Below are 144,179 nucleotides of genomic sequence, written 5' to 3'. Positions count from 1 at the left end.
TAACAATATTTGTTCTTCTGATCCATCAGCATGGAATGTCTTTCCATTTCTTTGTGTCATCTTCAATTTCTGTCATCACTGTTTTACAGTTTTCAGAGTATAGGTCTTTCACCACTTTGTTTAGGTTTATTCCTAGGTATCGTATTGTTGTTGGTGCAATTGTAAATGGGATAGATTTCTTAATTTCTCTTTCTGCTGCTTCATTATTGGTGTATAGAAATGCAACACATTTCTGTACATTGATTTTGTATCTGCGACTTTACTGTACTTGTGTATCAGTTCTAGCATTTTTTTGGTGGAGTCTTTCAGGTTTTCTATATAGAGTATCATGTCATCTGCAAATAGTGAAATTTTCCCTTCTTCTTTGCCAATTTGGATGTATTTATTTCTTTTTGTTGTCTGATTGCTGTGGTTAGGACTTCCAGTGTTATGTTAAGTAACAGTGGTGAGAGTAGACATCCCTATCTTTTTCCTGACTATAGAGGAAAAGCTCTTGGTTTTTCCCTGTTGAGGATGGTATTAGCTGTGAGTTTTTCATATATGGCTTTTATTAGGTTGAGGTATGTTCCCTCTAACCCTATTTTGTTGAGGGTTTTTAAATTTTTTTTTCAATGTTTATTTATTTTTGGGACAGAGAGAGACAGAGCATGAACGGGGGAGGGGCAGAGAGAGGGAGACACAGAATCCGAAACAGGCTCCAGGCTCCGAGCCATCAGCCCAGAGCCTGACGCGGGCTCGAGCTCACGGACCGCGAGATCGTGACCTGGCTGAAGTCGGACGCTTAACCGACTGCGCCACCCAGGCGCCCCTGTTGAGGGTTTTTAAAATCATGAATGTATATTGTACTTTGTCAAATGCTTTTTCTGTATCTATTGAAAAAATCATATGGTTCTTTTCTTTTATTAATGTGGTGTATCACACTGATTGGTTTGGAGATAAAAAGCTATTGCGCAGTGAAGGAAGCAATCAATGAAACTAAAAGGCAACCTTTGGAATGGGAGAAGATAATTGCAAACAGCATACCTGGTAAAGGATGAGTATCCAAAATCTATAAAGAATTTATCAAACTCAACACCTCAAAAATGAATAATCCAGTTAAAAATGGGCAGAATACACAAATAGACATTTTTCAAAGACATATAGATGGCCAACAGGCGCATGAAAAGATATGCAACATCACTGATCATCAGGGAAATATGAATCATCTGGGAAATATGAGTCAAAATCACAATATTACCTCATACCTGTCAGAATGGCTAAAATCAGCAACACAAGAAGTATCAGGTGTTAGCGAGGATGTGGAGAAAGGGGGACCCTCCTATGCTGTTGGTTGGAATGCAAACTGGTGTAGCCACTCTGGAAACAGTATGGAGTTTCCTCAAAACTTTAAAAATAGAAATACTCTATGACCCAGCAATTAAACTACTAGGTATTTGCCCAAAGAATATAAAACTACTGAGGTGCCTGAGTGTCTCAGTATGTTGAGTATTCAGCTTGGCTTAGGTCATGATCTCGTGGTTCGTGAGTTTGAGTCCCACATCAGGCTGCTGCTGTCAGTGTGGAGCCCACGTTGGATCCTCTGTCCTTTTCTCTCTCCGCTCCTCTCCTGCTCATGCTCTTTCTCAAAAGTAAATAAATATTTTTATTTTATTTATTAATTTTTTTAATGTTTATTTATTTTTGAAAGAGAGGAGAGAGAGAGAGAGAGAGAGAGAGAGAGAGAAACAGAGCATGAGCAGGGGAGGGGCAGAGAGAGAGAGGGAGACACAGAATCTGAAGCAGGCTCCGGGCTCTGAGCTGTCAGCACAGGGCCTGACATGGGGCTTGAACCCACGAACTATGATATCATGACCTGAGCCGAAGTCGGAAGCTCAACGGACTGAGCCACCTAGGTGCAATAGATATTTTTTTTAAAAAAGATAATAAAAATACTAATTCAAAGGGGTACATACTCCCCAGATGTTTACAGCAGCATTATCTACAATAGCCAAATTATGGAAAGAGCCCAAATGTCCATCACATGATGAATGGGTAAAGAAGATGTGATAAACATATACAATGAATATTACCCATACGAAAGAATGAAATCTTGCCATTTGCAATGATATGGATGGAGCTAGAGAGTATAATGTTAAGAGAAATAAGTCAGCCAGAGGAAGACACATACCATATGATTTTACTCATATATGGAATTTAAGAGATAAATGAGCAAAGAGACAAAAAAAAAAAAAAAAGAGAGAAAGAGAGAGAGGCAAACCAAGAAACAGATCTTAACTATAGAGAACAAACTGATGGTTACCAGAAGGGAGGTGGAAGGGGGCACGGGTGGAGGGTGATGTATGGAAGTGTTGAATCACTATTTGTACACCTGAAACTAGTATTACACTATATGTTAACTCACTGGAATTTAAATAACAACTTAAAAAATACATAAAGTACACAATTCAGTGCCATTTAGTACATTCACAATGCTGTGTACCCACCACCGCTATCTAGAGCCAAAAGACTTTCATCAGCTCAAAAGAAAACCCTGTACACATTAAGAAGTAACTCTCCATTCTTCCCTCCTTTACATTCTCAGGCACCTACCAATCTGCTTTCTGTCTCTAGAGTTGCTGATTCTGCTGCAATATCAGAATAAAATAGGGAGTGAATTTTTCTAGTTTATTGAAATTTATTGCCGAATTACCTATGTCATCATTTCAGTTCTACATTCCAGTGTATGCCTTGTCAGAAGGTGTATTTGGTCTCTAAAGCCGTAACCTGAGAAAAGTATTAGTTAGGGACCAAATCTGAAAACTCCCATCTTAGGCCAAAGGGCATAGAATCCCTTACTGAGGTAAGCAGCAGCATATGTTAGCAATTTTAGACACATCACAGTGGAGTCCCCAAACCAGGGCTCTGGTGATAACTTCCTATGGATGAAAAGAAGCAAGTCACAACAATACATATATCCTAATTCTATTTATATAAAGTTCAGAAACAGGCAAAAGTAAATTATATAAAGAAAACCAAAGGAAATGATTAAAAAATTCAGAGGAGTAGTCAGTTTTGGGGAGTGAAGGAGAGGTAGTAAAATGAATAATTTCTTTAAAAAATTGTAGTTTTTGAGAGAGAGAGAGCACACACAGACACACACACACACACACACACACACACAAGTGCTGGGGAGGGATGGAGAAAGAGAGAGGGAATCTTAAGCAGGCTCCACTTCCAGCATGGAGCCTGATGCAGGGCTCCATCTAACAACCATGAGATCTCGACCTGAGCCTAAATCAAGAGTTGGATGCTCAATCGACTGAGCCACCCAGGAGCCCCTAGAATGAATAATTTCTTAAGCTGAGTAGTGGGTATGTGTGTATTCATTTCATAATCATTCTTTAACTGGTACATATATGTTTTATACATTTTTTAGTAAGTGTGATATTTTTTATAAAGATAAAGTGATAAAAGTAATAGAATAGATTGCAAAGGTGTTAAGTAAAAGCAAAGAACATGATGAAATCAGGGTAAAATTGACAAACTCCTCATGAACTGTCACACTGCAAGGCTCCCTCCCTCTCTGGCATATTTGCTGCCTTTTTTGTCACCCGTCTTAGAGGAAGAAACTTCAGGCATGCTTAGGAAATGGTGTTCCTGGGAAATTAATATTGAAAATTTTCCCATAAATTCAACCTTTTAACACTAAGCACTCAGGTGTATAATAGGATCATTACTAGTTATTTATGCCTCTTGGGAAGGCCAAAACACAGGCAGAATCTCCCGAATTTCTGCAGGCCGGAAATACAAAAACCCTTGAGGGAATGGTAAGAAGAGCTTCTCTGAGGCCTAGAGAGGATCCTGTCGCTGATCAGGCAGTATAGTAAGCAATGGTGTAGCACTCTGGGCATCAAAGTTCAAGGTCATTGCCCCTCCAAAGGAGAAACTGCTGAGCCTTTAGATTTGAAGGGATGTCTTCACGCAGTTATGATTTCATGTCTTTCATTTATTCTAAAGGGAATTTGACTGAGTCTCTTGGTATCTTTCCGTGACAATTACTATCATTCTGTGACGTTTGCGCACTGACTATAACCAGCCTTCTTCTCAGGTGCAGTGCCGTAAACTTCCCTTCACCATAGAAAGCTTGACCTTGGAGGGTTCACTGATGCTTCACCTTAGGTCAGAGAATCCAAAGAAGGCCTTGAATATTCTGTTGTTTGTGGAGAGAGATAATGTATTTGGAGTTTTCTGGAGTATCAGATGAGAAGAGGCCCTTACTGTGAGTTATCAATGGCTAGATGAGGATGAAAAGCCTGTATAACTGACAACTGGGACAAAGTGAGTTTATGAAAGTAGCTTGAGAAAAATGTAAGCTAATACTAAGTGAATTCAATAGTTTGTACTTACTTTTCCCCTTTTTTCTCAACTACAATGAATTAGAGAATAGTAAAATATAGATTAAACAAATCAGAAGCAGGGGTGCCGGGGTAGCTCAGTCGGTTCAGAGTCAGACTCTTGACTTTAGCTCAGGTCATGATTTCGCGGTTCGTGAGCTTGAGCCCCGTGTTGGACTCTGTGCTGACAGCTCAGAGCCTGAAGCCTGCTTCAGATTCTGTGTCTCCCTCTCCCTGCCCCTTCCCCCACTTGCACTCTGTCTCTCTCTCTCTCAAAAATAAGTAAACCCTAAAAAAATTTTAAAAAAATGAGAAGCAATGTGAGAATGGGTTTGTTTGTTTATTTATTCATTTACTTATTTATTTATTTAGAGAGCACACACACACACGTGTATGTGCAAGTTAGGGAGGGGCAGAGAGAGAGAGAGCGGGAGAGAGATATTCTTAGGCAAGCTCCACGTCCAACAAGAGAGCCTGACGTGGGGCTCAATCTCACAACTGTGACATCATGACCTGAGCTGAAATCAAGAGTTGGATGCTTAACTGACTGAGCCACACAGGCGCCCCTGGGTTTATATTTTATAGATAAAAATGAATTAGTTGGAGGTGATGCAGTACCTTAAATCCAGCAAACCACTGGTCCCTAAACAGTAACCAATTGTTTGACAGCCGAAAGATGAGAGGCAAGGACAATTTCAGAATTCACTTGTGATGAGATCAAAACCAGATTATTTGTCTAAAGCTCATAGCCTGTACTCTACAAGCAAAAGAACACAGATAAGGTCAGCTTATTATAGAAAATACAAGTCTGAGTGAAGGCTAGGTGAGAAGTGATGTTCCTAGAGACATAGAGCCTCCTTGCAGCCTCTCTCACTGGAGATCTGGCCATCACTCCACACATACATAAAAGTTCTTGGAAATTTTAAGAGTCTGAGCTCTGCCTCAATATGATTATTGTTTCTCTGCAGAACTTTCAGCCTTTCATGTGTGTCTCCTGTGGTCACCCAGTTGGAAGTCTTTATCTTTCTCACCGTTTACCCTTATCTATGACTTTTCTCTTTTATAGATCCAGGGCCCTACATTCTTCTCAGATGTGTATGCCCAAAACTCAATAAAACATAATGACAGATGGGGCGCCTGGGTGGCTCAGTCGGTTGAGCGTCCAACTTCAGCTCAGGTCACGATCTCACGGTTCTGAGTTCGAGTCCCGCATCAGGCTCTGGGCTGATGGCTCGGAGCCTAGAGCCTGTTTCAGATTCTGTGTCTCCCTCTCTCTCTGCCCCTCCCCCATTCATGCTCTGTCTCTCTCTGTCTCAAAAAATAAATAAACATTAAAAAAAAATAATGACAGATCAATGAAACTAATGACTTTTCCAAATGAAAGCCTAAGGTGAAATGTTTTAGAATGAGAAAAGTGAACCAATATGTTCATCACAAAACTTTCTTATTATTTAATAATTTGTTTGCCTTGAAAAGAAATTGGACCATCCTTCCTATAATTACTTTGTGTCATTATCACATGCACTTCTAATTTAGGTTGCGGCATCTGACATTGTAAGTAGTTAGGAGTACAGCTTACTATTGTAAACTCACTTAATATCCTTTTGTATGCAGATATGTTCCAGTTCTCCACCATGCTCTGTTTTCATTTCAGCACCTGATATGTTGCAAATACTTTTCCAAAGTTCTTGCCAGAGCTGCCTTCACCTCCTTGTTCTTCAGGCTATAGATGAGAGGATTCAGCATGGGAGTGACTACAGTATACTGCACAGAAAAGATCAGCTCAAGGGGCGCACCTGAATTTGGCATTAGATGGCGGAGCAAACCTGAGCCATAGTAAAGGGTCACTGCGATGAGGTGGGAGGAGCAGGTGGAAAAGGCCTTACTTCTGCCTAAGGTGGAGCTGATGCTCAGGATGGTGGCGATTATACGGGTGTAGGATAAGAAGACCAAAAGGAAGGTTCCGAGTCCATGTAGAAGAGTGGAGCAGAGCAAGGCAATGAGGTTGCTGGAGATATCGGAACAGGACAGTGAGAGGAGAGAGTGCATTTCACAGCTGTAGTGGGGGATGATTTGGGCCTTGCAGAAGACCATCTTCACAGCTAGGAAGATGTTGATGAGTGCATCCAGAAAGCCCAGTCCCCACGAGCCCCACACAAGCTGCATATACAGCTGTTTACTCATGATCTGTCCATACAGCAGAGGGTGGCAGATGGCAGCATAGCGGTCATAGGCCATTGCAGAAAGCAGACAGGCTTCAGTTCCTGCAGCAACAAACACAAAGAAGACTTGAGCAAGGCAGCCCTCTACTGATATTGTTTTCTTTTGAGACAGAAGGTTCTCCAGCATCTTGGGCACAGTGACCGAAGAGAAGCAGATATCGACAAAAGAGAGGTGACTCAGGAAGAAGTACATGGGTGTGTGCAGGTGAAAATCAATCCTGATCACCAGCAGCAGCATCAGGTTCCCCATGATGGTCAGCAGGTAAATCCCCAGGAAGAGCACAAAGAGTGCAGCCTGGACGTGGGGATTGGCAGAGAGCCCGAGGAGGATAAACTCCGTGATGGTGCTGTAGTTCCCCAAGTCCATTTACAAAGGCCTTTCCCTAGAAATAATACAAAACACCACAGGAGCCAAAGGTCTATTATCCCCCAAGGAATTTTCTAATTGCATTCGTTCTCTTTTCGTATCACTATTGCCCAGTGAACAGTTTTGTTTTCTATTATAACCTGGGTTTTGTGCAGCCACTTAGAACAAAAAGATGATTAAGGTATGGTCCTTGTTCTTAGTATTCTCCATGGAAGAACACGGACATGAAAACAATGAATGCTACAATTAATGAAATGGGAGCTGAAACTGATTTAGTGAGGGTCAATAATGATAGTTCTCTGAGCGAATTTGACAAAACTTTTAAGAAAGTGTATGATTAGTATGTTTCTCACATATATTTAGTTTGCCTAAAAAATACAGTCAAAGTCTCAAGACTGAAAAATCAGCTCAGTTCATGGGTAGTTAAAACATGGGTAGTGCTGAAAAGTTGATGCCTTAGGGAATAAGTGAGCATCACAGAGCAGTGGCTAAACATGTGGGCTCCTGCATTAAACTAAGATCAAATCCCAGGTCCACCACTAATTAGCTATGATTTTATGTACAAGATACATAACGCTCTTACTTCAATATCCTTGCATATTAATAGAAGATAATAACAGTACCACAGAGGGTTTTTAGGATATGAAATTATATGAAAATAATAATTTAATTCCATTAAATATGATATTATATACAAAGCTCTTCAAAAGCATCTATTCTGTGCTGCTGCTGCTTCTACTTCTCCTCCTCCTCCTCCTTCTTCTTCCCATTATTTGGGATTTTAAGTCTAGGCAAAAGTCACCTATATTCTTACATCGGTAAAGCACTATCAAAGACCAAAGTTGTTGCTGCTGATGCTACAGTCATCGTTACTACTTTACACGCCTTTATCAAGAGAAATGCAAGAGATCACATTGAAACCATTGCCAGCAGCTTCCCTCCTCTGCTCATCACCTCCACTGGAAGGCAAGTTAGAAGTTTAGAATTATTTTGGTGTTGAGCCTGTCTCCACTTGGCAATTACTGCGGTGCCTTCACTCAGAAAGGAGGGCATGTAATTGCCAATAGGCATAGCTGCAGGACTGCAGAGATGATGACAAGGGGGAGATAAAGTGTTTGGGATTCTGTGTAGACCTCAGGGCCCACCTTACGAGCATTACTAGGATGGGTGTGTATCCCAAAACAGGCTGGATCTCAAGAAAATTAAGAGAGGAAAGCTTGAAAGGGTTTCATGCCAGGGAATACTTGAATGGGTATCCTGGCCAGAGCAGCAGCTGCGAGAGAGGACTCTGCCCAGTGCTATGCATTCTGGACTTCTCTCCCAGGAAGTACAGGAAAAAAAATGGGGGATGCGTTCTGTAGGACTAGCTTCTGTTGGAAACACCCACTGTTGCTACTCTCTGCCTGCAGAAGGAAGGCTCCACCCACTAACTTTTCTCGGTTCATACTCAGGGGCCTGTTTTAAAACAGGAGTAGAACATCAAATCCTTTATATTCGTCTGTTGTGACTTTCATCCTGAGACATTGTCCTCACTCTTCATACTCCGAATTTCTCCTTCATGGCCAGATGTGCTCATGTCCCTTGCTGTGTTTCTCGAAGGCTTTATGTCTGAATTACAACAATTCTCTATTTGCATAAATATCAGTATTTACCAATGAGTTCTGGCTTTGACCTTCTACCCTGAAGTCTGACCTTGGGTTACCCATAGGATTTAGTAGGGGGTGGCCCAGCCAGTTCCTTGTCCTGACCATTCCCAGTAAATCCAGAGCTCAGCCAAGGGAAAGTTCTGATTCCTTACTTGTTAACTCCTTAGCCAGAAACCCAGCCTCAAAATCCTTCCCATACCCCAAACACACATTACCTGTATATCCTGTTCGATAAGGTAATTTGCTCTTCAACTTGGCTGCAGGACTTTTATTTAGATTCATTTAGTGAGAAGGATGATGGCCTGGAGAAAGTGGCTTCTGTCTGGTGTCATGATAAAATTTATAAAATCCTATTGATGATGAAATGCTTTACTGAATTCTAACAATAAATTTATATAGCCAAGGGAAGTTCCTTCTTTCAAAGAATCTCACATACTCTTAGTTTTTCTTGTTTCTAACATCATGTCTCAGTTACACAAAGCATTGTTTGGGTTTAATGAGTTCACAGAGCAGCCATGTGTAGACAACTGGTTGGTTTTGATTCCTCAGCAGGGCGACAGCGTTTATAATTCTATGGTCATAACCTGAAGTCACATTTAGTAGTAAAAGGCTTTTGTTGACACTGATTTTATAAGGATGAGTGGGGATCACTTAGGTGTGGCCTTTGGAACATCTAGGTGATGCAATGACCTTTAATCATTAATTCTAAATTCTTCTGAGTCTAGTGGGAGTCGAAAGTAGAAAGAGTAGCCAGAGGGGTATTTGCCTGGCTCCCCAAGCAGGAAAAGAGTAGTTTTCAAATGACACTCTCAGGTCTTCTCAGGTCAGTCTCTTTGGGACTTCTTAGGCAAATTCAAGTCCAGTCAAATTTGGTGTGTAAAAGTGATTTGTTGATCAAAAGGTAAAAAGACTAAAAAAGTTCACATGCACAGTTGTTTGCCTAAACTCCATCCAAATCCATTTGCTTTAGAATGCATTTAGAATCCTATACAGGGCCCTGCTACAGTTTGCATACTCCCATTTGGGAGTATTTAGGGAAGCATTTGTGTAAAAGTTAATTATAGTCTTTAGTATGAATAGTCTGTTACACAAATCAAAATTTCCATTTATTTATTTACAATAAACTATTAGGTTTTCAGTCAAACTAGACTGTTCTAGCATAATATTCCCCCTCCCCCCACTGTTACTTATCAAATAAATGAGCAAAGGAAACACAATTCAAGGATATATGGAATAATCAAGAACACCTTTTTTAAAAGAATGTTTCCTTTTTTTGTTAATCTATATTTGTTTTTAAGTATTTTGTTTTTAATTATTGTTATGATCAGAACATTTATTCACACATGTATCTCAGAAATTATACATATAAGAGTATGCATATTTAAGGCTTCTATGGGGCGCCTGGGTGGCTCAGTCAGTTAAGCGGCCGACTTCGGCTCAGGTCATAATCTCACGGCCCTGTGAGTTCGAGCCCCGCGTCAGGCTCTGTGCTGACAGCTCAGAGCCTGGAGCCCGTTTCAGATTCTGTGTCTCCCTCTCTCTCTGCCCCTCCCCTGTTCATGCTCTGTCTCTCTCTGTCTCAAAAATAAATAAACGTTAAAAAAAAATTAAAAAAAAAAAGGCTTCTATGGAAAGATTATAGCAAGAAACAACAGGGATTTTGAGGGTTTATTTGAGTCTGTCCTCTGCCCCAGTATATGAACTTACTTTCTTCAGCATCTTTAGTTCCTCTCCAAGGGCCACTCAGTTGAACTTCATTATTCTCCTGCCACATAGTTGAAGTCTACTTCTGGTTTTACTCAACCATCCAGAACCTTCACTTAAGAGTAAAGTATGCCTTTCATTGACTTTTCTTAAACCCAGTTACTAATTATGATTAAAGACACATATATTTTACTAATAAGATCAAAGTAAATATTTGAGGAGTACTGAGAAGAATGAATCAACACTTTCATGACCTCATTTTCTGAATTGAGACAGTTATTTAATCCATTGTTTCCTTCTATTTAGACTAAAGTTAATACCTAATATTTTTGTTTTCATTTCTTATGCACTGCTTACTTATCTCATGACATCTGACATAGTATAGACCTAGAAAGTTTTTATTAAGGTCAACTCACACAATGTATGGCTGGTATATTATTCTTATTTTTTTATTATCTACTAGCTTTTCTTTTTCACCTGGAACATGGCAAATACGTTCCCAGTGTCCTTCTCACAGCTGCCTTCACCTCCTTGTTCTTCAGGCTGTAGATGAGAGGATTCAGCATGGGGGTGATCATACCATACTGCACAGAGAAGATCAACTCAAGGGGGGATCCTGAGGTTGGCATGAGATAGCGGAGAAAACCTGATCCATAAAAGAAGATCACTGCTATGAGGTGGGAGGAGCAGGTGGAGAAGGCCTTGCTTCTGCCTGAGGTGGAGCTGATGTGCAGGATGGTGGAGACAATGCAGCCATAGGATGAGATGATTGGGAAGAAGGTCCCAAGTCCATGAAGCAGGGTGGAGCAGAGCAGCACTAGGAGGTTGGTAGAAACATCAGAGCAGGACAGAGGAAAGAGAGAGGGCACCTCACAGCTGTAGTGGTTGATGGTATGGCTCTCACAGAAGTCCAAGTTGGCAGCAAGGAGGATGTTAATAAGTGCATTCAAAAAACTCAAGCCCCATGAGCCCAATACAAGTTGCACACACAGCTGTTTTCTCATCATCTGTCCAGAGAGCAGAGGGTGGCAGATGGCAGCATAGCGGTCATAGGCCATCACTGAGAGCAGAAAAGCTTCAGTCCCTGCGGTGATAAACACAAAGAAACCTTGAGCCAGGCAGCCCCTTACTGAGATAGTTTTTATCTCCGATAGGAGGTCTTTCAACATCCTGGGCACAGTAGCTGAAGATAAACAAAAGTCCAGGAAAGAGAGATGACTGAGGAAAAAGTACATGGGTGTGTGGAGGTGAGAGTCAGCCCTGATCACCAGCAGCAGCAGCAGGTTCCCCATGATGGTCAGAAGGTAAATATTCAGGAACAACACAAAAAACAGAGCCTGGATGTGGGGGTTGACAGACAGCCCGAGGAGGAAGAATTCAGTGATGGTGCTGCGGTTCCCCAAGGCCATTTACAAAGCCCGTTCCCTAAAAATTATATGAAAAATCATGGCAGTGAAGTTTCTTCTATCCTTCAATCAGATTTTGCATTGCATTGATTCTCTCTTCTTATCACTATTAATTGGCAAATAAATGTTCAGCTTCTACACTAGGCCACTAGTTTTATGTTGGTCACTTTCAATGTAATGGGGAGCAAGGCATAGTTTCTCTCATTTTAAAGATCGTGCTTCAGGGAGATACATTTGCAAAGACAGGCAACTAGAAACCATGGTGATGGTGCGATGGCAGCTGTAGAAATGAGTTTTGGAAGATTCAGTAATGAGTTAATATTGAGGTATTTGAGCCAAGATTTTAAGGAAATGTAAGCTTCCTCTAAAGAGACATGTAAATTGAGAGAAAAGTGTGCCCAAAGGTAAAGAATTAGGAAAGTGAATAGTTCTTAAGAGCTGTCCCCTGGAGTGTGAATGAGCAGCATCTTTAGTCACTCACAGGTAAGCATCAGCCTGGGTTCATCCCAGCTCCACCGCCAACTGTGAGGCCTTGCTAACTGTGAGGCCTTGTACACGTGACTTCACTGTTCTGTACCTCAGTTTTCTTGTCTGTAAAATGAGGCAATAACAGTTCCAACCTTATAAGGTTTTTGCAATGATAAATGTATATGAAGTATTTAGAAAAATGTCTACACAAAAAGCCCAGGTATTATCCTATCACTATTATTGCCATGGTTTACAACTGTAGGCAGAAGTCAGATAGTAAATCACCCTTAAAGGTGATACTTATCAGGAATTAAGTTTTTGCTGCAACATTCACCGCACTTGTTGTTTCCTAAAGGAGGCGTAGAAAATAATGTAGAGATCACTAAGGTGGCTTAACAGTGACATTTTGAAATCACTTTGGAATGATTCCCTTCCAACATTAAACCCTTTTACGATCGTGAGGGCAATTTCACTCAGAAAGGGAGGGTATGTGACTGTTTTCAAAAGGAGTAAGTAGCTCAAGAAGAAACAGGCAACACCAGGCCAACCTCTGCTTTAAGAAGCAAGATGCAAAGTTTCAGCAGAACTCAGCACCCTAAGAGGAAGAGAAACTCAGGCCAGAAGAAAGACCACATGTGGTAACACCTGACTGAGAGTACTTAACAGTTGTTGGTGGAACAATAAAAAACAAACAAAATAATGAAAGACTTCAACCTTAATACTAGACTCCTAATGTAAGCCATTTTGGTCTATTACAATTACATTTGCTTTTGTTAAGTAGATACAGAGACAGATGCTGTTAGGTAGGTATATAGAGAGATAGATGCATAGGTAGATAGTAAAGAATTCCATAAGAATTCTAAAGCATATGTATGTTAAGACATTTTCATACAGCACCAAATTAAAGAAGTCTGAAGTTAGTAAAATTTTCTGACTCTTGCAGTTAGGAGAACTGTGTTTGGAAAAGGTAAATAAAAATGTTTGTGTTCATTAAAAAAAAAAAAAAAAGGAGTAGCAACCAGCATTCTTCACAGAGCTAGAAAAAACAATTCTAAAATTTTTATGGAACAAGAAAAACCCCAAATAACTAAAGTGATGCTGAAAAAAAAAATCAAAGCTGGAGGCATCACAATTCTGATCTGCAAGCTGTATTACGAAGCTGTAATCATGAAGACAGTATGGTACGGGCACAAAAACAGACATATAGATCAATGGAATAGAATGGAGAACCAGGAAATGGGCCCACAAACCTATGGCCATCTAATCTTTGACAAAGCAGGAAAGAATATCCAATGGAATAAACACAGTGTCTTTAACAAGTGGTGCTGGGAGAACTGGACAGCAACATGCAGAAGATTGAAACTAGACCACTTTCTTATACTCTACATAAAAATAAACTCAAAATGGATGACAAACCTAAATGTAAGACAGGGAACCATCAAAATTCTATAGAAGAAAACAGGCAACAACCTCTTTGATCTTGGACACAGCAACTTCTTACTTGACATGTCTCCAGAGGCAAGGAAAAAAAAAAGCAAAAATGAACTCTTAGGATCTCATCAAGATAAAAAGCCTCTGCACAGCAAAGGAAACAATCAACAAAACTAAAAGGCAACCGAGGGAATGGGAGAAGATATTTGCAAACGACATATCAGATAAAGGGTTAGTATCCAAAATCTATAATGAATTTAGTCAAACTCAACACCCAGAAAATAATCTGGTGAAGAAATGGGCAGAAGGCATGAATAGAACACTTTTCCAAAGAAGACATCCAGATGGCTAATAGACCACATGAAAAGATGCTCAATATCACTTATCACCAGGGAAATACAAATCAAAACCACAATGAGATACCACCTTACACCTGTCAGAATGGTGAAAATCAACAACTCAGGCAACAACAGATGTTGGTGAGGATGCAGAGAAAGGAGATCCCTTTTGCACTGCTGGTGGGAATGCAAACTGGTGCAGCCACTCTGGAAAACACTATGGAGGTTCCTCAAAAAATTAAAAATAGAACTACCCTATGACCCAGAAATTGCACTACTAGGTATTTATCTAAAGGATACAAAAATGCTGATTCCAAGGGGTACATGCACCCCAATGCTTAAAGCAGCACTATTGACAATTATTCAAAAATTATGGAAAGAGTCCAATGTCCATCGACTGACTAGTGGATAAAGAAGATGTGGTACACACACACACACACACACACACACACACACACACACACACAAATGGAATATTACTCAGTGATCAAAAAGAATGATATCTTGCCATTTGCAACATGTGGATGGAACTAGTGTGTATTATGCTAACCAAAATAAATGAATCAGAGAAAGACAAATATCATATGATTCACTAATTTGTGGAATTTAAGAAACAAAACAGATGAACATAGGGGAAGGGAAGCAAAAATAAGATAAAAACAGAGAGGGAGACAAACCATAAGAGACTCTTAAATGCAGAGAACAAACTGAGGGTTGCTGTCAGGGTGTTGGGTGGGGGAATGGACTAAATAGGTGGTGGGCATTAAGGAGGGCACTTGTTGGGATGAGCACTGCGTAGTATATGTACATGATGAATCACTAAATTCTATTCCTGAAATCATTATTACACTATATGTTAACTAACTTGGATTTAAATTAAAATAAAAAAATTTAAGAAAAAGGAAGAGCAGCTATAAATGAGACAGGAAGTATGAAGGACTCTGGGTGCAACTTTGGTACTTGCCCTTACATTATTTTCTGGGATAGATGCAGAGAACTCTGGAAAAAGAAGGAAACAAATTATGTGAATAGAAATCATGTTGGTGCCCAAAGGAACAGCTGGGAAAGAAGACCCTCTCCAGAACAATACACTCTGAACAATTCCCCTAGACAGGGTAGGACAGGAAGAGTGTAAGAGAAGAAGTTTGGGAATGTATCCACTTAGTCCTATGACAGCTTGTGCCAGGCAGAGTCCCTGTGTTCAGATGAAACCATCATAGCTACTGAGCCCTGCCCCAAAGGAGGTAGATCTCACCTTTCTTTGTCCAGTCTGGAAAGGCTGCTTATAAACATTCAGTACTGTATATACCACAGTTGGGTACCTCTCTGGTCTTGATCCTGAAACACTTTTTCAGTGTCTAAGTTTCAACTCCCTTTCTCATGCCCAGGTGATGCTCCTCTCCTTAGATTCCACTTTTTTCTAAGACTCTATATCTAGTTTATAGCATCAGAGAGTGCAGTTAAGCAATGTTATGCATAGTTTCCAACTCTGACCTGATAGCCTACAGCCTGTCCTTTAGGTAACTTTCAGGATTCACTGTGGTGCCCCAGCCTGATTCCTGGTTTATGCTAATCCTGAGTTGCTTGATAGCTGATAATGCAAGGTCTAGCTAAGACTTAATTACCCAGCAAGGGTGACTCCTGAGCCCTTACTTATCAATTCCTCATCCCTGATCCCACCTACAAAGCCCTTTCCAGAACCCAAATCCTGATTACCTATGAATTCTGCCCAACAAGACAATCTGATGCCCAAGAAGGCTGCAGAAGTGTGATTTAAACACAGCTTCTAAGAAGTTGAATGAACTATAGAAGGTAGCTTTTGCATCCTCAAACATGGTGAAGTTCATAAAATCCTATTGCTAACTAGATTCTGAACTAAAAATATTACTAGATTGTAAACTAAAAATATGAAATAGTCGCAGCACAGTTGCTTCTTTCAATGATCTCAAATGCTTTCATCCAAGCATCTCTTCATTCGGATTTCCAGATGTTTCTTTATAACATGTCTCAGCCACTCATTGGGTTATCTGGTCTAACTAATCCTCAGAACACCTGTTTAGACAGTTTGAGCATTAACCCTCTGGCTGAGAAGCTCAGGGGAATGGCAACTCTTATTCCCACTAGTCACAATTTGAAGTCAATCTTGTAGTCAAGAACCTTAGCAACTGTACTCAAGAATTCATGGAGCTTGCTTAGATGTGGAATTAAGGAACTACTGGTTTGATGTATGTATTATGTATGAACCTTTGTTAATCTAGAGGGAGCTGGTTGGAGACAGATTGGGCCAAGAGTATTTATTTGATTGGTCCCCGTGAAGCAATGGGAACTTACTTGATAGTGAGTCGCTGACTCACTAAATTGATTACCAAATAAGTAAAGAGAAAAAAAATCAGTGAACTCATTTTTGTAAACAATTTGACTCCCATTGTATGATGCATCTGTGTAGATTCAGCCTACATAATAGCTCTGTTAAGGTTTGAGTGCTCACAGATTGAGATGTGCAGAACTGTTTGCTTAAGTTATCAGAGTCCTGATATAAAACAAATGTCCATTTGTTTATTAAAATGAGTTTTAAGACCATCAGTAATATTAGCTCTAGGATAAAAATAATCCTTAACATTTATTATGTTACAGGAAGGTGGGAGAGACACTTGTCTTTGTCTCGTGTATCGAAAAAAGGAATCTCACCAACATCGGAGAGTGAGCAAAGTGATAGAATTTATTGAGGGGAAGCATAAAGCTCTCAAGAGGGAGAGGGTTCTCACTGGGTAACCACTGAGGATTTTTGTCCCTGACTTTTTATTGGGACCTTATCAGAAATTGTGAGACTCCACTCATGGCACGTCACCCAGGCAGGTCTGGAATAGGTTTATCCTTTTTTTCCCCTCAAACCCGTCTGCCACTTCAGCTTCCCACCTGAAGCTGGAGCCTGCCTTATCTATCCCTTATCTATCCCTGCCTAATGTTAACCCTTTCCCTACTCAAACAGAAAAGCCAGCAAATAAAGTTCCAAAAAGATCGGAAGACTTGTCTAGATTAGTATTGTGTGATGAGAAGTTTCTGTGGTGATGGAAATGTTCTATATATGCAGTCTCCAAAAAAGTAGTCACTAGGCACGGGTGGTTATTGAGCCCTTGAAATGTGGCCAGTGAGACTGAGGAACTGGATTTTTAGTTTTACTTAATTTTAATTAACAAAAAATTAAATTTAAATAGTCTTGTGTGATTAGTGGCTATCACATTGGACAGCTCAGGTCTGGACAATTGTTTCTCTCCAGGAAATCAATGCCAAGTAATTTTTATTTATTCCTCTGATTTTAAAAGTTATATACATATATGTATAATGTTATTATATATTATATAATGTAAGAATGTTGTATATGACTCATACATGCATGTTTGTATATTTTCACATGTGCATGGTGTCTGTGTGCTTGCTTGTAAGGAATATATACAAAGTATTAATAGTAGTTATTTCTGGATGGGCAGTATTATACATTATTTATTCTTTTTAGGGGGATTCTCTGTATTTCTATATTAAGTATCTGTTAAAATAAGAAATAGAGTGTCAGAACAAGAGTAACACAAGTTCAAGTAAAAGAAAACCATAATTAAGAAAATATAAAGCCCTTTTTATTTGACACATTTAGAGATGAGTACTCTGGTATTAAGTCATTTTTCCTTTAATTCTGTTTGTCTGCTTATCTATCTCTATCTATCATCTATCTATCTATCTATCTATCTATCTATCTATATCATCTATCTATTTACCTATCTATTTATCATGTATCTACTTTCCCTTCAAAATTGATTACACTCTTGCTACTCAATTCAATAATGAGCCAGCTTAGTAGCATCACGTGGGAACTTGTTAGAACTACAGGCTCTTAGGACCTGTGCTTGCCTTATTGAATTAGGATCTACATTCAACCAGACTTCCATGTCTACATAAAAATTTGGTAAATAGTGAATTAAATCCAAGTATAGTTTGGTAACACTTTTATGTAACATTTTAATGTGTAGATTTTCTTTACATTAAATACTTTTCTAAATGTGATTTTAAAATATGGATTACAGTATTCCATAGCATGGGTTTACTTAATTTTTTTTTTAACATTTATTTATTTTTGAGAGACAGAGAGAGACAGAATGCAAGCAGGGGAGGTTCAGAGAGAGAGGGAGACACAGAATCGGAAGCAGACTCCAGGCCCTGAGCTGTCAGCATAGAGCCTGATGCAGGGCTTGAACTCGTTAATTGCAAAATCATGACCTGAGCCAAAGTTGGAAGTTCAACCAACTGAGCCATATAGGTGCCCCAGCATGGGTTTACTTTAATCAAATAATGCATTCTCTAATATAACAGTTAAATAATTTATAGTTTTCATAGTTATCATGAAAACTGATAATTCTATGATAAGCAGTCTTGTGGCTAAAATTTGATGCAATAACCGATTAATTATTTGAACCCAGACAAGCTAGGGAAAGGGATATGATCTTTGTGAAAACTCTTGATACATATTACTACAAGATATCCAGAGACATTAAACCAGTTTATACTTTGGCTTAAAGCATGTGATTATGCTTATTTTGTTAGATTTTCACCAACATTAAACATTGCTAGTATACTTAATTTTAAACATTTATTGGCCCGAAATTATATTTTATTTTATATTTTATAAAATATTTATAAATATATTTATAAATATTTTATAAAATATAAAAATATTTTATAAAATATTTTATATTATATTTTATATTCACTAGAGTGAATAAATTTTGAATACTTACTGGATTCTATTTCTCCTATTGTGAGGTGCATATTTTGTATTTTGCAAACATTTGATTGGTATGTCTGTGTTTCTGAATGGTTTTAAAATTTTCTGTGAAGATTTCAATCCAAAGCTAGAAAGGGCAAAACACAAAAAGGAACCTGAGCTGGAGGAGAGTTAAATATCAACTAAGAGTATGACAAAAAAATAGAAATAGAAATAGAAATAAAGTTTGAATAAATAGGTTTGAAAAAGTAAACTATCTTTTCTCGCATAGTGAAATTGAATTAGAAATCAATATCAGAAGGATAAATAGAAAAGTCCCCAAATACATTTTTTTAAAAGATACTCTATTTTTAAAAATATATTTATTTATTTTGAGAGAGAGAGACCACAAGATGGGGAGAGGCAGAGAGGAGAGACAGAATCCTAAGTAGGCTCCGTGCCATCGGCACAGAGCCTGAGGTGGGACTCGAACCCACAAACTGTGAGATCATGACCTGAGCTGAGTCAGATGTTCAACGGACTGCACAACCCAGGTGCCCCCCACCCCCCATACATTTCTAAATGCACATAGGTTAAAAGAGACATTGCAAAGGAAATTAGAAAATATTTTGAATTGAAAGAAAATGAAAGTAATATATCAAAATTTGTAAGACACAGCCACAACAGTACTAAGAGAGACAAGAAATCTTTTAATACATCTATTAGAAAAAGAGAGAGAGTGGAATTCAATTTTCTAAGCTTGCACCTCAAGAAGCTTGGAAAAAACCAGCAAATTATATACAGAGCAAGTGGAAAGAGGAAAATAATCAAGAGCAGTAAACAAAATAGAAAGTAGATGTACAACAAAGAAAACAAGGAAAGCCAAAGTTGATTTCTTGAAAAGATCAGAATAAATGGTAAATTTGCAGTATTGACCAAAAATAAATAAATAATTAAAAAATTAGTGATATCTGAAATGAAAAGGAAGAATTACTACAAATCTTATAGACATAAAAAACTTATTAGAAGGATGTTATGCACAAATATATCAAATACTCGTGAAAATATAAGTATCAAATATTTATATTAATAGCACAATTTCCTTGAGAAACACAACCTAACAATTCTAACACAAGAGAAAATATAAGGTTTGAACACTTTGGTATCTGTTAAATAAATTAAACATGAAATTACAATGTCTTCCATAAAGAAAACTCCAATCTACATGACTTCACTGGTGAACAAATAGTACCAGTTTTACGTACAAATTCATCTATAGAATGGCGATTGTAGGAAGAATCCTCAATTTGTTTTATGAGGGCAATAATAACCCTGATACTAAAATCTGACAAGAGCGTGAAAAGAAAATAGTCCAATAATTATCACGAACATAGATGGAAAAATTGCAAGCAAAACATAGCATATAGAGTCAAATAATTTATTAAAAGGATAATATACCATAATGAAGAGGGGTTCATTTTGCGAATGCAAAATTAACAGTCAGAAATCAATCATTGAGAGAGGCAAATCTAAAAAGAGAGAGGGAAACAAACTGTAAGAGACTTTTTTTTTTGCTGAGCAACCTTAAAGGTAACTTATTTACATTGTGAGGTATCAAATTATATATGAAAATTAGTAATTTTATATCTGTGATAATAGCAGGGTAATCAATTTTTAAAAAAATTATTCAAAGCTTATTTTTTCCAGCAAAAGTAAAATGATTGTAAATTGAAATTAGTTTCTTAAATTTTTTTTGACTTTTTTTTAATTCTCAAGTTAGTTAACATATGGTGTAGTCTTAGCTTCAGGAGTAGAACGCAGTGATTCATCTCTTACATATGACACCCAGTGCTCATCCTGTCATCCATTTAAACCACTTCCCAACCCCCCCCCCCCCTTAACCTTCTTATGGTTATGAGACTCTTTTTTTTTTTTTTTGATGTTTGTTTATATTTGAGAGAGACAGAGACAATACGCAAGTGGGTTAGGGGCAGAGAGAGAGGGAGACACAGAATCTGAGGCAGGCTCCAGGCTCCGAGCTGTCAGCACAGAGCCCGACACATGGGGCTCGAACTCACGAGCTGAGCCAAAGTCGGATGCCCAACCAACTGAGCCACCCAGGTGCCCTGAAGTCAAATTCATTTAAGGATGAGTTTGTAAAGACGCTTGAGAAAGGTATAAACTGACATTAAATTCTTCTGGAAATTCTCATTCCCTTAGCACCCTTTTCACATAATGACAGTAAGTCAGATAATTTTAAATATAAATGAAACATGCAAACCATGTTAAAATGCATTTGTAATTTTTAGAACTATATGAGTTCTTGTAGCAGACTTGAACAATGGCTTTAGAATCATCAAACACAGCAGCCAGTAAATATTTACCAGTTGCCTGCTTGACAAAGAAAGGACTACAAAGATGGGCCTCAGGACCACTAAAGAAAAGAACAAAACCAGATGATTAGTCTTGATTACTGTTTGTAGCCTGTGTTCTACGAAGGAATGCACCCTCATGCCTTTAGAAGAAAGAGTGAGAAAATAGGAACTGGGGAACTTTTCCTGATCAGTGAAGATTCTATGAGAAATAGAAGTTTCTATATTGTAGAGTTTCTTACAGACTCTCACACTTGAAATGTGGTCACCAGTTCAGGTAGAGAATGAAGAGTTTGCTCTAAATGTGTGTGTGTGTGTGTGTGTGTGTGTGTGTGTGTGTGGAGAAAGCTAGAGCAAGTCATTATTTACATTAATAAGTGGGATCAATTCAAATTTATTTCAATTTTTCTGTTACATAATAGTTAAGAACATGGACTCTAGATTTTGAGCTGCCTAGTTTGAATTCCAACTTAAACCATTTAATATGCATCGTTGGGTTATTTTTATTAACATCCTTTACTCTAAGTTTTCTTGTTCATATATGTGACTGGCCAAATTTACCTTATGTCAATAATAATGGGATAGTGAATGTAAATTATTTAAGTTCTGAGACAAATTAAGAGTTGCAAACATGTTTGATATTTGCCTCATATTAACAAAAGGATTTTCTAAGCTTTAGGAAAAAAGAATCTTCATATGGAAAGTTGAACGTATTTGATTACATAAAAGTTAACATTTCTCTTTCTCTAAAAAGGAAACCCACAAAATTAAAAGACATTTTAAGGAGGTTTACAAGTTGGAATCAACTATGACAGACGATGTTTAATGTATTTTTGTATTCGTTAAATTGATAAGAACATCACCAACTGCATATATTAGTGGGCAAAATAGATGAATAATTAGACAAGAGAAAAGTAGTAAATAAATATGTAACATTGTTCGTGTCAGTAGTATCAAAAGAAATATAGATAGATACAAAAATTTAATTCCTGGCCTATAAGTAAAATATTTTAAAAGCAGTATAAATAATACAGGTTACATTGGAAAGAGAGACATTTGCATACGTTGCTGGCATCACAATAGTCGTAAAATACTTGGCAAAATAATCTGTTGAAACATGTCACAAGGCTTAACAAACATCATACACATTTGATCTAATAATTTCCAAGCATCAAAATAATTATAACAAAAATATATTTATGAGATATTTAATGCATTGCTATTTTTAGAACTGAAATGTCACCTGAACTGTACTGTAAAATATATGGAAGATAAATTATAATAGTGAAATAATAAACTATTTTCCATGATGAGAAAATGCCAAGCACACTTTGGAATATAAACATAATAGATTATTAAAATAATTAAAACTAATATTAGTTATATTAACATAAAAGTCACAATATAATTTAAGTAAAAAGCTGTATATATAGTGATACATGTTGTATGAATTTTGTTAGGTATAAAGATGTAAATATAATATAAAACATGTCAGTGGGAATTATCCTCTTGGACTGGAGTTGGTTATAGGGCTCACAGTGAAACAGATGCTAAGTTTCCTCTTTTAAAATGAACTGCCAACAATGACCAAATCCTTCTCTCCTTGGCTTTCTAACAGGTAATAGTGATGAGGGAGCATCGGGTGAGCTGAGAACAAAGTACAGGCTAACAGCACTCCCAACCCTACCCCTTATGGAATATGTGTGATATTCCTGGACACTCCTGGCTACCCAAGAACAAAGGAAAGGGGTTTAAGTGCTTGCCATGGTAATGTGGGAAACAAAGGCAAATGAAAAAGTAATTCCCTTGCTGCTTACAGGCCATTGACAAGTCCTTGAAACAGGCAGAGTGACCTTCCTCTAGAAGTTTAGCTGCTTCCATGAGGACACTTTGCTAGGAGCAAAAGGGAATCTTGGCTTACCATTATCCTGACCCCTCAGGATCCTGTAAGTCTACTTTAACATATAAAAACTTCCATTATCTCAACTCTCCCAAGATATATGCTGGCAGTCATACTCCAAGTTTATGGCCACCTGATATATATCTGAAGGGTCTCATGATGAAGGTTTTACTAAACGGTAATAAAGGGCATTTTCTTAACACAACTAGCCCCTCAAGGTCCTGGAAACCTTGCTTCCAAAATTCCTTAGAGACTTACTCTATCCCTAACCCCCTCCCAACCTGAGAGTATATAACCAGTTACCCATCACAACCCCCATGCAGCTCTTTCTGCCCACGGGTCCAGTCCCCATGCTTTAATAAAATCACCTTTTTGCACCAAAGCCATCTTCAAGAATTCTTGCTTGGCCAGCAGCTCCAAACCCCCCACCATCACTGCAAGACTTCACCAATAGAATACATCTGCTGCTACTACTCCAACACACGTTGAACAATACATAAAAGAAATTCTGGCGTTTTAGAGAGGATGAGGGAATCTTGAGGTCTTTGTCTCATATTACAATATGTAGGGGATTATAATATGTTTGATGGACAATCATTTCTTCCTCTTCTTGCAGGTGAGAGATGGGTAGACTCCTTTCCTAGAAATCACATAAAAAAAGCACCAAGGAAATTATGTATAAATGTAGGAATTCATGAAAGAAGAGAAGACTGACCTATCATTTCTCTGTATGAAAACTTTTGATAACTTAAGGAATTCAGTTTCTTTCAAATCAGAAAATATTGGTTCACATTAATACAAATTATATGATGTAGTAACAAAACCTTTTGTTTTGAATATAGCAAGAAATTAACTGAAAAGGAACAGTAAATGCTTTATAGTATCCATTATAGACTGTCACCTTTGCTGTCCATAGAACAATACCTCAGTATCCACAAGTGAATATATTTTTTTTAACATTTATTTATTTTTGAGACAGAGAGAGAGCGCGCATGAACAGGGAGGGTCAGAGAAAGAGGGAGACATAGAATCTGAAACAGGCTCCAGGCTCTGAGCTGTCAGCACAGAGCCCGACGCGGGGCTCGAACCCACGGACCGCGAGATCATGACCTGAGCTGAAGTCGGCCGCTTAACCGACTGAGCCACCCAGGCGCCCCTCCACAAGTGAATATTAAGCAGGTGTCAGGACACCTGGGTGGCTCAGTCAGGTGAGTGTCCAACTTCAGCTCAGGTCATGATCTCATGGTTTGTGAGTTCGAGCCCCGCGTGGGGCTCTGTGCTCACAGCTTGGAGCCTGGAGCCTGCTTTGGATTCTGTTTCCCTCCCTCTCTATGCCTCCCCCTCTCACACACTCTCTCTCTCAAAAATAAAACACTAAAAAAAATTTAAGCAGGTGTTAAATTGATCTACTATTTCTTGTAGCATAATTCATGTGAATATGAATAAAAGTAGCACAAAACAGAGCAACAATTTTTAAAATTATATACGTGATGAATCTTCTGTTAAGAATGGCCTACTGATAAGCATTTACAATTACGATTTAAATATGAAATGCCTTTGAATCAATGGACTAATAATCGCTCAAATTCTCCAAAGCCAAGAGAAAAACATCCCGAAATACTAAAGGGGCTCAAATATTTCTCTCTCATAAGAAATTTGGAAATATTTTGATGATAGAATCTAAATGAATTGTTACTATAAAAATGTATCATTAGGATAAAGGACATTTAGGAAAATTCATCTTCAGTGAATTGTCATTGGTTAGGTGGGCACCTAAGGAAATGCAAGATTCCTGCCGGGAGCAAAAATGTTGCTCTGAGCACTTAGATGTGAGCAGGCATCAAGGAAAGTAAGGATCTGCAAAGGAAAGGTAGAAGCCACCAAATATGTCCAATTTGCAAATCTACTCAGAACTTAACCTCTGTCTGCTTGTTTTGGAAATAGGATTGCATTGCTCTGGTACTTCTGTTTTTCCTGTCACTGTCTCTTTCCCTGAGGCTGTGGGCACTACTTAAACCCAGGAAATGGTTAGCAGGTTTGCAAAGTTACTCTAGGAGGGCAATTTTCCACAGGCCTATTCCCACCTTAAGCTTTCTATAAAAACAAATGTTTGGGAAGTCTTCAGCCCCATTATGGTAACTCACTCATTTCTCTTCCTGCAACTTTAACCAGAATTCATTACCCAGTGGCCCTGTGAACTTGTTATGACTGTTCTCATTCAGAGATTCAGGCAATTTTTCATTTAGGAAAACCATGGCTTTCAAACTCCACTACAAGTGATGATAGTTAATTTACATCACTCATCTTAATATATATGAAAATAAATGAGAAATATCGATGAACATGTTCTAAGCAAAACTTTATAGTGTTACATGAATATTTAATCAATTATTTTTTTTTTTGCTTTCAAGTAGGACTGACCTAAATGATCCACCATATAATAGGTCTTTGTTTTTTTTCTTAATCCTTTCTGATTAATTTTGCCAAACTGGACATCATGAACTGTCAGGAAGTACCCCTTAATGTCAACTCACTCGATGTTTTGCCACATATTTTTATTATAATTACCCATAATCCTCTCTCTTTATTCTGCCACTGGAAACATTATAAATACTTTCCCAGTGTTCTCTGCAGAGCATCCTTCACCTCCTTATTTTTTGGTCTGCAGATGAGAGGATTCAGCATGGGAGTGATCACACCATACTGCAGAGATCAGATCCAGAGTGGGGGGTAGATTCTGAAGTTGGAATGAAATAATGAAGAAGACCTGAGCCATAGAACAAGATTGTTGTGGTAAGGTGGAGGAGCAGGTGGAAAAAGCTTTGCTTCTGCCAGAGGTAGAGGTGATGCTCAGGATGGTGGAGATAATGTGGGCGTAAGAGAAGATTGATAGGGAAGTTACAAGGCCATGTGGGAGGAAAGAGCAGAATATGACAGAGAGGTTTGTAGAAACATCTGAGTAAGAGAGAAGGAAGAGAGAGGGCAGCTCACAGCTGTAGTGTGGGCTGGTATGGTTATCACAGAAGACCATTTTCATTGCCAAAGGGACATTAATGAGTGTGTCCGGAATGCCCAGGTTCCATGAACCCTACACTAGCTGCAAATACCACTGTTTACTCATCACCTGGCCATTGAACAGTGGGTGGTAGATGGCAGCATAGTGGTCATAAGCCATCTCTGAGAGTAGGCAGACTTCAGTCCCTGCCATGATAGATACAAAGAAGACCTGAGCCAGGCAGCCCTCTTCTGAGATGGTTTTCTTCTTAGAAAGGAGATAGTTTTCTTTTTAGAAAGGAGATGGTTTTCTTCTTAGAAAGGAGGTTTTCCAACATCTTGGGCACAGTAACAAGGGAAACAGAGGTCTAAGAAAGAGAGGAAACTTAGGAAGAAGTACATGAGGCTGTGGAGGTAAGAATCAGCCTTGGTCACCAGCATCATTGTCAGATTCCCTATTAGGGTCAGGAGATAAATCACCAAGAAAAGCACAAAAGAGCAGAGTCTGAATGTGGGGGTCAGCAGATAGTTCAAGCAGGATAAACTCTGTGATGGTGGTGTGGTTCCCCAAGGCCATTTAAAAAGGATGGCCCCTAAATATGATTATGAAAAGCATGGCAATGAAGTTTCTATTTTCCTCCAACCAATTTTCATATTGCTTTGATTCTCTTGTAATATCATAAACATTCAGAAAATATGTCTTAACTTCCATCATGGGCCAAGTTTTGTGTCAGTCACATGGAACATAAAGAATAAGATTTGATGCCTACATTTTAAAATGTCATAGTTGAGGGGCACCTGGGTGGCTCAGTTGGTTGAGCATCCAACTTTGGCTCAGGTCATGATCTCACAGCTTGTGAGTTCAAGCCCCGCGTCAGGCTCTGTGCTGACAGCTTGGAGGCTGGAGGCTGCTTCGGATTCTGTGCCTCCCTCTCTCTCTGCCCTAACCCACTCACATTCTGTCTCTGTCTCTCTCAAAAATAAATAAACATTTAAAAAAATGTCATAGTTGAAAGAAGAATACAAAATAAAGACAAGCAATTAAATCAGAATATGAGTAACTGAAATGGGAACTTTAAGTTTGATTAAGAGAGAAGTCATTAATGTCATCTAATTTAAGGTAAAGGAAGAAAAATTTAAGGATAAGTATGATTTCTCTAGGAAGTCATGGAAAGGAAGGACATTTAAGGAAGATCAGGATTGAGAAGTAGAAAGGCATATTTAGTAAAACGTGGGTATTTCTTAATAGTTAAGAGTTTAGAATATGGGTAGATAATAGTGCAATGACTAAGGATGTAGGGTCCTGTGTCAGACTAAAATCAAATCCCGGCTCCACATTGTGCATGTTACATAACTGTCCTTGTCTTCTGTTTCCTTGCTGAAAATTAGGATAACAATACACCTCTGTTAGAGTTGTTAGGAGAATTAAATGTGATAACATATGTTAAGTGCATTTTAAAAACCTGTACACTATTTCTTAATGTACTGTCATCGTTATTTGAGATTACAATTGTGGCCTAAAACAAATATCCTCATGCAGAATTATCCCCTATCAGAGTTAAAGTTATTTTTGCCACTACTGCTCCTGTTCCTTACTGAAAGGAGTATAATAAAGTTATTTTGAAATCACTAAAGATAGATACTCTCCTTTTCCATCTCCCACCTGAAAGAGTTTGGGATTTGGAATCACATTGAAATGTTCAAGGGTTAAAGACCTTAAAGTTACTGAGGGCAATGTTACTCAGAACAAAAAAGCAGCCAGACTTGAGAGATGCCAAAGGAGAGAGAAGGTGAACTTGTGGCCCCAGAAAGAAATCACTTTCTGGGATGGATGTGTGCTCCATGAACGGCCAGACCTCCAGGCAAATAAGGAAGAGGTCATATAAAGGAGTACCTTGCCAGTGTCCATGGCATAGATCACTCACTCAGACAAGGCAGAAAAGAGGTAAAGTAGGGACAGAATTTCAGGAGCCCATGATCCTAGAACTCTGAGAGCTTGGCAGGTCTTCTAAATTATTCTGGAATTACCACAAGAAGAGATTCTTCCTAAATAACTTTCCTCTGTCCATTTTAAGAAGGCTTCTTAAAGAGGGGAATAGAGCCTTCAGTCATGCACATATTTAGATTTATCCTTTGACATTCATCCTGAGACACTTCCCAATATTCTAGTACCAACACCTTTCACTGTACCTTGACTTTGCCCAAACACTCAGGTTTGGTTTATAAAAATACTCTGCCTGTTTGAACATTGGATGTTATCCAGCAGTTCTAGCATTGGTCAGATGTGTTAGAATTGGATCTTTGGGTCACTCGTAGGACTTATACAGTGGCTGAGTGTATTTCCTCTTCCTGCCATTCCTTTGTTGCCCTGTTCCCAATAAGTTCAAAACCTGACCAAGGTTAACTTTGAGTGCTTACTTTTCAACTGATCAGCCATCAACACATCCCTGTTCCATTTCCAATACCGAAATGCATGTTACCTGTACATCTTCTTCAACAGACGGTCTACTCCCTGATGTGGCTATAGGGCTTGTGTTTGATTCAACTTTTAAGAATGAAAAATGATTGGGAGAAGGCACTTTTTTTATACCTGATTTTATGACTGAGGTTATAAAATTCTACTGATAATATTTTTTTTCATATTCTTCACTATTAGAGTGAAATAGCTACAGGGAATTTTTTTCTTTCGAATTGTCTGAAACACAACCACCCTGCCACCTCTTCATTTGTTCCTGTTTTCCAAAAACCTTGTCTCAGCCATATATAGAATACTTTGGTCCAAGTAATCCTCAAAGCTGCTTAGTTTAGGTACCTTGAGGATTGACTACCAGGCAACAGTAGCCCAGAGAATGGTTGATGCAATGCCAATTATTCCCTGTAGTCAGAACTTGAAGGTTTTATAGTAAAGAGTACCAATGGGGTTCCCTTAAGCGTGGCATTTGGAACTTCTAGGTTGAAGCAAAGACCAAAACTGTCAGATGTGAACTCTTGATAGGGAAGTTCACAGGGGACAGAAAAGGCAATGTTTTGTTTTTTTTTAACTGTCTTCCTTGTAAAAAACAAATATTTTTCACTTGACACTCTAAAGCAATTTCACCCAGGTAAATCTGCTGCGTACATGTGAGTTGAAGATAAAATGAGTAAAAAATCATAATAAAGGAAAGAAATCTCATAACTAGTCATTTGTCCAAACTGCCCAGTCAACTTTTTCTGGTGTGATTAACCCATATACATGAATCCATATATACTTTAGCCACATGATGGCTATATAACAATTTTCATGCTTAGTGATTAAGATTTCATTTAAGCAAGCATTTACTTATTGAATGTATCATGTATTGAGTCAATATATTATGATAAATCATAATGCGCACTTATTTATGATATACTATAATGTTATCATTCAGACTAGAATGCTTAATAGTGATTTTCATCCCCCCTGTCAATTTATTAAATAAACATAAGCAATAGAATTGTAAGGAAGTTAGATTACAAGTCCATTTTAGAAGATTGTCTTCCTGCAGGAAACATATGTGGATACTAAAATTATTTTATTTACATTAGTTTTTATAAAATTAAAATTAGGTATATGAAATATTTACATATATGAATATATAGTATTTATATCCCAGCCACATTTTCTGGGACCCACTTGAGTTCATCTGCATAGTGATAGATTCCCAGAGCAAGTATCTGCATCAATTTACTTCTACAAAAGAGGATAATCTCTAGAATAATAGGATCTTGCTCCAAGCACGCATACTCAACCCAGAAGTTCATGGAGTTAATGGCCATCAGGATCAAACTTAAACAACAGGAAATGGAAATCAGTGGATAAATGCCCCAGGAGGAAAGTTCCTGAGTTATGTATCACACGGTTTCTCTGAGGGTCCCCAGTGAGATTGAGTTCTAGTTTCCCATTATAAAATCATTAACACATCCTTTATTGGTTTTTCTTTCTTGTCTCATGCCTCCCATTTCCTTACTTTGAATCCTCTCTAAAATACTCTACCAGTACCCAAATCCGTGTCTCATTAAATGCTTCTGGGAGAATGCAAAAGAAGATGGTACCAGATGAAGTTCTAGAGAACAGTGGGATTTTGGTAATACATCCCTTGCCAGTTAAGGGGCAGCAGGGACTTTTCCTAGGGGTAAGTACTATGGGGGTAACCCCTTTAACATCCAATTACTACGATTCTTTTGATTTGAGTGATGTACATATGGAAGTGAAAGTATTGGCTGTAGCTGCAGCAATTCAAAAATATGTGGATAATGATAATTATAAAGATTGTGGAGAACCAAGCATTTGTCACTTGAGCTAGAAGCCCTGAAATAGGAAATGATACTTTCAAATCAGTCAGCTATCAACTTAGGGTACACTGCAAATCCAAAAATATTATATGGAAGCATTGAAAAAACCCTTATTTCCCATTGCAGAAGGGGAGACTGTACGAAAACAAAGTTCAAGATTTGATCTTAAGGTAGCTGAGCCATTAAGAAATCTAAATATGCAGCTCTAGAAGGTTTCCTGTGCTAAAGTAAAGGCCTTGATAAGGAAGGGACTAAACCCTGCAGTCAGGAATGTGACTATTTGGGTGGACAGAGAACCCTGAATACATATTGTCTTAAATCTTCAGGCTTTCAGAAGTGATGGTCTCTCCCAGTCCTCTTTATTAAAGTACATCACTCTCACACTGCTTGGATGAAAAAGCCTTGCCTGAAGCACATGTTTCACAAGATGATGTGTGTCCTCTTCAGGGTCTGTCCTAACTTCCCCTCATTGCTTCTAGACCAATAACATAGGTTAGACCTCAGGACTGTAGGAAAATTTGGCATCTCTGTAGGAAGAAATAGCTTATTCATTGAAAGGGCAGCAGGATACAGTTAATATATACTAGCAGGAATTTGTGGAACACATATATCCTAAAGGTATTTGTGGGAGAAGGGTGACTTATTTAAATGGTAGCACTATCACATAATTTAAAATTTTAGGTCCCTGAAAGGGTGCAATGGAAGCAACCACACAATAGAGTAAATTAGCTGAAGTTGCCAGAACTGCCTCACACCTACTAAGGAAAGAAAAAAGACTTGTGCATGTTAAGTAGTTTTACTATTTATGGCTGGAGTATCCATCATCTGACTGTGTTCTTCATGAGGCCCTCCCTTTGCTAAAGTTCTAAGGAATTCATTACTGAAAAGAGCAATGGAATCACTCAGAACCTCAGCGGAGTCTGTCTTAGGTAGGCAAGGTTTGATGGTTGGAGATGCTGCCATGGAATTGGGGTACTTATTGCCAAAGGAAATAAGATTATGGAATAGCAGAGGCCAGATGACTGTCTTTAATAGTCAAGTGTAAGGTGAATACAATTACTGTGATGTGCACCAAGGCCATACTGGCAACCAAGGTGTTTTGGCCTGCAAACATCTGTACTGATGCATAACTGATCACAATGTGTGTAGTGGGGAGATAGGCAGCCAATGAGCCATTATTTCTTTACTAATAATGGCCCCCAAACATGATCGGGAATAGTGAGCAGAATGCTGATGTTAGCTGCCACCATGAAAACTCATGGTTCCATGTCAAGTTTCCAGACGTGAACTAGTTTTAAGACCCAGAGTCCATCTCATTAAGGGGAAGCCAAGTGTCCTTGAGGAAAGTCCTACAGTCACATATAGTATTTTCAAAACTGTTACTCAAATTCTTTTTCCAAACTGTTAATTTATCAGACTAACTGTACACTGAGAAAATAAAAATACTTAGATCTTTTGAGGGATATTATGCACAGGGTCTGAGCTAAACCCTGATACCTGGGACATAAAACACCATCAAGTCCTCATGGTCAGGTAGCCTCATGACACCCACCGTTATTGCACCAATGTTTCACCTAAATGTAATTCACACCTATGGCCTCATAGAAATTTCCCCATGACCAGTTGATGGAGAAAGACAAAACCCAGGTTTAGGTTGTGATTGAGTTTGCGAAATTAATTAGTACAAGCTGAAAAAGCCTGATGATATATATATACCACATTTCTACTCAGGGGTGGCTCCAAGAGGTAATGAGGAGAAAGTCTCCCAATGGACAGAACTTTGGGTGGTGCACTTTAGACATCAACTTTGTATGGAGACAGAATTGATCCAAAATAGGGTTACACATGAACTCTTGGGTAGTGGAAAATAGCTTAGCTGAATGGTCAGTGGCCAAGAAAGAGGAATATTGAAAGGTGGGACAAAGAAGTCTTGGGATAATGAAAGTGGATGAATGTATAAGTGTTCATAAAATGTGTGGATCTTGGTTTCTCATAAACCAAGAAGGCCCAGGAAGGACAGGAAGGGTCAACAAGTGGGGGCCTGCCAACTTTTGTCCTTGATCACCTCAGCACTTGTACACTGGGCCAAAGCTATAGCTATAATACAGGGATGGAGTTATGCTTTGGTCCAATGGCATAGACTCCCTCTCACCAAGATTGACATAGCTGTTGTTGCAGCTTAGTGTCCAAGTTGTAAAAAGCAGAGTGCAATACCAAAGCCTTGATGTAGAACCATCTTTCAGAGACTAACCAGCCTCTTGGCAGAAAGTTAATTACATCAGACATTTTCTAGTCTGGAGAAGCCTCTAATTTCTTCCCACTTGTATTAGCACTTGTTCTAGATATTAGTTAACCTTCCCTTCCCACAGTGCCTCCTATCTAAGGACTGATAGAATACCTAATTTATAAACTTAGGGATCCTGCATATTGTTACCTTGTATCAAAGGACCCACTTTAGGGCAAAGAGCTGAGACAATGGCCACATGACCATGGTGTCCCTTGTTCCTACACTATACCACTCACATGGAAGCTTCTGGTCTGACAGAATGTAAAAATGGTGTAAATGGGTGATATGCCAGCTTGATTATCACACCCTCAGTGAACATCTTCCATGGAGCAGACTAAACAATGAAGCAATGGCCATTATATGATGCTCTGTCCACATTAGCCAGAATACCAGGGCCTCAATAACCATAGGGATAAAGTTGAATTAGATCTTCTCATCACCATTCCTAGTGACATGTTTGGGAAACTTGTGCTTTCCATCCATATCTGACACTTTAGACTCTGGGGAATTAGAGATTGGAGGACTTTGGGATAAGCTAGGGAGAATGCTCCCATCAGCTAATGGTGTGACATTTCCACCAAACCTAATGATACAACTGCTGCCTGGTCATTTTGGGCTTCTCATGACAAATAGGAAGTTATTAAATTTATGAGGGTTCTTTATCATGAGTATCCAGAGATGCTTCTACATAATGGGAGCATGAAGATGAATATCTGGAAGGTAGGTGGGTTCCCTGAGGACCTTTTGCTTCCATGTTTAGTGATGTAGTAATGGGCAATTGCAGCAACCAAATCCTGACAGGAGCTAGGTCACTGGGCCTTAAATTCCTCCTTTCACTGGTCTGGACTGATGAGTTATTTAGGAATGTAAATAACCAATAATTCTTATTTTATAAAACTCAATTTCAGGATATTTCAAATATGGAAAGAGATACAGGACATTTTATGAAACAAAATGAGACTGACAGAAATTAAAAAAGTAAGCTATAATAAAAAAATCATACTTGTGGCCTTCAGCTGGCTTGTCTATTAGGCAGCCAGTAGTGTCCTCCTATGAGAAAAGGAGTGGGGCTGGGATCAGGGCAGCTCTCCTCTACACTCCCCTGTGCACTTGTATACTTGGAGCCCATAGGAGAACATGGCAACAAAACAACCTGATATCAGCTAAGAAACAGAAACAAGAGTCAGTGAATCTGAAGAGAAATTGGATGTTCCCATTGGCTCCATAAGCACCTATGGACTATGGCATGAAAAGTAAAATGGGTCAATGATATTGAGAAGTCAGTGCTCATAAAGAACTTTGAAAAGAGTGGATGGGCCCAAGTGACAGAAAATATGGATTGGATTTTTTACTGGGGAGGTGCAAACAATCTGAAATGTTTTAGGGTCAAAACTGTGTACTGAAAAAAAGACAATCTCCTCAACAAATGGTATTGGGAAGACTGGACAGCTACATGCAAAAGAATGAAACTGGACCACTTCCTTACACCATACACAAAACCAAATTCATAATGGATTAAAGATCTAAAGATCTAAATGTGAGACCTGAAACCATAAAAATTCTAGAGAACACAGGCAGTAACCTCTTTGACATTGGCCGTAGCAGCTTCTTATTAGATATGTCTTCTGAGGCAGGGAAACAAAAGCAAAAATAAACTATTGGGAGTTCATCAAAATAAAAAGCTTCTGCACAGTGAAGGAAACAATCAACAAAGCTAAAAGGCAGCCTATGGAATGGGAGAAGATATTTGCAAATAACATATCTGATAAAGGGTTAGTATCCAAAATCTATGAAGAATTTATCAAACTCAAAATCCAAACAACAAATAATCCAGTTAAAAAATGGGCAGAAGATATGAATAGACATTTTCCAAAGAAGACATCCAGATGGCTAGGAGATACATGAAAAGATGCTCAACATCACTCATTACCAGGGAAATACAAATCAAAACTACAGTGAGATATCACCTCACACCTGTCAGAATGGCTAAAATTAACAGGAAACAACAGGTGTTGGAAAGAATGTGGAGAAAGGGGAATCCTTTTGCACTGTTGATGGGAATGCAAACTGGTGCAGCTACTCTGGAAAACATGGAGTTCATCAAAAAGTTAAAAATAGAACTATGATCCAGCAACTGTGCTACTACGTATTTACCCCAAAGGATACAAAAATACTGATTCAAACATGCACCCTGATGTTTATAGAAGCATTATCAAAAATAGCCAAATTATGGAAAGATCCCCTTTGTCCATTGTCCTGATGAATGGACAAAGATGTGGTACACACACACACACACACACACACACACAATGGAACATCAGCCACAAAAAAGAATGAAATCTTGCCATTTGCAACTATGTGGATGAAGTTAGAGAGCATTATGCTAAGTGAAATAAGTCAGTCAGAAAAAGACAAATATATAATTTCATTCATATGTGAAATTTAAAAAACAAGGCAGACAAACCTAGGGGGAAAAAAGAGAGAGAGGCAAAACAGGAAACAAATCCTTTTTTTATAAAGTTTATTTATTTTGAGAAAGAGAGAGATGGGGAGGAGGGGCAGAGAAAGTGGTAGAGAAAGAATCCCACCCAGGTCCTGCACTGCCAGTGAGGAGGCTGATGTAGGGCTTAAACTCACGAACCATGAGATAATGACCTGAGTTGAAATCAATAGTTGGACACTTAACTGCCTGAGCTACCCAGGCACCCCAACGGACTTTTTTTAAGAAGAAAAGATTTTTTTAATGTTTATTCATTTTTGAGAGAGAGAGAGAGAGAGAGAGAGAGAGAGAGAGAGTATAAGTGAGGGAAGGGCAGAGAGAGAGGGAGATACAGAATCCGAAGCAGGCTCCAGGCTCCAAGCTGTCAGCACAGAGGTGAATGTGGGGCTCGAACCCACGAACCGTGAGATCATGACTTGAGCTAAAAATCATGACTTGAGCTAAAGCTATATGCTCAACTGACTGAGTTACCCAGGCACTGCCCAATAGACTTTTAACTATAGAGAACAAACTGAGGGTTGCTGGAGGGGAGGTGGGTGGGAGGATGGGCTAAATGGGTGATGGGCATTAAGGAGGGTACTTGTTGTGATGAGCACTGGGTGTTATATGTAAGTGATGAGTCACTAAATTCTATACCTGAAATTAATATTACGCTGTATGTTAACTAACTGGAATTTAAATAAAAACTTGAAAAAAACACACAAAAGAAATCCTGCATATTGGTTCTCTGATGATCAAATAGGCAAACTGCTTCTCATATTTGCCACATTTTCCAAACCACTATGAACTGACCCAGAAAAATCTGATGAAGGATGTTAAAAGATATAGGACATAAACAAGAATAAAATATTGCCATTGAGACAACATGGATGAAATGAGGGCATTATGCTAAATGAAATAAGTCCAAAATGAAAAGATAAATATTGTAACATCTCACTTATATATGGAATCCAAAAAAGTACACAAAAAGACAAATGAGACCAGAATAACAGCAACAAAATGAACAAAAAAGAGAATAGATTGGTGGTTGCCTGAGGCTAGGGATGGGGGGTGGGCAAAATGGGTGAAGGGGGTCAAAAGGTACAATACGTGAACAAATCATAGGGATGTAACGTACAGCCTGGTGACTACAGTTAATAATACTGTACTGCATATTTGAAAGTAGCCAGGAGAAAGGATCTTAAAAGTTATTACCACGAGAAAAAAAATTTTGTGTGGTGACGGATGTTAATTGGACTTACGATAATGATCATTTTGCACTATATACAAACACTGAATCATTATGTTGTACATCTGAAATTAATAAAATGTTATGTGAGTTATACCTCAATAAAAAAAAAGAAAATGAAATTGATGACCAAAGGATTCACTGGGAAGAGTGCAGGATAGTGGGGCAAAAGGATGGTAATAGCAAGGAGGTGTCCTGGGGTGCCTAGGTGGCTTAGTGGAGTGTCGGGCTCTTAGTTTTGGCTCAGGTCACGGTCTTGCAATTTGTGGGTTCTGGCACCATGTGTTAGCAGTGTGGAGCCTGCTTGCGATTCCCTCTCTCTCCCTCTCTGCCCCTCCCCTGCTTGTGTGTGCACACAGTCTCTCAAAATAAATAAATAAAACTTAGAAAAAAAAGTTAAAATAGAAGGTGTTTTCAGAGAGAAAGGACAGGGCAGGATTATACCATGTGCCCTTTGGTAGACTTTGTTTAATGAGATGATGAGACTGGGTGATTTGACATTCTAGAAGACATTCATCCATCAGATGTTCACCCACTACGTGCAGGGTATTGGCCTAGCCTGTGCCTTTGGTTCAGTACGCAGTTTGTGCATTGAATAAAGGTTGGGTTGGAGTGGTGTATTGCATCCACACGACTCCTGAAACAGAATGCTACGGGCACCAGTGACAGTCACAACAAAGTTTATTACAATGAGAGGCAAGGCCGACCAATTGGGACCAACACTCTTGATAAGAGTGCGGCCCCGAACAGCCGGGGTACAGAGTTTTTATAACCGATCACATCGTTTTATCATCACCTGGGAACAGAACAAAGAAACAGGTTCCAGATGAGTTAGAAACAGTTGCCTAATGAGGTGTTTACTTTAGACTTTCTGCCTCTAAGTTGCAACCAGTGGATCTCCTTGACCCTGCCTCTGATGCTCTTTTCTTTGAACTTTTGTTTCCTTAATTGGTGAAGCCTAATTTACAAGGGTATGAGGCGTAGTTTACCAGAGCAAAGCAAGGCTGTTATCTCTTAACCTTCAGTGTCAACACAAAGCTGTTATTTTTCAAGCTAAGCATTAGCCCTACACTACAATTTAACCCTTACAGGTGGTCTAAAATCTAGGCCAATCCCTATTTGCCAACGGTGAACTTGTGGGCGTGGCAACTGCCCACAGGAGTCCCTGTTTAATGTTCACACAAAGATTGTAGTGGTTCTCCTGGAAGCCCAGAGTTTCTTGAGAATGGTCATGTACAGCTCTTACTCTCAGGGCACTTTTAGGGTAAATCCACACATTTCCCTTGAGTGGGGACAGAATGTGTGACTTCTGGAATATGGTGAAGGTAAGGGATGCCACTTCCTTGATTAGGTAATGTTATAAAGCAAAGTGAAGGGATTTTGCAGAGGTAATTAAGATCCTAAGTCACTTGATTTTGAATTGGTCAAAAGGAGGGTTATACTGGGAGGGCCTGACTTAATCAGCCATTAAAAAAGGGACTTGACCCTTTTGTGCAGAGAGATGCTCTTCTGCTGGCATTCAGGAAGTAAAGTGTCATGTTGTGACTGCCTATAGAGGGCCATGTGGCAGGGACATACAGGTGGCCTCCGAGAGCTGAGGGCAGCTACCGGCAAGTAAGAAGCTGAGGCCCTCAGTTGTGAAGTTGCAAGGAAATGAGTTCTCCCCCAAAATTTGACTGAGCTTGGAAGAGGACTTTCATCCAGTAGACTCTCCAGGTGAGAAGGCAGCCTGGCCAACATTACAAGTGCAGTGGAGGACTAGCTCAGTTGCAACTCTTGACTCACAGAAACTGCGATAGCATAATTATGATACAATAAATGTATTGTGTTAAGCAGCTGAGTTTGTGGTAATATGTTTTTTAAAATGTTTATTAATTTATTTTGAGAGAGAGATATAGAGAGAGAGTAGGGGAGGGGAAGAGAGAGAGGGAGAAAGAATCCCAAGCCCACTCCGCACTGTCAGCATAGAGCCTGACACGGGGCTCGAACCCATGAACTGTGAGATCATGACCTGAGCCAAAACCGAGTTCGACATTCAACCAACTGAGCCACACAGGTGTCCCTGCGGTAATATTTTTTTACAGCAAGAGAAAACTAAACAGGTCGTGGCAGGAGAGGCAAAATTCTGGGGATGGCAGTGTTGATGACTGCTTTCTGGTGAGGATAGAATTGCTGATTAGTCCTGGAAATTGTTTTGGAAGCTTAATCACCTTAACCTGAGTTTTGCAGTTAAGTACCAGCTACTGAATGCTAATAGATTTCATTTCTGCTTCAACTAACCAGAGAGGATTCTGTAATTTCACTAAAACCATTAACTGCTACAGCTTGCAAGAAGGTATCAATTCTCCGTGTGACTCAACTTCAAAACCCCTTATTGCTTCTAAATGTATTAATGCACTCAAATCCCAGAATGGTCTCAGTTTGGGGAGTGGGAAAATTACAGAGTGCAAAATGAAAGAAGAGGGCTTATAGTCGAAGTAAGATTTTGCTAATTTATATTGGGGAAAACTGGGGAATATACGTGGAAGTAAACTCTGATGGTTGGACCAGGGAGGGAGTAAGATAAGTTAAATCAGGCTGTGATAATTGATATGGTGCCTTCACCCAGGATTCTTTACTAAGCAAAAGTATATATATATTTTAAATCCGTATGGTTGTTGAAGAAAACTGTTCCTGGCAGGTCTGGATATAGGCATGGAGAACTTCATTTCTAACCTTTGGATCTTATCTTTTAGATTTGTCCATGATCACCCCCACTGTAGGACCATCATAACCTCTATGCTTTCAAATGCTGAAAACATATAATTTTCCCTAGTGATTCTGGTACATGATGTCTATTATACTTTTAGGGAAATCAGAAAGCAACATTAAGGGGATAAAAGTAAACCTTGGGGTAGTATGCTGATTCTGTGGCAGAAGTTACCAAGATTGAGTAAAAGTGTAGATAATCGAGAAAGTGAGAGATTCTCAGTGATGGTATCACATTGTCACAAATGTATATACAGAAGACAGGTAATGCATGAATAGAGGGCATTGCCATTACCAGCTTGTAGCCAAATGCTGGGCAAATTCACCCTTTGCCTGGTTTTAATTACATGCTAACTGGGACATAAGCATTGCCTGTACTCTCTTCTATAGTAATTATTAAGCAGTACTTGAGTACTAGAGGATAGTGAACCTCAGCCCTTACTAAGAAAACTGTAGAAGGGTGTCTCTTCTAATTCTTTCTATAGTATTCCTATATGGCTTATAAAAAACACTGCACAGCTGACTGCTGACTACCACATTTTAAAAGCACTTCCATTGATAGCCTTTGCTATGCCAGACATGAGGGCAACATTTCAAGCATTCAGCAGGTTAAAGGTGACTGGTTAGCTAAAGGTGACTTGGCTTTTGTATCTCATTTTGGAAAGCCAGTCAAGTATACAGTTCATCTTCATGTGAAATGGACTCCATTATGCAATTACTGTCCTCCTGTAAGGGTAACTGAATGCTGCAGCATACTATCACAACCTGATAGGATGAGATTTAAATACGATCAGTTTCAAAATAAGTTGATTCATTACATTGATAATATGATAATATCCTCTTTGGAAGAGGAAGCCAAGGGCATTTGTAAATTATGATGTGCAGAAGTAGTCAAGGATGGCTGATTTAGGGTCAAGGCCAATCAGGCAAATATCCAGGAATATCCCAGGTTGAGGCCTTTAGGGACATTTCACAAATAGTAAAGAACAAATTACTGTCTCTTCTGGGTCCCACTAATGAGAAAAAGGTACGAAGTCTTTTTTTTTTTTTAATTTTTTTTTCAACGTTTTTTATTTATTTTTGGGACAGAGAGAGACAGAGCATGAACGGGGGAGGGGCAGAGAGAGAGGGAGACACAGAATCGGAAACAGGCTCCAGGCTGCGAGCCATCAGCCCGGAGCCTGACGCGGGGCTCAAACTCACGGACCGCGAGATCGTGACCTGGCTGAAGTCGGACGCTTAACCGACTGCGCCGCCCAGGCGCCCCGAAAAAGGTACGAAGTCTTGTGGAGCTGTATATATTCTGGTGGACACGTATACTGAATTTGAGTGTCCTGTCCTCTGTAATATAGAGTAACTAGGGGGAAAAAAGACTAAATTCAAACGAGCTGGAACAAAGGAAGTCTTTGAGGGTATATAAAGGGCACCTCTGGGACTATCTAATCCTAACAGACCAAGGGTTTTATATGTGTATACCACTAAAACTCAGAGACTGCAGTTATTAGAAGTCTAATTCCGACGCTAAATGGCAGGTACTGGTATTTTGAATTAGAAGATTATGCTGTAACTTAGTATAAACCATTTGAGATATAAGTATTAGTGTGCTCTTAAGCTCTGGTGGCAACAGGTCATATGGCTGAAGGACAAACTTACCAAGATATATATTTTGATATGAGTGATGTGAGAAAGACATTCAAATAAAGAAAGGGATGTACAACACAGTTCCTTGGAAAATGTAAACGTTATACTTACAAATATGTTGAAATGGAGTAAGTGCATCATATTCACGAGCAGGTAGCCTTTCTCTACCTCTAGGATCAATGATAGAACATCCTCTCCTGTTTGTGAGTGGTCTGAATTGTATGACTCTTTCCACTGATGTGTAATAGGCTGCTTGCTCCACCAGTGGGAGCTCCTATACTGAAAAAGACTTCTTATGGAAGTCTGCTGCTCTTTACCCAGCTGCTAAATTGCTATTAGCCCAGCTATTTCCCTAGTTGAAAAAGGCAAAGGTACGTTTTAACAATATTTGTTCGCTCAGTACATGAGCATAGAATGTCTTTCCATTTCTTTGTGTTGTCTTCACTTTCTTTCATCAGTGTTTTACAGTTTTCAGAATACAGGTCAAAGGACCTCTTTGGTTAATTCTATTCCTAGGTATTTTGTTATTTTTGGTGCACTTGTAAATGGGGTTGTTTTAATTTCTCTTTCTGCTGCTTCATTATTATTGTATATAAATGCAACAGATTTCTGTACATTGATTTTGTATCCTGCGACTTTACTGAATTCATTTACCAGTTCTAGTAGTTTTTTTTGGTGGAGTCTTTGGAGTTTTCTGCATATAGTATCATATCATCTGCAAATAGTGAAAGTTTTACTTCTTCTTTACCAATTTGGATGCCTTTTATTTCTTTTTGTTGTCTTATTTCTGTGGCTAGGACTTCCCATGCTATGCTGAATATAAGTGGTGAAAGTAGGCATTCCCTATGATCCAGTAATCACACTACTGGGTATTTACCCCCAAAATACAAAAACACTAATTCAAAGGGATACATGAACCCCTATGTTTACTGCAACATTATTTACCATAACAAAACAATGAAGCAGCCCAAGTATCCATCGATAGATGAATGGATAAAGAAGATGTAGTTACACACACACATATGTGTGTGTATGTATATATATATACATATATACATATATGTGTATATATATATAATGGAATATTATTCAGCCATTAAAAAGAATGGAATCTTTCCATTTGCAGCAACATGGATATGAGCTAGAGAGTATAATGCTAAGTGAAATAAGTCAGGGAAACAAATACCGTATGATTTCACTCATATGTGGAATTTAAGAAACACAACAAATGAGCAAAGGAAAAAAAAGAGAGACAAAGCTAGAAACAGGCTTTTAACTATAGAGAACAAACAGGTGGTTACCAAAAGGAAGGTTCATGGGAGGTGGGTGAAATAGATGATGGAAATTAACGAGTACACTTATCATGATCACTGAATAGTGTATAGAATTGTTGAATCACTGTATTGCACCCCTGAAACTAATGTAACAGTGTATATTAACTATTCTAGAATTAAAATAAATTTAAAGAAGAAAGAAAAAGGTAAAGGTAATTCTGCACAATGGGATGAACTGAAAGCAGTGCATAGAGCAATATAAAAAGAACTGAATATTGCTCTAGATCACAGTCCTGACATAAAATGCTATGTAAAAAAGTGTGGGTATCACAAGCTCTTCATCCATAGCCAATGGCCCAAGGGTATAGCTAATAAATGTTTAATGGATGAGCAATAAAGAGTACCATCTGTGAAGAACACAACTGTGGAAGGCCTGTGGAATTTCAGAAAGAAAATTAAAGTAGATCATATTGATGCTCACCAAAAGAACCCAATTTTTCTTTCAGAGGAGAATTGGAATGCCAAGATGATGCCTTGGTCCACTGCCTGCAGGTAGTCACTTGGATACATGAAATGAGGCATGGTCATGTCCAAGTCATACAACAATGAGTTTACAAAAACATATTCCACTGTCATCTAGCAGAGTCACTAATGTGGAAGTTACAAATATAATTTACTGAATGTTAACAATAGATAAACTATCTGAAATTGGCCTTGGGAAAATCCCCAATAACAAGACTGACTCAAAGCTGACAGGTGAATGACAGAAGGTCACTGCTAATATTTCTGAAGAATTCAAAAGGATTTTTAACAAAAATAACTATTTCTTACTCTTTAACAGAAATAGCAGCTAAAACACCATTAAGGTCATGGAAATAGGCATTTTATGTCAATTTGGAGCCATAACCTACACCTCATTGGATCAAGGAACACATTTGAATATGACTCTTACACAAAAATGGGTCAAAAGAACACTTAACACCTATGGAGTAGTGACTTAATTGAACTAGAATGGGAAATTTAAATATTTTTGTTAAAGACATGGTAAGATCATAAAGAGATTCCTAGCTCAATTGGGTGAATGTATGCCTCACAAGAAAATGAAGAGTGGTAAATGTAGAACCCTTTTAAAGAGATTTCTGCACATTGGAAAGTTTTTTGTTGTTGTCATTGTTGTTGTTATCAGCTCCAACGTCCCAGGCCCTGGACTACATTTGCATGTTTGAGGTAAAGGGGACGTAGCTTCTCAAAATAATCTATCTACTATTCTTTTGAATTAGACTGTATTTATTCCTAAGGCACGTCTTGGTTGAATATTGATCTTGCCTCACACATCGAAAGTAGAATTGATTATAAGTGCCACCCTATAATAATCTTATGATGATTTACCTCCCCAACTCTCACATCTCTCTCTGGGAATGGATAAAGGAGAGGTTTTGACGAGGTTCCTATTGCCACCGTATAAGCTTTTATTTTTTTTAAATCATTTATAAGATGCAGCATCTTCCACCCTTTTATTCTCAACTTTCTGTACCTGATAGTTAATGTGCAACTCTTTTAGGTAGCATTTAGTTGATAAACTCTTTTAGTCAGAGAATTTAGTCCATTTACATTTATCATAATTAATCATGTAATTGAATTTAACTTCCTACCTCACCACTGTCACACCTGCTCTATATTACTTTTTCTCTCCTTTCTTGCCTTCTTTTGGATTACCCCCCCCCCCCCTTTATTTTATCACTCCATTGTTTCCTTTCTATTAGGAGGCAATCTTTTACTCTTGTTTTAGTTGTTACCCTGGATGTTACCAAATGTATCCTATAAATTAGTACTTTTACCACTTCCTGGACAATATAAGGATCACTGAACCGTTTTAACATGTTTTACCCATCTCCAACTTTTTGTGCTGTTATTGAAATGTATTTTGATTATATGTGTGTGAGTACATGTACATATATGTATGTATGTGTATAATCATCAAGACATTATTGTTGCTATACAGTTCAATAGTCATGCAAACTTACTCACATGTTCAAACTTTCAGTAGGTCTTAATCCACTCCTCTATTTCAATGTTTCCATTTAGGAACATATTGCCTCTATAAAAGGAAATCCTTTCAGTATTTCTGTTGTAAATGTATACTGGTGCTGTCTTTAGCTGTCATTTGTCTGAAAGTATTTCCCTTTCAATTATTTTTAAAAGGCAGACTTTTGGGGTGCTTGGGTGGCTCAGTCGGTTGAGCGTCCGACTTCAGCTCAGGTCATGATCTCACGGTTCGTGAGTTCGAGCCCTGCGTCAGGCTCTGGGCTGATGGCTCAGAGCCTGGAGCCTGCTTCCGATTCTGTGTCTCCCTCTCTCTCTGCCCCTCCCCATTCATGCTCTGTCTCTCTCTGTCTCAAAAATAAATAAACATTAAAAGGCAGACTTTTAAATAACTGTTTTTATTACCAGGTTAAGTCATGAAGTTACAAAATAATTAGAAATTTCTGAGAGTTTTATTGTTTTTAAAAAAGGGCTCATTCATTACATACATAATGTCTAGTATTTCATTGGTATACCACTGTTCAAAAGGTCCTGGCCAAAAAAGTCCCAAACAAAACACTCAATCCAATGTTTTAAGTCCCACTTTGTTAATTAAGCTTGTGTGCATATGAAGCCTCCTAAAAGAAAAGAGACACAAAATCAAGTAATGCTTAAATTGTTAGCCAGATTCCAGACAGGGAGACCAAGTAGATTTTTTCTGGGCTACTCCACTTGAATTATTGTTCAATTACTCAGCAATGGATCCCTAAAGAAATGAAAAATTAACATGGTAAGCAGGTCACTGCATTATTTGGACTACATGTCATAATTATATTTAGCAAATTCAGATAGCTACAATAAAAATAGCCTCCATCATCTGTAGTTTTGAAGATAATAATTCTCCATCTGGCTGTTTATTTTTGCTGGACAATACAGAACTGATGAGCTATAAGTAATGCTGTTTTATATCATAAAATACTAGATTTTTAAACTTATGTTTGTAAGCACTTACTGTTTGAGTCAAAGTTAGGCTTGTTAAATGATTAAAGGCAATTTTATTACAGCAGCATGTACTTGTGTCTTCCTAAGAGAATAAAATGCATAGAAGAAACAGCTTTTATTTTTGTTTGTAACCTATAAAATCGAGCTATTTTGCTGATGTGAAATAATAACTAATTTTAGGACAATACTACCTTCTGAAAATGCCACAGACCCACTTTTTAAATGCATCAAAATTATAGCATGTTCCATCTCAGACTTGGCCAGAGTAAAATTAGGCAAACAACTGATTGCTCAGCTGAAACAAAAGGTAATTAACATGTTGGGAACAAACTGTGAGCTGGGAGCATATAGCTAGATGAAAAGGCTTTTGATTTAAAGGCAAATTATCCCAAGTGGCCCTCTGGCACAGGCAATTTCTACTTTCACACTCATCAATGTGTCTGTGATCTCTCACCCTTAATTTCTTCCTTTTTAAAGGGCTGATTTGGACTGACTTATTTTTTTTCCTACTTAAATATGTAATGCATTAACTTAATTACACATCTCTGTTTAAAATTACATTTTTTAACATTTATTTTATTTTTGAGACAGAGAGAGACAGAGCATGAACCGGGGAGGGGCAGAGAGAGAGGGAGACACAGAATCTGAAGCAGGCTCCAGGGTCTGAGCTGTCAGCACAGAGCCCGACATGAGGCTCGAACTCACGGACTGCGAGATCATGACCTGAGCTGAAGCTGGATGCTCAACCGACTGAGCCACCCAGGCGCCCCTAAAATAACATTTTTAAAAGAATAGATTTATTTTAGAATATTGCTCTTTTCCATTCTTCCATCTCATGAAGCAATTTGCTCACTTCTCCGTATTTCCCTTCCACACAATTTACATGTATCTTCTATCATCTCTTAGCTTCTTGTTGTGATTTGGACTGACTTATTAAGAATGATGTCCTTAAGAGAAAAATCTTTTTGTGGTTATATGTAAACATGTGATAGGTTTGCAGAAGTTACAGTTAAAGAGGGTAGTGAAGTAGTCAGCTATGTTCCATTTATTTGAAGGTCAAACCAGCTACACCCTCAGGACTTTCTCAATGGTGCTGAGATAGGCAGTTGTTTTCAGGTTCAATCCCAGGTTATATTTTGCAGCTGCGTACATGATTTGCCTGGCAGAAAACTCCCCAGTGTGAGGTAAACCAGAATGTACAATGTCTTTTCTCAGATACTGTTTTGGAACCCTGCTGTGGATATAATAGGAAAAGTTTGATGGTGCTTTCTACATTTTCTTTCTAAACTATAGACATGAGAAAGCAGTAGCTAGAATCTCTTTCATATTTAAGGTCAAAGAGCCATAGCTGACTACACACACACACACACACACACACACAAGCTTACTCTGTATTCAGCATGGAGCCTGGTGAGGGACCCAGTTTCACAAGCCTGGGATCATGACCTGAGCTGAAATCAAGAGTCAGATGGGTGAACCAACTGAGCCATCCAGGTGCCCCATGATTTATATTCTTTAGTCACTCAAAGTAAGACACTGTCACTCCTTCAACATTCAAGTATAAATCAGGAATGACCGTAATGTTCCTCTTCAGAAAAATCTTATAAGCTTCTGGAGTTGTTGGTTCATTGGAAGCATCAGCAATGACCTTGGCTTTCATTCTGGGTGCACTGGACTTGGTTACCTGCTTTTCATTGGCAGTAGGAATAAGTATGCCAGTTTGCTGGCAAGATACCTCCTTCTTATGGCTTTGCCTTGGAGAAACCCAGAATTGATTCACATTGCAACTTTATTTTTTAAAAAAATTAAGTTTATTTATTTTGAGAGAGAGTCAGTAGGGAGGGACAGAGAGAGAGGGAGAGAGAATCCCAAGCAGGCTCCACACTGCCAGCACTGCCAGCACAGAGTCTGATGTGAGGCTTGAGCTCACAAACTGTGAGATCATGTCCTGAGCAGAAACCAAGAGTCCCATGCTTAACTGACTGAGCCCACCCAGGTGCTCCGATTCATGTTGCAATTTCAAGTCTTCTAGTTCCTTTTGGTCAATGCCATCTGAATTCCATATTCTCCCATTAGATTCACCAACACCAACGCATTTAGCAAAATAATGTAACTATAGAGTGCAAAATTGCCAAAGCCCTAAATAAGAAATGTTTTCTTTCCAAACCCTGGTGTCATTCCAAAAATGCTCATGAAAGAAGCTTCACTGAGGAAGTTTTCAATTCATGTAAAACACTGGCCAGTAGCGGAGATGTCAGCGGTTGAGACCCCAACTGATGGATTTACCAGGATAGCAGGCATGTGCGTTAATTTGAATGCTCTATGCAAGCCCTATGATGCTGGCATAGGTGTCAGCAATCTAGGACATCTCTCACTCACATTGCCTATGTCTGAGGAAAGCACATCAATTCCAGGACCAATAAAGCCTGGTTTTGTTAGTTCCACGGTGAACCCCCTTGTGATCTTTCCCCACTTCCTTACTGGTGTAGTTTTGGGGATTAATCTTAACACCAGCGTTAGCATCTCCAAATGGCACATCAACCACAGCACATTTAGAGGTCATAAGGGAAGCCAAAACTTTTATCTTCCCTAGATTCACACCTTGGTTGTAACGGGAGCGTGCAGTGCCGGCTGTGCTGGCCCCATAGCCCCAGATGACCTCTGGGGAGCCGTTGTCTTTCGGGATGGGGACCGGTAGGCTGAGCACATGGTTGCAGGGCTTCACGATTCGCAGGATGCCACACACCCGGGGTGCAGCTTCTTCTCCTCACTCCCCTGGTTCTGGATGTGTGCCGCCAGCCCGTCCTCCGGGATGCCGGCCTCGCGGTCGTAGAGGCTTTTCACCACCTTGAAGAGGTAGGGGCTGTCCTCACAGCCCGCTGCCTCCATGCTGTCACGTGGCCGGGGGGCTGCGCAGGCCCGCGCAGCTGCCGCGTTTCTTGGTAGGGCGGCACGAGCTCTTGGAGGCCGGGGGGCGGGGTTGGGGGGCGTGGCCTTTTAAACTTCCCGCCTTCCCAGCAGTCTCCTTCCCTCGCCCGCCCACTGCCTGACTGGGAGAAGTCGGCTGCACCTGATGGTCCTTTGCGAGGCAGGCCTGCCCTGACCAAAAAATGGAGGCCATTAACCCAGGTGCCTTTCTTTCCCCACCCTTGGGTCGTCCCTGAATGGAGGTGGGGGGTCTGCATGCTTAAGGAATTCAGCCCGCACCGTAGAGCTCTGGGCGCTCAGGCCTGGGGCGCGCCCTGCGGTGCAAAGAGGGCTGCGAGCGCTGGAGGTGGACCTGAGGCTGTGCGGGCAGGGGATTCTGAGGGCCCAGAGTTCTGTTTGGAGCCTGAGTTCCACAGTGTGCTGGCTGCGGGACTCTGCAGGACCCTCACCCTGTGGAGGGTGACGGGTGGGAAGGAAGCCAAACAGGAACCCCTAAGTCCAGGCCCCGGGCCACAGTTGCCTGGGCCTAAAGGTGGTGCTGTTTAAAGGTATTTGTCCTTGGTCTCCGTCTGTTTTGAGAATTTTCTTTGTCTTGGGTTTTCAGTAGTTTATTATGCAGTGCTGAGGTGTGGTTTCTTTTGCGTTTATCCTGCTGGAGGTTCATAGTAGTTATTAGGCAACTCTCATCTTCAGACCCACCATTGTGTGCAGTGCGGGTTCTGGAAAGCGTATTTGACAAGACTTCTCATAGGTTCCGGCACTAACGGGAGACTGCTTGCTGTTTCTGTTAGCAGCCCAGCAATAGCTGGGCTTCCACTTTCCAGCTTTTTCTTGGCACTCCCAGAACTGGTCTCCTTATGCCCTCTCAGCAAGAAAGTTCCCCTTCTCAGCTCCACAGGCTCCCTCCTCTGAACTCCTGAGACAGCAGCACGGACAGGCAGCACGCCTCTTCAGGGAAGTGAGTCCCAGCTCACAGAGAATCTCTTGCAGGCTTGTAGTGGCTGGCAGTCCAACTTCATCTTTTTCCCCTAGCCCTAAGGACCGTAGCTATTTCCTGTAATTAACACCTCTGTATCACCATAATGTGCCCGTTTTGCTGTTTATTTATTTATTTTTTTTAATTCAGGTTAGTTAACGTACTGTGTAGTCTTGGGTTTAGGAGCAGAACTCAGTGATTTATCTCTTCTATATGACACCCAAGTTCTCATCTCAACAAGTGCCTGCCTTAATGCCCATCACCCATTTAACCCATCCCCCTACCCACCTCCCCTCCAACAACCCTCAATTTGTTCTCTGTATTTAAGAGTCTCTTATGGTTTGCTTCCTCTTTCTTATTTTTCCTTCCCTTCCCCTGTGTTCATCTGTTGTGTTTCTCAAATTCCACATAGGAGTGAAATCATATGTGTCTTTCTCTGACTTACTTTGCTTGGCATAATATACTCTGGTTCTATCCACGTTGTTGCAAATGGCAAGATTTCATTATTTTTCATCACCAAGTAGTATTCCATTGTATGTATATGTGTGTGTGTGTGTGTATGTGTGTGTGTGTGTATATATATATATATATATATATATACACACATACATACATACATACATACATACATCACATCTTTATCCATTCACCAGTCGATGGACTTTTGGGCTCTTTCCATAATTTGGTTATTGTTGATAATGCTGCTATAAACATTGGGGTGCATGTGCCCCTTTGAATCGGCATTTTTGTATCCTTTGGATAAATATCTAGTGGTCCAATTGCTGGGTTGTAGGGTAGTTTGATTTTTAATTTTTAAAAATGTTTATTTATTTTGAGAGAGAGCATGACCAGGGAAAGGGCAGAGAGAGAGGGGAGAGGGAGAGAGGGAATCTCAGACAGGCTCCACACTGTCAGTGCAGAGCCTGATTCAGGGCTCAAACTCATGAACCATGAGATCATGACCTGAACTGAAATCAAGAGTCAGGTGTTTGACTGAACCACCCAGGCACCCCTATTTTTAATTTTTTGAGGAATCTCTATTTTCCAGAGGGGAAGTCAGGTGCTTAACTGACTGAGCCACCCAGGTGCCCCTGATGTTTTTTTAATACTTGTTTTGTTGCTATAATGTGTTCTGCTTATTATTTTACTGATGTTATGACAAATTTTAAGTCCTAGGTTAATGCTATGTTGTATAATTTTTAGTATGTTACGTTCATTTGTTTAGATTTTGTTTAGGAACGAAAGAGTTAAACTACATTTTCTGTCATGTAATATGTGCATTTGTGTGTTCAAAGGCCACCATCTTTGATGAAATCCTAAATATTTCTTCCTTGTGGGAAATATTTTTGGATGAGATGGCTTTTCAAGTCTGGAGAATAGCTATGTTGGAATTGTAGACTGTGAGACCATCTAGATCATAGGATATTAAAAATGAAAGGAGCCTTCAGTAGTTTCCAGTTATGCTGCATTATTTACAGGGGAGGAAACTGAGGTCCATAAAAAAGAATAACTCCGTCAAAGTCGAAGTGGGTTTGTGACCTTATAATTCATATTTTCTTCTAATCTACAGTGCTGTTCTATGAACCAAACTTGGACATCTGATCACTATATTCCACTACCCAGTAAGAACTGATAAAGTGAGTGCCTTTTATATCACATTTATTTTACTGGTTGTTTGTTTGCTGGTTTCTTTGTTTGGCAGTTGTGATGTGCTTGGGTCTCATTCAATTTCCAAGTTAACAGGTGTGGCCGAAGATCATGGTATCTTTGTCCATGAGGGTCAGTTTCTCTTCTGGGTCAGAGGTGATGTCTGCCGAGTAACTTCTCTTTTTTTCAGGCAACCTAAGCTGTGCCCTAGATGTCATTGTCACATGAATGGAAATAAAAGAGATTTGGTTCACTAAGCAGGTGGCACTGCCTTCATGATCCTATCCCAGGATATCTAACATGAAGTAAGGGAGGAGATCCACTGGTTGTATACCATCTTTCTATGCAGTGTTCATTCTTTGCTATCCTACATTGCTGCCCATGTGGTACTGAAGAGAAAGGAAGCTCCCTGCCTTAATTTCTGAACCAAATTGAGTTTTGAATGATGACAGAGGTTTTGTCAGTGTATGTGTTCTTTCACAAAGATGTAATCTTATTGCCAAAATGTTGGAAAATTTTGTGTATTTTGCTGCTATGGGGGATAAATATGGGATAAAGTATTTGAAAGGGGACTACTCAAGAAAATACACAGTTACTATACTTAGACATATGTAGATATGCCCACTTTTCTTCATCACCCATCACTCAGATTCTGTCTTAAAAGGAATTCCCAGTAAGTCATAGATCGGACCATATGGAGAGTGTGGCTAGCACTGTATATGCCACAGGTGAACATCTGAGACAGTCTTCTTCTCCATATGATATTAGGTGTCAGATGAAACTAGGGAGTAGGGAACTTAAAAAGGTTGAGAAAATGACCTGTCACTCAAGCAGTGCCTTTGAGGGCAGCATACTCAAGTACTTTATTGATGAAAATCTTGACAATGGAGTCTATTGTGGGCCTACTGTGTTTAACTCTTGAGTCTGAATTAAGCCCTCACGGTAATGCAAGTTTCTGGAGCACTTTCCAGAAAGGAATAATGGGCCTCACATTTCTTAGTTTGTGTTTAAGCTCTCCTACCTTTCTATCTCTTTATCCTATACTTGTTTCTCCATGATTTTCTCTATATGGAACCATCCACACCTGACACACTTTGGCTCTTTGTATTGTTCAAAGAGACCAAGAAGTCATGGCTTGGCCCTGCCCTCAGGCTTCCATTCTCTTACTCCTTGTCCCTTTTATTTTTTAATTTTTTTAAATGTTTATTTTTGAGAGAGAGAGAGGAGTGAGTGGGGAAATGGAAGAGAGGGAGACGCAGAATCTGAAGCAGGCTCCAGGCTCTGAGCTGTCAGCACAGAGCTTGATACGGGGCTTGGACTCACAGACTGCGAGATCATGACCTGAGCTGAAGTTGGACACTTAGCCAACTGAGCCACCCAGGCACCCCAACTCCTTGTCCCTTGGGTTGGAGCATACCTGCTTGGTTTGGCGCTGCTCTCTCATGTTCGAGTGAGGACCCATGAGGCGTGGTTTCTTGACTATAGAAGGATGGGCAGGGGAGACCTCAGGGGAAAGGCCATGTGGGTGAAACCTGGCAGAAGCAGAAGAGAGACCTTCTTTTCTTGATTGTAGGGTTAGGGTCCAGGGTAGCAAGCTGATTGATCAGAGAACTGTCTTCTTAGGTGGTGGGCCTGGGCCCTTGATGGCTGTTCTCCAGTGCTTCCCAAATTTAGGGTCATCCCAGAATCTGGAGGCCTGATGCTTTTGTACCCAATAAGAGAAGGTTGTGATTGTGAATATATGGCGGCGAGTGATCTCATCCACCCCTCCCCCCTGTCCTGGTTTTCACTGTCCTGAAGGATTTTCTCATCACATTCCACCAGGAATGGGAATCACTAGCTCTGGGAGTTGCAATTCTCTGGTGATCATGTGGCCCACAGGGAATAGCCCTTGCTAGGTCTTAGGAGATGTAGTGTCATAGCTTATGAGAGCTTGTGTCCTCATCAGGAAAGTCAGGATAGTTCCTCATGCTGGCCTCAGAGGAATATTAAAATTAAGTAAAATCATAGGTCCAATGTGGTTTTTACCAAACAAAAGTGCTTCTCGTTATAAAAGTTTACAGTAATTACACTTAAAATGTATGTAAAGATGAGATTACCGGTCAGTTATTCCTTTCATGGTTTTAGCACTGATCAATTTAAAGTATAATGATCTGTCTCTTATGGTTTTTATTTCACTAGAGCCAGCTGTCTGAGAAAGGATCAAATTTGGTTCAAACAGGGTCAGGGAGTTCGCCTTCATTTCCTGGTTCAGGAAGGACTGTATCTGAAATATATCAAACTGACTTTTAAAAAAGTATCTCTGAAGTCCTCTGCAGAACATGATGCTGCCATCTTTCTTGACCACCCAGTCCTCTTGTTTCTTAGTTGTCATTATTGGAAAGTTATTCCTAATGTCTAAATTAAATCTCTGGTGTTGTAGCCTGATCTTTTTTTCCCTAGTCTTTTTTTGTTCTTTTCCGTTTTTTAAAAAATTTATTTTAATTTATTTTTAATGTTTTTTAAAAATGTTTATTTATTTGGGGGTGGAGGGGCAGAGAGAGGGAGATACAGAATCTGAAACAAGCTCCAGGCTCTGAGTAATCGACACAGAGCCCGATGAGGGGCTTGAACTCACAAGCCACGAGATCATGACGTGAGCCGAAGTTGGATGCTTAATGAACTGAGCCAACCTGTTCTTTTCCTGTTTTTTTTTTTAATCAAGATAAGTGTAGTCTTTAATCCCCATCACCTGTTTCACCCATTCCCCCCCCCCCCCCCCACTGCCCCTCTGGTAACCATCAGTATGTTCTCTATAGCTAAGAGTCTGATTCTTGGTTTGTCTTTTTCCTTCCTTTGCTTGTCTGTTTTTATTTCTTAAATTGCACATAGGAGTGAAATCATATGGTATTTGTCTTTCTCTGAGTTATTTCACTTAACATTATACTTTCTAGCTCCATCCATGGTGTTGCAAATGGCAAGATTTCATTCTTTTTTATAGCTGAATTCTTTATTCATTCGTCAGTGGACACTTGGACTGCTGCTATAGTTAGGCTATTGTAAATAATGTTGCAATAAACATAGGGATGCATGTAACCTTTGAATTAGTATTTTTCCATTTTTTAGGTAAATACCCAGTAGTGTTATCACTGGATCACGTGGGACTTATATTTCTAACTTTTTGAGGAAATTCCATACTGTTTTCCACAGTGGCTTGTACCAGTTTTCATTCCCACCAAGAGTGCAAGAGGGTTCCCTTTTCTCCACATCCTTGCCTGTGGTTTCTTGTGTTGTTGATTTTAGCCATTCTGATGGGTGTGAGGTGATATCTCATTGTAGTTTTTAAAAAAAATTAAAAAAAATTGTTTTTAAGAGAAAGAGAGAGACAGAGTGTGAGTGGGGGAGGGGTAGAGAGAGAGGGAGAAACAGAATCTGAAGCAGGCTCCAGGCTCTGAGCTATCACCATAGAGCCTGATGAGAGGCTTGAACTCGTGAACTGCTAGATCATGACCTGAGCTGAAGTCAGCCGCTTAACGGACTGAGTCACCCAGGCACCCCTCATTGTAGTTTTGATTGACATTTCCCTGATGATGAGTGGGGTTGAGCGTCTTTTCACGTGTCTGTATGCCATCTGTATGTCTTCTTTGGAAAAATGTCTGTTCGTGTCTTCTGCCCATTTAAAAATTTTTTTTTTAACATTTATTTATTCTTGAGAGACTGAGAGAGAGTGTGTGAGAGAGAGAGGGAGACACAGAATCTGAACCAGGCTCCAAGCTCCGAGCTGTCAGCACAGAGCCAACAAGGGGCTTGAACCCACGAACCACGAGAGCATGACTTGAGCTGAAGTCAGCTGCTTAACTGACTGAGACACCCAGGTGCCCCTGCCCATTTTTAAATTGGATTGTTTGTTTTTTGGTGTTGAGTTGTGTAAGTTCTTTATATATTTTAGATACTAATCCTTTATTGGATATATCATTTACAAATATCTTCTCCATTCCATAGCTTGCCTTTTAGTTTCATTATTTCCTTCACTGCAGAAACTTTTTATTTTGATGTAGTCCCAATAATTTATTTTTGCTTTTATTTCTCTTGCCTTAGGAGACATATCTAGAAAACTGTTGCTATGCCCAATGTCAGAGAAGTTACTGCCTTTGCTCTCTTCAAGGATTTTTATGGTTTCAAGTCTCATGTTTAGGTCTTTAATTCATTTTGAGTTTATTTTTGTGTAGTGTGAAAGAAAGTGGTCCAGTTTCATTCTTCTGCATTGTAGCTGTCCAGTTTTCCTAACACCATTTGTTGAAGAGATTTTTTTCCCATGTATATTCATTCCTCCTTTGTTGAAGATTAATTGCCCGTATAATTGTGGGTTTATTTCTGGGGCTTCTATTTTCTTTTATTGATATGTGTCTATTTTTGTGTCAGTACCATGCTATTTTGATTACTGCATCTTTGTAATATAACTTAAAAGTCTGGAATTGTGATGCTTCCAGCTTTTCTTTTTCCAGATTGCTTTGGCTAGTTGGAGTCTTTTGTGGTTCCATACACATTTTAGGATTGTTCTATTTCTGTGAAAAATGCTGTTGGCATTTTGATAGGCATTGCATTAAATGTGTAGATTGCTTGGGGTAGTATAGACATTTTAATAATATTCATTCTTCTGATACATTAGCATGGAATGTCTTTCCACTTCTTTGTGTCATTTTGAATTTCTTTCATCAGTGTTTTATAGTTTTCAGAGTACAAGTCTTTCGCCTCTTTGGTTAAGTTTATTCCTACATATTTTTGGTGCCATTGTAAATGGGATTTTCTTAATTTCTCTTTCTGCTGCTTCATTATGAGTATATAGGAATGCAACAGATTTCTGTACATTGATTTTATGTCCTGCGACTTTACTGAGCTATCAATTCTGGTTTTTTTGGTGGAGACTTTAGTCTTTAGTAAAGTCCTGCGACCTGAGCTATCAATTCTAGTTTTTTTGGTGGAGAAAGGGTTCTTTCTGTATAGTATCATGTCATCTACAAATAATGAGAACTTTACTTCTTCCTTACCACTTTGGATGCCTTTTATTTCTTTATGTTGTCTAATTGCTGTGGCTAGGACTTCTAATACTATGTTGAATATCAGTGGTAAGAGTGGATATTTTTATCTTGTTCTAGACCTTAAGGGAAAAGCTCTCAGTTTTATCACCGTTAGGTTGATATTCCTGAAGGTTTTTCATATGAGGCCTTTATTATGTTGAGGTATGTTCCCTCTAGACCTGTTTTGCTGAGGGTTTTTTATCATGAATGGATGTTATCCTTTGTGACATGCTTTTTCTGCATCTGTCAAAATCATCATATGATTTTTATCCTTTCTTAATGATGTGACATATCATGTTGGTGGTTTTGTGAATATTGAAACAACCTTGCATGTTGGGAATAAATCCCACTTGATCATGGTGTGTGATTTTTTAAAATACAGTTTTGGATTCAGTTTGCTAATATTTTGAGGATTTTTACATCTATATTTGTGAGAGATGTTTGCATGTATTTTTCTTTTTTCATGGTGTCTTTATCTGATTTTGGTATTAGGGTGATAATAGACTTCTTGGAATGAATTTGGAAGTTTTCCTTTGTCTTCTTTTTTTTTGGAATAGTTCGAGAATAGGTATTACATCTTCTTTAAATGGTTGGTAGAATTCACCCATGAAGCCATTTGTTCCTGGAATTTTGTTTTTTTGGGAGTTTTTTGATTACTGATTCAATTTCATTGCTGGTAATTTGTTCAAATTTTGCATTTCTTCCTGCTTTAGTTTTGGTACATTATGTGTTTCTAGGAATTTATCCATTTCTTCTAAGTTGTCCAATTTCTTGGCATATAGGTTTTCATAATATTATAATTTTTGTATTTCTGTGGTGTTGGCTGTTATTTCTCCTCTTTCATTAGTGATTTTGTTTGTTTGGGTCCTCTCTCTTTTTTTGATGAGTCTGGTTAGAAGTTTATCCATTTTGTTGCTCTTTTCCAAGAATCAGCTCTTGGGTTTCATTGATCTGTTGTATTTTTTTTTTTTTTTTTTTTAGTTTCTATTTCATTTATTTCTCCTCTGATGTTTATTATTTCTTTCCTTCTGCTGTTTTTAGGTTTTACTTGTTGTTCTTGTTCTAGCTTCTTTAGGTGTAAGGTTAGGTTGTTTATTTGTGATTTTTCTTGCTTCTTGAGGTAGACCTGTACTGCTGTAAACTTCCCTCTTTTGAACCACTTCTGCTGCATCCCAGAGGTTTTGGACTGTTGTGTCTTCATTTTCATTTGTTTCTATTTACTTTTGCATTTATTCTTGATTTCTTGGTTAACTCATTCATTATTTAGTAGCATGTTGTTTAATGTACATGTTTTTGTAGTCCTTCCAGATTTTTTCTTGTGGTTTATTTCTAGTTTCTTAGCATTGTGATCAGACAAGATGCATGGTATGACTTTGATCATTTTGAATTTGTTGAGACTTGTTTTGTGGCCTAATATGTGATGTGTTCTGGAGAATGTTCTGTATGAACTTGAAAAGAATGCATATTCTGCTGTTTTCAGAAGAAATGTTCTCAATATGTCTGTTAAATTTATCTGGTCCAGTGTGTCATTCAAGGCCACTGTTTTTTTTTTGTTGCTGTTCTGTTTGGATGATCTGTCCATCAGTGTAAGTGGGGTGTTAAAGTCCCCTATTATTATTGTATTACTATTGATTATTTCCCTTTATGTTTGTTATTAACTGTTTTATGTATTTGGGTGTTTTCATGTGGGGTGCATAAATATTATAATTGTTGTATCTTCTTGTTAGATTCTCCCCTTTTTATTATATAGTGTCTTTCTTTGTCTCATATTACAGTTTTTGTTTTAAAATCTAGTTTTTCCAGTGTAAGTATTTCTACCCAAGCTTTCTTTTCACTTCCATTTGTATAATAAATGTTTCTCCATCCCCTTATTTCAATCTGCAGGTGTCTTTTGGTCTGAAATGAGTCTCTTGTAGGTAGCATATCGATGGGTCTTGTTTTTTTTTTTTTTTTTTATCTGTCACCATATGTCTTTTGATTGGAGCCTTTAGTCTATTTACATTCAATGTAATTATTGAAGATATGTATTTGTGGCCATTTTGTTACTTGTTTTTTGGTTGTTTCTATAGATTTACTCTGATCCTTCTTCTCTTGCTTTTTTCATGGTTTGTTGACTTTCTTTAGTGATATACTTAGATTCCTTTCTCTTTATTCTTTGCTTACCTATTATTGGTTTTTGATTTGTGGTTACCAGTAGGTGTGTATATAACATCTTCTGCATATAGCAGTCTATATTAAATTGATTCTTGCTTAAATTTGAAATCTTTCTAACTCTTCCCCACTGCCATGGTTTAGGTATATGTCATGTTTTACATTCGTTTTTTTTTTTAATGAATCCCTTGACTGATTTTTACAGAAATACATATTTCACTGCTTTTGTGTTTTTTACTTTTCATATTCTCACTTATGGTCTTTCTTTTCCACTCAAAGAGCTCCCTTTAATATTTATCATAGGGCTAGTTTAGTGGTCATGAACTCCTTTAGTTTTTGTCTGAGAAACTCTTTATCTCTCTTTCTATTCTGAATGATAGCCTTGCTGGATAGAATATTCTTGGCTGCAAATTTTTCCCTTCCAGCACTTTGAATAGATGATACCACTCCCTTCTGGCTTACAAGGTATCTGCTGAAAAATCTGCTTATAGCCTTATGGGGTTTTCCTTATATGTAATTGTCTTTTGTCTTGTTGCTTATATTTTTTTCTTTATAACTACCTTTTGGGGCGCCTGGGTGGCGCAGTCGGTTAAGCGTCTGACTTCAGCCAGGTCACGATCTCGCGGTCCGTTGAGTTCGAGCCCCGCCTCAGGCTCTGGGCTGATGGCTCGGAGCCTGGAGCCTGTTTCCGATTCTGTGTCTCCCTCTCTCTCTGCCCCTCCCCCGTTCATGCTCTGTCTGTCTCTGTCCCAAAATAAATAAAAAAAACGTTGAAAGAAAAAAAATATAACTACCTTTAACATTTAATTACTATTTGTTTTGGTGTGGACCTCTTTGGATTGAATATTTTGGGGGATCTCTGTGTTTCCTGGATCTGGATATCTGTTTCCTTCTCCAGATTAGGGAGATTTTCACCTGTTATTTTTAAAAAAATTTCTGCCCCTTTTCTACCTTTTTCTGAGATCCCTCTAATCTAAATGTTATTATGCTTGATGGAGTCTCTGAGTTCTCTGAGACTATTCTCATTTTGCATAACTTTCTTCTCCTATGCTCAACTAGGTTACTTTCCATTGCTCTGTCTTCCAGGTCATTAATTTGTTCCTCTTCTTCATCTAGTGTGCTATTCTCTCAAGTGTATTTTTAATTTCATTTATTATGTTCTGGATCTCTGATTGGTTCTTTTTTTTTTTTTTTTTTTTTTAATCTCTGTGTTAAGGGTCTCACTGATGTTGTGTACTTTTTTCTCAAGTCCAGTGAGTATCTTCATGGTCATTACTTTAAATTCTCTATCAGTCATATTACTTATATCTGTTTCCCCTAAGTCTCTTGCTGTGGTTTGGTCCTGTTCATTCATTTGGGACATGTTTCTCTGTCTCTTCCTTTTGTGTAACTCTCTGTGCCTGTTTCTGTGTGTTAGAGAAGTCAGCTACCTCTTGCTCTTAATAGTAGCCTTATGAAGAAGAGGTCCTGTAGAACTCTGCAGTGCAGTGTCCCCTGTTCCTCGGGGCCTGGAATTTCAGGGAATGTCTCCTATGTGTGTTGCATTTGCTCTGCTGTTAAGTCTTGGCCTCTTTTTACTTCAGTCCGGTTGTCTGCAGAGGCTCTCTTTGCCTACTGTGGGCAATGTTTGGTCCCCAGCAGGGTGGTGGGGGGTGGGGTGCGTTTTAACATGTGTGGTGAAATGCTTGTGAAATGAGATCTGCTTTGTCGATGGAACTGAGGTCCCTCAAAATGTGTAGGTTGGGAGATATTCTGTGCTGTTCTTCTGGGGAAGGGGGCCTGGAGCTACTGGACCAATGGGAGTGTGACTGGGAAGAGTGGATCTGCTGAAGTGAAGTAGGTGGGGGACTTGGTGCAAACAAATTAGGTAATGAGTATTGACCCATGCTGGTTCCTACAGGTGGCCGTTGTTTATGCTGGTGTATCGAGGAGGGAAATGGTGCCTGCCAGCTCTTTTGCTTCTGAAGGGGTCTCTCTGTTTTCTCTGTCTCTCCAGGCCATGCTCTGAGATGAGTAAATCACTCTCTCTCTTCTGCCCTGGCATTTTTCACACTGCTGGTTCTATGCTGTATCTGCACAGGTTGTTGCTGTACTATGTTTTTAGGGACTCAGCTTCCTAATGCCCTCTGGGCTGTGCCAGACCTGAGTTGGCTGATTTTTAAAATTCCAGGCTTTAAGTCCCGCTGGTTGTAAGAACTCAAGAAATTCACCTCCTCTTGCTTTCAAAGGCAAATGTTATGGGGATTTGTCCTCCCCATTCTTAGGCTCTCTGGTGTGAAAGTCTGGTTTTTGCCCTTCTCTGCACTACCAGCTCTCTCCCCACCTGGATAGCCATGGTCTGTTTCACTCTCAAACCATGTTTTACCCTTCCTGCCTGCCCTGATGTGGCCTCTTCTCTACCTTTAGTTGTGGAGTTTGTTCTGTCAGGCTTTGGATCACTTTCTGCTTATTTATGCTAACGTGAGTGTTATCTAGTTGTATCCATAGGATGAGGTGAGCTTAGAGTCCTCCTACTCTGCCATCTTCCCAGCTGAGCAATCCTGGTATTTTTCTTTTGGAAAAGAAATTGACATCTCCCCATGTTAGGGCATTGGACTTTCAAACTTTTATTAATTTAATTTTCTTCTTCTAAGTCTTTCTTGTACCTCCATAATTTTTTATTCTTTTCTCATGACTCTATTTTCTTATCTGACATTCTTTTGATGTTCCCTTACTCCCTCAATTGAATGATGAGAATCTCCCCATTTCTATTATGGTGAGGTCCAGGACTGATCCTGAGATTACAGGGATTTCTGATGGGGATGAGGATGGAGGAAGAACCCCTGGTTCTGTAGTTAACCATTAGTTGAGTGGTGGGGGGCCACTTCCTCCCCCCTTAGAAGAGATGTATATTGGAAATACAGGCATCTGAAAGTTCAAGGCTCAGAGCCAGCTATATTCCTAGCCATTATACCCATATCTGGGTGGATACCATTTCCATTGGGGATTATCAAAAGAGGGCTACTTACCCAGTCCCAAATGCAAATGACCTGGGTATCATGGAGCAGTTGCTCATCCCTGAGGTGGACACACAAAGGAGTCACTTTGTTATAAGGATCTAGAAATGTCTCCCTAAGGGCCCTGAGCCCTGCTCACATCCTTAGTTTGGAGTATAGCCAAAGAAGGAGAGGTTGGAACTTATGGGGAAACTAAAGAGAGGCAGATGCAGATTATGGCACCAGCCATCCTGGTTGCTTGCACCAGACATATGGTCATTTGCAAAGCAGAGCAAATCATGGCCACCATGATTCTGTGTTTAAGCAGTGCTGGGCATTAGGAGTTAGCCAAATGTCCCTGGGCACTGCCACTAGAGCAGGTCCTTGATTTCTCACTTCTTACCTACTTTTTTTGTATGGAAAATGGATACAATGAGACTTTAATTCTCCTCATCCTATTCTGAGTCTCTTCTCCCCACCCCCACCCCCTCCTGCTCTCCCTCACCTTTTAGGAAAACTAACAACAGCAGCAGTTACATCCTAGGTCATCAGGTGGGTATTCCCAGAGTCCTGCGGTGACCTCTTTGAAAATCAGCCTTTCTTGGATAAAGGAGAGTATCCTTTAAGCTGAGGTAAACTTGGCACTTTTGACCTGTTGACCCTTAGGGATTGGCAGCCAAGAACTTTCCTCTATATCTCATGATGGATTCTGCCTGGCCCTATTTCCTTATCATTCTGGAATGGAGGTGATTGACCAGGCTTGGGGCAAGATCAGAACAATTCTTTCTGGACTTGTTATATTTAAAGATTCTCAAGAAGTTTCGGACTGTTAATGAGCTCTGTTTTGGGGAGGGTCTAGAAAAGCATAGAGTAGTTTTAATTCTCAGAAAGACCCTAGGCTAGTCAGAATCTCCTTTTGATTTGCTCCTCCCTGTGATTACTCCACCCATATTTGAAGTGATGGGACTTGTAAACTCCTGAAATAAATCTTACTTCATTCTGACGTTGGAGGATATTTCACTGGGCCCAGTTATTTATATCCTTGATACTCAAAGTCTGGTTCACGAGTCAGCAGTTTTGGCGTCATGTGGTACTCTCTTACAAATACAGAATCTCAAGCTCACGCTAGACCTACTGAATAAGAATCTGCTTTTTAACAAGGTATACAGGTGATTTGTATACATGCAAAAGTTTGAAAAGCCCTGATTTATAAATTTCTTCTTGGATGGGTGAAGGAAGAAACTCCAGATACGGCTTTTATGCTATAATTCTAGGCTTCTGGGTGTTTTGAATATTTTCCTGTAACACTAAAATTTTCATCTGGGCATAGGACTGTAGTTTAGAACTAAAATTTGACCACCATGAATAAGCATTCTGTTCTGATGTCCCCACTATTTAAGCCCTATGCCAGCCCTAGTAAGCCCATACAGCAGACTTCTATGCTTGCTGCCCCTCCTCTGCTGAAAAGAGGTGTAGGTCTCACTGAGGGTTGAGAGTATCCTCAGGTCCTCAACAGTCATCCCATGGGAGAAAAGGATCCCTCTGTGCCCATCTCGGTAATTGGGCTGGACAGAGGAGAGACTAGCAGTGCTCCTGCAAGTTCAAGGAAAGTCCATGTCCACTTGGCTGAAGGGGGAAAAGAAAGGAGGATCTCGACTCCAGCTCTTACCCAAAGGAAAGATGAAACTTTGGGTTGAACTCCCTCTTGTTCCCTCCCACCACTTTTGGCTTATCCAAACCTTGAAATGCTGCTTTTTTACCTTGAATCCGAGCATCTTCCTGCAGCTGAAAGATAATGAGAATTCAGAGAGAGTCAGAGACTTAGAGGCCATCCATCTCCTCTGAAACTTCAGCGTACCAGCTGTACACTTACTTGGTCAAATGTAGGAATGTCTATGTGGAAAATAGGGGCTTTTAGGGATTGGAATTAAATTCTAAGTTTCCTGAAAGCAGAATTTTGTGTTGTTTTTATATCCCTCACACCAAACCACTTAATATAATGCCCTGCATACAGCATATGCTCAATAAATGTTTGTTGAATGCTGAATAAATAAATAGGACAAGATGTGGCCTCTTTAGGGGTGGGAGACACACAATTCATTACTCTCTTTTACTTTTTTATGTTTTTTTTGCTCTCCCTTTTCTGGCCCCCTTTTACCCTCCTCTCTGCATCTCCATTGGTTCTCTGAGGAGAACTATTAAATATCTATGATGGACCTTAAAAAAAAAAATCCTTCTTACCCATCCTAGAGTGAACAGCTGCTGCTGATACACTTTGGGACCCCTGAACAAACAGGAGCCTGGTAGATCATCTTTCTACCTAACGATGCTCTAAGCATGGGTCCTAAGGTTTGCCTAATCAAAAAGAAAGTACATTCTAATTCTATCTCTCTGCTATCTTTTGTTTGACATTCTTCTCTCAGTATTTAAGTATAAAAATTTTTTTTAGTAAGTCTGTAAGTAAGGAGTATGTTTGTTTGTATCAGCCTGGGGGAATTTATGAAGACAGGGATTTATCTGGTGGATCCCATGAAGAAGCGCTAGAAGAGAGCTTCAGCATAGAGGACATCAGAGGGGACTTTTAATATATAAGCCTTGTGAGGATGGAAATCAACACACACAAGTCTCACTTATAGATAGGCTTCTCCTCTTACTAATTCAAGCGTTATCTGGAGGAGACTCAGACCTAAAGGGACTAAAGTTCTGGGTAGGGTAGAGGCACCCTGACCCTAAGGTAAAACTTGGGTGAAAATACCAAGTTTCTTATCTCTACCTAATGCCGCCTTTTACTTGCAGCCAGGTGGAGGCAAAGACTGCTCTAATTTTCCCTAGAGTAAGTCCTGGACATAGCAGCAGGATACAATGACATAGCTTCCTGGGAACATAGAAGGGGCTCAGTTCTAAGGCGAAGATAGTGATTTAGAAGAGGTTTATTTTCAGTGCTTTCTCAATCAATTAATACATGACTTCTTGCCAACTAGAAAGAGAGAGCTACTGTTTCTGAGACCACTGGAAGCTCATATTATACTTAGATGCTAATTTTAATGAAACTGTGTCTTTATTCAGAGGAACAAAAGTTAAGAATCTGTGTAGAAGTTTCCCATTTGCTTTGGTTTTATAATATTAGTACCTGTCCTAAGTTATATGTTTACCTATGTAAATAGTCTACTGATAGGTAATTGTGTAGACAGTGCCTATTGTTGTCCACTGTAACAGACAGAAAAAAAAAGGCGGGACAGCAGGCTTGGTAGGACCCAGGTATATCAACACCTTGAGCAAGCTGGGGACAGTGCATATTTGAGTATATTTTTAAAATATTTGATCAGTATTTGTATAGAAAAAGACTGAAATCTATGTGGAGGGAGAGCAGAGGAGGAGGAATGTTTCTATTTAGCAGAGACATTCAGCTCTGACCTCTAATTTGCACCTCCCTACAGTGAATAGCCATACTTTTCTGATAAGGAATTTACCACATCACTTGGGGACTCTTCCTAACTCAGTCATTTATCAGTGTTTCATATAATTACACAGTATTCTTGCTCAGAGAAGTTCTGGTAGATACAATTTTCTCTATTGTCATATTTCCACGAGGGGATTGTTAGGCATCTTCTTCCCTTAGCTTCCTGAACGGACAAGCCAGTGCTGCTCTTTAAAGGGAGAATTCACTAGATAAAGGACTGAAACTTAAACTTTGATCAGAGTCAACATCACAGTAGGGTATGGAAAACATGGGAGCAAGGGAAAAGTGATGTGGCCAGGGAATTTAGAAAATTGAAATTTAATCTCACCTCTTTTTGTATATCCCTAAAAGCCATTAGTACCTGAAAGAAGACACAAAACTGGTGAAAAAATTAATGTTATAGACTTTATTACAAAGGGATTATATATATAGAATCTTCCAGCTATTAGGCTGTAGGGTGTGAATGCCAAGAGACCATGGCTTCCTAGCTTTAGCAATAGATCCCATTGACTTCTTTACATATATCTGGGCCACCATTTCTCCATATGGTAAATGGGTGAAATGCAGGAAGTTATTTAAAAAGGGCTGAGTTGTGAGAGGAATATAAGTGAAACCTATTATACTTTGTTTAATTGGTCCTTGTTCTGAAGCTAAGCATAGCTATTAAAGTCAACACATATTTGTATTGGAGGACAACACCAAATATTGGTGAAGATACAGAGCAGTCAGAACTCTCCTACATTGTTGGAAGGAGTGTAGAATTGTATATTCACTTTGGAAAAAGCTTTGGCAGTTCTTGTAAAACTGACTAGGTACCTACCCTCACACCTAGCCATGGATGGATAGAATGACTGTTAGAAATCTGAGTTGCCTCATTTTGGGAGAAGGATGAAGACTTTGAGACGGATAGTTATGTCTTGTTTGGTAGAAATATAGAGTTGTTTTTGTTGAAATTCAGGAGTTTCAACAGGTGTGTGCAGGTGCATATGGAAGCTGGATAGTCAGTGGGGTAGACTATGCCAGTTACCAGCTCACTACCTTTGTTCACTCTTTGTTTTATCATATCCTTTTTTATGTCATAGGTATCCAATTATGTATTGGTTCTCAACAGGATGGTTTTCTGAGGCTTTCATAAGCAACTCACTCTTCTAATACAATAATTATAAGAACAGTAGTTATTCTATCCATTTTAAATTAAGAAGATTACTTTCTTCTGTAAAACTTACAGGAAGAGTCATTGTAAATCACAGAGAATAAAAAAGTTGATCACATTACTCATTTCATATAATATTGTTCATTGGGAGCTTGCAGGAGAGGCTAGTGAGACTTCTCATTTTTTGATAAAAAATCCAGAGTCATTAATTTAATTGTCTTTTCCTGCTTGGCTCGGTATAGGAAACATATAAGTTCAAAGTGATCAATTGTCCTCTAATTCCCCTCTCTATCTAACAGTTTAAATGTATATGCAACTAGAATGTCAAGATTTGAAAGCTGAAGTAGTTGATATTTTTGGGAAGTCCTGAGAAACTCCAGATAGTGTCTGTGTTCTTGAATTCACAACAGCTTGCTCTGGCTGCTTTGTGGGAATACTTAGCTTCTGCACTGATAGGCCATTGAAATATAAAGTGAAACCTGGCATTTTCATGTTTGAGAATTGGCCACCTTGTTGTTTTCATATAGCTGGGAAACCAAGGACATTTCGTGAAAATGGAAAAGGCATCAGTTTTTATAGAATGAAAGAAGCTACTTTCATATTCATTAAATTCATGTCTATTGTAAAGCAGTTTCAGAAAGCAAGACTTAATAATATATATTCTGAGACTAACCACTCATCGCATTGCTTCAGTTAGAAGACTGAAGGCAACAAATTCAGATTGGTGACCTAATGGGCCTATTTTTGTTTTCAACTCATAGTTGTCAAATTCCAAAACACACTCTTAATTGGATTCAACAATTTCATTATTATAGAACATTTGATTTAACAAAGGAAGACATTTTTTGACTGGATTTCTTTAAATCAACTTAAATGGTTTTCCTGACCATTCTTTTCCTAACCACAAAAATGGCAATTCATGTTCCTATCCAAAGTACAGACTTCTATTCGTTTACTTGTCAACACTTTAGAAGTCATCAACAAAAAGCGGGTCTGAGTCTCAAATCTAATAAAGAACAGGAAAGCTTCAGCATGGTTTTCTACTATTAGCCATTATTCCCATTTAAACTACTGTCAATAAATTTGGGAATGTGTAGGACAGTTTGGAGCATTAAAACATTTTTATTAGCAGCCTCTGATCCCACAGGATGAATCTGGCATTTGTGCTTCTCCAAAATCTTTATTAAAATACTCTAAAGAAATTCACAACAGCTAGAAATGCATTAGTAATAACGCAATTTCCTATTATAAATAATGCAGAGGAGAATGGCATCCCAAATATTGAAATTGTATCTGAATGACAATCTAATTTTAATGTCTTTTAATGTCTTGATATAGACCTGCCAGCCATAGCCAATGGGAAAAAATAATCCTCCTCTGTGCTAATGACAAAACCCCAATCATGTTCCAGACAAGACCTTTAGAAGCAATGGGATCACTTGGCATGTTACTCTCTGAAACTCACTAGCAATTATAGGAAACTTAGTATTTTTTTAATGGACTTAATTTGGCATTCAAATGGATAAAACTAAATACTTCTATTCTTCAGGTTGATTCATTTATTTTTTGAGACGTTTATTTTGGAGCTAACTTATTCTGGAGGGGCCAAATCTTTCAGAAAACATTTTATGATATAGGAATCAAGGGCCACAGTCAAGTAGTTATTGGACAAGTTGAGTAGCTCGAAAGATAAAATAACTTTCTTTTGGATCATAAATGGAGTTAAGATCTTTAATTTTCCTAACAAAATGGTAACTTTGCCTTCTTCTCATCCGAGATTTAAAGTATATGGCTTTCTCAATACTTCCCCTAAGGTTCTTGCTCGTGGATGAGATTTAAATTATTCATTATGCAGTTATTAAAAGGCTGGGATTATCTAATGGACAGGTGGATCTCTAGAAGGGTGCTGAAGTGCACAAACATGAGGAGTCTCTGAGGATTTAGGACTGGATGGGTAATAGAACAAGATGGAAGAGAGCATGGGAATCCTTCACTATCAATCAGTAATTACTCAAGGGAAAGAAAGAAGTTTGCTCCTTTCTTAAGTCTTCTATCCCTTCTCCTGCCTCTCACAATGCTGTCGAAGATGACCCCTTTGTACCTACTTGGTCCCAGAGGGCTTCAGTTATTGTTAGCTATATTTCCTGTTGAAATAAGAGACATATCTTGGAAATATTACCCTAATTCTCCCAGAATCAGAAGATACACCCTGAAACTGATAGAATACAAGATATTTTTTTGGAATTGAGATGGACACTTGAAGTCACCCTATTTTTCAGACAGCCCAAAGTCTCCTTCAGCCCTACTGAGTCATTTTCAGGCCATATCTCCTGTGTCATCTCTTGATCTATCTGGTGGGTGACAGGTATAAATAGTCTCATATTTTTCCCTTATGAACACCCACATAGCCCCTGGAGTTATCTAGTGTAGTAGTAGCATTGAAGGTATTACCTAGTCTTGGTAGACAGTGATCCACCAGCTGGTCAAGAGCACTCTGAACTATAATGCCCAAGTCCTCCAAGATATGGTCCTTACTAGGCAGCATTCCTGTCTCTTAGCTACAGTCCCTTCTTCTCCATTTTCCCCAGGAATGAGAAGCCCAAAAGGAACCAGTCTATTTGGAAGTCTTACCTACCTTTGGTTGCATGGTGTCATCAGTGGATTTTCTGGAAAGAATGATATAAATCTGATGAGGCACTGGGTAGGTGATGTCAGCAAGAGGGCAGAAAAGGAGATTCCAGTCCTCATACCCACCACAGAAACATCAATTTTGACAACCATCATGAATGGGAAAACCTCTGTGGGAAACCAGGAGTCTAGTGGAGAGATTCCAGCACCTTGCAGGAGCAAAATATCCATAAGTAGATGCATTAAAGAGGTTAAGAAAAACAGTTTCACTTTACCTATGTCACCCTTCTCCAAGGGCAGCATAACTCAGTGTCAAAAAAAACACTCTTAGCCTATGATTTCTCCCATGGGGAAAAGTGAGAGTGAAATGAGCAGTCTGATTCCCCAGCCTTGTGAGATGTTGCATAAGAGGCCAGTTCTGCTTCACCTCACCCAGGTCACTGAGGTTACTGGCACACCTAAATAGTTTGGGGGAATCTGGGAACAAAGAAAAGGAGTGGACACTCACAGAGGCCACCACATGGATCTCAGAAACCAGCTGCAGATCCTACTAGCTGGTTTGTAGGCTCTACCAAGAGGACCACCCATGAACTCCATGGGACTCCTTATCTGCAGGTCCCCCTACCCCTGGAATTGGCTGACAAATGCCCACAGTACTCTGCACACACCCCAAGATGGTGCACAGAGGCCTTTGCAGATGGCAAGTGCAAGCATTGCACAGTATGTAGATATCAGCAGCTGGCTCAATTATGTAGGAATGAGAGAAGACATACAATCTTGGAATGCACCAGAGCACCATCCTGGGGAAAATAAATAGGAGGCTGTCAGTACCCAGACTAGCTTTATGGGAAGAGAAGACAAAATACTAAACCTTCCGCAAGAGGGAACAAGAAGGTAAGGGTAGTGCATCCATAAAAAAGGCCTGAGAGACACCCCCCACCCCCATTTTTAGCTGGGCTATTGGTGAAGGTCTTTCACTCTTGAAATCAGTCAGTAAAGATTGGCAGTGGGGACTGCTTCTTCGAATGCCAAGACAGCAATGGAAGAACTCAAGGAACATGAAGAATCAAGGAAGAGTGTTACTAAAAGAACAAAGCTCCAGTGGCAGGCACCAAAGAAATGGAAACATAGGAATTGTCTGAAAACTATTCAAAATAATCATATTAAAGAAGCTCAGTGAGCTACAAGAGATCACAGACAACTAGTGGAAATCAGGAAAGCAATACATAAACAAAAGGAAAAGTTCAACGAAGAGGTAAAAACCATAAAAAAAAAAAAAGAACCGAACACTTTCTGGAGCTGAAGAATACAATGACTGCACTAAAGAATTCTATGGAGAACTTCAACAGCAGACTCAAGCAGGGGAACAAAAAGAAAAAAGAATGCAAAAGAGGGAAGAAACCTTATGTAACTTATGGGATACCATCAAATGACACAATGACATTTTGAGAGAAGGAATGGAAAGAGAAAGGGGGCAGAAAGCTTATTTAACAATAATGCCAGAAAAATCCCCAAATTCAGGAAGGGAAATACACATCCTGATTCAGGATGCTCAAAAATCTCAGAAAGGCTGAACATTGAAAGATCTTCACTGAGACATTATAATCAAATTGTCTGAAGTCAAAGACAAAGAGAATTTGGAAAGCAGCAAGAAAAAGTGAATTGCCACATACAAAGGAACTTCCAGAAGACTATTAGCAGACTTCATGGCAGACACCTTGCAGGCCAGAGGTAGTAGGATGAAATAGCCAAAGTATTTTTTTTTAAGTTTCTTTATTTATTTTGAGAGAGAGCAAGGGAGGGGCAGAGAGAGAGGGAGAGAGAGAATCCTAAGTAGGCCCTGCACTGTCAGCACAAAGCCTGAAGTGGGGCTCTATCTCACAAACCATGAGATCACAACCTGAGTTAAGATCAAGAGACAGATGCTTAACCAATTGAGCCACCCAGGCATCCCACACCAAAGTATCAAAAGAAAAAAACTGCTAACCAAGAATACTTTACCTGGCAAAGCTATCCTTCAGAAATAAATGAGAGACAAAGACTTTCCCAGACAAACAGAAGCTAAGCAAGTTCATCACCACTAGACTTGGTGTACAATAAATGCTAGGGGCACCTGGGTGGCTCAGTCAGTTAAGCGTCCGACTTTGGCTCAGGTCATGATTTCAGTTTGTGGGTTCAAACCCCATGTTGGGCTTTGTGCTGACAGCTCAGAGCCTAGAGCCTGCTTGGGATTCTGTGTCTCTTTCTCTCTCTGCCCCTCCCCCACTTGTGCTCTGTGTCTCAAAAATAAATAAATGTAAAAACAAAAATTAAAAAAAATACATGCTAAAGGGAGTTCTTCAAATTGAAATGAGAGGATGTTAAACAGTAGAATGAAAACATGAAAGTGTAAATCTTGCTGGAAAAGGTAAGTATATAGTCTAATTCAGAATACTTCAATACTGTAATGTTGGTGCTTAAATCATTTTTAATGCTAGTATAAACCTTAAAACCCGAGAGTATTAAGAATAACTCTAGATACAATAATTTGTTAATGGATGCACATTATGAAAATATGTGAATATTGGGGTGCCTGGCTGGCTCAGTCAGTAGAGCATGCAGCTCTTGGTCTTCAGGTTGTGAGTTCGAGCCCCACGTGGGATGCACAGATTACTTAAAACAAAATCTTAAAAAAAAATGTGAATATCAACAATAATATAAAACATAGGGGAGGGGTAAAATGTAGTTTTTGTATGCAATCAAATTTATCAGCTTGAAATGGACCTATACTATATAAGATGTTTTATGTAAACCTCCTTGTAACCACAAAGAAGAAATCTCTAGTACATACACAAAAGATAAAGAGAAAGGAATCAAAGCATATCACTAGGAAAATTCAACAATTCATTCCCAGTCATTTCCTAGTTTTGTTAACGTAGTAATGGGGATTGTACACCTAGTTTATTTTCTTATTAATATAGAAGAGCCATTTTTGTAAAGTTTTTAAATGACATTTTATTGAAATTCCAAACTTTGATTTTCTTTCACAATTCATCGTTCTTACAGAATATATGGAAGCAGAAAGGGCCTTTGGTTATTTGACAGTGAATATTAGTCCTATTAGTTTTAGGTTTGTTTACTTATGGGTCATTTTAGGCAACTTCTTTTTATTGAACATTTTTCACGGAATTTGTTGACAGGTTTAGTAAAATGTTTTTTTGTTGTTGTTGTTATGTATTGTAGGTGATTGTACTTGCCATTCTACTTTTGATTGGGCTAAAATGAACTTCTTCTAAAAATGAACATTCTTGTCTCCACTGAATGAATTACATTTTGTCTGTGTGTGTGTGTGTGTATTCATATATATTCCTGTTATAAATGTTACAATTTTATTTGTAATTTCTGAAAATCCTAACTAAACAGCTTATTTTGTTCTAAAAGAAAGATTCAACAAATCACAAAGATAGCAAGAAGAGAGAAGCAATGGAATTACAATATGTTCAGGATACAACAAAATGGCAATAGTAAATAATTATTGCTATGTAATGATCAATGGCTAAGCACAAATTGATTACATTATTTAATAAACAATGGCTAAATAAATTAAACAATATCCATCTATCTATCTACCTATCTATCTAAAGAGAGAGAGATAGAGGGAAAGAGAAAGAGAAAGGAGGGCAACAAGGGAGAAAGAGGAGAGAGAAAAGATGCAGTCATGGTACAATTTTAGCAATTTATTCTTGGAAGTTGGGGCTGAAGAAGATTGAGCCTCCATGAACCAGGCACTGAGGTGGGTGCTTTGATCCACATTTTTTATCCTCAAACAGGGCTGCTGTGTGGGGGAAGCATTTTACTTTACAGCAAACTGAAGCTCTGTCATGCTAAGTAATAGTAATAAAAAAAGCTAATTCCCCCTCAGTCAGTCTGAATATATTCTTTGTTATGACTTCTCTAAGAAAGCATAAATTATGTCTTCCTTGTTTTTTTTTAATTAATTAATTTATTTATTTTTGAGACAGAGATAGAGCATGAACGGGGAGGGTCAGAGAGAGGGAGACACAGAATCTGAAACAGGCTCCAGGCTCTGAGCTGTCAGCACAGAGCCTGACGCGGGGCTTGAACTCACGGACCGCGAGATCATGACCTGAGCCAAAGTCGGCCGCTTAACCGACTGAGCCACCCAGGCGCCCCATGTCCTCCTTGATTTATACTGAGTTATTGAAAGCTTAATTACACTGCAGTAGGAAGAATTTGGAGTTTGGAGAAAGAAGAGTTTGTCTGAATTCCAGCTTCATTGTGTTCTAGTTCTTGGACTTTTGTCAAGTCTCTTTGTATAAATTTATTTCCGCATGTAAAAAAAGTAGGAGAAATGATCTTTACCTTACTGAGTTTGGGGTTAGATTATATAAAAGCCTTTGTAACTGTAAAGTTCATTTTAAATATTATCACTATTTTTCAGTGTCTTGCTTGCTTCTACCGTCAGAACACTGTCAGCAGACATCTCTGGTGTGGTTTTTATGCTTTCTCATATAGAACTCGCAGAGACTCCGATATCTACTCACTATTTCTCCTCATAGTCCTGCAGCTGTCTTCAAGAGACTTCATACTCTTGGAACAGATTTTCATCTTCCTACAAGTTTCAGGCTTCTCAATTCCTCACTGGCTCTCAGACTTGAGGTCCAGTTGACCATTCTGAGCACTTTAGAGATAGGTAACTTGGAAACTTTGAAGACACTTTCTCTTTCTTCCTGACTTCCTACCAATTCTTAAGTCAAAACATCTGCATACTTCAAAAGCAAGCCAAGTCCTAATTCCTTTCTGAAGCTTTCTTGACCCATAAGTTCATAGCAAGCCTCCTTTCTTCTGACTTTATGGATAACATTGCCTGGGTCTCATACTCAGTTTCATACAGCAGATTCTGGCCCTCCTCTCACCCTAGTCCAAGGGAAGCATGGTTTTGGATGGCTGGCCTTGATTTAAACTGTAGATCACATAAGGACTTCTTAACAAATGTTTACCCTGGGATAAATGTCCCTACGTTGTATACTCAACTAACTCCTAGAGGGATTTCAGATTGAAGCTAACCCTCTAAATTGAAATGACAAAGGTCTACTAATGTCTCTAACATTGAGGAGGTGGAGAAGAGAGGATACATGAAAGTCCCCCCCCCCCCTTCCTCTGTCAGGAAGTAAGTGTATCAGAAGGGGGATGGTAGACAGGTGACCCTAGTTTTTCTCCCACGCAGCATATCTAATCTAAAGACTTTTGGCAATCATCATTACCCCCCTTTACCTATTCTGCCGTATGGAGGTCCTTTGTTCTTGATCTTGGAAAGTATGCTGTGCCATTTGTCCTTGAACAGAAACCAGAGACTCTGGAGCTGAAGTTGGAGATAGCTCTAGGCCCTGGGGAGGCACAAATGATAGGGGGAGAGGGCAGGTGTATAGTGAGAAGAGAAGCACTTACCCACAAGGACAGAGGTCTCAGTAGTACACGAAGCATTTGTGTTTTGAATGTGTGTGTGAGTGTGTGTGCGTGTGTGCACGTGCACATAAGTGTAAAGAAAGATAAGGGTGAGAGGAAGGAAGTGTAGCCCCAGGTAAGTCTTTTTCAGTAAGTAAGAACAGAAGGTTCCAGTGAGAAGGTAGGTGAAAAAAAAAAAAAAAGAACCTGAGTAAAAAAGAATAGCTGGCTGAGATTGGGGCTAAGAAGCTGGCTAGAGTCCCCTTGAGGTGAAGGTGGACTTTAAAGCAAGGATAGGAAGTAGTGTGTAATGAACTGAAGATAGGAAAATTCCCTATTCCATTCTACCCCACAGTCAGAATCTTCATGGTCATCTAAGGGTAACACTGCAGGCTGGAAGTCTGGCAGCTCCAACCTTCAAGTGCTTTGTGGAGGAAGAGGGAAACCTCATAGTTGATAGTGTCAAAAACACATGGGGTTGAAAGGCCAAAGCAGTGACCTAGACAAGAGTTAAACCCTCCTCTGAAAAGTTGCCTCCCCTTTTCCTGCTCTTATCCTCCCCTCTTCCAAACCCCAGTCAGAACTAGGCCAATTATGCCCAGAAAGTTACCCACCTCCACTGCCCAAGTCATACTTTGTCCCACCCCTTTCCCCCTGGAATTTCTCCTCTTTGAACCCCATTTCACAACAATCCCATCTCATCTGCTCCCCATCTACCTTGCCCTTTTCAACTCTCTGTGACTTCAGCTGTGACATCATGATCTGAGACAATTGGCTCTCCCGCCCCCCACCCCCTTAGCCGGGGTTCCATTCAATCTAAATGATAATGATGAAAGAATGAGAAAATATAAAATTTGAGTTTTAATTTCTAGGATTTTTGGCTGCTTCATTGCCTTCCACCCATTGCATTAAACATCCAGTGCTTCTGAGAGACAGCAGGAAGGAGCTTAGCAGAATCCACCTTTAACTTTGAATTGCAAAACAGGGTCTGAAAAATTTGGCTTCAATTTCTTTTTTTTTCTTTTTTTAATTTAATTTTTTTTAAATTTACATCCAAACTAGTGAGCATATAGTGCAACAGTGATTTCAGCAGTAGATTCCGTAATGCCCCTTACCCATTTAGCCCATCCTCCCTCCCACAACCCCTCCAGTAACCCTCTGTTAGTTCTCCATATTTAAGAGTCTCTTATGTTTTGTCCCCCTCTCTATTTTTTATCTCTATTTTTATATTATTTTTGCTTCCCTTCCCTTATGTTCATCTGTTCTGTGTCTTAAAGTCCTCATATGAGTAAAGTTATATGATATTTATCTTGTTCTGACTAATTTTGCTTAGCGTAATACCCTCTAGTTCCATCACGTAGTTTCAAATGGCAAGATTTCATTCTTTTTGACTGCCAAATCATACTCCACTGCATATATATACCACATCTTCTTTATCCATTCATCCATTGATGGACATTTGGGCTCTTTCCATACTTTGGCTATTATTGATAGTGCTGCTATAAACAGTGGGGTGCATGTGTCCCTTCGAATTAGCATACCTGTATCCCTTGGATAAATACCTAATACTGCAATTGCTGGGTAGTAGGGTAGTTCTATTTTTAGTTTTTTGAGGAATCTCCATACTGTTTTCCAGAGTGGCTGCACCAGCTTGCATTCCTACCAGCAATGCAAAAGAGATCCTCTTTCTCTGCATCCTTGCTAGCATCTGTTGTTGCCTGAGTTGTTAATGTTACCCATTCTGACACATGTGAGGTGGTATCTCATTGTGGTTTTGATTTGTATTTCCCTGATGATGAGTGATGTTGAGCTTTTTTTCATGTGTCAGTTGGCCATCTTGATGTCTTCTTTGGAGAAGTGTCTATTCATGTTTTTTGCCCATTTCTTCACTGGATTATTTGTTTTTTAGGTGTTGAGTTTGATAAGTTCTTTATAGATTTTGGATACTAACCTTTTATCTGATATGTTGTTTGCAAATATCTTCTCCCATTCTGTCAGTTGCCTTTGAGTTTTGCTGATTGTTTCCTTCGCTGTGCGGAAGCTTCTTATTTTGATGAGGTCCCAGTAGTTCATTTTTGCCTTTGTTTCCCTTGCCTCTGTAGACGTGTTGAGTAAGAAGTTGCTGAGGCCAAGATCAAAGAGGTTTTTGCCTGCTTTCTCCTCAAGGATTTTGATGGCTTCCTGTCTTACGTTTAGGTCTTTCATCCATTTTGAGTTTATTTTTGTGTATGGTGTAAAAAGTGGTCCAGTTTCATTCTTTTTCATGTTGCTGTCCAGTTTTTCATTTGATGTGATTTGTGATACATTTGGGTGTAAGGCTGCCATCTTGCTTTTCGTTTTCTATTTGTCCTAGCTATTCTTTGTTCCTTTGTTCCTCTTTTTCTGTGTCTTTGTGAATTGAGTATTTTTATGATTTTCTTTTATCCCTTTGTTGGATTATTAGCTGTAGCTCTTTTTGTTTTAGTATAAGGGCTGCTTTATGATTTATAGTTTATATCTTTAACATATTAGGGACTACCCTCAAGTGATATTATGTCACTTTATGTGTAGTATAAGAATCTTATAACAATATACTTTCATTTATCCCCTGATGCTTTTATGCTATTGTTGTCTTTTGTTATAACCCCCCAAATACATTATTTTTTTTGCTTTAAATATTCAATTATTGTTAAAGGAGATTTAAAAAGAATAAACAGTCTTTTATAATTACTCATGTAAATATCCTTTCTGATATCTTAATTTCTTTATGTGGATCCAGATTTCCATATGGTATCATTTCCTTCTCCGCAAAGGACTTTTCTTTAAATTTCTTGCAGTACAGATCTCCTGGTAATGATATTTTTAAACTTTTGGACATTTGTTCATTTTTCTAGTTTAACAAGTATTTCAAAAGTGGAAATTATTTGGATGATTTGGAATTTGGATGATTTGGATGATTTGGGGGCTGTATGCGCCCCCAAATTAACTCCTTGGGCAGTAAAGAGTTAACTCTGCTGGCCTGGGTTTCTCATTCCCTACATATTCCAAAGAAAGGCCTGTCTTCAGGACTCCTTGGCGGGCTCCTGGGAGATAATCTCCAAATCCTTGGAATATTCTGCCTGACAAGAATGTTTTTGTAGACGGAGGCTTTGAGCCATGGTGTACTAGCTTGACCAAATAAGTTTACATTTATGGTGAATGTTTTTGATCTGGAGGCGACTTGAGTCTGAGTAGTTGAGGCTGGTCACATAGGCACTGCATGAGACTGACCTCCAATAAAAACTCTGGACTTCATAGCTTGTGTGAGCTTTCCTGGTTGGCAACTCTTCACATGTGTTCTCACACATCATTCCTGGGAGAATTAAGTGGGTCCCCATGCAACTTCACTGGGAGGGAACAACTGGAGTCTTGTGCTTGGTTTCTCTTGGATTTTGCCACATGTGCTTTTTCCCTTTGCTGATTTTCATTTGTATCCTAACCCTGTAATAAACTGTAACCATAATTAGGACCACTTCTGAAGTCCTGTGAGTCTTTCTGGTGAGTCATCAAGCCTGAGTGTACTCTTGGGACTCCCAACATAACCCCCGAATCTCAGCAGTTTAAAACTGGGAAGTTTTGGTTTTGTTCACATTACATGTCCTTTCTGGGGAGCTTTAGGGGAAACGCCCTACTCTGTATCATCCTCACTCAAGTAATCAAGCTGAGGAAGTTTCTTCTTCATGCTTCAGCAATTTCTGATGCAGCAAACTAGAAACATGATGAATTGTGACTGTTTTAAAAACATTTTCCTTGGGGCGCCTGGGTGGCTTGGTCAGTTAAGCATCCGACTTCGGCTCAGGTCATGATCTCACGGTCCGTGGGTTCAAGCCCTGCGTCGGGCTCTGTGCTGACAGCTCAGAGCCTGGAGCCTGTTTCAGATTCTGTGTCTCCCTCTCTCTCTGCCCCTCCTCTGTTCATGCTCTGTCTCTCTCTGTCTCAAAAATAAATAAACGTTAAAAAAATTTTTTTAAAAACATTTTCCTTAAACATGTAACTTCCACTTATTTCATTTTGTTTTAGACAGATCAGGAACAGGAGAGAGGGGCAGAGGGAGAGAGAGAGAATCTTAAGCAGTCTCCACTCTGAGCGTGGAGCCCAATGTGGGGCTGGATCCCACGACCCTGAGATCATGACCTGAGCAGAAATCAAGAGTCGTATGCCCAACCAACTGAGCCACCCAGGCCCCTCAACTCATATTTCATTGGTTCAAGCAAGACATAGGCACTCTTAGCTTTGAGGTGGTTCAGAAATTCCCTCCTATCATGCTGTTAGATAGAAAACTGGAATGTTGGTGAATAGCATTGCTAATTCAGCATTTGCAAGCTCTAAAAGTCCTGTCCTGAGGCATCTACCATTTAAAATAGGATCTATTAAGCAGACAAAAAGAATTACAAGAAGTATAAGGAAACAGGAAAAGTGCAATTTTGTAATATTCATGAAGGTATAGAAATCAAAGAAGAAAGTGGTAGTTAAGATTTGTCAAGAGTAAGATTTTAGTGCACAGACTGTGTAGTTCCCGAGAAGGAAGAGAGCCAGAAGCCAGCTTACAGGGAAAGTGGGCTTTAAGAAAAGAATTGATGGGTGGGAAGTAATGTCATTATACTTGGACATGCTGTTGAAAAACACAGCAACAGAAAGAAAGATTTGATAAGTCTGCTAAACTGCTTAAAATCTGTATTTGAAAACTAAAAGATTTACATGTTTTGTTAAAGACTAGAAGTATTTGAGTCTGTTCATTCATGCTGAAACATCTCAATCATCTTTCTAAAATAGGAAAAGAGGTATCAGGATAGGGGTTTTATTTAAAAAAAAACAATGAGGTATCCTCATGGAAAGCGTATCAGGAATAAAACAACAATGAAGAGAGATCAGGAGGTTGATGTTAACATTATTTGTTCTGTAAATGTTTATTAAGTACCTGCTGTGTCTTGACTACTAGGATGGAAACTGGGAGTAAAATAGCTGGAGGAGGTGGTCCAAGTCCTTGAGTAGCTCTTTTGTAGTTAAGCAGTAATGTTTGGATGAGCTATGCAGTAAATGTCCATGTTAATGGGGAGGAGGTCAATAGGGTGGTCACTGTTACAATAACAAAGCAGTAGAAAGGATGTGTGAACTATAATGGAAAGGAGGAGTCTATTCTGTTCAGACATCCCAATAACAAAATGCCATGTATGTTTAATTACTTGAGTTATGTGTTTTAAATGTTTATAATTCAGGGTTTTAACTGGTGTAATCCCTCTCCTGTAGCAGTTAACAAATATTTTCTAAATCCAGCTAGCTTCTAAACAATCCCAGCTAGTGAGGCTGAAGACAATTTATGCTTGCATTTGGCTATAGCAGGTCAGGTTGGAGCTCACTAGGAATACCTCAAGGGTATCCCCTCTCTTTTATTTCTAATACTTTTGCTGAGAGGAAGCTGAAGACAAAGTGGGCAGCTGGCCAATTTCTTCAGAGGTCTCTAGATGAGGGAGGCTAAAGTTCAGCAGTTGTTCCTGAGCTTGGACACTGGGGAGCTCCTTCCACAAATTTTCCTTAACTAAGCCTCCTATGATCTGTCAGAGGAGGCAGAAGCTGCCGGAGCCTAAAGAGACAAGTGTAGTTTGCAGTAACAAGACCCCGAGATACCTGGCAGAATCTCACTTCCCATTCATCTCTCTCTATGGCTAATAATGCTCAGTGGGAGCACAGTTCCTTCTCCCCAGGACAATATCTAATGTTATCATGGATGTAGAGAATGCCAAACAAAGAGAAGAGCCAGAACCAGAGAAGGCAGCTGACTGGAGAGGCCTCACAGGCTTTTGGGCCTTGAGGCAGACTTACCCAACCCACCAGAGAGAAGGTCAGACGAGCCAAGGACCTTTCTGAATAATTGTCCCTGGCTGAGACTCTGGAGGCCCAATTGCCTCTACTTGAGTGGTTCTCAAAGTGTAGCAGACTAGATTCATCAGTACTAGCCTACCAGGTTTAACAAGTCAAGTTCCGGGGCTCCACCCTGGACCTACTGAAGGAGAAACTCTTAGGGTGTGGGCAGCAATCCATGTATTAACACATGATTCAGAGGCACTCTAACATGTAGTTACCACTGCTGTAGTTGGTTTTGTTTTTTGTTTTTGTTAAACAAACAAGCACACAGTGGGAGGAGGGGAGTTATCTATCAGCTATTGGGTTTAGGCAAAAACTGCATCTTTTGTATTCATTTTGTACTGATCTTATGGCTTATTCCTTTGAGTTCGAAGATGAGAACCTGATGGTCACCTTTCATGGGTTGGTCAGATTCCATTTAATTCCATACTCTTTGGAATATCCACTGTTTGCTGAGGACATGTTAGAGACCACACGAAACAGAAAGTTAACATTAACCTTAAGGTGTGATTTAAGAACTATAAACAAAATATCTAGAAACCACCAACAAGGGAAGGATTTTAACAGTAGGCTCAAATCTGAATATTCAGGATAGCATTAAAGATTCTTTGCAGACTGGTCCTCATAATTATGATAATATAATCTTCTTTGATTCTAAGGTGGACATTTTTCATATTTTAGTGTTTCTGAAATACAAATGCATCTTACAATCCATTTAACATGGTTAATTCTGCTCGACAAAAAAATTAGCAATTAGTAGGTGGTTTTCCTTTTTCAGCAAATGACAACTTAGAAGGAAATATATTAATAACAACGCAACACTAATGGGCTAGACAATGTGCCAAATGTTATGTGAACATCTCATTTAATTCTCACAACCAACCTTTGATAGGGCACGATTGTCACATCCTTTTTATAGGCAAGGGAACAGGAGAAAGAGCAGTAGCCTGTCCAAAGTCAGAAGGCAGGTGAAGAGCAGAGCTGGGACTTCAGTTCAACTCTATTTAATTCCAGAATTCATCCTCTTAATCTCAAATGTTACATGTCCACATCTCTCTCCCTTTACTATAAAGTGTTTCTTTTTCCAGGAAGATTTTTTTTCTTTTCTTCCTAAAATTTAGTGATCTAGACAAGGCAAAGTCAAATAGGTATCTTTGCTGTGAATATTTCCCTGACCATCTGATGAAGAATGATTTTTTTTCCTCCTCAGAACTCCCATAGCAATCTTGTCACACTGTTGTAATATAAATTACTATGTTGCATTATAGCTGTTAATACAACTTTCTTCCACATAATATAAATGTCTTAAAGGAAGAGACTCTGTCTTACTCATCCTTATATTCCCAGAGCCCAGTACAGTGCCTGGACAACGCGTCTTATTGGCTGAACTGTGTAAACAAACGTGTTCCTCCTACTTGACTTGAGATATAGAGGACGCTTTACAGACTTTAAAAATATTGTTTATTGAGTACAAACTGCTGACATAGTATTAGCTAAGAGCTTTGCATGCTTTATAAATGTCTTGAGAAGAAATAAGATAAAGTAAAACATTTAAAATAGCCTGTGGCACATGGTAAAGACTCAATCATGTCATTATTTTTATTATTAACATTTTTAACTGCAAAACTCACTAAACTGAGTTGCAAAAACTCACTGAAGTAGTTACTATGATTATCCCTATAGATAAGAAAACTAATAGAGGATTAAGTAACTTATTCATAGTCAAACATACAATAAATGACATTGTTTTGAGCCTGGGTCTTATATATTTATGAAGAAATACCAGGTTGTGTATATGTGTATATATATAATTTTACATGATACAGAAAAGAGCAACGCCTGTAATGTAGACTTGATTTAAGTGTCTGTTAGTTTTTCTGTACAATCTCCCTCTACTGCATACCAACCATTCTGGAACTACGGAAGTCCAGCTTTTCTTATTACTCAAGTCTTTTTTAACCTCTCTGCCCCCATACCTGGGGGACCTGAAAGAAAACCTGGATAACTTTCCTCTGGTTTTGTCTCTTTTCAGAATTGCTATTCTTCTCATGTCTTTCTGGGATGTTTATAGCAACTCTCTTTCTACTCCAAGCCATGGCTTCTGTGACATTGGCTGTCGAAACTCTGATTTGAAAAAACAAAACACCTTCCACTAATCATAACTTGTCATTCTGGAATTGTGCCACGAGGAGGCAGTGGTGTCTTAGTCATTTGGTCTGAACCAGCTGGTTTCTTTACTCTTCATGCCTCCATGATTTATGACTTTGAGCTTCGCATATGTCATTTACAAAAAAATGTAAATCTGTTGCAGTGGTTACTCAGGCACTATTTTTAAAATATGATATTTGGAATTAATGTTAAAAAGGAATTATTTAAGTGTTAAAAAGGAAGTCAATGGGGTGCATGGGTGGCTGAGTCTGTTAAGCGTCTGACTCTTGATTTCAGCTCAGGTCATGATCTCAGGGTTCTTGAGAATGAACCCCGTGTCTGGCTTTATGCTGAGCATGGAGTCTGCTTAGGATTCTCTCTCTTCCTCTCTCTGTCCTTCTCCTGCTTGTGCTCTCTCTTTCTCTCTCAAAATAAATAAACATTTAAAAAAGGAAGTCAAGGTATAATTTTGTATCTTTCTCTTAACTCTTAGCTTATTCTAATTACCTTTAATTTTAGGTTGCATTAAGAGAAGAAGAAAAGAAAAAAAGGGGTAGGAAGAGAAAAAGTAGTCAATGGGCTTTATTCTCAGCTATCAGACTTGCTCAGCCAAACTCCGTATCTCCCAGACCTTCCTAATGTGCTTACAGTTTGTGATCATTTCTCTCTTGTTTCTATCTCAGGTAAAAATGGCTATGCCACCTGTTGAATCTGATTGATTTAATTAGAGGAACTATCTTCATTTTATTTCCTGTAACTTAGAGCCCCTGCTTTATTTCTCAACAACAACAGGAGTTGTGTGACCTGATAATGCCATTATGCTCCAGGGTTACAGGAGCAGCTTCTAATGCCAATTTATGTAAATCAAAATAAGGCATTTCTGGTTTCAGTTCAGTGGAAGAATGAAATGTCACCTTCCTTTTTTTTTTTCCCAAGAACAGAGCAAATGAGCTACAAGTGACATTTGTGTGTGTCTCTGTGTGTATGTCTGTGTAGATACACAGATAGATCAGAGAGACAGAAAGAGAGAGAGAGAGATGGATAGAGAGGTATATGATATTTTACTTACATGTTTCATATATAATGGTGTGTGTGTTTGAGACAGGCAACATGAAAAGTATTTTAGATGTAAATAAACTTTAATACTTGCTCTTTACTACCTTTCAATTTCTAGTTACAAGGTTTGGGAAAATTAATTCATTTGAACCTTGACTATGAATATATTTAGAAGGAATTGTTTTTTCTCCAATCCTCTAATTTTAAAGTGGTTGGATTTATACTATGAATGCAAGAATTTTCTAATTCAAGCTTTAAAAAAGTTTATTTAAACCCACTAATTGAAACTTTAAGTGAAAAAAATACCACGTTATTGCAACAGACACAAAAAGACATTCAGTAAAATTCAGTGAGGGGCGCCTGGGTGGCTCAGCTGGTTAAGCGGCCAACTTCAGCTCAGGTCATGATCTTGTGGTCTGTGGGTTCGAGCCCTGCATCAGGCTCTGTGCTGACAGCTCAGAACCTGGAGCCTGCTTCAGATTCTGTGTCTCCCTCTCTCTCTGCCACTCCCCTGCTTGCACTCTGTCTCTGTCTCTCAAAAATGAACAAACGTCAAGAAAAATTTAAAAAAGTTCAGTGATTATTTATTTATAAAAGTCTGCAAACTGGGCACGGTAGGGAACTTTTTTTTTTTTTTTTTTGACAGGGAGTGATAACATGTGCTTAGTTGGGGGAGAGGCAGAGGGAGAGAGAGAGAGAGAGAGAGAGAATTTCAATCTATATGGGGCTCAGTCTTACAACCATGAGATCATGACCTGAGCCAAAATCAAGAGTTGGGCCCTCAACCAACTGAGCCACCCAGGCACCCCAGATCATGTGGTATTTCTATTTTTAATTTTTGAGGAACTTCCATACTGTTTTCCACAGTAGCTGTACCAATTTACATTCCTACCAACAGTGCGAGAGGGTTCTTTTTTCTCCATATCCTGGCTAACGCCTGTTATTTCTTGTGTTTTTGATTTTAGCCATTCTGATAGGTATCTCATTGTGGTTTTGATTTGCATTTCCCTGATGATTAGTGATACTGAACATCTTTTCATGTGTCTGTTGGCCATCTGTATGTCTTCTTGGAAAAATGTCTATTTAGGTACCCTGCCCATTTTTGGTTGGACTGTTTTTATTTTATTTTTTTGGTGTTGAGTTATATAATTTCTTTATATATTTTGGGTATTAACCCCTTATCACAGGTATAATTTTCAAGTATCTTCTCCAGTTCAGTAGGTTGTCCTTTTGTTTGTTGATAGTTTCCTTTGCTGTGCAAAAAGCCTTTTTATTTTGATGGAGTCCCAATAGTTTATTTTTGCTTTTGCTTCCCTTGTCTTAGGAGATGGTATCTAGAAAAAATGTTGCTACAGCCAATGTCAGAGAAATTGGTGCCTGGTGCTCTTCTAGGATTTTTATGATTTCAGGTCTTACATTTAGGTCTTTGATCTGGTTTGAATTTATTTCTGTGTATGGTGTAAGGAAGTGTCCCAGTTTCATTCCTTTATATGTAGCTGTCCGGTTTTCCCAGCACCATTTATTGAAAGAGACTGTCTTTTTCCCATTGTATATTCTCGCCTCCTTTGTCATAGATTAATTGACCATATACGCATGGGTTTATTTCTGGGATCTTTATTTGAAAAGCATATTTTTAATATATGCTTTGAAGATATTTTAAAACTAAGAAAACAGTGAAGAATTTTAGAGCCATCATCCCAAAGAAAAGAAAATCTAGAGAAGCAAGCTCAGCATTCGGGGATCTCTTTTTCACATAAGTGCACCTTGAAGAGGTCGTTGAGAATGTGAAAAGTTATTTTGACAGTTTCCTAAAGTTAGTGGGAAAAATGGAATGCAGGGACCACCAAGGGGGTGGGTTGGAGCCTTGAAGGGCAATACCCTGAAATAAAAGTTGGAAGCAGCCCAACTTCATAAGGATTGAAGCCCAGCTTCATCTCAGCCCCTGGAATTACATGAGAATGATCCAGGACTGTGAATGTCCATGGCTGTCTGACAGAAGCTAGTGAAAATTTTCTCTGGAGGAAGAGAAAATAAGCCAGAGCTTTAAATTATTTCCATAATTTTCATAATAACATCCTGTTCTCAATAGAAAAAAATAAACAATATTGGGGAGACAAAAACTAAAGACAGTAGAAACAGACTCAGACACATAACTTTAAAACAAATAAACTTAAAATATTTATGGAGATTAAAGACAAGATTGAGAATTTGGCATAATATTTCTGGAAACTATAAGAAAAATCTAAGTGAAAGTTCTAGAAAATTCAGTGGCTGAAACTAAGATCTTAATGGATAAGTTTGAAGGATATTAGACAGTGTTGAGGAGTATACTAATGACTTATAAGGTAGGTAAGAAGAAAGTGTATTCAGTAAGGTACAGAAAGAATAAAGAAAAAAACAAGGGAATATAAAATACCTAATGCATAGAATGGTAAGGATAACATACATGTACATGGAATTACAGAGAAGGGAGAGAGAATAAGGTAATCTATATGAATATAGGGAAACATGTAAGATAATGGATGAAAATGTTCCAAACTAAAAAAGTATATCAACTACAAATACTAGAAGCCCTATAAGTAAATCCCAAGTATGTTAAATGAAAAGAAAAAAAATGCTGATTGGAAGGGTCACATGCACCCCTATGTTTATCTATCAATATGTATATGTATCTACCTACCTATGTATCTATATGTATCTATCTATACATGTTTATGTGCTATCAATAATAGCCAAATCATGGAGAAAGCCCAAATGTCCATCGACTGATAAATGGATAAAGAAGATGCGGTGTACACACACACACACACACACACACACACACACACACACACACTGGAATATTACTTGGCAATCAAAAAGAATGAAATCTTGCCATTTGCAACAATGTGGTTGAACTAGAGGGTATTATGCTAAGTGAAATAAGTCAGTTAAAGAGAAATATATGATTTCACTCATGTGGAATTTAAGAAACAAACCAGATGAACATAGGTGAATGGAAGGAAAATAAAGATAAAAACAGAGGGAGGCAAACCATAAGAGACTCTTAAATACAGAGAACAAACTGAGGGTTGCCAGAGGGGAGTGGACTAAATGGGTGATGGGCATTAAGGAGGGCACTTGTTAGGATGAGCACTGGGTGTTATATGTAAGTGATGAATCACTGGGTTCTAATCCTGAAACCTATACTACACTGTATGTTAACTAACTTGAATTTAAATAAATAAATTAAAAAAAGAAAGTCACACTTTGTCATATTATAATAAAGTTACTAAAAATCAAAAGAGAAAATATTAAAAACCTGCAAGAGAGAGCGAGAGAGAAAAGACAAATGAACTCCAGAGAAGTACAGTTAGATTAACAACTGCCTTCACAAGAGAGGAATTAGACTAACAAGAAGACAAAAGACAGATGACAGAAGACATCTTCAAAGTACTGGATAAACAAACAAACAAACAAAAGCTTCCCCATTAGGATTCTGTGTCTGGTCAAACATCATTTAAGAGTAAAGATGAGATAAATACATCATGAAGAAGAATTGCACTAAATGAAACTTAAAAGAAGTTCTAGGAGAAAGAAAATGCTCACAGGTATGAGTTCTTATTTTCCTCTGACCTATCTTCTGATTCACTAATACCTCTTCAGCTTTGTCTGATTTGTGTTGAACTCATCCATTGCAGTTTCAGCTATCAAACTTTGCAATTTTAGTAGAAAAAAAATTTTTTTTCAATATATGAAGTTTATTGTCAAATTGGTTTCCATACAACACCCAGTGCTCATCCCAAAAGGTGCCCTCCTCAATACCCATCACCCACCCTCCCCTACCTCCCACCCCCCATCAACCCTCAGTTTGTTCTCAGTTTTTAAGAGTCTCTTATGCTTTGGCTCTCTCCCACTCTAACCTCTTTTTTTTTTTTTTTCCTTCCCCTCCCCCATGGGTTTCTGTTAAGTTTCTCAGGATCCACATAAGAGTGAAAACATATGGTATCTGTCTTTCTCTGTATGGCTTATTTCACTTAGCATCACACTCTCCAGTTCCGTCCATGTTGCTACAAAGGGCCATATTTCATTCTTTCTCATTGCCACGTAGTACTCCATTGTGTATATAAACCACAATTTCTTTATCCATTCATCAGTTGATGGACATTTCGGCTCTTTCCATAATTTGGCTATTGTTGAGAGTGCTGCTATAAACATTGGGGTACAAGTGCCCCTATGCATCAGTACTCCTGTATCCCTTGGGTAAATTCCTAGCAGTGCTATTGCTGGGTCATAGGGTAGGTCTATTTTTAATTTTTTGAGGAACCTCCACACTGTTTTCCAGAGTGGCTGCACCAATTTGCATTCCCACCAACAGTGCAAGAGGGTTCCCGTTTCTCCACACCCTCTCCAGCATCTATAGTCTCCTGATTTGTTCATTTTGGCCACTCTGACTGGCGTGAGGTGATGTCTGAGTGTGGTTTTGATTTGTATTTCCCTGATGAGGAGCGACGTTGAACATCTTTTCATGTGCCTGTTGGCCATCTGGATGTCTTCTTTAGAGAAGTATCTATTCATGTTTTCTGCCCATTTCTTCACTGGATTATTTGTTTTTCGGGTGTGGAGTTTGGTGAGCTCTTTATAGATTTCGGATACTAGCCCTTTTTCCGATATGTCATTTGCAAATATCTTTTCCCATTCCGTTGGTTGCCTTTTAGTTTTGTTTGCTGTTTCCTTTGCTGTGCAGAAGCTTTTTATCTTCATAAGGTCCCAGTAGTTCAGTTTTGCTTGTAATTCCCTTGCCTTTGGGGATGTGTCAAGTAAGAAATTGCTACAGCTGAGGTCAGAGAGGTCTTTTCCTGCTTTCTCCTCTAGGGTTGTGATGGTTTCCTGTCTCACATTCAGGTCCTTTATCCATTTTGAGTCTATTTTTGTGAATGGTGTAAGAAAGTGGTCTAGTTTCAACCTTCTGCATGTTGCTGTCCAGTTCTCCCAGCACCATTTGTTAAAGAGACTGTCTTTTTTCCATTGAATGTTCTTTCCTGCTTTTCAAAGATTAGTTGGCCATACGTTTGTGGGTCTAGTTCTGGGGTTTCTATTCTATGCCATTGGCCTATGTGTTTGTTTTTGTGCCATAGAAAAAATTGAGCAAATAAAAGTCAAATATGTTGATAACTTTAAATTATCATTGACCATATAGTAGTAGTAGTAGTAGTAGTAGTAGTAGTAGTAGTACTTGTTGTTGTAGTGGTGGTGGTGGTGGTGGTGGTAGTAACGATGATGTCATATATAATAATTACATCTGAATAAATGTAATAATCAAATACATGACAACATTAGAAAAATGACCTAAAAGGGAAGCTGTGAATCACTTTAGTAGGAATTCCCAGAGGGATCATTCAGTAACCATGTTTAGCTAATGAGTCTAAAGCAAGCTTCAAGCTGAGCTTTCCAGCAATCAGGATGGACCCACAATGTCCCCTGGGCTGTCAGGTCATACTTTGCCATCTCATTGGCCACCTTAACCCACAATCCCTTCTGAAAGGCTAGACCTGAGCCTCTTCTGTCAGGATGGTGCTCTGAGCAATATATTAACACTCATACAGAGAGATATGTGCAGAAATTATTGTGTAATTATGCTGGGGGAAATATGAAAGAAATTGCTTTATTGTTAGGAATTTTAAGTTTTCAAGTTTTCCTTTGTCATTTTATGGAATCACTAAGGGATAAGTGTAAAGATGCTGTCAAAATTTAGAAGAGTTTTCTGAAGCCTTTATTTGCAGAGGCTTTTGAGGACTGAGCTTACATGTTTCTCTTTATGCACAGGAAGTTTTTAAATAGAAAAAGCAATGCCAGTTCACATGACTGGACAGTTGTGGCACATTTTCTCTCTTGTGAATTTCTCCTGAGCTCAGTGGCATGCCCACCAACTCAGAAAAACGGGACATATTCTGCACCAGAAAAACCCAGACACATGGTAATATTTTTCATCTGTTCTCTGATGAATTTATCTGCTTCTGTGCTCCCTGTATAGGATCCTTTCTGCTTCAATTACTGCTGCTTCTTGTTACCCCCTCATCAGGCACTTCCTTTCTTATAGCTCTCATCTCCTCTCTGTTCTCCTGGGCTGGATATCATTGCCTCCCCGTCTCTCTCTGACATGGCATTCATTTCTGAGACCTGAAATGTTTGGTCTGCTCCTTAAAATCACCTCTCTTCCTTCTTTTGGGAAAATTAAACCCTTGCATTGGGTGTGAAGAAAAGAGAATCTAATGAGTCTTCAACATTTCAGGATTCTTAAGTCCTCACAACTCTTCAAGGTAATAATTTTTAGCTTTCATTTTACATATGGGACAACTGGGGCAAGATCTTTTTTATATCTAGCTTTATTCCTTGTTTTGGGGGTGCTCAAAGGCCACATTATACCAGAAACCTGGAAGTTCGGGAAGGCTGAGAGCTGTCTGTAAGAGGTGAGAAGGGATAGGACATCAATGATAGACTTTGGGTACTTTGTGACTCAAAAATAACTCTCTCCAAGCACTCCAAATGTATGGGTCCAGAAACTAATTACATCTTTAGTTATAGGTATTCTCTGTAATTATATGCTCCGAGGTATGTGGAGGTTCAGACCAGGGCATGAGACACTATAATGGGGCAAACATTTCCAGTTGGCAAAATTTTTCGGTGCCCTTCATACATCTGGTTTCATGCAAGCCTCGACTGTCCAAATCCCGTACTGGTTCCTAATCAGATCTGTTCCCTGTGAGTAGTAAAACCCTAGACTATTCTTCCCCTAAGTTTCCTTCATTCACTTATTCACTCATTCACATATTCATTTTTATCCTTTGGAGCAGTTATAATGCTAGGTACTTTTGTATGTCTCATCTTAAAAGAAGCTCCTCTTAGGCAGCTATTCTTTGGAAATTATCTAGTCAGCTAACTCCACCTAATTGTGATAATAATTATAGCGGTAATGTTCTCAGAGCTGTTTCTGTTCTAAATTTGGACTCAGAGTCTGAATAAATGAAACATCGAGAGTAATGAAATTGCAGCACCAGGTAAAAATAGAAGTGATTTTATTTATTTATGTGATCCCTCAAATAACTCTACTACAATACACCTATATACTTTTGAGGAAGTATGGCTGCTGATAGGGCATACTTTCCAGGTTTATCTTTCATGAAAATGTCCTTTTGCCTTTATTTCTAAGAGAGAAAATTTCCCCAAAGTTTAAGGAGTTTCTAGTGCTAGTAAGTGGGGCTCCATTTAGAGATGAGGAGCCTTTCTTTTTGGTGCCCTCCAAAATTATAATGGGTGGTTCTCTGTCTGCATTTCATGGTTTGGTTCCTTGGTTTTCCGGCATCTTCTGCCAATGATGTTCTGCTCTCAGGATGAATCCAAGTTGCTGTAGCTAGAACTACAGTGGTGAGCAAAAGAAAAAAATTATATGGAAAATGCAATCATTATGTGACTGGAAGTATTTAGGTTTTTAGAAATAATACAACTTAGCCTACTATCCCCTCTTTTAGAAATCAAGGGAGAGGTCTGTATCCAACAGGAATTTTCAGGCTCCACCTTAACACTGAATTCTCACACTGACATTCAAACTTGTCTTCTGGATCACTGGATTTGAAAAGGTTTTCATTTAATTCTGTGCTAGTTATTGGTCACCTAGGTGAGAAGTACAAGCGGTGTGGACTTGATTCCTAAGAATAGCTTTAATTCTAGGTGTCGTTTGGATAAATAATGGGAAAGAAATAATACGTTCTTTGAGAAATTCAATGTGCCAGTCTTGGAGTATGAGTGCAAGAGACAAAGCAGGACATGAGGGGTCAAGATGATATAGTCAGTGGTGTTGGAGAGTCATTCTGAGTCTGTAGTTATAATCTGGGTTGTCAGTCCAGAGTAGGAAATAGAGAAAGCTAAGCTTTGGAAAGTGAGTAGGTAGTCTATATTTTCAAATGGCATAAGGGCAACAGACTAGAGCTGAAGTTGAATAGATGACACAAACTGGGGATAGAGATTATTACCAGAGTATGTTCCCATATTCATCAACAGTTTCCCTTAATCAGTTGTATTGCATCCAGGATACCTCTATGCTGCCTTCTTTCTAATTCATTCACTTTTTCCTCACTCTGCAAATCTCTAGTCACTACTCATCTTCAGTTTCCATTAATGACCCCATTTAAATATTTATTGAAAAAACAAGCCATTAGATGGGAACTACTTCCTTCCCAACAACAAATCTATGCATGTTTGATGGATGAATTAAACCCACTCCCACCTAAGGCCATGCTCTGCTTCTGCTCTGCAACCCAGCCGCTCTCAGACACTATTTCTGCAATTTCTCTTATTCCTCCTGCAATTTCTCCCTCTCTACTGGATTATTATCAAGAGTTTACAAAACATCGTCCAGTAGCTTTAATAATAAAACAACAACAAAAAATAAATTCTAAGACATTAAAAGGAAGAACAATAAAAGTGGACAGGGAGTTGATCTTGGGTTGGAATCCTGTAAAAAGATTATTTCAGATTTTAGGAAATCTAGAGACTTAAGGAAGTTTATCATTTCAGAGCATAAATTTTTGAGTAGGTATGAAACTTTCTGAGTGGAGAAGAGCATTAAAACACTTGAATATTTGTTAGAAGAAGAGGCTTTATCTGATTTATTTCTTACATTCTAAAGGAAATATTGAAGGCAATGAGAAACCACAGTGTTGTTTCTGAGTTCATCCTCTTCGGGCTGTCTGCTGACCCCCAGATCGAGGCTCTCCTCTTTGTACTGTTCCTTGTTATTTACCTCCTGACCCTGATGGGGAACCTGATGCTGCTGCTGGTGATTAGGGCTGATTCTTGCCTCCACACCCCCATGTACTTCTTCCTGGGACAGTTGTCCTTCCTGGATCTCTGCCACTCCTCTGTCACTGTGCCCAAGCTGTTGGAGAACCTCCTGTCTGAGAAGAAAACCATCTCAGTAGAGGGCTGCCTGGCTCAGGCCTTCTTTGTGTTTGCCACTGGGGGCACTGAATCCTGCCTACTCACTATCATGGCCTATGACCGCTATGTTGCCATCAGCTCCCCTCTGCTCTATGGCCAGATGATGAACAGACAATTGTGTATGGGGCTGGTGTGGGGCTCATGGAGCGTGGCTTTTTTGGATGCTCTTATCAATATCCTTGTAGCTCTCAATTTAGATTTCTGTGGGGCTCAAAATATACATCACTTCAGCTGTGAACTGCCTTCTCTCTACTCTTTGTCTTGCTGTGACGTGTCTGCAAGTTTTACTGTCCTGCTGTGCTCCAGCCTCCTGCATTTCTTTGGAAATTTCCTCCTGATATTTTTCTCCTATGTTTGCATTTTGTTCACCATCCTGAGTATGAATGCTACCACAGGCATAAACAAGGCCTTCTCGACCTGCTCCTCCCACCTCACTGCAGTGATCTTCTTTTATGGCTCAGGATTACTCCGCTATCTCATGCCAAATTTAGGATCCACTCAAGAGTTAATCTTCTCCTTGCACTATAGTGTGGTCACTCCTATGCTGAATCCTGTCATCTACAGCCTGAAGAACAAAGAGGTGAAGGCAGCCGTGAGAAGAATTTTGAGAAAACGTGTCTAGCGTTCTAATTGATAGGCTACAAAATCAGAATGATGAGGGGAGAAATGAATAGAAGCACAATAAGTAGTGCCTGAATATTAAGGAGAATTTTCTGATAATCATGATCTGCAAGATGCCTTACATTGTTTCTTTAAAATGTTTAAGAAAAGGTGGAGTTATTTTCTTGGAATGATAGTCGTTCTGTCCTATTCAGAGGAAAATAGATGGGTAAACCTCTTGTCTTACAATTTTTCTTACAAAATATTTAATTTATTACAGACAGTATGGTAGACTTTGTTATTGCCAGCTTACACTATCTTTACTATCCTACCAGTAACTAAACTCCATGTTGTTCAGTATAGTTCTAGAGAGACTATTAATTCTGGTGTCCCCAAATTCTCTTTCCTCCCCCACTCGTTATTTGCTCATTCTTCCTGAGACAGTGGCTGGTATAGGAATGAGCACATGGTCAGTGCCAGACCATCCATTCCCTTAGAAATTTTAATCTTGAGGATAGATTCAGAGAGATTCAGATTCAGCCTTTCTCTTTGCAGCACTGATAGCCTATCCCAGCGCCTCTGCTGCTAAGATCACTATTGTTATCCTAGATTCTGTACTTTCAAGGAAGATTGATAAATGAATTATATTAAAAGCACGTGATTAGATATTTGCATCATGTCAGGTACTGTGCTAAGTATTTTACATATATTATCTCACTTAAATACCCCAACAAATGCTTTGGGTAAATACTTTAGTTGTCCTTGTTCAGAAAAGAGAATGTGGACTCAGAGAGGTAAGTGATGGGGGTGGAATTTGGAATCAAATAGACTTATCCCAAAGCCTGTTTTCTTTACTACCTTGACACACTGACTGTCCCTTTGGTGCTATGAGCTACCCCAGACCCAGTTCATGAATTTTCCTTTTAATGCTTTGTTATTGTTGTTTTGTTTTATTTCACTTAAGTAAGTCAGAGTTAGATTCTGTCATTTGCAAAGAAAAGATATCTATATCTATATCTATATCTATATCTATATCTATATATCTATATCATCTATATCTATATCTATCTATCTCTATATATTGTAGTCTCTACAGCTGTGAGAGGGAGACACTGCTGTACAAGTAGCTCTGCCACTCAGCCCTAATAATGCTACAGAAATGGCAGAATGTGAGAGAGTCAATGGCAGAGCAAATGCTGCACTGTGCCTATGACAAACTCTAAAAAGAAACCAATAGATTTTCAGCAAAAGCCCCTTGGATCATGAAATACAATTGGAGGATTACTGAGAAGGAGATTTGGGAGATTAAAGTTATCAAGGTCAAAAATCATTATTTCTTTCTGAAATTACCTTTTAATTTTTTTTAATGTTTGTTTATTTTTGAGAGAGGGAGAGACAGAGTGCGAGTGGGGAGGGGCAGAGAGAGAGGGAGAAACAGAATCTGAAGCAGGCTCCAGGCTCTGAACGGTCAGCACAGAGCCCGATGCAGGGTGTGAACTCACGAACCGGGAGATCATGACCTGAGCTGAAGTCAGATGATTAACCGACTGAGCCACCCAGACGACCCTGAAATTACCTTTTAGATTTTACTTACTTGCTTTACTTACTTACCCTTCACTTTGTACTGCCCAGTAGCAGAAATTATAAACTTAAAGAGATCAAGGGCAATCTTGATCTCTGCCAATCTTCACTACTTTTTCAAGAATATAAAATAGTTTCAAACATGTATGTTTCACAGTGTATTTTGATTGTGTAAATTATAAGCAAAGAAACTGAGAAAATATATAGGGTGAGTTCTCACCAGAAGGACTCCACTGCCAAGGCAGTTTGAAATAATCATGCGTAGAATAGTCTACCATGTGAGTGCCAGTCTCTTCCTTCCTGGTGAGCCTAGTTCTGGTCCATGAATTTGCAGTGTGGCCATGGCTGGGCATGATGGTTATGCAAAGGTTCAACATTTTCATTCACAAAGGCTATTCTGCAGTTACCATTGATGAAACTTATTTTTTTTTGTTTAGAAATATTTTAAATTATAGAGTGGGAGAGAGGGAAGTGGGAGTGAGAGAGAGAGAGGGAGGGAGGGAGAGAGGGAGGGAGAGAGAATCCTAAACAGGCTCCATGCCCAGTGTGGAGCCCTATGCAGGGCTTGATCCCACAACTCTGGGATCATGTCCTGATCTGAAATCAAGAGTCAGATGGTCAACCAACTGAGCCACCCAGGCATCCCAAAACTTATTTTCATAAAGGTGACACACACAAATTTTGTTAGATATAGTACCAGATATTTTTCCATTATTTGTTTCTATTATGAATTAAAAATTCAATTACATTTACTACTTGGTTATTTCTAGTACATAGGAAAGTTGTGATATTTTGTATACTAATCTTATATCTGTTAACTTTGTCGAACTATCTTCCTATTTCTAATGGCTTATTTATAAATACTATTGGATTTTAAAATTACATTTTAATGATTTCATCTTGAATAAAAGCAAATAATTTTTTTTCTGTTTCTAATTTTTATGTATCTCATTTTTATTTTTTATGTTTATTATTTTTAAATTAAAAAAGTTATTTGAGTGTATTGACACACAATGTTACATTAGTTTCAGGTGTACAACATAGAGGTGATTCAGCTTCTCTATGTGTTATGCTATGCTCACTACAGTGTAGCTGTCATCTGTCACCATACAACGTTTTTACAATATCATTGACATGTTCCCTATGCTGTGCCTTTTATTCCCATGACTTTTTCCTTCCAAAACTGGAATCTCGTATATTCCTCTCCATTTCACCCATTTTGCCCATCCCCTGACCCCACTCCCCTCTGGCAACTATCAGTTTCTTCTGTGTATTTATAAGTCTGATTCTGCTTTTTTGTTTGTTTCTTCATTTGTTTGTTTTTTTTTAGTTTATGCATATGAGTGAATCTGGTATTTGTTTTTCTCAGTCTGGCCAATTTCACTTAGCATAATACTCTCTGAATCCATCCACATTGTCCCAAATGGCATGATCTCATCCTTTTATGGCTGCGTAGAATTTGTGTGTGTGTGTGTGTGTGTGTGTGTGTGTGTGTGTGTGTGTGTCTGTCTGTCTGTTGATGGACACTTAGGTTGCTTCCATATCTTGACTATTATAAATAATGCTGCAATAAACATAGGAGTACATATATCTTTTTGAATTAGTGTTTTCATTTTCTTTGGATAGATACCCAGTAGTGGAATTATTGGGTCATATAGTATTCCTATTTTTTTAATGTTTGTTTATTTTTGAGAGAGAGGGAGCATGAGCACAGGAGGGGCAGAGAGAGAGGGGACAGAGGATCCGAAATGGGCTCTGTGCTGACAGCAGTGAGCCCTATGTGGGGCTTAAACCAATGAACTGTGAGATTGTGACCTGAGCCAAAGTCTGATGCTCAATTGGTTGAGCCATCCAGCCACACATGTTTTTAATTTTTTTTGAGGAAACTCCATCCTGTTTTCCACAGTGGCTGTACAAGTTTATATTTCCACCAACAGTGGAAGAGAGTTCCTTTTTTCCCACATCCTTGCCAACACTTGTTATTTCTTGTGTTTTTTATTTTAACCATTCTGACAGGTTTAAGGTGGTATCTCATTGTGGTTTTGATTTGCATTTCCCTGATGATTAGTGATGTTGAGTATCTTTTCATGTGTCTGTTGGCCATCTGAATGTCTTCTTTGGAAAAATGTCTATTCAGGTCCTCTGCCCATTTTTAATTGGATTATTTATTTGGTGCTGAGTTGTATGTTTTTCATTTTTAAAGTTAATCCATGGGCCAGAACCTCTGGTACAAACATCTTTTTATTGGGATCAGTGAAAAAACTTATGTTTCAACATTAAGGATGATGTTTGTTCTGCTATTGATCAATATATCTTACATTATAAGATATATAATACACTTATAAGTGAATTCACTTATAATAATTCTCTCTTAACTACATTTTACTAAGAATTGGTGTAAAATTTTATCAAATGCTTTTTCTGTTTCCATTGAAGACCGGGACCCTTTCTCTTTTGTTTACTAATGTATAGTATCTGTCACATAATAGGCATGCAATAAATACATGTTGAATAAAAAATAAGTTTATTGAAATAGTCATATAGTTTTATTTTTTGTTTTTATTTAAATTCTAGTTAACATACAGTGTAATATTATTTTCAGTTGTACAATTTAGTGATTCAACACTTACATACAACACTTGGTCCTTATCACAACAAGTGCACTCCTTAATCCCTATCACCTGTTTCACCTATCCCTGCACCCCCCACCCTTCTGGTAACCATCAGTTTGTTCTCTGTAGTTGAGTCTATTTCTTGGTTTGCCTCTTTCTCTTTTTTTTTCTTTGCTCATTTGTTTTGTTTTGTTTTCACATATGTATGAAATCATATGGTATTTGTTTTTCTTTGGATTAGCTTATTTTGCTTAGCATTATACTCTCTGGCTCCATCCATGTTGTTGCAAATGGCAAGATTTCATTCTTTTTTATGGTTGACTAATATTCCATCGTATGTTTATATACCACATCTTCTTTATCCATTCATCTGTTGATAGACCCTTGGGCTTCTTGCATAGTTTGGCTATTATAAATAATGCTGCAATAAATATAGGGGTGCATGTATCCCTTTGGATTAGTGTTTTTGTATTTTTTGGGTAAATACCTAGTAGTGTTATTACTGGATCACAGGGGATGTCTACTCTCGCTACTAATATTCAACATAGTACTAGAAGTCCTAGCCACAGCATTCAGACAACAAAAAGCAATAAAAGGCATCCAAATTGGCAAAGAAGAAGCAAAACTTTCACTATTTGCAAATGATGTGATACTCTACATAGAAAGCCCAAAAGACTCCACCAAAAAATTGCTAGAACTAATACACGAATTCAGTAAAGTTGCAGAATACAAAATCCAGTGTACAGGTATCTGTTGCATTTCTATACACCCATAATGAAGCAGAGAAAGAAAAATCAAGGAATAAATCCCATTTATAATTGCACCAAAACCCATAAGCTATTCGGAATAAACCTAACCAAAGAAGTAAAAGACCTATACTCTGATAATATTGATGAAAGAAATTGAAGATGACCCAGATAAATGGAAAAACATTCATGCTCAGGGATTGGAAGAACATATATTGTTAAAATGTCTATATTACCCAAAGCAATCTACACATTTAATGCAATCCCTATCAAAATACCAACAACATTTGTCACAAAGCTGGAACAAACAATCCTAACATTTATATGGTTTTATTATTTTTTTTAATGCTAAATTGTATCAGTAAGGTGTTCTGGTATTGAAGAATCGTTGCATTCCTGAAATCACCCTATTTAGGTGGAGTAGTAAAGACTGAATTAACTTTTGCCAATATTTAACTTAGGAATTTCCCATTTATGTTCATAAATCAGATAGTATGATTTTTTTCTTACATTCACCTGGTGTTGTCTTTTCATCAGCTTTCCTGAGATTATGTTTCACAAATCACAAAGATCACCTATTCAAAGCATACAGTTCAGGTCATGATAGTGGGGCATGGACCCAGTCCCGAACCTCATCCTGGGCACCTGGAGCACCCTCAGGGAGGGGCTACTGCCAGAGGAGCTCCAGCAACACTGCTAACCTGGAAATGTGCAAGCCTGTGCCGTGAGGAGCAGGGCTCTGCAGAGAAGCTGCAGCAGGGGAGACTGCTGAGGCCCTGTGGGGCAGGTGCTACCCATGGGTGAGGTAGGTCTGTCCTGGACTTTGAGCCCTTGCCTGACCCCAGCAGGGCCTGCACAGAGCCAGCCCGGGGATGATTGATGTTAGGAAAACCCCCCCTGTAGCCTCTTGGGCAGACCCTGCCTTGGAGGGAGACTCTGAGCCTGTTGCTGCAAGGTACAGTTGCCTTCATTTGCTTCTGTGAAGGACAGTCTTGACCTCCCACTCCAAATCCAAGTCCTGTTCTTTGCACAGTTAGAGTAAAAAAATTTGGGCTATAGCCCAGATGAGTTTGACTCAACTTTTTTTGAATGTTTATTTATTTATTTTGAGAGAGAGCATGAGCAGGGGAGGGGCAGAGAGAGAGAGAGGGAGACAGAGGGTCCCAAGCAGGCTCTGTACTGCCAGTGTAGAGTCCAACAATGGGGTTCGATCTCGCAAACCATGAGATCATGACCTGAGCCAAAATCGAGTCGGAGGCCTAACTCCCTGAGCCACCCAGGCACCCCTCAATTTTTTAAAATATGCAAATTCCTGCCACTCATTTCCTTTGAGCTAGGGTACCAGATTGTCACCTTTTGGCTTGAGAGTTTCCAAAAGGAAGTTCTGGTCTCAAGCATGTGTGTATGTGCCCATAGTTCTGGGGTTCGGCCAATATGGGACACAGAATGGTCAGTGGCAGCAGGGTTGTATTTAAAATTTTTTTTAAATGTTTATTTATTTTTGAGAGAGACAGAGACAGAATGCGAGTGGGTTAGGGACAGAGAGAGAGGGAGACACAGAATCCAAAGCAGGCTCCAAGCTCTGAGCTGTCAGCACAAAGCCTGACATGGGGCTCAAACTTGAGCTGTGAGATCATGACCTGAGCCAAAGTCAGACGCTCAACTGACTGAGCCACCCAGGCGTCCCACAGCAGGGTTGTATTTTAAATGGTCTCATGCACATGGTGGAAACTGGGAAGTTTGGCATATTTTTGGAATTTTGTGAAACCATTTTATAATAAATGAGAATCTCTGAAAGGAGAAAACAAGCAAAGAAAACCAAGCATACGATTCAGTGGTCTTTGGCACATTCACAGTTGTGCAGCCATCACTACATTTCATTACTTCAAATAACTTCAGCACCCATGGGCAGCCGCTCTCCATTCCCTCCCCACAACCCTGGCCATGAGCAATCACTAATCTGCTTTTTGCCTATATAAATTTGTCTAGACATCTAATCTTGGCATCACTAGTATGCTTGCTTTCATTTTTGTATTTTCTTTAAAAAGTTGCATAAAAAAGGAACTATCACTTCCTTGAAGGTTTTATGAAATTTGCTTTTAAAATTTTGAGGACTTAGCTTTTTGTTGTTATTAGGGAGGGGAAATTTTGATTGCCAATTTAATTTCTTTAGTAATTAATGGTATATTTGGGTTTCATATTTGAACATGAATCAATTTTAGTGACTTATGATTTTTCTCTATTTTCTCTTAATGTTTTTAATTTCATTGGTATTTTGTTACTTATAAAATTCAAATATTGTTTTCAAGCTTTTCCAGCATTTATTTAATTTGAAAATAAAAGATTTCAAACATACAGCAAAGTTGAAAGAATTCTACGAGTGAACATTTACAAAATCACGTCTAAATTTTACTATTAGCATTTTCCTATGCATGCCTTATCATCTACCTATCTGTCTATCCATTCATCAATGTACCTTTTTCAGATGCATTTCAAAAAAAGTTACAATTACATCTGTACACTTCACCCTAATCAGTATATTTCACCCTAAATATTTCAGCATGTATATCATTAACTAGAATTCAAAATTTGACTACTTCTTTTTTTCTTTTGAGGTGAAATCTATATGCTGAAATGTTGAGAGTGTTATTCAGTTAATTTTAATAAATGTAAACTGCTGTGTAAGTCAGCCTTTTTCAGGTATTAAGTTACCAACACCCAAGTAGATGACTTCATATCCATTTCCAGTCACTTCTTGTTCACCACTTGTTAGCCACTGAACTGCTTTTTCCACTATAGACTGGTCTTTTTACAAAAATCATATAAACAGAATCATACAGTGTCATCACTGTATGAAAGCATTTGTCTTTCTCTCTCTGACTTACTTCACTTAGCATAATGCCCCCAAGGTCCATCCATGTTGTCACAAATGATACACAAATGACATTGGCCTTAGATGACACATCAGACCAGAAATGCGTAATCACAGTCACAGTGAGATAGCACCTCATACTTGTTGGAATGACTAGTATCAAAAAGACAAGAGTGGTGCCTGGCTGGCTCAGTTGGTAAAGCATACAAACTCTTGATCTTGGGGTTGTGAGTTCAAGACCCACGTTGGGAGTAGAGATTATTAAAAATTTTTGTTTTTAAATAGACAAGAAATAAATGTTGGTGAGGATGTGGAGAAAAGGGAACCCTTGTGTACCGTTGGTGGGAATATAAAATAGTGCAGTCACTATGGCAAATAGTTTGGATGGCAGTTGCTCAAAAGAATTAAACATAGAGTTATCATATGATCAGCAATCACACTTTTGGTTATATGCCCAAAAGAATTTGAAAGTAGGTACTTGAACAGATATTTTTATACCCATGTTCATGGCAGTATTATTCATAATAGCCCAAATTCAAAGCAACCCAAATATTAGTCCACAAAGGAATAAATAAGCAAAATGTGGATATACATACAATGGAAAATAATTCAGCCTTAAAAATGAAGGAAATTCTTACACAGGCAACAACATGAATGAGCCTTGAGGACATTATGCTAAGTTAAATGAGCCAGGAACAAAAGGACAGATAGTGTATGATTCCACTCACGTGAGGTATCTAGAATAGCCAAATTCATAGGGACACAAAGTATAATGTTAGTTGCCAGGGATGGGGAGAGGAGAGAATGGGGAATTATTGTTTAGTAACTACAGTTTCAATTTGGTAAGATGAAAAAGTTCTGGAGATGTATGGTGGTGATGGTTGCACACTACTGAGAATGTACTTAAGGTCACTGAACCATACTTTTAAAAACGACTAAAATGGCAAAACAAAACAAAACCTTTGATGTTCAGAGTTACCAGAATATGCTTTACTATAAATTTATATTTATTTATCTTGCTTGATGTTGATAATATACTTTCTAAAATGAATAAAATATATCTTTATTTATGGAAGATTTTCTGGTTATTCAAATATGAATTTTCTATCATTCATTTGCCTTTTGGAATTTTTGAACAGTCTCGTTAGGGCTCTATAATATGTGCATTTTCTCAACCTATTTTCTATGTCTCTTAAATGCTTTAATTTCTTATGTTTTATTTTTCTATGTTGTGTTCTGAAAGAATTTCATAGTACTATCTTCACAATCACCCATTAATATATAAGCAATGTAGTGTAGAGATTATTCCATCCATTACAGTTTTAATTTTAATGAGAATAATTTTAAAGATAGCTAATAATTTATCTTAGTAGCTGTTTGATTTTATTTTATTTTGCCTCAATTTTTCAGAAAATTGTAATATTTAAACTGTGTTATTCATTTATCCCTTTTTGTATCTTTAAAAAAAAATTTTTTTAATGTTTATTTTTGAGAGAGAGGGAGAGAGACAGAGAGCGAGCGAAGGAGGGACAATGAGAGAGAGAGAGAGAGACACAGAATCTGAAGCAGGCTCCAGGCTCCAAGCTGTCAGCACAGAGCCCGATGTGGGGCTCGAACTCACGAACCATGAGATCATGACCTGAGCTGAAGTTGGACACTCAACCAACTGAGCCACCCAGGCGCCCCAATCCCTTTTTGTATCTTAAAAACATGTATGCTGATGTCTATGTGATAAGGTTCCAAAATAGTAGCAAATTGATGATTTTGTTGGCTAGACTTTTTAGAACTAACTTTTTTCATGTTTTGGATTTTTGGTAAGCAGACTGACTCATTTAATAGGCAGGATTTGATTGTTTCTTTCATCTTTGTCTTCATCGTCTTCATCTTTGTCATCTTTGTCGTCTTCGTCTCCTCCTCCTCCTCCTCCTCCTCCTCCTTCTTCTTCTTCTTCTTTGTCCTTCTTCCTTCTTCTCTCTCCCACTCTCCCTCTCCCTCCTCCTCCTCCTCCTCCTCCTCCTCCTCCTCCTCCTCCTCCTCCTCCTCCTCCTCTTTCTCTGTGCAAACTCTTCCCTGTCAGTTTGTGTCTCCCTGCCCCTGCTCCAGCCTCGAATCCACAACCAGCTTTCACTCCTTTTGGAGCTTTTGCTTGGTGATGATATTAGGTGATGACTAATTAAGACTCCTGTCAGTGAGTCAGTGAGCAGATTGTCTCAGTGCTTCCTAATGAGGTTTTGTTTATGATTTCCTGACATGCTTGTTCCAGAAACTCCTATAAAGTTATTGGCTAGAAATTTGGCAAGTTTCATTTGTTCTTAGCTTTCTATAAGGAATAGGGTGACTCCACCCCACACACTCACTTCAAGTTTGAATAACTCTCATCATCTATCTCATACTGAGCACATTTAATTCCCAGTATCCTATATGAACTTAATCAGAGCTGTACCTAGAGATTGGAAGACTTATTACTTAAGTGCAATGCAGTATTTTGCATTTCTATTCCATTTGTGGAATAGATGTAGTTCCTATAACTGCAGTGCCAAGAGATGTCCTAGAGGTTCAGCTGAGTGCCACACATTTACCCCATTATTCCTATTATGTAGCAACAGCCCTGTTTCATGATGATCACTGGTATCAGTTCACCATTCCTTCCTGCATCTCAGATCTTTCACCTAGGGTTAGTTAGTTTCCTATTGTTCCATGCTATTTTTTAGGTAGGACTTTTTTTTAAATTAAATTTTAGTTAACATATAGTGTGATATTGATTTCAGAAATAGAATTCAGTGATTCATCACTTACATAAAACACCCAGTGCTCATCACAAGAGCCCTCCTTAATATCCATCACCCATTTAGCCCATCCTCCTCCCTCCCCTCCATCACCCCTCAGTTTGTTCTCTATCATTAAGAGTCTCTTGTAGTTTGTTTCCATCTCTTCTCTTCCTCTCCCTTCCCATATGTTCATCTGTTTTGTTTCTTAAATTACACATATGAGTGAAATCATATGGTATTTGTCATTCTCTGATTGACTTATTTCACTTAGCATAATACTTTCTACCTCCATCCACACCATTGCAAATGGCAAGATTTCATTCTTTTAGATGGCTGCATAAGGTTCCATTGTATATATATGCCACATTTTCTTTTTCTGTTAATCAATTGATTGACATTTGGGCTCACTCCATAGTTTGGCTATTGTTGATAATGCTGCTATAAACGTTGGGGTGCATGTACACCTTCGAATCTGTATTTTTTGTATCCTTTGAGTAAATACTTAGTACAATTGCTGGATTGTAGGTTAATTCTATTTTTAGTTTTTTTTTTTTTTTTGAGGAACCTCCATACCGTTCTCTAGAGTGACTGCATCAGTTTGCATTCACAAACAGCAATGCAAGAGGGGTTTCCCTTTCTCCACATCCTCACCAACACCTGTTGTTTCCTGTGTTCTTAATTTTAGCCATTCTGACAGGTGTGAGGTGGTATCTCAGTGTGTTTTGATTTGTATTTCCCTGATGATGAGTGATGTTGAGCATCTTTTCATGTTTCTGTTAGCCATCTGGATGTCTTCTTTGGAAAAGTGTTCTATTCATGTCTTCTGCCCATTTCTTTACTGGGTTATTTGTTTTTTGGGTGTTGAGTCTGACAAGTTCTTTATAGATTTTGGATACTAACTCTTTATCAGATATGCCATTTGCAAATATCTTTTCCCATTCCAAAGGTTGCCTTTTAGTTTTGTTGATTGTTTCCTTCACTGTGCAGAAGTTTTTATCTTGATGAAATTCCAATAGTTCACGTTTGCTTTTGTTTTCCTTGCATTCAGCAGCATGTCTAGTAAGATTTTGCTGCAGCTGAGGTCAAAGAGGTTGCTGCCTGTGTTCTCCTCTAGGATTTTGATGGTTTCTGGTCTCACATTTAGGCCTTTCATCCATTTTGAATTTATTTTTTTGTGTATGGTATAAGAAAGTGGTCCAGTTTCATTGTTTGGCATATTGCAGTCCAGTTTTCCCAACACCACTTGCTGGACGGACTGTCTTTTTGCCATTGGATATTTTTCCTGTTTTGTCAAAGATTAGTTGGCCATATAGCTGTGGGTCCACTTCTGGGCTTTCTATTTTGTTCCATTGATCTACATGTCTGTTTTTGTGCCAGTCTACTATTTAATGACTACAACTTCGTAATATAGCTTGAAGTCTGGAATTATGATGCCTCCAGCCTTGCTTTTCTTTGTCAACATTGCTTTGACTATTTGGGGTCTTTTGTGGTTCCATACAAATTTTAGGATTTTTTTTTTAACTTTGTGAAAAATGGTGTTAGCATTTTGATAAGGATTGCATTAAATGTGTAGATTGCTTTGGGTAGTACAGACATTCTAACAATGTTTGTTCTTCTGATCCCTGAGCATTGAATACCTTTCTGTTTATTTGTGTCATCTTTGATTTCTTTTGTAAGTGTTCTATAGTTTTCAGAATTCAGATCTTTTACCTCTTTGGTGAGGTTTATTCTTAGGTATCTTATGGTTTTTGGTGCAATTGAAAATGAGATCAATTCCTTGATTTCTCTTTCGGCTGCTTCATTATGGTATGTGGAAATGTAACAGATTTCTGTATGTTGATTTTGTATCCTGTGACTGCTGAATTCGTGTATCAGTTGTAGCAATTTTTGGTGGAGTCTTTGGGTTTTCTACAAAGAGTATCATGTCATAGTGAACAGTGATTTCTGAGGCTAGGACTTCCAGTACTATGTTAAATAACAGTGGTGAGAGTGGACATCCCTGTCTTGTTCCCAACCGTAGAGGAAAAGCTCTCAGGTTTTCCCCATTGAGGGTAATAACTGTGGATCTTTCATATATGACTTTTATTATGTTGAGATATGTTCCCTCTGTCCCTACTTTGTTTAGGGTTTTTGTCATGAGTGGATGTTGTACTTTGTCAAATGCTTTTTCTTCATGTATTGAAATGATCATATGGTTCTTATCCTTTCTTGTTTGTTTGTTTGTTTGTTTTATATTGTCAGAGAGAGAGATAGAACATGAGTTGGGGAAAGGAACACAGAGAGAGTGAAGGAGAGAGAATCTTAAGCAGGCTCCATGCTCAGTGTACAACACCTGAAGGAACTATTTTAAATTAAATTTCCCACTTGACATGTTTAAAATCACATCAGAAGCTGGAATTTTGAAACTTGCTTCGATGTTATGAAGATTAAATTTTTTTTTTAACTCAGAACTAATGGTGACACTGTCACTTACTGACCATCTTTGGGTCCCAGGTTATACAGGAGTCTAAATTAAAGTCCCTACTGTGGGACAGCCCATGGTTAACAATAGTCATTAGAGTGGACCTTCTGGGATTCAACAGAAATCCTTGGGGTAAAAGTCAGGTTTGGTATTCATTTAATTCATTGGGTTTCAGATTTCATTTTGTTTTTGACTTTGCAGAATCCTTCTCTTTTTGCAAATTCAGAAATGTATATAAAATGGTAAGTTTTGTTTTGTTTTTTTTTTGTTTGTTTGTTTTTTTTAATTTGAGAGAGCAAGAGCGCTTGAGCAGAGGAAATGGGCAGAGGGGGAGAAAGAGAATCCTTAGCAGGCTCCATACTTAGCCTGGAGCCTGACACAGGGCTCGATCCCATGACCCTGGGATCATGACCTGAGCCAAAATCAAGAGTTGGACTCTCAGCCAACTGAGCCACCCAAGCACCCCTTTTAATATATTAAAATTTTATTTTGGGGAGGGGGGAAGAGGCAGATGGAAAATGGTATGTTATACATATACATATACATATATATATATATATATATATACATATACATATATATATATAGTTATACATAGTATATATGCTTATGTACTATGTCTAGTTACAATAGTCACTGGAGGGTATCTAGGCTGCTATACAGCAAGAAAAGGGGATTCTTCAAATTCCTTTCTTTACCATTATTATTTCTAATCTACTCATATTTTTAGGTTGTTTTTAATTGTTCTTACTAAATTACTAATGTACTTTGACCATACACCTCTCATATATAGGTAGCTATTGCTTCAGGAATGATTTATAGAAGTAAAAATTCTAGGTCAAAGTCTTGCACAATTTAAATTTTAACAGTTTTATTGAGTCATAATTTGTATATAATAACTATATAATTTCATAAGCTATGAGATATCTATATCCATGTCTATTCTATATCTATCTCACATAACCATCCTCACAGTAAATATAATGAACATATCCATCACTCCGAAATGTGTCCTCATGCTGTTTTATGATCCTTCCTTTTCACCCCTGGCCAACATTCCAGTAATCTAAAAATTCTGTTATTTCTGGATCAGCTTCAAGTGACTGATTTTTTTTTTTTTACTCATTATGGGTTGTATCTTCCTTACTCTTCACATACCTAGGAGTTTTTTTTAATTTTAATTTTTTAATTTTATTTTTTAATGTTTATTTATAATTTTTTAACATTAATTTTTTAAATTTACATTCAAACTAGTTAGCATATAGTGCAACAGTGATTTCAGGGGTAGATTCCTTAATGCTCCTTACCCATTTAGCCCATCCCCCCTCCCACAACCCCTCCAGCAACCCTCTGTTTGTTCTCTATATTTATGAGTCTCTTAAGTTTTGTCCCCCTCCCTGTTTTTATATTCTTTTTGCTTCACTTCCCTTATGTTCATCTGTTTTGTATCTGAAAGTCCTCATATGAGTGAAGTCATATGATATTTGTCTTTCTCTGACTAATTTTGCTTAGCGTAATACCCTCTAGTTCCATCCATGTAGTTGCAAATGGCAAGATTTCATTCTTTTTGATTTCTGAGTAATACTCCATTGTATGTATTATACACATATACCATGTATGTGTGTGTGTGTGCGTGTATGTGTGTATATATACATATACATATATATACACACATACACACACACACACCACATCTTCTTTATCCATTCATCCATTGATGGACTTTTGGGCTCTTTCTATACTTTGGCTATTGTTGATAGTGCTGCTATAAACATTGGGGTGCATGTGCCCCTTCAAAACAACATACCTGTATCCCTTGGATAAATACCTAGTAGTGCAATTGCTGGGTTGTAGGGTAGTTCTGTTTTTAATTTTTTGAGGAACCTCTATACTGTTTTCCAGAGTGGCTGCACCAGTTTGCATTCCCACCAGCAATGCAAAAGACATCCTCTTTCTCTGCATCCTCGCCAACATCTGTTGCTGCCTGATTTGTTAATGTTAGCCATTCTGACAGGTGTTAGGTGGTATTTCCTTGTGGTTTTGATTTGTATTTCCCAGATGATGAGTGGTGTTTCCCGGATGATTTCCCATCTGGTATTTCCCGGATGATCCATTGGCCATCTGGATGTCTTCTTTGGAGAAGTGTCTACTCATGTATTTTGCCCATTTCTTCACTGGATTATTTGTTTTTTGGGTGTTGAGTTTGATAAGTTCTTTATAGATTTTGTATACCAACCCTTATCTGATATGTTGTTTGCAAATATCTTCTCCTGTTCCATCAGTTGCCTTTTAGTTTTGCTGATTTTTTCCTTTGCTGTGCAGAAGCTTTTTATTTTGATGAGGTCCCAATACTTCATTTTTGCTTTGGTTTCCCTTGCCTCCGGATATGTGTTGAGTAAGAAGTTGCTGCAGGTGAGGTCAAAGAGGTTGTTGCCTGCTTTCTCCTCAAGGATTTTGATGGCTTCCTGTCTTACATTTAGGTCTTTCATCCATTTTGAGTTTACTTTTGTGTATGGTGTAAGAAAGTGGTCCAAGTTCATTTTTCTGCATGTCACTGCCCAGTTTTCCCAGCACTATTTGCTGAAGAGACTGTCTTTATTCTACTGGATATTCTTTTCTGCTTTGTCAAAGATTAGTTGGCCATACATTTTTGGGTCCATTTCTGGGTTCTCTATTCTGTTCCATTGATCTGAGTGTCTGTTTTTGTGCCAGTACCATACTGTCTTTATCATTACAGCTTTGTCATACAGCTTAAAGTCTGGGATTGTGATGCCTTCAGCTTTGGTTTTCTTTTTCAAGATTGCTTTGGCTATCGGGGTCTTTTCTGGTTCCATACAAATTTTAGAATTCTTTTTTCTAGCTCTGTGAAGAATGCTGGTGTTATTTTGATAGGGATTGCCATGTCTAGGAGCTTTTTATTGTGATATTATGACACCATGTATTATGAAATTTACCCTGCCAGATGGTTGATATTTTTGAATTCCTAAAAGTATTATTGAGCTTTATTCTGGGAGCAGTTAGGTTATTTTCAGGTCTTGTTTTAAAACTTTGTTAGGTAAAACCAGGGTAGTGTTTAGTCAAGGTTTAATTTTCTCTGCCATTGAGGCAATACCCTACTGAATAGTCTAACTGATTGTGGAAGAAGTCACAAAGGTCCATGTAAAGGCAATTACCAGGTAGAGAAATAGGAGGAGTAGAGAGAGGGAACAAAACAACACACACAAAAAAAACAAAACTCAAATTCAAATTAGTCTGTGACAGAAATATGTTGCATTTCTATACATTTATACATTCTTTAAAATATTTATTTTGAGAGACATAGAGTGAGAGAGAGCATGAGCTAGGGAGGGACAGAGAGAAAGAGGGAGAGAGAGGATTCCAAGCAGGCTTTACTCTGTCAGTGCAGAGCTTGACATGGGGCTCGTTCCTATGAACTGTAAGATCATGACTTGAGCTGAAATCAAGAGTTGGACACTTAACTGAGCCATGCAGGCATCTCCATGTCTACACATTTATAATGAAGTGGGAGAAAGAGAATTAAGAAAACCACCCCATTTACACTTGCATCAAAAATAATGAAGTACCTATGAATAAACTTAACTAAAGATGTGAAAGACCTGTACTTTGAAACTATGAGACACTGATGAAAGAAATTGAAGATGACGCAAAGAAATGGAAACACATTCCATACTCATGGGTTGGAAGAATGAATATTATTAAAATGTTTATGCTACCCAACGTAATCTACAGATTTAAAGCAATCTTTATCAAGATACCAACAGAATTTATCACAGAACTAGAACAAACAATCCTAAATTTTGCATAAAACCACAAAAAGACCATGAATAGCCAAAGCAGTATTGAAAAAGAAAAACAAAACTGGAGGTATCACAATTCCAGACTTCAAGTTATATTACAAAGCTGTAGTAATCAAACCGGTATGGTACTGGCACAAAAAGAGACACACGGATCAATGCGATGGAATAGAAAACCCAGACATAAACCCACAATTGTATGATTAATTAATCTTTCATAAAAGAGGAAATAATATACAATAGGAAAAAGTCTCTTCAACAAATGGCGTTGGGAGAACTGGACAGCTATATGCAAAAGAATTAAACTGGGCCAATTTCTTATGCCATATACAAAAATAAACTCAAAATGGATTAAAGACCTAAATGGATATCTGAAGCCATAAAATCCTTGAAGAGATCACAGGCCTATGTCTACCAAGGCAAAACAAACAAAAGCAAAAATAAACTATTAAGACTATATCAAAATAAAATGCTTCTGCACAGTGAAGGAAACAATCAACAAAACTAAAAGACAACCTACCGAATGGGAGAAGATATTTGCAAGTGACATATCTGATAAAGGATTAGTATCCGAAATATGTAAAGAGCTGATATGACTCAATACCCAAAAAGCAAATAATCCAATTTAAAAATGGGATGGGCAGAAGAGATGAACAGACCTTTCTCCAACAAAGACATCCAGATGGCTAACAGATACATCATGAAAAGATTCTTGACATCACTTATCATCAGGGAAATACAAATCAAAACTATAATGAGATATCACCTCACACCTGTCAGAATGGCTAAAATCAACAACACAAGAAACAAGTTTTGGGGAGGATATGGAGAAAGGGGATCACTCTCGCACTGCTGTTGGGAATGCAAACTGATACAACTACTCTGGAAAATAGTATTTAGGTTCCTGAAAAATTAAAGTAGAACTCCCTTACAATCCAATAATCACACTACTGGGTACTTACCACCAAAATACCAAAACACTAATTCAAAGGGATACACATACCTCTATGTTTATTGCAACATTATTTATAGTAGCCAAGATGTGGAAGCAGCTCAAGTGTCCATCAGTGATAATAAAGAAGAAGTGGTGTAGATAAAAAAAGAGAATACTATTCAACCATAAAAAGGAATGAAATCTTGCCATTCGCAACAACATGGGTGGAGTAAGAGAGTATAATGCTACATGAAATAAGTTGGTCAGAGAAAGACAAATACCATATGATTTCATTCACGTGGAATTTAAGAAACAAGCAAAAGGAAATAGGTGATGGGGATTAAAGAGTACACTTAACATGATGAGCACTGAGTAATGTATAGAATTTTTGAATCACTGTATTGTATACCTTAAACCAATATAATGCTATATGTTAACTATACTGGAATTAATTAAAAAAATAATAGGAAAACAACAAAAAGTTCAAATTAGTCTGTAAGCCATAATTCCAAAACATAATAGGAATGACAGAGAAAAAAATCAATAATCAGAAGAGGAATAACTCTATAAGAAATTCATATTATAACCTATTCTGAAAAAATATAAGACACTCAAAAAGATATATTTAAGACACTCAAAAGTGTTAAACAAAAGCATAATTTCCACTTTCAACAAATAGATAATTACTAAGAAAAGCAGGAAGAAACAAAACATGATCAAAGAGATAAAATATTTCACTAGTATTTTAGAAATGAAAAAATGTGACCACTGAAATAAAAATATTAATATTTGAAATAAGCCCTAGATTGTATTTTATTATTAGACCACCTCAATGTTGCCAAAGACAAGACAATCATACTGAGAAACTCATATCTAATAAAGCACACTGACACAAGGATACTAAAGATATAAATGAGTTATTGAGAGACTCCAGAATTCTTCTAGTAGAGGGATTTAAGGGAATCAAGGAAATGATAAAATCTGAAGAGGCAAAATCTGATGAAATTATTGTACAAATTTTGCATAATTTAAGAAAGATATAACTTGAGTACTTCAAGGAAAGAGAAAAATTCACATTAAATAGAGTGAAATGGTTAATGACTGATGAAGAGAGAATTTCCCGTTGCAGCCCAGATATGGAGAGCTGGAAAGAATGCTGCTCCTATCACTGCAAGAAGAAAATAGCTGGACACACTGCAGATTAACAACTGCAATTCTTTTTTTTTTTAAGTTTATTTATTTACTTTAAGAGAGAGAGAGAGAGAGCAGGAGAGGGTCAGAGAAAGAGAAGACAGAGAATCCCAAACAGGCTTCATGCTGTCAGTGCAGAGCATGACTCAGGGCTTGATCTCACGAAATGTAAGTTTGAAAGCTTAACCACTGAGCCATCCAGGTGCCCCTGTGCTTCTTGAGCCCCTAAGCAGGTTGCAGGGCAAATGGCTAATTTGGAATCTAGAGAGAAACAAACACCTGCAAGGGTAAAAAGGTTTAACTAGGATAGATACTACTGAAAACCATCTAAACCGGTATGAAGAATAAATACAACATAATTTTTATCAATTCCCAAAGACTGAGTGTAGGCTAGTGTGAGAATATGAAGACTCTGGGGGCGGCAGACACTGGAGGTTCACACTTTCAGGCTTTTCCTCTGAGAAATGTAAAGAAAAAAGAGTACTGTAAAAAAGCCTCCCTGTGGTGGGGGTAAGGGAATAGCAGTCATTGCAGAAACTCCACCTAGACCCTTCTCTATTTCCCTTATGGAACAAAAACCTTAATCTGCACAGAGTATATCAAAACCTTTAGTTGAGGGCACTGGTAAAATTCTTTGCACCTTGGGGAAAATAAAAGAGGGGGAAAAGTGGAGTACTACCCATGGGAAAAGAGCAGGAATTTGTGCTAGACAGAGAAAAAACATACATTACCTGGGAGGTACAAATATAAGAATAACAGCAGCCTCTGGTTGTTGCCAGAGGTGGGGGGTTGGGGAATGGGAGAAACCGGTAGGGGTCAAAAAATAAAAAGACAAAAATTCAATACTAAAAACCTTTTAAAGGAAAAATAAAACAATTCTCTCTTACAGGAGAATTCCCATTAAAACCATGCAAGCAAGAAGACAGTGGAGTGAAATTTCTAAAGAGCTGCAAAAAAGAAATGGCCAGCTGAGAACTGTGTACCCAGCAAAGATAACCTCCAAAATTAAAGAACAAATAAAGACTTTCTAGGCAAAGAAACATGAGAGAATGTATTTCCTGAAGACCTAGTGTACAAAAAAGTTAAATGAGGTTTCTCAGGTACATGGAATATTATATAAGCTAAGACTTTAGACTTATAAAAAGAAATGGAGAGTATAAAAAAAGAGAACAAATAAAGGGAAAATACAGTTTTTTATAAAACTTTAACTGCTCTAAAATTATTTTTATGGCAAGACAATTACAAGAGAGTGGCAGAATGTGGCAGTAGTATGTATAGTTTCAAAGCATTGACACAAGTGGACACAAGTGACTCTCAAATAAGATCCAGTGTAGCAATGTTGAAAAATTAAAGCCAATCAGAAAAAAAATTAAAAGTTTTCCATAGATAAAAACAAATATTTTTAAAGCAAAAATAGTAGTGTGTTCTGTGTTCATATAATAGTGCACTGTGTGTTCACAGGTGAAATGCATGACAATGGCACAAAACAGAGAAAGGAATAATTGGGAATAAATTGTTACAAGGTCTTTATACTACACTTGAATTGCTATACCTATTATTTGAAGGTAGACTGAGATTATTTAAAAATGTATATGATAACAGCATAGGGAAACCATTAATAATTTTAAATGTGAGTGGGCTAAACAAATGGGTTTAAACACAAGATATTATATTGCACTATAAAACAAATATATGCTGTCTATAAGAAATAAAATTTAAGAAGAAGACAATAATACATCAGACAAAAACTGATGAGAAAGATATACCATGACAGCAAAGCTAAAAGGCAACCGATGGAATGGGAGAAGATATTTGTACGACATATCAGATAAAGGGTTAGTATCCAAAATCTATAAAGAACTTATCAAACTCAACACCCAAAAAACAAACAATCCAGTGAAGAAATGGGCAAAATACATGAATAGACACTTCTCCAAAGAAGACATCCAGATGGCCACTGGATTATCCAGGAAATACCAGATGGGAAATCATCCGGGAAACACCACTCATTATCTGGAAAATACAAATCAAAACCACAATGAAATATCACCTGACACCTGTCAGAATGGCTAACATTAACTCAGGCAGCAATAGATGTTGGCGAGGATGCAGAGAAAGAGGATGTCTTTTGCACTGCTGGTGGGAAAGCAGGTTGGTGCAGCCACTCTGGAAAACAGTATGGAGGTTCCTCAAAAAATTAAAAACAACTACCCTACAACCCAGCAATTGCACTACTAGGTATTTATCCAAGGGATACAGGTATGTTGTTTTGAAGGGGCACATGCACCCCAATGTTTATAGCAGTACTATCAACAATAGCCAAAGTATGGGGATGCCTGGGTGGCTCAGTCAGTTGAGCGTCCAACTTTGGCTCAGGTCGTGGTCTCCCAGTTCATGAGTTCAAGCCCTGTGTTGGGCTCTGGGCTGACAGCTCAGAGCCTAGAGCCTGCTTTGGATTCTGTGTCTCACTCTCTCTGTCCCCCCACCTCTTGCTCTCTGTCTCTCTCTGTCTCTCTATCTCTCTCAAAAATAAGTATAAAAAAAATAGCCAAAGTATGGAAAGAGCCCAAATATCCATTGATAGATGAATGGATAAAGAAGATGTGTATACACACACACACACACACACACACACACACACACACACACACACACTGGAGTATTACTCAGCAATCAAAAAGAATGAAATCTTGCCATTTGCATCTGTGTGGATGCAACTAGAGGGTACTATGCAACTGAGGGTACAAAACATATGGAGAACAAACGGTTACTGGAGGGCTTGTGGGAAGGGGGATGGGCTAAATGGGTAAGGGGCATTAAGGAATCTACTCCTGAATTCAGTATTGCACTATATGCTAACTAACGTGGATGTAAATTAAAAAATAAAAGATATACCAAGAAAAACAATGAAGAGGGGGGTGGATTATCTATACTAATTTTTCAAAGTATACTTTAGAATAAAGAAGATTATCAGGGCCAAAGAGAGATATTACATAATGATAAAAGAACAAAATCTCCCCAGAAGGAATAGCTTCCAAAATGTTTATGGATCTAAAAACAAAGCTTTGAAAATATATGAGACAAGGGAAATGACATCTGCAAGATGGAGGGCTAGGAGTTCCCAACACTCTCTCCCCACCAAAACCAGCAAAACAATAAATAAACAACTAAAATAGCACAGAGAAAGTTCTGGACTACAAGGAAGAAGGAGAAAAAAGTGCTGAGGTCAAAAATTGAGGATGGCCACATAGAAAAGCATAAGAAGCATTTTACCTGTGTTACCCTATCCCCTGGTCAAGAGCAGCTCAGTTCCAGGAAGGATCCTCTCAGAGGAATTTCATCCCATGGGGAAAAGAAGAGCAGGAGAACCCCAGCAAGCCTCACTGCTGTGGATGTCTGCATCCTTTGGTACTAAGAACTCCCATGGTCTTCACTATTGCTTATCCCATCTGATGGAGGTGCCTGGAGTCCCCACCATTGCATCTCCTCCCTGGGGTTGGAGATGTTGCTGTGGTGAGACTTGCCCCAGGGGCCTCAGTCACTGCTGTGCCTCACTTTCTGGGATCAGGATGCCACAGTACCTTGCCACATATGGAACCAGAGCTGCTGCTTCTCTGCATCCTGCCACTAGTCCCAGGTCATAGCTTTGTCCTACCATTTCCAGGGCAGCCACTGCTTCTCTGAAGTCTACCCCTTGGGTCTCAAGTCACTCTTTGACCACCATTACTAGGGGCAAGCTGTCACTGCTCTGAGCCCTGCCCTCAGGTAACATGTGGTTCTGACCTGCCATTCCTTGGACCCAGCCACCGCTGCTCTCCAATCTGTCACCTGGGTCCTGACACGTAGCTTTAAAGGACTGCCACTTGAAACATGCTCCTCTTTTTCTGCAACTGCTCCCTGGGCCAGAGTTGGCACTTGGACTCATCATCCACAGGTTGTGCTGCTACTATACCCTGTCCCCTGACCCAAGCCACTACTGTGCCTTGCAATTATGAGTGTGCTGCTACTACTGCATTTCTCCTTCCTGCCTGAGACACTAGGATAAGGTCTAGAGACCCAGACCCTGGTTCCATGGGAGATTTGCAGATTCTCACACCTTAGACACCAGTACTAGTGCAGCAGCAAGTGCATCTGTGCCCCAGGACCCAGGCACTGTGATAGTGCTACATGTACCTGATCATAGGACCTCAACTCTGCTAGCACTTTGAGTTCCAGTGTGCCAGATCAGGCAGAAAGAGGGATCCTTTTGATTAGAACTTCCTCCCATGGGCAAAAAGGGGCAACAAGAAGATACCAGCAGGTTTCTTCCTTGAGACTACCAATAGCCATAGCCACCACTGCCGTCCACAGGTACTCCACAGTCTTGGCCACAGAAGACTCCCATAGTCTGTGCCAATGTTGACTTCAGATGATGGAGCTGCATAGAGACTATGCTGCTGTGCCCTCCCAGGAAGCAAATACACTGCACTCCACCCAACGAGTGCCATTGTAATGACATTCAGATGAAGATATTCCCCACTGAAACCAGTCCAAAAAAGCTGGAAGAGTTGACTGCTTCCTCAAATTTGTAGACATCAATGCAGAGTCATCAGAAACATGGAAAAGGAGGAAAGATGACACCACTAAAAGAACAGAGTAGTTTTCCAGCAACTGATCTTCCAAAAATGGAGATCTGTGAGTTACCAGAAAAAGAATTAAAAATAGTTATTTTAAGGAAATTAACTGAGATTCAAGAGAATACAGATAGGCAACTCGATCTCAGGAAAACAAGGCATGAACAAAATGATAAGTTAGTAAAGAGCTAGAATCAGAAAAGAACATAACAGAAATTCTGGAGCTAAAGAATACAATGAGTAAAATGAAAAATGTAATAGCTTCAACAGCAGGCTCAATCAGGCAGAAGAAAGAATCTGTAAACTGGAAGACAGAACTCTTGATATTATCCAATCAGAGGAGAAAAAATAAATTAGAATGAAAAAGAGTGAAGAAAGCCTGTATGAATTATGGGCAACTAACAAAAAGAAAAGTATTTGCATTATAGAAGTTCTAAAAGGGAAAAGAGAAAAAGGGATAAAAGGCTTACTTGAAGAAATAATGGACAAAAATTCCCCAAATCTGGGGACAGATATGGCCAACCAGGTACCCAAAGCTCAAAGATCTCCAAAAGGATACAACCCAAGGAGATCTTGACTGAGATTATAATCAAGTTCTCTAAAATCAAAGACAAGGAGGGAATTTTAAAGGCAGCAATAGGAAAGATTCACCACATATGAGGGAATCCGCATAAGACCAACAGATTTCTCAGCAGTTACCTTCCACCCAGGAGAGAATGGAATGATATATTCAAAATGCTCAAAGTAAAAAAATTGTCAACAAAAACCACTTTACCAAGCAAAGTATGTTGTTCTTCATAAATGAAGGAGGGATAAAGACTTTCATAGAGAAAAAAAAACCTGAGGGAATTTATCATCACTAGACATGCCTTACAAAAGAATGCTAAAGGGAAATAAAAATTCTGAGACAAAAATGAAAACACAACGTACCCATATGGGAAGACCCATAAGGCTGCTGGAGATTTCTCAACAGAAACTTGGCAAGCCAGAAGGGAGTGGCATGATATATTCCAAGTGCTGAATGGGAAAAATCTGCAGCCAAGAATACTCTATCCAGCAAGGCTATCATTTACATATTTATTTATTTTTGAAAGGGAGAGAGAGAGAGCACAGGCGAGCAGGGGAAGGGCAGATGGCAGAAGAAGAGAGAGAATCTTAAGCAGGCTTTACACCCAGCCCAACACAGGGCTCAATCTCATGACCATGAGATCATGACCTGAGCCAAAATCAAGACTTGGCACTTAACCAACTGAGCCATCCAGGCGACTGTATATTCAATATAATCTTAATCAAAATTGCAGCAAAACTTTTATGGAAATTGACAAATGTTCTCAAATTCAATTTTAAATTTAAAGTTCCACAATAGACGAGATAATCTCGAAAAACAACTCTAGAGTACTTTGTCAGATTTCAAGGCTTGTAAAATAAGAGTAATTAAGACAATGTGGAATTGGCATAATAATAGACAAATTGAATATTGGAACAGGAATTGACCCATATGTATATGCATTTGATTTACAACAAATGTACTAATATAATTTAAGTGGAAATGAAGGTACTAGATTGTTTGAATATCCCATATAGTATAGCCTACTTCACACCATACAGAAATTCAGTTTTATGTGTTGTAATCCTATTTGTGACTAGTGAAATAATAAAGCTTTTAGAAGACTGCCTAGGAAAGTATATTCATGATCTTGGGAAGGGCAAAGATGTTTTGAAGAGGAAACAAGAAGTACTACTTATAAAAAGATAAAAGTGCCTAATTGTACTGCATTAAATTAAAAATTTCTGTTCATTGAAAGACACATTTAAGAAAGGTAAAAGAATTCACAGACTTTGGAATATATAGTCTCAATACAAATGGAAAAATTTATATTTTTCACCAAACAGGATATACAGTGGCCAGTAAACATGGAAATTTCCTCAACATGATTGATACAATGCAGTTAAACCACAATGAATTTCTACTTCACATGCATCTGATTTGCTAAACTTAAAAAAAAGACTAACAATACAAAATATTGATAAGAATGTGAAACAACTGAAACCCTCATATGTTGGTGCTGAGCATGCAGTGTTACAAACACTTCGGAGAATAGTTTGCTAGTTTCTACTAAGACCAACCATATAGTTATGCTATGTCCCAGCAATTCCTCTTCAAGTAATATACAAGGAAAATTAGTGTGTACATCTACATAAAAGATTTTTATACGAATGTTCATAGCAGAGTTATGAATACTTGCTAAAAAGTGGAAACAATTCAAATACCAATCAGCAGAACAATGGATAAATTATGAAATGTTCAAAAAATGGAATATCATAAGATTAAATTTCAAATAAGTGGTAAATTCTTTTTGTACTTTATCTGTCATTGCTGTGTGTGTGTAGTAGAAGTATATGTCCAATAATAAATGCTTGCTTGGTTTTCATTGGAAATCTTCATTGCGATTGGTGTTGACCTGTGCCAGCACTATTTGTACAAGAATACAGAAATTATTCTGACTTACTTTTCCTGTCACTGCACTAGTTTAAATATATTGACTTTAGGTTCCATGTCTTCTCAAAGAGATTTTGTGCTGCAACGGTAGACACATGCAGTTTTCCTGTTCTCCCTCAAAGATGAGGAAGTCTCCTTTCAGAGGCCGAATAACTTACATGCATGACTCTGATTTTATTTGTTCTCACATTCCCCTTTATATGTTATGCAGCATGAAATTAACATTGTTGAGTCCACATAGTCAAATAGATACCTCACACAGTCAAATACACAACAGCAAGTTGATATAACTGAGAGGTGGAATATGTAAACTATCAAATCTAATTTCAAATTTATATCTCTGATATTGATGCAGAAATTGCAATATGGTGTTCTAGACTCCAAAATAACTAGCATACATACCCATAGGTACAAACATTTTTTTGCTCAGTATAACACTAATTATAATAGATTTGAATCTATTGAAGCTTGGAATCAGCTTGAATAATTATCAATGGAAGAATGATTAAATAAATTATGGCAGATCTGTATTATGAATATCACATAGGCATAAAGAGGAAAAAGCTGGGTATTGCATGTAGGCATGAAAAGACCTCCAAGGTGTGTAATTAAGTGATGAAAACAAGCTGGAACATACATATGGATCTCATATATGTACAGAAAATGCCTCTGAGCATATCTGCTAAGCCATTATATCTAGGTAAGGTGGTGTAGTGTCTATTGATATGGCAGAAAATGGTTTCATAATTTCTTACGTAATGAAAGACTAATGAAAAGCAAGTTTGTCGTGTTTTTACTCATTTGACTCTCCTGATATTCAGCTTACTTGTATTTACAAACCTATTTCATATACACATGGGAAGATGATCAGGAGATAAACTCAGCACTCCTCAGCTTCCATGGAAAATCCCAAGAGGGGTCATCCACTCTGTATTTGGCCTGAGGGAAAATCCTGGCTTCCTACACGGGGACCAAATTTTCTTCTCCCTCCTTGTTCCTGTGGAGCTCTCATCAGAATAAGAGAATTTGTCATTCAGTAGTTCAAAGTAATTGCTTCAAACCCAGAATTTTCAAAGATGTTGCATAATAATGTCCCCTGTTGCCCTCCCAAAAGTTCTTCTTTTTAGTTAATGAGTCCAAAGTCAAACTTCTAGTGTGACTCCAGGGAATGCCTAACATTAGCCAGCTGTCTCTTAGGCTCCTCATTCAGTCCTTCAACCCATCAACTGACAAAATCCAGCTGCCTGTCTCTGATTGGTTACATAAGAGGATTCATTATTTGGACAGTGCAAACAGCAAGGTATTCATCATAGAGGAAGTGGACAAATCATTAATCAGGATTAGGAAAGATGAAAGAAATTGCTCAAGTGAGATGATCCTCAAGCAGAAATTAGAAAAAGTTTCTGAAGATTTATCTACAGGGTCTTTTGGAGCCTGGGTAAACATACTTCTTTTTACTCGTCCATCTTTTTAGACTGTAAATTATACCTATTCACAGAGTTGAGTAGTTGCGGTAATCCTCTCTTTATGGAAATCAACTAAACAAGGATGGCTTCACTTATTAATGCTGAGCTCCAGAATACAAGCCAAGGGCATAATAATGTCCTTCCTAAATTCTCTGATGGTTTTGTTCCTTCTGAAGCTACTTGAACTACTTTATTCTCCCTTCTCTTCTGCCTTCCCTCTCTTCATGGCTAAGATACTTCTTCTGATTCCTCTCATCTAAACTCTTTTTTCACTGTCCCAGAGCTCTCCTGCAATGGTGTTTGCTCCAGGATGACTAGTTTTTAGGACTAGTTCCCTAAGATGTCTTTGTCAGCTTCTCAGATGTGCTGCTTTTCCTCATCCTTTGGAATGTTAAGCATTTAAGATAAATTTAAAACTGAGTTTGTTAAAGCTTTTATTTTATATAAATTACCCAATTAAATTATTATGATGCTGCAAAGTGGGTATTGTTATCCCCACTGTGTAGATGGGAAACTTGAAATTAAAAAGATGAAACTTCTTTTTAAGCTCGTGTATCTAGACAGTAGCAGATCTGGGATAGGGCCCCACATATGTCTGCCTCCAATGAGATCTCCATGCCTCTGCTGCTTCTCTTTGCCTTTTAGCATAGAGTTTGAATTTTATCAGGGTCTTGAAAGGTTGGGTCACTGAGATTACCACCCAAACAGGTAAGAACACCACACATATTTCTAATTTTTATAGATTAAAATCTTTCAATCCTGAACTCCAGAGAGTTGCACTTTTTGGCAGTTAAAGAAATAAATCACAGAGTTTGTATCAAGTAAGTTATAGATTTGTTTTATGTAATTTTAGGAGTTGTCAGCATTTTCTTAAATATCAATACTATAAAATAATATCTTTAAGAAATGCATACATTGTGTAGCGCCTGGGTGGCTCAGTTGGTTGAGAGACCAACTCTTGATTTCAGCTCAGGTCATGATCTCACCAGTTGTCAGATAGAGCCCATAGTTGGGCTCTATGCTGAGGTAGAGCCTGCTTGGTATTCTCTCTTTCTCCCCCTCTGCCCGTCCCCCACTCGTGTGCATTTGCTCTAAATAAATAAATAAATAAATAAGTAAAAAGGGGTGCCTGGGTGCCTCAGTAGGTTGGGTGTTCGACTTTGGCTCAGGTCATGATCTCACCATTCCTGAGTTTGAGCCCTACTGTACTGAAACTCAGAGCCTGGAGTCTGTTTTGGATTCTGTGTCTCCCTCTCTTTCTGCCCCTCCCCCACCAGTATTCTGTCTCTCTCTCTCTCTCTCTCTCTCTCTCTCTCTCAAAAATAAATAAACATTAAACATTTTTTTTAAATAAATAAATAAATATAAGAAAAAGAAATGCACACATTGCAACAAGTATATTTGGTGGGTCTTGCTTTCTTAAGTGGAAGTCTTGCCATTTTGTCTTCATATATGTGTGTAAAACTAAGAAGTAAATAAAGTCAAAACTGACTGTGTAGTATATAGTACATTTGCATCAGTAGACTTCTAATTCCTTCACAACAGAAGTTGGAATTATTGTCAGCATAAACTTACCCATTGCTGGCAATGTGCATGATTTCGTATGTCAACATAAAACAATAAACAAAAGAAACTCAATCAATAGGATACTTGCAAAGAAAAAATCACAACATTGTAAAACTCATTCTGATCTCTATTTGTGAAGCAACTACACAATCATTTGTTTATAAGTTTCCAGTTCAACATTTTCAAATCTATATCTGAAAATTAAATTACTTAAATCATTTAAAAGTCATCAAGGCAGCCAAACAGTTCAATAATTCAAGGTGTGTTTTTCATTTCTGTGTTTGACTTAGTTGCTTCTTTTGGACCATTCTGTTGAAAATACGGCTTTAATGCTGTTAACTAAAGATCTCAAGGTACAACTATGTTGGCAGTGAGGGCTGACAGAGCGAGCACCACAGGTTGGGTACTTATTACACCTGAACATTAAAACAATTGGTCCAGCTACTTGGTTGACATGTGCAGGGCAAATAACTGGTTGGATTTCTTCCCCAAGCAGCTGATTTTGCATTGCATTAACAGAATGCTAGATTCTCTATTGTTTCAATGATAGGGATTTGAAGTACGATTCCTCAGTTGCTTTTCTTTCTTTCCTTTTTTTTTTTTTAAGTTTATTTATTTATTTTGAGAGAGAGAGAGTGTGAGGGAGGGGCAGAGAGAGAGGGAGAGATAGAGAATCCCACGCAGGCTCTGCACTGTCAGCGCAGAGCCCGACTGGGGCTTAAACTCACAAACCATGAGATCATGACCTGAGCTGAAATCAAGAGTCAGATGCTTAACGGACTGAACCATCCAGATGCCTCTCCTCAGTTGCTTTCCTATTTTGGTCACTTTACCTAGTATATATTTTCCATATGTTGGTCAAATTCTATATATATATTGTTTTGTTTCTCACAGAGGTGAGAATTCACAACTTTCATGTAACAAAAGGAAAAGCACACAAAGGCTTGTCTTAATTATGTATTTGAATACATAATTTTTTTGGAATGTGTTTGGTGGGTATCGAGAGAGTGTGTTGTAACCAAGAATAACATTTTATTATCAGATTTATATTGCAAACACATGGTCTTGTAACTAAGGAAAATACACTGTAACTGTATTCTGTACATTTTTGTATTTTAAGGTATATCATTTAGCTTTAATTTGATTTTCCACAGTGGAAATGTCTAAGTAAAATTTAGTCATTAAATTTGTGGGTTTTTTAATTCAAAAATTTTAAGAACATTTTTCATTAAAAAAAGTTATAAACAAGGGTGCCTGGGTGGCTCAGTAGATTAAGCATTTGACTTCTGCTCAGGTCATGATCTCACGGTTTGTGAGTTCAAGCCCCACAACAGGCTCCATGCTGGTGGCATGGAGCTTGCTTGGGATTCTCTCTCTCTGCCCCTCCCTGATTCATACTTGCTCTTTCTCTCAAAAGTAAATAAATAAACTTAAAAAAAAAATTACACTGGGGCACCTGGGTAGCCCAGTCAGTTAAACATCCCACTTCAGCTCAGGTCATGGAATCTCGCGGTTTGTGAGTTTGAGCCCCATGTCAGGTTCTGTGCTGACAGCTCAGCCTGGATCCTGCTTCAGATTCTGTGTCTCCCTCTCTCTTTGCCCTTCCCTGGCTCAGGCTCTGTCTCTCTCTCTCTCTCTCTCTCTCTCTCTCAAAAATAAATAAATACTAAGAAATTTTTAAAAGATTTTTAAAAATAATAAACACACTGGAAAGTTGAAAGTAATATGATAGTATAACTTTTACCTAGATCCATAAATTGTTAGCATTTTGCTACGTATACTTTATTAAGTTACATTTATCTATCATCTGTCTCTCTATGTAATTTGATCTGCTGAATCACTTGAAAGTAATATGACATTGTAACACCTCACTCATGAGTACTTAAGCATTCATCTTCCACAAATAAAGATATTCTCTTACATAATCACAGTCCCATTGACAGGCCTGTGATGATTAACAATAATTCAATAAATATCTAATAATTGAGTTTGTGTTTTGACAGATGGGATTGAAGCCTTTTGAAATGTAGGTAGTGCTTCCTTGTCTTCCAAGATGGTATTTCACCATCATTCTTTTTGTGCTGCCCTTATGGGCAGCCTTATCATCTTGTTCATGCTTGTAGGGCAAATGTGACTGCTATAGGGTACCACAGATGTGAGGTAGTAAGCTTTGTCATTTGGTGCTTTTCCTGGGAAGCTGGAACTGGAAATTCCATAATGGGATCTTAGTTACTATGCAATGTATATAGCTAGTCCTCACTCATGTGAGCCACTCATGTGGAAAAGTACTGTTCAAAATCTTGACAATTGATTGCATAATAGGAATCATTGTGATTTGTATATAAATCCTCGGGAAATTATACTGCAGTCTAATTTATGTAATAATACTATTGATTTCCATGTTTGTTTAGTAAATCTTTGTGAAACCAAACCAAACCAAACCAAAGATCTCCCTTAACCCACCCCAGAGCATATGAAGTATCTAATCGGTCAAGGAATGGGACATAAAGCAAACCAGAACACATGAAGAAAATAGGCGATGGTTATCTTTGGCACCTCCAATTTTGTGTTTTCCCCTAATGCCAAGTGACCTTAAAAATCATGGGACTACAACAAATACCATTTTGAAGCGTGTGTCTTCATCACACAGATGGGCTTGTCTTTAAAAAGTAGTCTCTCATTCAGTCATTCATTCATATTTTTCACTATCACGTTCTGAGTAACTCTTATGGGCTATTTATTATGCTTGGTAGCCTTCGTCTGATTCTGAAATTAACATTTCTCAGGGAACTTTTACTTTGGGCAAAAGCCAACTAATTTCTTCCACATAATGGTGTTAATATCTAGAAACAAACCTATTATATTATATTCCCAGAGCTGTTTACTTTAAATTTTGAAATAGAGATTTAAGAAATAAATCAATAATGGTGATGTTTCAGGAAATCAGCCACAATAAAAATGCTTTAATATAAATTTTAAAGTACCTTATTGAGATGACATTGACAAATGTGATGAGTTTGGAGATAAGTATACATCTGTGAGACCACCATGACAATCTATGACATAAACATGTCCGTCACCTTCAAAAGTTTCCTCCCACCCTCTTTATGTATTATTGTGACTTTTTGTGTGTGATAAGAACATGTAAGATCTACCCTCTTAGTCACTTTTTTTTAAAATTTTTTTTTTAGTGTTTATTTATTTTTGAGAGAGAGAGACAGAGACACAGAATCTGAAGCAGGCTCCAGGCCCTGAGCTGTCAGCACAGAGCGTGACATGGGGCTCGAACTCACAAACTGTGAGATCATGACCTGAGCCGAAGTCAGACGCTTAACCGACTGAGCCACCCAGGCGCCCCTCTTAGTCACTTTTAAGGATACAATACAGAATTACTAACTATAGTCACCATGAAATATGGTAGATCTCTAGGACTTATTCATTTTGTGTAACTGATTTTGTACCCTTTAATCCATTAACTAATCCTAATCCATTAACTACCCTAATCCATTAACTAATACCTCCCTGTTTTCTCCTCCTCCCAACTTCTGGCAGCCATTTTCTGGTCTCTGCTTTTATGAGTTTGACCATTTTAGGTTCCTCATATAAGTGTTATCATGTAGTATTTTTCCTTCTGTGTCTGGATTATTTCACTTAGCATATAGTCCACTAAATTCATCCATGTTTTTGCAAATGTTTTGCAAATTTCCTCTTTTTCTTAGGGCTGAGTAATATTCTATTGCATATATATATATGACATTTTTTAATCCATTAATCTGTCAATGGACTCCTAGGTTGCCACCATGTCTTGCTACTGTGAATAATGTGACAATGAATATTGGAGTGCAGATATTTCTTCAACAGGAAACTTCTTCAGCAAGGAAAGTCCTTCACCATCAGCCAGGCCAGAGATTCTTGGTAGGCTGGTTGGTGGGGACCATGAGCAGGCTGGCTGATGGGGTATGTGGGCTGGCCTTGTGCTTTGTGCTGGAGTTCACAGGCAGGCAGGTAGTGCTGGGGTATGTGGCAGGTAAATCTGGGGCTGGCATCCATGGTATGCTTGCTGTCTCTTTTCCCCATGGGAGAACTTGTGGGTCAAGGATATCTTTTTTTGTGCTTTACTATGTTCAAATGTGTTTCTCATTTCTGTATTCCACTAGGGTGCTATAATGTCTCACCTGGATTCCAGATCTTTCATAAAGGTATTTTCATCCATAGATGGTTGTTAGATCATTGTTTCTTGGGGTGATAAGGGCTGGGACCTCCTATTCTGTCATCTTACTGATATCACTCCTTAATGTTATTTTTAAAAGATTGTTCTGAGAATCTCTAAATAATGTTAAAGAAGAAACTTAACTGTGAAATTAAATCGTAGCATTGACTTTTTTTCAGAATGATTGTCTCTTTGCAAGGTATTGCCTTGATTCAAGGTTGGGATTCTCTCTATATAGTTCATAGAATCTTTGGATCTAGTTAGTTGGACTATGTTTGTTGGTAGCCAAGAGAAAGGGAATTCCTTTGTATGTGCTGTCTCTGAGATGATACAACACAAGCCTCACCCCTGGCTACTGTGAACCCTTACTTGGGTTCTCTTGCTTTGTTCTGGGGGCAACGGGGTGATCTCAGAATGAGCATTGGGAGCCTCCATGCATAATATTGCTATATCTAGAGAGTGAAAGAGGAATAATTTAAGATATTATCTCCTATACTCTGAACCCAAATAACTATACGAAATATCTAGATATTACCCGCAATTTATTGTTTTACATTGCTAGTGTTGAATCCATCATAAATGTTAACACCCAATATATGATTTTCTACTTCTCCCTTAAAACAGTATTCTTAATGTTGACTTCACGAGCTGAAGAGTCTTATTACTTACTGGATCTGAAAATATTGTTGCCACAGAACAGTGTACTACCAACTGAGAATTCAGGTAATTAGGTTTTGTTCCTTATGTGGGCTGGGAGGCATTAATTGTTCAGTTAGTGAATGACAACATGATAGATTCCTCAGTCTTTACTGATGAAGTAAATGAAGTAGTGTTCAATTAGAACAGCCAGAGCCCGGAAGGGCCTCCAGTTTGAGGCAAGAATATTGAACAGTTTTATTGAGACTCAGATGACGTTTAGAATATCAGGCCACCACAGGGATATATGCACAAGTTTCAAAGTATGAGGAGAAAGTTTAGATAACCATGTGGGGGCCTTAAAGCCTGCAATAATGGCAGAGGTAGGAATAGTGACTAATGTAAATTACTGGATATATGATTTTTAGGATTAGCATGGTGATATAACCAGAGCATTGTCTTATCACCTGGGTACAGCTTCTCATGACCCATTATAGTCATAGCATTGCCCACAAAAGCCCACCTAACACATCACTGGACATCATGATCTAGGCTATCAGTTTTTGAAAATGTATTATTACTTTGTGAATGTATTTTAAAGTTTAATTACAACATGATGCCATTAAATAAAATGAAGGAAATTTAAAGTTAGAATAATCCAGAACAATCTAATTCCACAGCCAGTTTCTAATTCCTTGGTGTCTTATTGTCCTCCTATCCTCTAATAGTTTCTTACACTTCACCTTGGCCCCTTTTCTCAAGATTGTGCTTTTTATCATTGTCAATACCTTTATAATTTTATCATTTTAATTTTATCATTATCAATACCTTTATAATTCCTTGTGTGCATGTGGGCATGCTCACACACATACACATGCACAGCCAATGATCTCATTTACACCTTATTGAAAACAAATGGAAGCAGTCAAATGGAAACTCACTTCTTGCACTCTTGACCTTCTCTCTTAGACATAGAAGTGACAAAGTATCCCTACTCTTACCTAAGTCCTTTTACTCTAGACTTAATCCTACCTCAGTTTCTCAAGTAATTCACTCCTGCGATCTTCTTTTCCACCTTCTTCTCATGTCAGGAAACTTCTTTTCAAATGTATCATCTAAACCACATAAAATCATTATAGCTCTAGAAAAGACTATAATAAAAAATAGGACCATGGCTTATTTAAAATATCAATGGCAAAATGACGGCCAAGAAGTTAACTTTTAAATACATGAATGTGGATTGTGGGACTTTAGTGAAAAGATATTCACGTAGAATAAGATCTAGGTGCTGGGGTAAGTAAGAGGCACTGAGAGACTTTTGGTGGATATTCTTGTTTTCCAGAGAGAACACTTCTGTATATGGCAATGAAAAACTACAGTGCTATCAGTGAGTTCATTCTCCTTGGACTATCTATTGACCCCAATATTCAGGCCATACTCTTTGTGCTGTTCTTTCTGATTTATCTCTTCACTCTGATGGGAAATTTCTTGATTCTGCTGGTGATTAGGGCTGATTCTCACCTCCACATGCCCATGTACTTCTTTTTGAGACAACTGTCCTTCCTGGACCTCTGCCACTCATCTGTCACAGTCCCCAAGATGCTGGAGAATCTACTTTCTGAAAGTAAAACCATCTTTGTAGAGAGCTGCCTGGCTCAGGCCTTCTTTGTGTTTGCCACCGGGGGCACGGAGGCCTGTCTGCTGGCTGTGATGGCCTATGACCGCTATGTAGCCATCAGCTCCCCTCTGCTCTATGGCCAGGTGATGAGCAACCAGCTCTGTGTTGGGATGGTGTGGGGTTCCTGGGGCCTGGCCTTTGTTGATGCTCTCATTAATATCCTCTTGGCTGTCAATTTAGATTATTGCGAGGACCAGACTCTTCCCCACTTCAGCTGTGAGCTGTCTTCTCTCTTCCCTCTGTCTTGTTCTGATACCTCGACCAACTTCACACTCCTGCTGTGCTCCTCTGTCTTGCATTTCTTTGGAACCTTCGTTATGATTGTTTTTTCCTATGTTCGCATTGTCTCCACCATCCTGAGCATCAGCTCCACGTCAGGCAGAAGCAAGGCCTTCTCTACTTGCTCTTCTCACCTCACTACTGTGATCTTGTTCTATGGCTCAGGTTTCCTCAGCTATCTCTTGCCAACTTCAGGCTCCCGTCTGGCGATGATGCTCTCCTTGCAGTACAGTGTGGTCACTCCCATGCTGAACCCCCTTGTCTACAGCCTGCAGAACAAAGAGGTGAAGGCAGCTATGGGCAGAATGTTCAGAAAATATTTTCATTCTCTCATGTAGTAGACAGAAGATTATGACTAAAGGGAGACTGAACTATTATGCTACATGATCAGATAATGGATTTTAAGGAGGGTTTCTTGATTGTCCATGATGCTAGATGCTTTAGGGAATACAGTGGCATTTATTTCCTTGAAAATGCTTGTGAAAAGGACAGAAAACTGTTATCTCAGGATGACTCAGGTTCAGTCTTATTCAGGAAAGGAGAAATGAATCAGTCTTCTTTTTGAGGGGTCATTTTATAAAAATGTTGATTTATTTTTCATTTCTAGGTGGACATCTATTGCTATTGGTTAATCATTACTCTTTCACACTTCTTCAAATGATTACACCCAAATCCTCAGGAAGACTAGTTTTCTCAAATTGATATGGGTCTGTAAAGTGGGGTGCTCCTATAATCTAGAATAGGCTAACTTTTCTACCCCTTTCTCCTGACAGTGCATTGAGGCAAGGAGTAAAACCAAGACCCAAGTGAAGTTATTTAGAATCTAACTCTAGGAAATTCAAGTACTTAGCAGGAATAAACAACAAGAAAAGACAGCATTTGGAAGAGTTGATCTGACTATAGTGCCTAAAGAGTCCATGAAATCTGGCTCCCTTAGCGGTTGTCCTTCCTGAAGTCATATTTTAAACAAATATAGTGACAATAGCTAATTCATTACATTTCTTTCTTTTTTTTTTTTAGTTTATTTATTTATTTTGTGAGAGAGAGCAGAGCATTTGTGAGTGTGGGAGGGGCAGAGAGAGAGAGAGAGAGAGAGAGAGAGAGAATCCCAAGCTGGCTCCATGCTCTCACCATGCGGGGCTTGATCCCGTGAACCGTGAGATTATGACCTGAAATCAAGAGTCAGATGTTTAACCAACTGAACCACCCAGGCACCCCCTAATTTGTTACATTTCTTAACTCAAGCCAAGAAGTGTGCTAAGTTCCTGTGATAGGCAGACTAGTCCCCCAAAGAGATCCTCCTAATCCCTGGAAACTATTAATATGTTAAATGGCAAAAGGGATTGGACAGATGTATAAGGTTATGGACTTTAAAATAGGGAGGGTATCTTGGATTATGCAGGTAGGCTCAGTCTAATCACATGAATCCTTAAAAGCAGGGAAGCTTCTCCAGCTGTAGGCAGGAACAATGCAGCAGAAGGGAAGGTCAGAGATAATACAAGCATAAGATAAACTCAGCCTAGCATTGCTGGCTTTACTCATGGATGCAGGCTATGAGCCAGAGATTGTATGTGGCTTCTAAAAACTGAGAACAACTACCAGCCAAGAGCCAGCAAAGAAATAGGAACCTCATTTCATGGAATTCATAGAATTGACTTCTGCCAACAAACTGAATGATGTCTCCTCCAGATCCTTCAGGTAATGTCTGTTGGCTTGATTTTGGCCTTGTGTGACCAGTGGAATCAATTGAGCCCATTGAGATTCTGACCAGAACTGTGAGATAATATATTTCTGTCATTTTAAGATACTAAGTTTGTGATAATTTGTTATTAGCAGCAATAGAAAACTTTATATATATCACCTTACCTTTATTATCCTACTTAATCATCTCAAAAGGTATGAGATAGTTTTATTTAGTTTTCCTTTACCAGTGAGGAAATGAGGATACTTGCCTGTCCAGGGATTCATAGCAAGGAAATGGTGGAGCTGGAATTTAAACTCTGTAGCTTGAACAGAGTCCATGTTCTCAGTCACTGACTGCCCCTTCCATTCGGTCTATAAGACTCACCGATCCTTTTCACAATTATTTACTACCAGATTCAATTGCTTATAACCAAAGAATGGTAACTCACACCGGTTTCAAAGGCGAGATTAAATCAACTGAACTTTAGTGAAATGCAAAGTGTTTAGAATTAGATATTTGGTTAAAATTTGAAAGAAGAAAATGATTATTATGATACCCTTCCTCTTCTATTTTGTGAATCATCCTTCTTTGTTTTTTCCAAAACTTCTTTTTCTGCCTTTCATCAGGTTATCCACAGTCAGTTTTTGTTTCTTTCCAAGAAAGCAAACTAGTTTTGAAATTGGAATGGAGATTGATTTGTAGACAACAACCCTCAGGGAAGTGAGGATATGTAGAATTAGTTATTGTGCTAAGATGTGCACAATGAAGTGAGTTGTCCTTTCATTTTTTCTTCTCATGATATGTAATTGCCACTCTTAAGACCCATGATTGCCCAAGACTGTGGAGATTGTGCTAGACCTCTGAATAAGGAGGAAGTGCTAAAATTAAGCAAGTCCAAGAGAAGGAGGAATGCCAAGACCACAGGTCTTTTGCTGTCAAGATAATTATTTCATTTCTTGATTTTTGGCCTTAAGGTACAGAATGAACTTCAGGGGATATCTTTCATTTTATAGACATAGAGCAGAGGCTATACAAAATAACTCAGAGATTGATTCAGTGAATTCACTATCACACTAGGTTACTTATGGGAGAATTGGATGTTTATCAAGGAATTGTATCATCTCAATAATTGGAGTAATGACATCGTGAAGAATTTGGAGGACCTGGAAAACTGTGAACCTCCAATCTCTCTAAAGCTGCAATGTCTTCCTAAAGGAAGAAAGCTAGTAACTCCTCCTATCTTATATATTCTTCCATGATGCTTCTGTTGAGGCCTAGAATTCAAATCAACATGGCCTGAGAGGTGAAATCAGAATCAGAGAAGGAAAAAATTATACACAGAAGAAATTCATCTATAGTAATAGATGAGTTTTTATCTCCAATAATCTAGGGAACATTTTTGGAATGAATTTTTTTTTCTCTTAACTAAGGAGTGTATGTTTAATTTCTGTGTAGTGTTATTTTTTGAATAATATTAATTTATTTAGACTTCATCTTACATAAATACCTGAATGGATCATATCATACAATTTTTTTCTTGGTGATTTTTTTTTTATTTTTGGCTTGCCATCCTTTCAACATCTTTTCCTATTTATTCTCCACTCAAGGTAATCCGTGTTAGCCACAGAATATATATCTTTCTTAGTTTTCTTTGGCTTATATAATCATGTTCAAATTTCTGTACACATATTCTGTTCACATATGTATATATAGAGAAGCTTTTCCATCTCTGTTTTAAAAAGTATGTATAATATGATACACATTTGTCTTTTCGCATTAATAATTTACAAAACTTACTACCTATCAAATGGCATAACTCTAATTCATTTTTTCGTGTCAGCATTAAATTCCATCTTATCAATGTGTCAGTTTCTCAAACCATTCTCCTACATATGGGCTCACTTTGCTTCCATTAAATTTTTTTTTTAATTTGAGTATAGTTGACATATGATGCTACATTAGTTTCAAGTGTGCAACATAGTGATTCAGCTTCTCTATACCTTATGCTGTGCTCACCACAAGTGTAGCTGCCACCTGTCACCATACAACACTATTACAATATCATTGACATATTCCTTATGCTGTGCCTTTTATTCCTGTGATTTATTCCTTTCATAATTGGAAGTCTGTGTCTCCCATTCCTCTTCACCCCTTTTGCCCATCTCCTGACTCCCTCCCCTCTGGCAACCATCAATTCTTCTTTATTTACAGGTCTGATTCTGCTTTTTGTTTATTTTTTTATTCATTTGTTTTGGTTTTTAGATTTCATGTATGAGTGAAATCATACGGTATTTGTCTTTCTCAGTCTGACGTATATTGCTTAGCCAAAATATGGAAGCAACTTTGCTTCCATTTTTTAACCACTACATTTTTGTAGTGGTTAACATGAAATTTAATGTTTTTATTTACCTGGGATTAGTTCCCAGAGATAGAATTATAAAGTGTATATGTATATCTCATTTTAATTGATGTTGCCAAATTGTTTACCAGGTATACTCCACATCTCTACCAGCAAAGCAAGAGTGCCCTTTAAGCCCTACTGAGCCTGCAATGTGTTATAGTTTATTATATAATGATATTTTTATTTCACTGTGCATTCTTCTGATTACTAGGCAATATTAGCATCTTTTCACATATTAGTCGACAATTTGCATATGATCTTTTGTGAAGATCATATCCATAGCCCATTTTACTTTTGGCTTGTTTGCTGTTTTTATTAATGTTTTAGAGCATTTCACATTTCAGGTACATTAACCATTTGTCTTCTATGCAGCAAGTGTCTTTTCAGCTCTGTTATTTGCTTTTGTCTTTTTTTTTTATGGTATCCTTTCCCATGACAAAGTTTTTAGTTCTTATATATTCATACGTAATTTATTTTCTTTAAACATTAAGTCTCTTTACCCATCTAGGTAAAGATCTACCTCTTAAAAACGGTTTTGTAGATGTCCTTCTTAGACTGTAATTTTTTATATTTTTCATTTAAGTCTGTAATCATTTGAAATTCATGTTTGTGTTTGGTATGAAATAGATGTCTAACTACATTAGGATATGATGGATAACAACTTGTGACAGCAACATTAATAAATGACTCATTCTTTTTCAACTGAACTAAAATAGCAATTGAGTCACACATTAAAATCTGAGGTAAATTTATGGGTTTTTATTTTAATGATGTTCTATTTATCTCTTTTTAAAATATTATATTGATATTTGGCAAGATAATGTTTCTTCAGTATCATCCTCCCCCCGATATTATTCCTTCTCATTCTATTATATATCCTTTATCCAACTTCAAAGAAATACAATTTTGGGATTACAACTGAACTGGCATCAAATTTAAAAAATAGTTTGGGGATAATAGACATGTTAATGATGTTAATTCATCCCAATAAGAATACCATCCCAATAAGAATGTGTCTTTCATTTTGTTCATTGTTTATATCCCTAAATAAAATTTCACAGATTATCATTATATAGGTCCTGTGCCATTCTTCTTAGATATACCCATAATTTAAAATTTTCTCTGTCACTATTATAAATGGGTTTTCCCCCCATTTTTGTTTATAAGCTCTTACTGTTAGTACAGAGAAAAGATGGCAAGTTTTAAATAATTACTGTTGTACCCAGTATAGAAGATACCATGGATTGCATTTGTGTGCATCTCTTCCAATCCTATTCTAGTGTGCAGAAACTAGAAGAGTAACAGCTATATTTGCAAACTCCATTGGATCTAGTTTTAAGAAGCTTTCTTAGGTTTCAGATATATTCATATGAAATGATAATTTGGGCCTGAACCCTCAGGGGACAATGACAAGATGTGGGGTATCCTTTTTTCCAACCTAGATCATGGCAGAGATGGCATGGCTCTGCAGATAGCAGCTGTGGTGAAGATGCCCTGATTTAGTAGCTTCTACAATAGTAGAGACATCTTTTGACCAGGTTGAAAGTAGCATGGCTCTGTGATCAGCTGCAGCAATAGAACTTTCCAAATTTCTAGGCTTTCTGCACCAGTGGCAGCAGCTTTTCCTATTGTGACAAAGGAGTGGTTCTGGGATCTGCATACATTGTTAACTAGGAGATCATTCTAGTGCCTGCTTCTCCAGCCCTTCTTAAAAATTTTCATAAGCAACTGAGACCTCTATCAAATTCCTGTGATTGCAGCTGAACCCAGGCGGATGCAATGAGCCACTGTCCCAAAATCTCTTAACTCTTTTTTCTTTTACTATAATCTCTTAAATTTCCTAGACATGCAAGTATACATCAAAGAACAAAATATTTTATAGTGTTTGTTTCTAATATCCATATAGTAATTTCATTTCTTTTTTTCATTTTGTGAAAACTTCTAAAATAACATTTAATAATGGTGTCAATGAGAATCCCTAGCTTATTCTTGAATTTAACTGAAATTTTTTTAGTATTTCACTTCTGAGATAATATTTCCTATAATATTTCATTTTAGTGGTTTCTATTCCTATTTATTAGCAGTGGGTACATAATTTTACAATTACATTTCAGCACCCACTACTATTGCCACAGTTTTACTTCTTTTATTCTTTGATATTATCGAAGCAAAAATTGCACTAGATAAAATAAAGAAGCAAAGAAGACTGTATTCAAGGCTATTGCAATAGAAAAGAACTGAGTCTGAACTCAACTCCAGTGAAACAAAAGACAGTAGGGGTAGGGTTTTAAGAACTAGGGTGAAGGGGGGAGATCCTGGGCCATCTGTGTTTGCTAATTGGCTTTACCCATAGGAAAAGTAAACTTTCATGTGTCTTCATGACAGGAGGTAGTTTTACAACTTAAGACCAATGTGTCCTTGAAGTTAGGCTCCTACCCTCCCACAGAATCTTGGGAGATCAGGTGCTTATCTTCCTTAATGATTACATTTCAAAGAGACAGTTCCCAGGTCTTTGGGAAAGACATTCCTGAGTTGTAAAATTGGCAACAGGCCTTTAAAAAGATTACATCTCAAAGATGTAGAGAAATGATTTATGATGACAATTTTTCTCTCGTAAAAGCTCCAAGAAAAGAAAAGTCAGGGGCCTAGAGTCAGGAAAAAGCCCATCTAAAGATTAGTCAAACTAGGGAAACATTAAGTCATCTTGTTATAATGTTTTTGATAGTAAACTTAATGATATGAAGCCATCCTTATATTTTGGCATTAATCCTTGTTTGATCATACTGAATTTTAGTTTTATACGTTGCTACATTCAATTCACTGATAATTTACTCAGAATTTTTGCATCAATATTAATATAGATATTTTTCTATAGTTTTCTCATTCTCGTTTCTCATTTTACATTAACAGTGCTACAGAGATTGCTCATTGTCACCAAGTATCTATTATCCTTTGTTGCCTCACCACAGAATTACTACAGTTCTTTATCTAAGCACATCTGTATGCAGAATAGTTCTTCAACCAGTCTTTCTTGCAGCCGTGTGTGACCATGTGATTAAACTCAGACCAGTGAGATAAAACGTTAAAGTTTTAAGAAGTCATCCCTGAAAGAGTATTGTTTCTTGCCTTTTTCCACTTCCTTCTTATCCCTTTCTTCTTATTGCTTGCAAGAGTGCATTTTTAATGCAGGAACTGGAATACCCATGTTGTCTACTACATGACTTTGGGAATGGAGGCCATTCATGTAAGTACAAATATAAGTTGCTGGGATGCTGAAGACTTTTGGCAATAGAGCCATAATAGCAACCCTGAATACTTCCAGACTTTTATGTGACAGAAATAAAATTCTGTGTTGCTTATGCTGCTATCGTTTTGGTCTCAGATACTTGCAAACAAATTTTATCTCAAAGAATATAGAATTTGATTCCAGGAAGTAGAGTGCTCCATTTAGCAAAACCTATAATGTGTCGGGTTTGGTGCAGGCAGTCAAGCAACAGGCAGTAAGGATTTAGAAAATGAATGTTAGAAAATCCAATACCCTAGTTAAGTTGTAATAAATTATTTGATCAAAGTTGCATCCATGGTACCTTGAAAGGCAGCCCACATGCTTACTGTCACCATAACATTAGAGGAAATGATAGTAAAAACACAGGATATTGGTGGGTGTTGACTGCCTTCTTCCCATTTCAGCCAAGTCTTATGAGAGATCAATTCTGGCTAGAACTCCTGCCAACAAGCAGAAATTGAAGGTAATACAGTCTACCAAGTTAATTTTTGCCTGCAGTTAACAATCTATATTACCTGAGAGTTGTGTAATTTAGAGTCTTACAGGAATGAAATGTTGACTGGTTCATATCTGAAACTGATACAGTTATAAACACTGGCTTTGATGCAACAGCCATGATAGGAGATAAAATTAAATTTCTTCCACACAAAAAGACAAAAACGTACTGGAAAAATAAGATTTTGAGTGTTGCTTTCTCATTCAAACCCATTGCTTCAGGTAGCCTCAGAGTGGCCTAATTAATAAGGGGAGTGACGGAAAAGCAGAGCAGCCTTGCTTGGTAAGATTAAGATAATAGTGTCTTCAGACTTAAAAATCAAGGCTATTCAAGATTTATAACTACGATTACCTACACAGAGAACCGACTGGAAGCCTGCCCTGTAAAAATCAATGTTTGACTGATCCCTAAAGAAAATTCTACATGTTGAAGCCCAATGAAAAGCAGGCAGTGAAAGCTATGAAGATACTAAGAAGGACATTTTCTCCAGTACTCATCTCAGATGTGGCCATGCAAGGTAGTGGAACAAGGAATATTCCTGAGAGCAGAGCTAAATGATAGAAAAATTGATGGATTCAGATCATCCTACTCAAGAGGGGAACTAGGGCTGTCGTGTGCTACAGCAAGCTTACTCCACTGCCAAGGCAGGAGACGTCACAGCTCCTGAGCATATCTGGAAGTTGTGACTGCTGTTAAGTTGTTGAAGAAGTCTGTACAGTTTTCCTGTGGAATATCTGCATTCTGGATTTAGCTAGTTTTCTTTCTAGTTGTGTTACTTACCTTGTCCATTGAGCCCACATTTTGTCATAAGAAAAGACTTGAGTCCTTTCTGAAAATCTTCATAAGTGGAGTTGTGAACTTCATGTTGCATTACATCAAGAGAGATATGATGTTTGGTTATCCCACTTTTTTGATGACAAGATAGATCAGTGGGTGCAAGTGATGATGCTTGTATCCCTTCACTGTAAAGTTCTCCAACCTTCTTTTACTTAAAGATGTTTACAAACCACTGATGACAATTGCTTGAAGTAGTTATTTCATTCGAGTTTCCAAACTGGTAATTTTCTTATTTTCTTATTCCTTCTGCGTTTATTAGCTGGAATTAATCTGAATAAAATTAAGTTCTCATATCAATTAGGGTTTCTTTGATTAACCTGAAATACATACGAGAAGTCATGAGAACTACTTTATTTCATTCCCTTTAATTATAAATTTTCAGTATAACCTCTATTAATGTCCATTGAGCTTTTTCTTTCAGTGCTTTATCTTTTTTTAATTTATTTTTTATTTTTTTTAATATATGAAATTTATTGTCAAATTGGTTTCCATACAACACTCAGAGCTCATCCCAAAAGATGCCCTCTTCAATGCCCATCACCTCCCCCTCCCGTCCCTCCACCCCCCCCCCCCACCATACAACCCTCAGTATTGTTTTCTCTCATTTATGGGAGGAGTCTCTTATGCTTTGGGGCTTCTCGACACACCACACACAACGTCTTTTTTTATTCCTTCCCTCCCCCATTCTCTATATCTCTCTCATACTCTCATCTCTATCTCTCCACAGAAGCGAGCGCGCGAACATATGGTATCTGTCTTTCTCTGTATAGCTTATTTCACTGAGCATCACACTCTCCAGTTCCATCCATGTTGCTACAAAGGGCCATATTTCATTCTTTCTCATTGCCACGTAATACTCCATTGTGTATATAAACCATAATTTCTTTATCCATTCATCAGTTGATGGACATTTAGGCTCTTCCCATAATTTGGCTATTGTTGAGAGTGCTGCTATAAACATTGGGGTACAAGTGCCCCTATGCATCAGTACTCCTATATCCCTTGGGTAAATTCCTAGCAGTGCTACTGCTGGGTCATAGGGTAGGTCTATTTTTAATTTTTTGAGGAGCCTCCACACTGTTTTCCAGAGTGGCTGCACCAATTTGCATTCCCACCAACAGTGCAAGAGGGTTCCTGTTTCTCCAGCATCTATAGTCTCCTGATTTGTTCATTTTGGCCACTCTGACTGGCGTGAGGTGATATCTGAGTGTGGTTTTGATTTGTATTTCCCTGATGAGGAGCGACGTTGAGCATCTTTTCATGTGCCTGTTGGCCATCTGGATGTCTTCTTTAGAGAAGTGTCTATTCATGTTTTCTGCCCATTTCTTCACTGGATTATTTGTTTTTCAGGTGTGGAGTTTGGTGAGCTCTTTATAGATTTTGGATACTAGCCCTTTGTCCGATATGTCATTTGCAAATATATTTTCCCATTCCGTTGGTTGCCTTTTAGTTTTGTTGATTGTTTCCTTTCCTGTGCAGAAGCTTTTTATCTTCATGAGGTCCCAATAGTTCATTTATGCTTTTAATTCCCTTGCCTTTGGGGATGTGTCAAGTAAGAAATTGCCGCAGCTGAGGTTAGAGAGGTCTTTTCCTGCTTTCTCCTCTAGTGTTTTGATGGTTTCCTGTCTCACATTCAGGTCCTTTATCCATTTTGACTTTATTTTTGTGAATGGTGTGAGAAAGTGGTCTAGTTTCAATCTTCTGCATGTTGCTGTCCAGTTCTCCCAGCACCATTTGTTAAAGAGACTGTCTTTTTTCCATTGGATGTTCTTTCCTGCTTTGTCAAAGATTAGTTGGCCATACGTTTGTGAGTCTAGTTCTGGGGTTTCTATTCTATTCCATTGGTCTATGTGTCTGTTTTTGTGCCAATACCATGCTGTCTTGATGATTACAGCTTTGTAGTAGAGGCTACAGTCTGGGATTGTGATACCTCCTGCTTTGGTCTTCTTCTTCAAAATTACTTTGGCTATTCGAGGCCTTTTGTGGTTCCATATGAATTTTAGGATTGCTTGTTCTAGCTTCAAGAAGAATGCTGGTGCAATTTTGATTGGGATTGCATTGAATGTGTAGATAGCTTTGTGTAGTATTGACATTTTGACAATATTTATTCTTCCAACCCATGAGCATGGAATGTTTTTCCATTTCTTTATATCTTCTTCAATTTCCTTCATAAGCTTTCTATAGATTTCAGCATACAGATCTTTTACATCTTTGGTTAGGTTTATTCCTAGGTATTTTATGCTTCTTGGTGCAATTGTGAATGGATCAGTTTCTTTATTTGTCTTTCTGTTGCTTCATTATTAGTGTATACGAATACAACTGATTTCTGTACATTGATTTTGTATCCTGCAACTTTGCTAAATTCATGTGTCAGTTCTAGCAGACTTTTGGTGGAGTCTATCGGGTTTTCCGTGTATAATATCATGTCATCTGCAAAAAGTGAAAGCTTGACTTCATCTTTGCCAATTTTGATGCCTTTGATTTCCTTTTGTTGTCTGATTGCTGATACTAGCACTTCCAATACTATGTTAAACAACAGCAGTGAGAGTGGACATCCCTGTCGTGTTCCTTATCTCAGGGGGAAAGCTCTCAGTTTTTCCCCATTGAGGATGATATTAGCTGTGGGCTTTTCATAAATGGCTTTTGTGATGTTTAAGTATGCTCCTTCTATCCTGACTTTCTTGAAGGTTTTTATTAAGAAAGGGTGCTGAATTTTGTCAGATGCTTTTTCTGCATCGATTGACAGGATCATATGGTTCTTATCTTTTCTTTTATTAACGTGATGTATCATGTTGATTGATTTGCGAATGTTGAACCAGCCCTGCATCCCAGGAATGAATCCCACTTGATCATGGTGAATAATTCTTTTTATAAGCTGTTGAATTCGATTTGCTAGTATCTTATTGAGAATTTTTGCATCCATATTCATCAGGGATATGGGCCTGTAGTTCTCTTTTTTTACTGGGTCTCTGTCTGGTTTAGGAATCAAAGTAATACTGGCTTCATAGAATGAGTCTGGAAGTTTTCCTTCCCTTTCTTTTTTTTGGAATAGCTTGAGAAGGATAGGTATTATCTCTGCTTTAAATGTCTGATAGAATTCCCCAGGGAAGCCATCTGGTCCTGGACTCTTATTTGTTGGGAGATTTTTGATACCTGATTTAATTTCTTCGCTGGTTATGGGTCTGTTCAAGCTTTCTATTTCCTCCTGTTTGAGTTTTGGAAGTGTGTGGGTGTTTAGGAATTTGTCCATTTCTTCCAGGTTGTCCAGTTTGTTGGCATATAGTTTTGCATAGTATTCCCTGATAATTGCTTGTATTTCTGAGGGATTGGTTATAATAATTCCATTTTCATTAATGATTTTATCATTTGGGTCATCTCCCTTTTCTTTTGGAGAAGCCTGGCTAGAGGTTTATCAATTTTGTTTATTTTTTCAAAAAACCAACTCTTGGTTTCATTGATCTTCTCTATAGTTTTTTTAGAATCTATATTGTTTCTTTCTGCTCTGATCTTTATTATTTCTCTTCTTCTGCTGGGTTTGGGGTGTCTTTGCTGCTCTGCTTCTATTTCCTTTAGGTGTGCTGTTAGATTTTGTATTTGGGATTTTTCTTGTTTCTGGAGATAGGCCTGGATTGCAATGTATTTTCCTCTCAGGACTGCCTTCGCTGCGTCCCAAAGCGTTTGGATTGTTGTATTTTCATTTTCGTTTGTTTCCATATATTTTTAAATTTCTTCTCTAGTTGCCTGGTTGACCCACTCATTCTTTAGTAGAGTGTTCTTTAACCTCCATGATTTTGGAGGTTTTCCAGACTTTTTCCTGTGGTTGATTTCAAGCTTCATAGCATTGTGGTCCGAAAGTATGCATGGTATGATCTCAATTCTTGTATACTTATGAAGGGCTGTTTTGTGACCCAGTATGTGATCTATCTTGGAGAATGTTCCATGTGCACTCGAGAAGAAGGTATATTCTGTTGCTTTGGGATGCAGAGTTCTAAATATATCTGTGAAGTCCATCTGATCCAATGTATCATTCAAGTCCCTTGTTTCTTTATTGACCATGTGTCTAGATGATCTATCCATTGTTGTAAGTGGGGTATTAAAGTCCCCTGCAATTACCACATTCTTATCAATAAGGTTGCTTATGTTTGTGAGTAATTGTTTTATATATTTGGGGGCTCCCATATTCGGCACATAGACATTTTAATTGTTAGTTCTTCTTGATGGATAGACCCTGTAATTATTATATAATGCCCTTCTTTATCTCTTATTACAGCCTTTAATTTAAAGTCTAGTTTGTCTGATGTAAGTATGGCTACTCTAGCTCTCTTTTGACTTCCAGTAGCATGATAAATAGTTCTCCATCCCCTCACTTTCAATCTGAAGGTGTCCTCAGGTCTAAAATGAGTCTCTTGTAGACAGCAAATAGATGGGTCTTGTTTTTTTATCCATTCTGATATCCTATGTCTTTTGGTTGGCGCATTTAGTCCATTTACATTCAGTGTTATTATAGAAAGATATGGGTTTAGAGTCATTGTGATGTCTGTAGGTTTCATGCTTGTAGCGATGTCTCTGGTATTTGTCTCACAGGATCCCCCTTAGGATCTCTTGTAGGGCTGGTTTAGTGGTGATGAATTCCTTCAGTTTTTGTTTGTTTGGGAAGACCTTTATCTCTTCTTCTATTCTAAATGACAGATTTGCTGGATAGAGGATTCTCGGCTGCGTATTTTTTTCTATTCATCACATTGAAGATTTCCTGCCATTCCTTTCTGGCCTGCCAAGTTTCAGTAGAGAGATCTGTCACGAGTCTTATCGGTCTCCCTTTATATGTTATAGCACGTTTATCCCTAGCTGCTTTCAGAATTTTCTCTTTATCCTTGTATTTTGCCAGTTTCACTATGATATGTCGTGCGGAAGATCGATTCAAGTTACGTCTGAAGGGAGTTCTCTGTGCCTCTTGGGTTTCAATGCCTTTTTCCTTCCCCAGATCCAGGAAGTTCTCAGCTATTATTTCTTCAAGTACACCGTCAGCACCTTTCCCTCTCTCTTCCTCCTCTGGAATCCCAATTATGTGTAGATTATTTCTCTTTAGTGCATCACTTAGTTCTCTAATTTTCCCCTCATACTCCTGGATTTTTTTATCTCTCTTTTTCTCAGCTTCCTCTTTTTCCATAATTTTATCTTCTAGTTCACCTATTCTCTCCTCTGCCTCTTCAATCTGAGCTGTGGTTGTCTCCATTTTATTTTGCAGCTCATTAATAGCATTTTTAGCTCCTCCTGGCTGTTCCTTAGTCCCTTGATCTCTGTAGCAATAGATTCTCTGCTGTTCTTTATACTGTTTTCAAGCCCAGCGATTAATTTTATGACTATTATTCTAAATTCACTTTCTGTTATATTGTTTAAATCCTTTTTGATTAGTTCATTAGCTGTCGTTATTTCCTGGAGATTCTTTTGAGGGGAATTCTTCCGTTTCATCATTTGGATAGTCCCTGGAGTGGTGTGGAACTGCAGGGCACTTCCCCTGTGCTGTCTTGAATAACTTGCCTTGCTGGGTGGGGCTGCAGTCAGACCTGATGTCTGCCCCCAGTCAGCTGCTGGGGCCACAGTCACACTGGTGTGTATCTTCTCTTCCCCTCTCCTAGGAGCGGGATTCACTGTGGGGTGGCGTGGCCCATCTGGGCTACTTGCACACTGCCAGGCTTGTGGTGCTGGGGATCTGGCGTATTAGCTGGGGTGGATAGGGAAGGTGCACAGGGGCAGGAGGGGCAGGCTCAGTTCCCTTTTCCTTTGGAAATCTGCTTCAGGAGGGGCCCTGCGGCACCAGGAGGGAGTCAGACCCGCCGGAGGGATGGATCCTCAGAAGCACAGCGTTGGGTGTTTGTGTGGTGCCAGCAAGTTCCCTGGCAGGAACCGGTTCCCTTTGGGATTTTGGCTGGGGGATGGGCGAGGGAGATGTTGCTGGCCATTGCCTTTGTTCCCTGCCAAGCTGCGCTCTCTTGTCCGGGGCTCAACAACTCTCCCTCCCGTTGTCCTCCAGCCCTCCAGTTCTCCAAGCAGATCTGTTAACTTATAACCTTCCAGAAGTTAAGTTCCGCTTGCTGTCAGAACACACTCTGTCCGACCCCTCCGTTTTTGCAAGCCAGACTCGGGGGCTCTGCTTTGCCAGCGGGCAGACTGCCCCTCCCTCCGGGCTCCCTTCTGCCAGTCCGTATAGTGCACACCGCCTCTCTGCTCTTCCTACCCTCTTCCATGGACCTCTTGTCTATGCTTGGCTCCAGAGAATCCATTCTGCCAGTCTTCTGGCGATTTTCTGGGTTATTTAGGCAGGTGTGTATGGAATCTAAGTGATCCACAGGACGCGGTGAGCCCAGCGTCCTCCTACGCCTCCATCTTCCCAGAAGGTCCCCTTTCAGTGCTTTATCAATTGATTGGTTGAATAATTGATTGTGCATTGCCATTAAATCATGTCTTTTTATATATGCAGTGTGTTTTAATCAATTTCAGTAATTATTTTTCACTAAAATATTCTGTTCTTGGCCTGTGGTCTTGTTGCTGTATCCTTCTGATGATCATAATAGGTTTGATGCCTCCTTTACTTTCTGGCACCAAAAAAAAAAAAAAAAAAAAATCAGATTTTTTTTACGTGTACATTTTGCCCTAAACCTGTAATCAGCCATTTTTCTAAGGAATTCTGCTTCCTTTAATGGTATTTAGAAGCCAAAATCAGGGTACCATAGGTGATCATTACTACTTTATCAATACTTCTAGGCTTTTTCAATAGAGCCATTTAAAGCAAAACAAAAGGTAACAAGTTCACAAATATTTCTGTTTATTTTATTTTATTTTTTTCTTCATTTACTCTAGTTTTTTAATTTATGATTTTAATATAATATATTGTCAAATTGGCTTCCATACAACACCCAGTGCTCATCTCAACAAGTGCCTTCCTCAATGCACATCACCCACTTTCCCCTCTCCCCCCAACCCCCATCACCCCTCAGTTTGTTCTCTGTATTTAAGAGTCTCTTATGGTTTGCCTACCTCCCTCTCTGTTTGTAACTTTTTGCCCCCATCCCTTCCCCCATGGTCTTCTGTTAAGTTTCTCAGGATCCACATATGAGTGAAAACATACGGTATCTGTCTTTCTCTGCCTGACTTATTTCACTTAGCATCATACCCTCCAGTTCCATCCACGTTGCTGCAAAAGGCTAGATTTCATTCTTTCTTATTGCCAAGTAGTATTCCATCATATATATAAACCACATCTTCTTTATCCATTTGTCAGGTGATGGACATTTAGGCTCTTTCCATACGTTGGCTGTTGTTGAAAGCACTGCTGTAAACCTTGGGGTACATGTGCCCTTATGCATCAATACTCCTGTATCCCTTGGGCAAATTCCTAGCAGTGCTATTGCTGGGTCATATGGTAGTTCTATTTTTAATTTTTTGAGGAACCTCCATACTGTTTTCCAGAGCGGCTGCACAA

General features: G+C 38.5%; 5 protein-coding genes and 2 pseudogenes across 6 annotated transcripts; 2 read left to right on the top strand and 5 right to left on the bottom strand.

Moving 5' to 3' along the window:
- Positions 1-5,852: 5,852 nt before the first annotated feature.
- Positions 5,853-7,063, bottom strand: LOC106969339 (olfactory receptor 8S1-like). Its single transcript, XM_015065849.3, has one exon. The coding sequence runs from the start codon at positions 6,960-6,962 to the stop codon at positions 6,024-6,026; it is 939 nt and encodes a 312-aa protein (XP_014921335.2). The 5' UTR covers positions 6,963-7,063; the 3' UTR covers positions 5,853-6,023.
- Positions 7,064-10,777: 3,714 nt separating this feature from the next.
- Positions 10,778-11,721, bottom strand: LOC106969340 (olfactory receptor 8S1-like). The gene has a single exon (XM_015065850.2). The coding sequence runs from the start codon at positions 11,719-11,721 to the stop codon at positions 10,786-10,788; it is 936 nt and encodes a 311-aa protein (XP_014921336.2). The 3' UTR covers positions 10,778-10,785.
- Positions 11,722-25,584: 13,863 nt separating this feature from the next.
- On the bottom strand, positions 25,585-26,551 carry LOC106969341 (olfactory receptor 8S1-like; annotated as a pseudogene).
- Positions 26,552-45,648: 19,097 nt separating this feature from the next.
- Positions 45,649-47,841, bottom strand: LOC106969342 (glutamate dehydrogenase 1, mitochondrial-like; annotated as a pseudogene).
- A 181-nt stretch (positions 47,842-48,022) lies between these two features.
- LOC106969344 (olfactory receptor 8S1-like) lies at positions 48,023-130,306 on the top strand. 2 transcript variants are annotated; one of them, XM_053226168.1, is made up of 6 exons: positions 48,023-48,116; positions 50,462-50,528; positions 124,984-125,107; positions 125,350-125,391; positions 126,027-126,125; positions 127,381-130,306. In XM_053226168.1, the coding sequence occupies exons 5-6, from the start codon at positions 126,035-126,037 to the stop codon at positions 128,331-128,333; spliced, it is 1,044 nt and encodes a 347-aa protein (XP_053082143.1). In that variant the 5' UTR covers positions 48,023-48,116; positions 50,462-50,528; positions 124,984-125,107; positions 125,350-125,391; positions 126,027-126,034; the 3' UTR covers positions 128,334-130,306. The 2 variants fall into 2 exon arrangements, with proteins under 2 accessions (XP_053082143.1, XP_053082144.1); XM_053226169.1 differs by lacking the exon at positions 48,023-48,116 and having other exon boundaries at positions 50,281-50,528.
- On the bottom strand, positions 52,275-74,155 carry CB4H12orf54 (chromosome B4 C12orf54 homolog). The gene is made up of 7 exons (XM_053226170.1): positions 74,125-74,155; positions 73,237-73,349; positions 67,970-68,000; positions 64,510-64,542; positions 62,391-62,506; positions 60,755-60,803; positions 52,275-52,804 (listed from the first exon to the last, which is right to left on the bottom strand). Exons 2-7 carry the CDS (start codon positions 73,290-73,292, stop codon positions 52,634-52,636), a joined length of 456 nt encoding a protein of 151 aa, XP_053082145.1. The 5' UTR covers positions 73,293-73,349; positions 74,125-74,155; the 3' UTR covers positions 52,275-52,633.
- Positions 91,106-92,089, top strand: LOC106969343 (olfactory receptor 8S1-like). Its single transcript, XM_015065852.3, has one exon. It carries the CDS (start codon positions 91,172-91,174, stop codon positions 92,087-92,089), a length of 918 nt encoding a protein of 305 aa, XP_014921338.1. The 5' UTR covers positions 91,106-91,171.
- Positions 130,307-144,179: the final 13,873 nt, after the last annotated feature.

The sequence above is a fragment of the Acinonyx jubatus genome, chromosome B4 (genome assembly GCF_027475565.1).
Source record: "Acinonyx jubatus isolate Ajub_Pintada_27869175 chromosome B4, VMU_Ajub_asm_v1.0, whole genome shotgun sequence".
Lineage (NCBI taxonomy): Eukaryota > Metazoa > Chordata > Mammalia > Carnivora > Felidae > Acinonyx > Acinonyx jubatus.
Note: the sequence above shows the minus strand (reverse complement) of the source record. Positions and strands in the feature narration are given on the sequence as shown.

Coding starts and splice junctions, on each gene's coding strand:
- LOC106969339 (XM_015065849.3), bottom strand. CDS start 6,962: ATGGACTTGGGGAACTACAGCACCATCACGGAGTTTATCCTCCTCGGG.
- LOC106969340 (XM_015065850.2), bottom strand. CDS start 11,721: ATGGCCTTGGGGAACCGCAGCACCATCACTGAATTCTTCCTCCTCGGG.
- CB4H12orf54 (XM_053226170.1), bottom strand. CDS start 73,292: ATGGCACAGCATACTTTCCAAGATCAAGAACAAAGGACCTCCATACGG. Junction 64,543..67,969: donor ATGACACCATGCAACCAAAG/GTAGGTAAGACT, acceptor GTCTTCTTTCAG/GTACTAATGGCTTTTAGGGA. Junction 60,804..62,390: donor AAGTTTCATCTTTCCTTTGG/GTAAGAGCTGGA, acceptor TGTCCACCTCAG/GGATGAGCAACTGCTCCATG.
- LOC106969343 (XM_015065852.3), top strand. CDS start 91,172: ATGAGAAACCACAGTGTTGTTTCTGAGTTCATCCTCTTCGGGCTGTCT.
- LOC106969344 (XM_053226168.1), top strand. CDS start 126,035: ATGTTGACTTCACGAGCTGAAGAGTCTTATTACTTACTGGATCTGAAA. Junction 126,126..127,380: donor ACTACCAACTGAGAATTCAG/GTAATTAGGTTT, acceptor CTTGTTTTCCAG/AGAGAACACTTCTGTATATG.